We start from the raw sequence: 144,179 nt of genomic DNA, 5'->3' as shown, positions 1-144,179 counted from the left end.
CTACGGAATCGAAACCTGAGATCCCAATTCTCTATCTTTAATAGTTTCCGAGATATCCACGTTCATACTTACGATTTTTTTAAGTTTGGGGTGATTTGTGGGCGATAAAGTGGGCGTGGCAAACTTTTTTTGGGTCAATCGATAGGTATTGATGAGAACAATACATTTCAGTTAAAAATTTTATTCTAGCATAAGAACTTTAGGAGCCACAGTTGTGGGCGGTTTGTGGGCGTTAGAGTGGGCGTGGCACTTTGCTGAAACAAACTTGCGCTGCTTAAGAAGCTCAGGAATCTGCACGCAATCTCAATAGCCTAGCTCTTATAGTTTCCGAGATCTCAGCGTTCAACCGGACGGACGGACAGACGGACATGGCTATATACGCAAATACCCCGCATACCAAACCCAACACACAACCTGTATATCCCGAGATACCCATTATTCCAATTGTCAATAACATAAGTCCAGAGCCTACTATCGCAGTTATTCAAATCAATCCGACATAAACATTTAACCCCTCAGACACAAATCTTTCCCACGCCTTCAATCGGCAGCACCAGAATTATAAACACTTCTCACGCCTTTATCGACGACGGTAGACATAAACAATATTCAAACATTTAAACAAAGGGTCCAGCCTGAGAACCCATTCGTCAGCATAAAAGCTTTGGCCAATCCAAATTAATTAAACAAAAGATGCAGCCTAGAAACCGTTTCATCGGGCCACAGATTTGACCAATCAAAATTCTCAATCAAAGTCCACTTTCGCTGCTCGCGTCGCTGTCACCGCTAAAAGCCATAGTTATAAGAATAACGCATTTTGTAAAATCAGTTTAAGATTGGGGATCTAACTCGAAAGAACTTTACCAATAAAAACTCCGCTGTATATTAAAATAAAAATCGCTTTTTCTTAATATATCCCGAAGCAAAAAACATAATTGGCGCAGTCGGTAGGATACAAGTAATATCCTCGCGAGTGACTACCTACAAAAGGACTTAAAAAAATCACTTCGCGAAAATAAAAACATTATTTGTATCCGCAAAACGAACTTACCAACGTTAGTTAAATCACGAATGAGGATTTCTAGTGTCTAACCCAGCGATAATAAATCTAATTAATTTCGCCTAAAAAACCATTAAAAATGGAATTGCCATCAACATCAGCAGCAGCAGCAGCCGTGGCCGCAGCAGCAAAAGCAACACAAGCCCTCTCAGATGTATCCATGAATCATTTCCTTCTGCAACTAAAACAGATAAATAAATTCAACGGATACCCTCTCTATTTGGCTCTCTTTATAAAGGAAGTCGATGAATTAGTCTACCATTACCCTACAACATCAGAAGGCCAAAATCAAATTATCCAAGCAGCCATCAGTAACCTCCTAGTTGGACAAGCCAGATCACTCTTGATGAGAAACATACCACAGGACTGGAAGGAATTGAGAACCCTACTTATCAGCGAGTTCAACACCTCCACATCGAATGATAGCAGAATTACGTGAGACTAAATATAAAAATAATTTAAGAAAATTTGTTGAAGAATTAGAAGAACAGACTAGTAGAATTTGTTGTAAATTGAGCTTAGACAATAATCCATCAAACACAGTTCTAGGTACAAGGACATTGAGTGATACATTAGCTGAAGTGATTCGTGAAAAATTACCAGTCAATACTTTTATTACATTAAGTAAATTTGATATTTCGTCTCCTCTTAAATTAAAACAAGCTGCCCAAGCTGTAGGAATCTTTGAAGATAAATCCATAAACAATCGTTCTTATATGTTCAAAAACTCTCAGGAAGATAATGAATTTCAGGATTTTAAAACATCAAAATCATACTCAAATACAAAACCCAACTATCATTTAGATAATAACCAAGGGGGTAGATTCCAAAATAACAATTATCAAAACAAATATAACAACAACCAGCAGAGACAGAATAGATTCGACTCTAATAGAAATTGGGGTAACAACAATAATTCTAATAATAATAATTCAGGAAACAATTATTATCCAAAAACTTTTCAAAACAATCAAGGACAGGGTAACCAAAGTACTCAGAGTACCAATGTTCCCCAAAAACGTCCCCGAGTTTCAGATTCAGATCAACAACGTAAGTCTGAGCCAATGGACACATTTAAAAATTTTCAAACAACAGCCTCGGACGAAACACCACAGCCATAAAAATTAAAATTGATAATAAACCATGCCTCTGTCTTATCGATACAGGATCAAGCATAAATTTAATTAACGACAACTTCTTTAACTACCCAATTAAAAATAATTCTACTAAAATTGAAACAATTGGTGAATCTGTAACTTTGAATAAATAATATAACTTAAAAATGTAATCAAACTGCTTCAAATGTAGTAGATGATGAAGAATATAATTATGCCTTACAAACGGACTTATCTGACAATAATATTAGAGACGATCACTTAAATAATGAAGAAAAAACTGAACTTCATTACTTAATGTCAAAATATTTTAATATTCAGTATCATGAAGGTGAAAATTCGAAATCAAACACGTTATAAAAACAAAACATGAAGAACCGATTTATAGGAGACCATATAGTTATCCTTACATTTACGATACAGAAGTAGAAAAACAAATTGAAGAAATGATAAGACAAGGTATTATCAGAAAATCCAAATCTCCTTATTGCAGTCCAATTGTAATGGTACCCAAGAAAAGGGATGCATCGGGCATACCCAAATTTCGTATGGCTATTGATTACAGAGGACTGAATGAAATAACTATCAATGATAAATTCCCTATTCCGAACATGGACGAAATATTAGACAAGTTAGGGAAATGTCAATATTTTACAACATTAGATCTTGCTAAAGGATTCCATCAAATTGAAATGGACCCAGACTCTATTCAAAAAACTGCATTCTCCACTAAGAAGGGTCACTATGAATATACTAGAATGCCCTTCGGCCTTAAAAATGCATCCGCTACATTTCAGCGTAGTATATATTACACGACATAATAGGTACCCATTGTCTAGTATATTTAGACGACGTTGTTATATTTTCAACCTCTTTACAAGAGCACATTCAATCTTTAAAAAAAGTATTCGAATGTCTTCGCAGATCGAATCTTAAACTACAATTAGATAAATGTGAGTTTATGAAACGAGAAACTGAATTTTTAGGTCACATAATTTCAACTGAAGGAATCAGAGCAAATCCAAATAAAATTCAAGCTATTCAAGATTTTAAAATTCCAAACTCTCCAAAACAAATAAAATCATTTTTAGGCCTTTGTGGTTTTTATCGTAAATTTATAAAAGATTTCGCAAAAATTGCCAAGCCCATGACTCTCTGTTTAAAGAAAGGAGCAAAAATAAATATAAACGATCCTAGTTACAATGAAGCGTTTGAAAAATTAAAAACTTTAATAAGTAACGATCCAATTCTCATATATCCAGATTTTGAAAAGAAGTTTGATCTAACTACAGATGCAAGCAATTATGCAGTAGGTGCTGTACTATCCCAAGAAGGGAAACCCATTTGTTTTGCCAGTAGAACTTTAAATGAACATGAGTTAAATTATGCAGCTATTGAAAAAGAATTATTAGCTATCGTATGGGCGACTAAGAATTTCCGCCCCTATCTCATTGGAAGAAGTTTTAAAATATGTTCTGACCATAAACCACTTGTTTGGTTACACAATATAAAGGAACCTAATATGAAATTACAACGTTGGAAAATAAAGCTTAGAGAGTTTGATTATGAAATAAAGTACATTAAAGGAAAAGAGAATCATGTATCAGATGCTCTATCCAGGATTACAAAAAAGGAATCAAAAGATAACAAAATTTAAGAAGTATTTCAAAATGAAGACGATGTAGATACTACTGCAGCAACAGTGCATAGTGCACAAGAAGATAATGGCGATTGCATACAAATTACCGAACGACCAGTTAACGTTTTTAATCACCAACTTATATTTGAAAAGGGAAATCAAGACACTAACGAACTTACTCACTACTTTAACAAAACTATTAATAAAATTATTTACAGTGACATGACTGAGACTTTGTCGAAAGACATAATGATAAAATTTATATGTGGACACAATTTTGTTATGTACATTAATAATGACGAAGATTTTGCAATTTTTCAACGAGCCTATATGAAATTAATTAAACCAAGTACTGGTACGAAATTAATGAAAACTTCAGTAGTACTTCCCAACTTGCCCACATATGCAGACTTTCATGAAAAATATTAGAAATACATGAGAAAACAATACACCAAGGTATTAAAAAGAATTATGACACTTTTAAAACGAAATACTACTTCCCAGACGCACAAAAACTCATTCAAAACGTTATTAATAAATGTGAAATTTGTAATTTATGCAAGGCAGAGCACAGAAAAGTTGCTCTTCCGTTTGAATGAACTCCAGAAACCAAAAATATTCGCGATAAATATGTTATAGACTATTACTTTATTGACCAACGTAAATTTTTAACATGCATCGACATTCATTCAAAATTCATTTCTATTGTTGAAACAAAAACCACAGATTGGATTGAAAGTAAAAAAGCTCTTCTTAAAATCTTTAATATGATAGGTAAACCGAAAACAATTAAAATGGATCGAGATCCTGGCCTAGTATCTAAATCATTACAAAATTGGTTACAAAAGGAAAATATTAACATTGAAATTACAACTAGCAAGAATGGTATAGCCGATATAGAAAGGGTATATAAAACAATCAATGAAAAACTTAGAATTATTAATACACTTACGGACGCTGAAGATAAGTTAATGAACATAGAAAAGGCAACATACGTTTATAATCACGAAATAACCCATGATGCCACAGGTAAAACTCCTGCTGAAATATTTCTTTATGGAATAAAACCAAGCAAAAATATGCAAAAACAAAAAGAACATAAGATAGATAAACTTAATAAAGACCGCGAGGAACATGAAGTAGATCTGGAATACACTAAAGTTGAAAAAGAAATGAAACGTTAAGCTAAGTTAGTAAACCCATTCAAAAAGACAGGAGCGTTAGAACAAAAAGACGAAAAGCACTGGCAACAAACTAATAGGGGTCATAGAGTAGTAAAACACATAAGTAAATTTAAAAAAGCTAAAATACAAAATCTTTCTACTCATTCCAGGGAAACTGACAGTATTGATTCTGAAACTAAAAATGATCATGATAGTGACATGGACGAAAATACCATTGAAAACAGCTCAACAAATAAGCATTACACCCATTACTTCGAACAACGGTTATTTACTTCTGAACACAGGGACTATAAAAATACCTCTAAAGTATGAACATCATATGATTAAAATAAATCAAACTAAAATATTTGAAACATATCAGGAATTTATAAAATACGAAAACCAATTTAAAAATGTACCATTAACATTAACATTGAAACAATTAAAACATGAAATCAAGGGAATTACTTCGTCATCGAGACAAAAACGGGGATTAATTAATTTTTTAGGGACAGCTCACAAGTATCTATTTGGAACATTAACTGAAGATGATAAAAAAGAGTTGGAAGATAAACTACAAAACTTACAAGAAATGTTAATTGAAAACAAAGAATTTCATGAAGTAATTCAAATAATAAATGAACAATCAAAAGATATAAACAAACTCGTAAAAGATAAACAAGAAGAAAAAGTTTTGCACATTTTTAGATATTCCTTAAAAATATTCCTAGAATACATTGAAGATTTACAAATGAGTTTACAATTAACAAGAGTTGGAATATTTAATCCTAAAATACTAAAACATGAAGAGTTGGAGAACATAAACGAAGAAAAATTACTCTCAATCAAAACTTCAGCTTGGTTAAACAGTCAAACTAAGGACACTTTTATTCTAGCCCATATACCCACTTCTTTTAAAGAAACACAAAAATATAGAATTATTAAATATCAATATAATATGGGCCGACAAATTGATATAAATGATAATTATGAATATTTTGTACATTTTTTTTTTTTTTTTTTTTAATGCTTGGCTATTTATTTATTGAATCTTCTCCCTTTGGATACTAACAATAAGTGTATCAAATCTTAGACTACTTAATCTATCTCTCAGTCATATGACTGCTGTTGTGCTAAAGGGGCCCGAAAGTTATAGCTGGCTTGGCAGGTCGTTGCGTTGTAGACGGGATCGGCTGGAATCCCAAGTCAAGCCTCTTGCGAGGCGATTGGGGTGCACAGAGAGTTTTTCGTTGTAGGACGCTTTTTGTTTGTCTATTTCATCTTTTACGGTAGGAATGCTTAGGTCCCTGTGGATGTTTTGGTTGCGAATATACCATGGTGCCCCAGTGATAGTTCGCAGGATTTTCGATTGAACGCGCTGTATAATGTCTATGTTGCTTCTGCTGGCGTTTCCCCATAGCTGGGAGCCGTATGTCCAGATGGGCTTGAGAGTGGAGTTGTAGAGCAAAACCTTGTAGTCTAGACGCAGGGGCGAACGAGCGTTAAGAATCCAGTGGAAGCTGCTGGCCTTTAGTTTTAGATGTACTTTCTTACGTTCGATGTGTCTTCTCCAGGTTAGTCGTCTGTCAAGGTGGACGCCGAGATACGTTACATCGTTGACTTGGGGAATCTGCGTATTATTCAATAATAGTGGAGGGCATGTTTGCCTGTTGAGAGTAAACGTTATGTGTTTACATTTTTGTTCATTTATTTTAATCCGCCAATCAGATAGCCACCTCTCTACTACGAGGAGGTGGTTTGCTAGCTGTGTTGTGGCTCGGCCTGGGCACCTCGAGCGACTTAAAATTGCGGTGTCGTCAGCGAACATAGATGTTGTTAGCTGCTCGTTCGTGGGAATATCCGCTGTGTATAGGAGGAACAGAGTAGGCCCTAGCGCGCTTCCTTGCGGGACTCCGGCTTTGATAATGTAGTCGTCGGGTGTTGTTGTATTGCACCTTACTGCGAAGGTCCTGTTGTATAGATACGACTTAAGAAGCTTGTGAGTGTAATCAGGCAAGTGTGTTTTGATTTTGTGCATGAGGCCATCTAGCCATACTCGATCGAAGGCTTGAGATACATCGAGGAATATTGCGCTGCAGTATTCCCGATGCTCAAAGGCTGTGCGTATTTCTGATGTTATTCTGTTAACTTGTTCGGTTGTTCCATGGTTTTGACGAAATCTAAATTGATGAGCAGGGATAACATTGTGTGCTCCTAGATATGGTGTTATGCGAGTTAGAAGGCATTTTTCGAACAGCTTAGACAGACACGATAATAAACTAATTGGTCTGTAGGATGACGGAATTGTGTGGTCTTTTCCGGGCTTCGGTATCATAATGATGATAGATTTTTTCCATTTTTTCGAATAGTAGCCGAGAGTTATAATCCCATTGAAGAGCTTACAAATAACCTCAATGGCAGAGTTTGGAAGTTCTATTAAAATTTTTGGGGTTATTTGGTCACCGCCAGGGGCCTTTTTCGGTTTCAGTTCACCAATGACTTTCGCGATCTCCTTTGGCTGAAACAGTGGTGGTAGGGAAATAGATTCAGGTTCGATTTGTGGTAGGAAAAATGAACCAGTGGCAGGGTTCGGCTGGAAGACGTTTCTGAGATGTAAAGCAAAAGTTTCGGCTCTATCTTCGTCGCTGCGGACCCAGATGCCGGATGAGTTTCTTATCGGAGTGACTGTTTCGATTGGAGAGCTCAGATTTGGGTGAGCCCTCCGCAGAGGATGTTTTGTACTGGTTGGCGAAAGTTTTTTAATGTACTGCAGCTGTGCATTTTCTGCTTCTTGCTTTAGAGCTCGATTTAGTGTGCGAGTGGCTTCCTTGAGAGGTTGTTTTGATGACGGCGATCTGTTGGTTTGCCAGGCACGTCGCAGGCGCCTCTTTTCTAGGACTAACCGTTCAATTTGCAGATTAGTTTTGAAGTGGTTGGTTTGCACGTCCCTGCCTTGTGGTGTTGAGATAGTGGCTGCCTCCACGAATACTTCTTCAAGAGCATCGGTAGAGCAGTCGATGTCGGCTTCGTTGTTGAAGTGAGGGGTTAATTTGATGTGTGAGCTTACATACTTTTTATATTTTAACCAGTGTGTTCTGTGCGACGTCAGCCTGAGGGGGTGGTCTGTGGTTTTTGTGCTTTGAAGAAGAGTTATTAGCACTGGCGAATGGTCTGACGACAGGTCCGACAGCGCTTTGGCGCTTATTATATTGCGGGGAATGTTTTTTGTCACCGCAAAGTCTATTAGGTCTGGAACTTTCCTGGGGTCTGTTGGCCAGTATGTGGGGCTGACAGGGGAAACATAGTCTAATTATACCCGTTACTCGTAGAGTAAAAGGGTATACTAGATTCGTCGGAAAGTATGTAACAGGCAGAAGGAAGCGTTTCCGACCCCATAAAGTATATATATTCTTGATCAGGGTCACTAGCCGAGTCGATCTAGCCATGTCCGTCTGTCCGTCTGTCCGTCTGTCCGTCTGTCCGTCTGTCCGGATGAACGCTGAGATCTTGGAAACTATGAGAGCTAGGCTATTGAGATTTGGCGAGCAGATTCCTGAGCTTCTTACGCAGCGCAAGTTTGTTTCAGTAGAGTGCCACGCCCACTCTAACGCCCACAAACCGCCCAAAACTGTGGCTTCTACAGTTTTGATGCTAGAGTAAAAATTTAAACTGAAATGAATTGTTCTCATCAATACCTATCGATTGATTCAAAAAAAAGTTTGCCACGCCCACTTTAACGCCCACAAACCGCCTACAAACTTCAAAAAATCGTAAATATGAACGCGGATATCTCGGAAACTATCAAAGATAGAGTATTGGGATTTCAGATTTAGATTCCGTAGCCTTGTACGCAGCGCAAGTTTGTTATGCGAATATGCCACGCCCACTCTAACGCCCACAAACCGCCCAAGCCTGTGGCGCCCACACGATTAAAAATTTTAACTGAAATGTATTGGTCTCGTCAATGCCTATCGATTGATCCAAAAAAAAATTTGCCACGCCTACCCTAACGCCCACAATGCTTAAATCTGTCTTCCGCCGGTAGGTGGCGCATTTAAATCTCGCTTTGCTGCTTGCATATCTCCATTTCCCTTTGGTCCCTTTAGCTGAGTAACGGGTATCTGATAGTCGAGGTACTCGACTATAGCGTTCTTCCTTGTTTGTTATTCGGTTTTATGATTGCCTTGTATAATTGCCTTCCTTTGGGAGTCACAAGGCATGATCCCCAGTGCGTGTGTTTGGCATTATAGTCCCCTGCTATAAAGCGATCTCCAAGCAAGTTGTAGAAGTCCATGAATTGTCCTTCAGAAATTGTAAAGCGAGGCGGGCAGTAGACAGCGGCTATAGTGATGTTTCCGTTGCCTGACTGCACTTTGATAGACGTGGCTTGCAAGTAATTAGTTGAAAACCTTTGGTGAAAGTGGTGCTTGATGCGTTCCCTGATTAGGATGCCGGTTCCACCGTGGGCTTTACCATCTGGATGGTCTGTGCGGTAGAAAGTGTAGCCTCTTATTTGGAAGTTGTATTTGTTTGTGAGGTGCGTCTCTACCAGTAGCATAATGTCGATATGGTTTTCATTCAGGAACTGTGTTACTTCAAGGTTGTGCCGTGAAACGCCATTGGCGTTCCACATGGTTATTCGTAGATTTGCCATCTGATTATTTGGACTGCTTAGCTACAAGTAGCTGTATCACCATGTTCTGGCTTTGAACCAGTGTTTGCATGGTCGTTTTCACGAATGACATGAGTTCCATCATACTTTGTTGCATGGTGACCATCATAGTTTCCAGAGTGATTTGCGACTGTACTTGGATCTGCTGAGCGTTTCCTAGATTAGACTGGAGTGGGTTTTCCGTCCCCGATCGAAGGGCATCGGCGTATGAGAATCCCTTCTGGGTATTTAGTTGACCAAATGATGATCTTGCAGCCGTGCCGAAAAATACTTCCGGCGTCGTACGCGAGTAAGTGTACGCATTTTGGGTATTCTGATGGCGCGTTGCTATCACTTTTCGCATGCGGTTCTTCATCTCCTTGTAGATCGGACAGCCCCTGTAGTTTGCCGTGTGGTTACCTTGGCAATTAACGCATTTTTTCTTTTTGGGGTCTTCTTTGTTGGCAGGGCAGTTAGCCGAATTGTGGAAGTCTCCACAAGCTACACAGACTGTTCGAAGCGAACAGTATGCCCTGGTGTGTCCATACTCCTGACAATTTGTGCATTGCACTGGGCCGTTCCTTTTATCTGGCTCTTCCACGTTAATTCTTCGGTGCAATAAGTATTGCAGGTTATAAATGGGGTGCACTTCATTTTTCTTCAAGACTCTGCTGTCTGGCTCCAGCTCGACCCTGAAGAGTGGTTGCGGCTCTTTTTTCCTGTTTATAATGTTACTGACGTTCTTTGCAGAAAACCCTTTTTCCTTGAGCATCGATAACTTAATTGGCAGTTACGTCGGGCTCGATTCCTTTTAGTACCACTTGCAGGCCCTTGCTGCTTTTTAGTTGGTACGTGTAGTAGCTTTTCCTAGCTTCCTCCAGGTATTTGGATACTGCTCGGAAATGTTCTTCAGATTTGGTCTGAAGCTTGGTTTCATGGATATCCCCTTTTGTGACCGGAACAACATGAAAGTTTCCGTCCCTGGTCAGCGCAACAATTTTGTTGACCAGGGCGTTTGTGATTTTCTCCCTAATGTAAATTGGTGGAGGCTTAGGTTTCGGTTGGGTCTTCTGAGCCCGTTCTGGTTCATTTTCCGCTAGAAGCGCAAATCTATTGCTGTTGGATCTCCCGGGTAATTTATCTTCTATTTGGACACGGTTTATTTTTGCCTCTTTACCTACCGCGGTGTTCTGCGGGCTAAGCTTACGCTTGATATGGATGTACCGATCTAGTCCGGTCTGTATGGCCGGACCCGCTTGCTGAATTTTGTTTTGGTTTTGATTTGTTGTCGTGGTTTTTGTTGCCCTTGTATTTAGAGCTGCGGTTGCAGTCGATTCCGAAATAATAGTCGTAGCTGTGGTTGTTGTTGGTTTTTTTGCCGTAGCTGTAGTTGTTGCTGACAAATTTAGAGCGGATGCAGAAGTTTTACCGTTGCATGTTGTTGGTGCGCCAGGGGTCGAAACTGATGGTGGGGGGTTTTGTATTGTTGACTCCACGCCGTCGGAGTAGGGGTAGCCGTAAGTAAGCATGGTGAGCAAGATCGTGCTCTTTGGCTATCGACCGACAGTAGGGTCGTTTTTTGCACTTCGCTATCACGCGTTGAGACATACGAAAAGTAACCGTCTCTTCGGCTCGCGGAGCTGAGTCGCTCTTTATTCTGTTCGTAGCTCATTGAGCTTTTATTAGCGTGGCACTTATTTAATATTATAAGATGAGACAATGTATGTGCTAGTCAAAGACATTACACCGATTTTGTGTGTTGAAACCTAAATTTCTTTGGGTTTTAGCGTCTTTTCGCTTATTCGAAATTAACCAGTTTAGTTTGTGTTTTGTTTGCATTTAATTTATCAACTTTCTTGCACTTTTCGCGGAGCTCGCACAAGACACGTCCGCTCTCTTCAGCGGTCGCGAATATCCCGAATTTTGTAAATGACGAAAAGAAAGTATTTTACTTGGAAAATTCACCAAATTCACTAGCAAATATTTTAGACCAAAAATTTATGAGCACTGATCAATGTATCTCTCAAATCCTTACTAATCAATTTGCGAAATGTCAACACACTTTTGTATCAGAATATGAATCTTTAAAATATATTGAGCCTAACATCATTATTACTTATAATTTAAAAGAGACACAAATTAATCAAGATTGCGAAATGTTTAACAAAACAATTCAGGGTAACAATATAATACAATTAAGTCAATGTACTTTAGAAATAAGAGATATTAAAATTACAACATCAAAGAATATAAAAGAATATAAAATTATATTATCCAGCACTAATATTACTTTATATGAACCAATACGATTGTTAAAACTTAAAAATTCTATTACCTATCAACAAAAACAAGAATCAATTTATAAGTGGATTGTTTTTACAATATTAATAATTATACTTTTAAGCATTACTACTTACATCATATTTACCTATAGGCGCCTAGCCAACAAAAAGGAAATTTTGTTTAAATTCAACAAGGATGTTGAATTTTCTAAAGGAGGGGCGAGTGACGTATACGCAAATACCCTGGATACCAAACCCAACACACAACCTGTATATCCCGAGATACCCATTATTCCAATTGTCAATGACATAAGTCCAGAGCCTACTATCGCAGTTATTCAAATCAATCCGACATAAACATTTAACCCCTCAGACACAAATCTTTCCCACGCCTTCAATCGGCAGCACCAGAATTATAAACACTTCTCACGCCTTTATCGACGACGGTAGACATAAACAATATTCAAACATTTAAACAAAGGGTCCAGCCTGAGAACCCATTCGTCAGCATAAAAGCTTTGTCCAATCCAAATTAATTAAACAAAAGATGCAGCCTAGAAACCGTTTCATCGGGCCACAGATTTGACCAATCAAAATTCTCAATCAAAGTCCACTTTTGCTGCTCGCGTCGCTGTCACCGCTAAAAGCCATAGTTATAAGAATAATGCATTTTGTAAAATCAGTTTACGATTGGGGATCTAACTCGAAAGAACTTTTCCAATAAAAACTCCGCTGTATATTAAAATAAAAATCGCTTTTTCTTAATATATCCCGAAGCAAAAAACATAATTTATATACTTTATGGGGTCGGAAACGCTTCCTTCTGCCTGTTACATACTTTCCGACAAATCTAGTATACCCTTTTACTCTACGAGTAACGGGTATAAAAAGCTGCAAGGGTCTGCAAGTCGTAAATAAGGGCATAGAGTCCAACGTAACGCCTTCAGAGATAAGAAAGGCGCTACAAGAGAAGCGATTTAGCACTAAGACAGTCTTCAATCACTGTGGACGGCAGTACACGTAGTGGCGAAGCGCGCAAGAGAGCGTGCGAAGACAACTACTATGTATAGCAGCAGAATAGAAAATCTGCAATTATGGTCCGATCGCAACGAGTGATACACCAATCGAAAGGTATTGCAAAAACTAAGAAGATTGCATACCAAGACTTTCGAAGTATAGATTTGATTGGGAAAAAAAGCGGTGAAAGTGTAAAAGTAAAAATTTAGAAAATTGGAGCTGCTGGATACGGTGGGGATAATAGCCCCCGGCTGCTTAGCTAGTTTTATTCTTACTGAGAATACGCGTTGAATGACATCTCATTTGTTGAAATCTGATGTTCCGTTCAAAAGTATTTCAAAAAACAAGATTTTCTTCTTCTTCCCAAAATGAAAATGTTTGTCCCTTTGTTTGTGGGTTTGTATGCATCCAATCTTAGTTTTAGGGTTTTGGAAACCCTATGGGTGTTTGGAAAAACCCGCTAGTTTAGCGGAAAATCAAAAAAAAGCCAGATTTAAAATGCTTACAGTATCTAAACAACTAATGCTACAGATAATAATTAATTATAATTATATTATCAAATTATAATATCTCTGAAAAGATAATTTAATTTGCTAAAGACTCTTCATATAGTAAAATTGTCTGAATATAATAGATTTCGAGTTATGATAAAAAGCTATTTTTTAAAACCACTTTTTGACTATTTTCTCAAAATTGAGTCAAACGATTTCTTTTTAAATTTTAAATCATATAGCCCTTGAGATTCCTCAACTTTTGATATATAACACTATAAAATAAATAAACTATATTAAATTTATGTATTCGGCACGCTACAACAGAAAATTTGCATGTAGGTAAATAAATATGTAGTGTTGCGGACCGAAATCATAACCGGGGAAATTTTTTTTGTTAGTGGTGGTTTAAAGCATCGAAAGCCAACTCGCTGAACTAGCTTGCCGAAGTCTGGAACTCTAACCCAGTAAAAACTGCATCCCCTCCCCGCTTCCCCGGCGGTACTGCCGTTAGGTATTACTTCGCCGGGCGGGGGATGCCCTTAGGGCTCTCTTGGATTCTATCCTATTGGAATTTTGCAGTTTTTCTGCGATGCGCAATTTTTGAGTACTTTTGTGGCCATGTTGCATACCGCAGACCATTTTACTTCTGATTCAAGCATATTGTCCACCAGGTTACAAGCGGCTGGCGTCCTCCCAACCCTTATGCTTAGATCTCTTCGTTCGTTTTCGAATCTCGGACAGACAAAAAACACGTGTTCTGCATCTTCATTATTATTCGACTCGCAGAGTGGACAGTGCGGATAACGTTCATGCTTAAACCTATTCAGGTAGTATTTAAAGCACCCATGTCCTGTCAGCAGTTGCGTTAAGTAAAAGTCCACATGTCCATGCTTCCGTCCCAGCCTTCTTTGCAGTTCTGGGATAAGCTTATACGTCCATCGTCCTTTGCTACTATTTACCCACCTCTCTTGCCACTTAGCAATGGTAAGTTCTCTGCACCTTTTCCGTAGGGATTCAGCAGTTGCGACCCCTATGCTGCCTGCGCGGATATCACCTGATTCCACTGCTAGCAGGTCAATCGGTATGACTCCCGATATTACCAGCGCCGCGTCATGGGATACCGTGCGGAACGCACAGCATACCCGCAGGGCACACAATCTCTGCACAGAGTCGCCGTCTTGCATATAACTTCCATTTTTTGCCCTGTGGCAGTCTTTCCTGGCTTCCGCAATGGATTGGTTCCACCAGAACGCCGGTCTTCTTCTTGATGGGATTTTCCCCTTTCTCTGCATAGGTGCATCACAGGCTACCTTGGTGTATTCTGCGATGTGGCTTGCCCTTTCTTCAGCCGAGCCGCTTGTGGAGAGGTCCTCGAACAGCATATGTACCATCTCCCCGTCTAGCGTTTCTATTTTGTACCCTGGCACGGTCTTAGGAACTCGTGGTGAGCCATTTCTAGATTTTATCGTGCAGATTATTGCTGCATGGTCACTACTTGTGTAGGTGTCACTAACCTTATATCTGGAGCCCGAGGCCAATCCAGCGTTCACAAATATGAGGTCAATGATAGAACTGGTGCCGGCTCTTGACAAAGTCGGTTTTGTTCCAGAGTTCAGCAGCACTAGGTCAAGTGCGGCGAAGCTCTCCAGTAGCACCTTTCCCCTCGCGTTGGTTCGGGGGGAGCCCCACTCCGTAGCCCAGGCATTAAAATCCCCGTCAATTACGGCAGGGCGATTTTCCAGGGCGTCTTCTGCAATCTTTTCCAGCACATATATTGCCTGGGGAAGGCTAAGGCTTGGCGGCAGGTAACAGCTATAAAAAGCTATACCATTCACATGGGCCCTAGCGAAGCAATTTCCGCTTTTTTTCCTGCTAATCTGTCGCCTTGGATTTCCGCAGCTCCATACTTCCGATTTTTTGCTATTATTTGCTACCCATTCACCGGAATTTTTATACCCGTTACTCGGGCTTCGGGGGGAGCCCCACTCCGTAGCCCAGGCATTAAAATCCCCGTCAATTACGGCAGGGCGATTTTCCAGGGCGTCTTCTGCAATCTTTTCGAGCACAGATATTGCCTGGGGAAGGCTAAGGTTTGGCGGCAGGTAACAGCTATAAAAAGCTATACCATTCACATGGGCCCTAGCGAAGCAATTTCCGCTTTTTTTTCCTGCTAATCTGTCGCCTTGGATTTCCGCAGCTCCATACTTCCGATTTTTTGCTATTATTTGCTACCCATTCTCCGGAATTTTTATACCCGTTACTCGTAGAGTAAAAGAGTATACTAGATTCGTCGGAAAGTATGTAACAGGCAGAAGGAAGCGTTTCCGACCCCATAAAGTATATATATTCTTGATCAGGATCACTAGCCGAGTCGATCTAGCCATGTCCGTCTGTCCGTCTATTTGGCGTGCAGATTCCTGAGCTTTTTACGCAGCGCAAGTTTGTTTCAGTATAGTGCCACGCCCACTCTAGCGCCCACAAACCGCCCAAAACTGTGGCTCCTACAGTTTTGATTCTGGAATAAAAATTTTAACTGAAATGTATTGTTCTCATCAATACCTATCGATTAATAAAAAAAAAAGTTTGCCACGCCCACTTTTACTCCCACAAACTTCAAAAAATCGTAAGTATGAACGTGGATATCTCGGAAACTATCAAGGATAGAGAATTGGGATCTCAGACTTAGATTCCGTAGCCTTGTGCGCAGCGCAAGTTTGTTACGCGAATATGCCACGCCCACTCTAACGCCCGCAAACCGCCCAAGCCTGTGGCGCCCACAATTTTCATGCTAGATACAACATTTTAACTGTACTGTATTGGTCTCGTCAACACCCATCGTTTGACCCAAATTTGCCACGCCCACTCTAACGCCCATAACGCTTAAATCTGTCTACCGCCGATACGTGGCGCATTTCAATCTCGCTTTGCTGCTTGCATATCTCCATTTCCCTTTGGTCCCTTTAGCTGAGTAACGGGTATCTGATAGTCGAGGTACTCGACTATAGCGTCCTTCCTTGTTATTCCTCTATTGCTCGCTTATGAGTGCCATGTCTACGATTTTCTGTCGCTTTGCTGCTTTCATATCTCCATTTCCCTTTGGTCCCTTTAGCTGAGTAACGGGTATCTGATAGTCGAGGTACTCGACTATAGCGTTCTTTCTTGTTATACCCGTTACTCGTAGAGTAAAAGGGTATACTAGATTCGTCGGAAAGTATGTAACAGGCAGAAGGAAGCGTTTCCGACCTCATAAAGTATATATATTCTTGATCAGGATCACTAGCCCAGTCGATCTAGCCATGTCCGTCTGTCCGTCTTTCCGGATGAACGCTGAGTTTTCCGAAACTATGAGAGCTAGGCTATTGAGATTTGGCGTGCAGATTCCTGAGCTTCTTACGCAGCGCAAGTTTGTTTCAGTAGAGTGCCACGCCCACTCTAACGCCCACAAACCGCCCAAAACTGTGGCTCCTACAGTTTTGATGCTAGAATAAAATTTTAACTGAAATGTATTGTTCTCATCAATACCTATCGATTAATAAAAAATTAATCTGATAGTCGAGGTACTCGACTATACCGTTCTTCCTTGTTATTCCTGTATTGCTCGCTTATGAGCGCCATGTCTACGTTTTTGTAGATGACATTTTGGTCCAGCAACGATTGGGCATTCTCGCAATGGCTTAGGTTTATCTGAAGGAACTTCATTTACCCCTAAGCCATTGCATAGCCCTCATGAAGTACGGGCATCTCCCACTCAATGTTGTTCTGTCTTTTGCGTTTGCATAGCATGCAGCAGGCCTTTGCTTTGCAGCCTCTGGCTTGATGCTCCTTTGCGACGCAGTTGTAGCAGCATTTTGAGCAGTCCTCCTGGACCCTGCCATTCCGTGCTATATGGTTAAACTCCATACACTTAAAACACCTTTTAGGTGTTAGCTTTGGGCGGACTCTACACCAGGTCCATCCCAGCCTAATTTTGCCTTTCTCCATGAGTCGTTTCCCCATTTCGGGCATGACTCTTAGTGTGGCGGTTTGGGTGCCTCCTTATGCTGCTCTTAGACTTACCACCGCGGATCCTGGCAGTTCCACATCGAACTGTTATTGAACCGCACATAAAATGTCCGTTTTATCGGTGGTCTCATCGATGTCTTTTACCTCGATCAGCATTGTCTCAGTCAGCGCTCTGACGTCAACATTGTTGTCCAGGACAGCCTTCATTGTGGTCTGAAGCTCTGCGGTTTTAGGGTCAGAGACCTTATTTAGAAGGATTAGGAGTTCCCCCTTAGCTGTGCGCCTAACAGCCAGTACTGCTTGTCCTAGATCCTTAAGCTGCGGTTCAGTCCTAACCTTTTTAAGGATATCGGAATAGGACCCTCCAGCGGAGGTTGCGATGACTATCGCGTCGTTCCGTGGTGGTTGCACCTTGGGCTTCCTAACCTTCTGCTTCACCTGTGTCCACTCCTCTGGCTGCTTCCCAGGTTTTTGAGGCTTGCTGGTGCTCACTGTCCCAGCATGTTTCCCCTTAGTTGCACCTTGGCTGGCATCAATTGCCAGCCAGCCTTTTTTGCTGGTACCGCTAGCGTTTTCCCAGTTTCTTGGCCCCTAGGCAGATTTTTTTAGCTTTCTCCTTAGCTTTTTCCTGTTCTTCGATTATGCATTGCACAACCGACAGGACTCTCCTCTGGAGATAGTCAATTTCGTCGACAATATTCCTCATGCGGTTTGTAATGGAACGCTTTCCGTCCATTAGCTTCTTCAGCTCCCTGGCCTTCGATCCCAGGCCAGTCAGCTGTTTCAGCACAACCCCCTGCTCTTCATCAGCAGCTTTTGGGCTGCTTTTTTCTCCTGCTGGGGGGAGCCAGGCTGCCTGCCACTGCACTCCACCCTTTTTTCTGGCGATCTCGCCATTGTATTGCTTTTTTTAAAAGGGTCAGCTCCCATGTTGGCCCAGTCAGGTAGACTGGACCATGGCGTGTGGAAGCCGTCGGCAGTAGCCGGCGCCGCCAGGTCTTTGTTTGCCGGCGTGGATCCACTATTGGTTGGCCCAACCCCTAGGCTAGCGCCAGGGTGTTGTGCCCCCGATCCCCTTCCCGGACTTTGCACTGGTACTGCAGGAAGTTTGGACCTTTACCCGCAGTATCCTGCTGTTCTTCGATCGGACTTTACTATCTTAATAAATTGTTTAAAAAAAGGGATAAATCTTAATAATAAGGTTTAAAGGTTTTTTATTTTCTAATTTTTTAAAAGAGCCGCCCAAAATATCCCGACGTGCTACGGCACGCACTTATGCACCCTGCAGTATAGCACCCGCAGACCCTTTCGCACACTACGATCAGCTGATCGCGCAGGCGCTTTCCACCACTGATTTAGTGTTTGCGAAAATAGAAAGCACGAGTGAAAAATTTGGCAACAACTAAACAAAAAACGAGTGGAAAGTAAAAGAGGCAGAGATGCCTCCCCTCCCTCACCTACGACCGGCCCCTGCCTGGCCGCCAAACCTGTTGGGGATAGATTCCCAAGCTGCTCCTAGGTATCGTCCACGGCCTCCTGTCCACCAGCTGATGTCCAGGTGCGTGTCCAGATGCTCCACGCCGGATGGCAGGTTGCACTGTTGGCTTTATGCTGAAAGCTTTAGAAAATGAACGGTGTGAGGAGTCGTTTGAACCCTCACAAATAGCGCCCACAACATCGGCAGCCAGCGACAACAACATCGGCCGCCAGCGCCAACAACAACAGCAGCTAGCAGCTACAACATCGCCAGCGCCAACAGCATCGGTCGCCAGCGCCAACAACAACTCCAGTTAGCGCCAACAACATCGCCAGCCAGCAGTTACAACATCGCCAGCGCCAGCAACCTCAGCAGCCAGCGACAACAACAACAGCAGCTAACAACAAAACAAAACCCTCGCGCATAACTTTGTAAAAACTTTGTACAGTTCACTTAATATGTAAGCTTAACCAATAATTGTAAGATTTGTAGTTATATTAGTACCCAAGAATTATCTTAAGCTAAGCTTTCCCCCTCCGCTCTCGCATCAGCAGTAGCCACACACACACACACCAGGAGAGCAACGAAATATTCACCACGATAAGTGCAGCGCCGCACAGGAGCAAGCGAGAGAGGACATGCGATCGAGGAGGAAAACAACCCCCGAAAATTGGCACGCGCCAAGGGAAGAGCGAGAGAAAAGGAGTACCGAAACTTCGACAAGTGGAAAAAACCCAGAGTAGCCAAAAACTTGAACAAAACGCGGCGGCAAAGCTCGACGAGGTGACTTTTGGAAAACGCAGCGCACCGGACCAGAAGTGCGAGCAGGTCACTTTTGGAAAACGCAGCGCACCGGACCAGAAGTGCGAGCAGGTCACTTTTGGAAAACGCAGCGCACCGGACCAGAAGTGCGAGCAGGTGACTTTTGGAAAACGCGGCGCACGGGATCAGAAGTGCGAGCAGAGCAAATTTGTGTGGACGACAGGAGTCTTTTGCCTTCGGGCTGATGCCAAGTGACCCAGGAAGGAGTTTACCTAGACGACCTCGAGGAGAGTGTGCCGGCCCAGGACCAGCGGCGGAGCACCCGGAGTCACGCGTGTGTGTGTGCGTGAGAGCGAGAAGGGTGAGTGAGTGGAGTGAACCGCATTTTGGCCAGCGAGAGTCCCGTGCAATGAGAAATTTCTCGAAGGCCTCGATGCGGCTTCGCCCAGAGTAGGCTAGAACTTATAAACCATGACCTAACCTAACCCGTTAATTGCGAGCACTGAGGAAAAAAACATGAACCAAGAATTTAAATAAAGAATGTTTTCTTACATATCTGAACACAAAATTTGTCGCTGCCATTTTGTTCTTTTTCCCTTTGACTACTTTGATTTCTGATTTGATTTCCGAGCTGACTACACCGAGAGAAAGGGGTGGACCCAACTTTTGGAAACCTGTTGCTCATTAATTAAATAAATATATTTTTCAGATATTAAAAAATCCAATCAAGCTGGCCACGCATAAATATGAATATTTCCAGACAAATGCCTAGATTTTAGGCCATAAATTCTGCCCTAGGGAAAAGTTGTCCCCATAATCGATCCCCTCTCTCTCGGCCTTCTCGTAGCGAATGCTATGAGCCAGGCCCAAATGCGCGTTACCGCTGACGCTTTTCACTCTGCTACAGACACCGAATAAACTGTTTCTCTCACTCCGTACCCCGGTGGCTGGCACTCTACATCTCACGCCAGCCAACCGATTTTCGTCTTAGACCTTTTTGTCCCATATCTTTACAAATATTTTCGGTAAAGAGACCCTGGCGGGACTGAGTATATCCCAGCCTACGAGACTTCTTTACAGAATGGCGCCCGAACAGGGACATGGGGTATACGAAATTTTAGACGACCTAAATATGGCCTAAAGACCCATCTATGTACAGAGAGTTTGAAAATTTTCGGTTCAGTCACTTAGAAGCGAAATTTTTAAGTCGGAACGTAAGGAGAGTCATATATCGAGGGACACAAAAATTTCTAGGGCAGGAAACAGGGAAATATATATATATTTAAAAATATACCAACGCATCGAACATAACCTCAGAAAAAAAAAACTTAGAATTTAAGCAGAGCACATGGCATTCGGGAGAACTTATACAAAAGTATACCCACACACAGCGAGAAATTTCTAACGCACGCAGACACACATACATGTATTTCTAGGCAGAGCAAAGTGCATAACCTAAAATCAGAGATTCTTTGTTTCAAGCTCACGTGGCCAGCAAATCAAGTGAGGACGAAACACATACAGGCAGATAATCGGAAAGAGAGAGAGAGCGAGAGCCCTCTAGGCTAGCCAACTCAGGTCACGAGAGTTTCGAAAGCACGAGGTAGGGAAAAGCTAACGTATACTCCCCACAGCGCAGCCATTTTGTTTTTTCGTTTTCACTCTCATCGTCGTCCCTCTCACACGAGCAGGAGTCGATCAAGTACAGGCAACGGGATCACATCGTTGGGGGTTTCTCATATAACCATCGCCGAGTCAACACGTGCATCGGCAGCTCTCAAAAACATCGTCGTGGAAAAATTTAAAACTACATCGTCGTCGAACAAAATTCAATCACCGTCGAGAAAATTGAGGAATTAAATCGTCGTTTGACATCGGATTGTGGTCACCATCGTTGCACGTGGGAATCCAGTGAATTCTTGGTGACAAATAAAATAAAATTTTCAATGAAGATTTTAACCAGTTCGAACATCGTTTGACCCTCGTCCAAGAATTTCTCTCGTCCTATCGAAACTTTTCCTGTCGTTTGCCAGTTAACTATTATTTCACAGCAATGTGGGGGCGCGTTGGATTTCGTATCTCCGGAAGCGGGAATTGGAGGCGATTCTGAAGGAGTTTTCCTTGGAAGCAACCGGAACAGTTGAGGAAATGAGGAGCCGGCTGGCTGCTTTTAATAATCGGGACGACCACGTGCTGGAGATAGCCGAGCGGCTACAGGAATGCGAGGCGGAAATTACAGCCGCCCTAACGGATAGGAAGCAGCGTTCACCGACTCCGAACCCACACCCACCGGGTCCAACACAGCTTCAGGTGCCAGCACTGGAAGGCAGAGGTGCCGCTGATGTAGTCGGAGACACGGAGATCCATCCGGTCAAGCGGGATATTTTTCCCAGGAAATCAGAGATGTCCGCAGCCACGCTAGCGGAAAAGCTGAAGAATTGGGGAATCACTTTTGACGGGACCACGGACCCCATAACCTTCATCCAACACCTCGAGGAACATACGAAGTTGACGTGGAGAAGATGACGCAGGCCATCCCTGGTCTTTTGACGGATACAGCTGAGCACTGGTTTCGGACAAGCCAGCTGCTAGGAAAATCTTGGACGAACTTCAAAAAGGCGTTTCTTGACTTCTTTCTGCCACCCAGGTACTTTCAGCGACTCGATGATGAGATCCGCACCAGAGATCAGCGACGGGGAGAGACTTTCAAACAATACCTAGTCAACATCAGACTCATGATGCACAGAGCGGGGTATAATGCGGAGCAGGAGTTGGACCGGATCTATGAAAATCTCCAACCGGAGTATCAGATGTACGCAAGGAGGCACGACTTCACCACTTTGGAGCAACTTACCACTTTAGCGGTAAACTACGAGGTCACCCGCGATCGGAGCACAGGAAGCCATGCCAGAATGTTGGCCGAACCACAACCAGCGCCTAGAAGGAACGAGTACGAGATCCCAGCGTATGCAGGAGCATCACCAATAGGTCAACAGAATTTCACACGACCGGCCAGACGACCACCCACCCCAGCCACAGTTTTACAATCAGTTCCTCGAGTGGGGAACAGGTCAATGGTGCCGAATTTCAGTCTTGCTTGCAGGAATTGTGCCCAGGAGGGTCACCGTTCAGCTACATGTCGCAATCCCAGAGTCCTCTTTGGTTGGGATTGTGGAGTACGCACTCTCGAGTGTTGCCGTCGTACCCAGCCGGGAAACGAGAGGAGTCTTCGCCCCCTCGGGGAGCAGACGGAGACTGCCTACAGGAATCCCCGGAATTAGGAGAAATCTTACAGGTTCAGTCGAGCAGAATTATCGCGCAGGTGCAAATCGAGGGTCAGGAGTTTAACGCTACCATAGACACCGGAGCTAGCAGAAGCTTCGTGAGCGAACGAGCTGTTCAACGTGTAGGGACGCCACATAACGTACGGTCGGTACACACTCATGTCAGCCTGGCGGAAGGCTCACGCAAGGAGATAACCAAGTCTCTGGTAGCCAAAGTCCGGTTGGACCAACGTTGGGTCACCTTTCCACTGCTAGTTTTCCCTTCGATCATGGAAGACGTGCTATTGGGCATGGACTTCTGCCACTCTCCAATGCGGCCGCGCTTCGCTGCAGCTGAACCCTCTCCTAATAAGCAGCCCCACTAACGACTTAGCTATGCCTCCTCTCTTGACAAATGCGTTCACTCCAGCAAACAACGATCCAGATAACGAGGTGCAAACCACCCCGACCAGCAGTATTTTAGGGTCTCGAGACGACAACGCCGTGCGAAATAATCCATTTCGACGGAATCATGCTACTGTTTCAGCGGAACCAGTAGAGGAAGGGCGAGCGCCTTCCCCAGTCAGACCAGGATACACGCCTGACACTGGAGGAGCACTAGCCGCAATCATCGCAAACGCCGAGCAAGAAGAATTAGAACCCTGGGTAAACTAATTCCTACAGGAGGAATTGGCCAAATTCGAAGGATTGACGGGAGTGTCAAATATCGCTGAGCATACGATCACGATGCGAGATGATAAGCCCATCAAACAGAGGTATTTTCCTAAGATGCAGAGGATTATCGATGAGCAGATCGACGAACTGCTACGCAACGACTGTATAGAGCCTTCACGGAGCCCCCACAGCGCCCCTATTGTACTCGTGGGCAAGAAATCTGGAGAGATGCGACTATGTGTAGATTTTCGACAACTAAATGCCCATTCTATTCCAGATGCATACCCGCTGCCAAGGATAACACACATCTTGGAGCGTCTGCGCCATGCCAAGTACATATCGACGCTCGATTTGAAGAGCGGATATTGGCAAATCCCTGTAGCCGAGTCCAGCCGCGAGTGCACAGCATTTACAGTCCCCGGGAGGGGCTTGTACCACTGGAAAGTGATGCCGTTTGGCCTCCACTCAGCACCAGCCACATTCCAGCGGGCGCTCGACAGCGTCATAGGACCGGACATGGAGCCCAACGCGTTTGCGTATTTGGATGACATCATCATCATCGGCCGCACTCTGGAGGAGCATGTGCAGCATCTACAAGAAGTATTTCGACGGCTACGAAAGGCGAACCTTCGTCTCAACGCGAAGAAATGCAGTTTCTTTAAGCGCAGCCTGGTGTACTTGGGACACGTCATCAGTGAGGAGGGAATTCACACGGATCCCGACAAGATTTCGGCAGTACGGCGACTAAGTCCGCCCACCACATGCAAGGAGTTGAGGAGATGTCTAGGGATCGCGTCATGGTACAGGAGATTTGTACCCAACTTTGCCAGCGTAGTGCAGCCCATGTCTTTGCTACTCAAGAAAGGAAAGAAATGGCAATGGGAGCAGGAGCAGCAAGATGCGTTCGAGGAACTCAAAAGAAAACTCACGGAGGCGCCGGTTCTCGCCTGCCCCGACTTCAACGAGAAGTTCGTGTTGCAAACAGACGCCAGCGACATCGGCCTAGGAACAGTTTTAACGCAGAAAATCCAGGGAGAAGAACGAGTCATCGCATTCGCCAGCATACGCCTCATCGCCGCCGAGGAAAACTACTCCGCCACGGAAAAGGAGTGTCTGGCTATCATATGGGCCATCAGGAAACTCAGATGCTACTTGGAAGGTTATCGATTTGAGGTGATAACGGACCACCTCGCGTTGAAGTGTCTCAACTCGATTGATAATCCCACCGGCCGCATAGCGCGCTGGGCGTTGGAACTGCAGCAGTACCAGTTTGACGTCACCTATCGACGCGGGAGCCAGAACATTGTTGCAGATGCACTTTCTCGACAGCCTTTGGAAGTACTTCAGATGATCCAGGAGGATAAGCCGGGATGCACATGGTACCAGCGGATGCTGAAACTTGTTCAGGACAGGCCTGAAGATTACCCGGACTACGCGTACGAGAACCAACAGCTCTATCGGCATATCGGATCCCGACCTGACGACGAAGACTCCGTGCCCTGGAAACTGTGCGTAGCCAAGGAACACCGACAGCGAGTACTGTCGGAATGCCATGACCAGCCCACGGCAGGACATCTCGGAATCAGGAAGACAACCACCCGGATCGCCCAGAGATATTACTGGCCAGGTCTTTTCCGCGATATTGCCAGGTATGTACGCAAGTGTGACACTTGCCAACGGTTCAAAGTCAGCCAAACCAAACCGGCGGGTAAAATGTTCACCAGACAGATTAACGAGCCGTTCGATACTGTCTGCGCCGATTTTATTGGGCCCCTTCCGCGATCCAAGAGTGGGAATACGATGCTGCTCGTATTCTTCGACGCCTTTTCGAAATGGGTTGAGTTGGTCCCCTTGAGAAAAGCTACTTCGGCGCATCTCGAAAAATCCTTTCGGGAGAGGATTTTGAATCACTTTGGTATTCCCCGAACAGTTGTCGGCGATAATGGGACACAGTTTACGAGTCGTTCATTCAAAGCCTTTTGCAAGCAGGCGGGAGTGGAGATCCAACATACAGCACCTTATACTCCGCAGCAGAACCCGACAGAAAGGGCCAATCGCACCATTAAAACGTCGCCCAGTATATCGAGGACAAGCAGACGACGTGGGACGAACTTCTGCCCGAACTGAATCTGGCAATTAATAGCAGCATCTCAGACTCAACCGGATTCAGTCCAGCGTTCATCGTCCAAGGCAGAGAGCCACGACTCCCAGGAGCCTTGTATGATGAAGTGACTCCAGGACCAAGCCAAGCGCCACGTTCACCCGAAGCGAAAGCGCAATTGCTACGGGACATTTTCAAGGTAGTACAGGAGAACACTCAGAGAGCTTCGTTGGAGCAGCGGAAGCATTACGATCTCAGGCGACGTGCGTGGAGACCGACCATAGGATCGCTGGTCCTCGTAAAACAGCACCATTTGTCCAGGGCAGCGGATAACTTTGCCGCTAAGCTAGCACCCAAATACGAGGGCCCGTACAAAGTAATTAAGTTCTTTTCTCCCACCATAGTGCGCTTGCAACATACCCAGAGCAGGCAACGCAGAACGGCATCCCTTAGAGATTTAAAGGAGGCAGTCAACGAGCCAGAAACCCAGAATCTGGTACCCAGACGACTGGACGACTACGAAGACATTCAGATGGCGGAGCAAGTTTAGCGATCGATTGACGCTAAAAACCCGTAGCAGAGCAACAGCAAAAGCAGCATAGAAACCAAGGAATACCCGCATCAAGGCGGAAGCAGCAGAGAAACCAAGGAATACCCGCATCAAGGCGGAAGCAACGGAGAAGCATACACGAAGACATGTACACATCAAGACGAGAGCAGCAGAGAAACATCCAAGGATACCCGCAGACGGCGGAAGCATACACGATGATAGTAGCGCAGCAGCAGCGCCAGAAGCCCGTACGAAGACGGCACAATAGCAACGAACTTGCCACAAACAAGCCGGCGAGTAACACTCGATCTGGCCGAGGCGAGAGCCAACCAGGAACACTGCGACAGGAGCCAATGTTTGAGTCAGTGGGGCCACTTGCTGGAGGGCCACTTGCAACGTCCCACTTCCCTAGTGGGAACTCAACGCTCCCAGTGCCACTGCAGCGAACCATTTTCCCCATGATTACTAACTAAACAATTAAGACCCAGTTAGTAATCGTTAAAACAAAGCACTAATACCCTTTTGTTCTCCCCTACAGACATGGCGTCGGACAACCCGTCCCACCTGTGGCGCATGACAACACGCAAGCCACGGCCACCCACATTTCTCAAAGCCCCCCGAAGTAGGAGGGGGATGTGAGGAGTCGTTTGACCCCTCACAAATAGCGCCCACAAAATCGGCAGCCAGCGACAACAACATCGGCCGCCAGCGCCAACAACAACAGCAGCTAGCAGCTACAACATCGCCAGCGCCAACAGCATCGGTCGCCAGCGCCAACAACAACGCCAGTTAGCGCCAACAACATCGCCAGCCAGCAGTTACAACATCGCCAGCGCCAGCAACCTCAGCAGCCAGCGACAACAACAACAGCAGCTAACAACAAAACAAAACCCTCGCGCATAACTTTGTAAAAACTTTGTACAGTTCACTTAATATGTAAGCTTAACCAATAATTGTAAGATTTGTAGTTATATTAGTACCCAAGAATTATCTTAAGCTAAGCTTTCCCCCTCCGCTCTCGCATCAGCAGTAGCCACACACACACACACCAGGAGAGCAACGAAATATTCACCACGATAAGTGCAGCGCCGCACAGGAGCAAGCGAGAGAGGACATGCGATCGAGGAGGAAAACAACCCCCGAAAATTGGCACGCGCCAAGGGAAGAGCGAGAGAAAAGGAGTACCGAAACTTCGACAAGTGGAAAAAACCCAGAGTAGCCGAAAACTTGAACAAAACGCGGCGGCAAAGCTTGACGAGGTGACTTTTGAAAAACGCAGCGCACCGGACCAGAAGTGCGAGCAGGTGACTTTTGGAAAACGCAGCGCACCGGACCAGAAGTGCGAGCAGGTCACTTTTGGAAAACGCAGCGCACCGGACCAGAAGTGCGAGCAGGTGACTTTTGGAAAACGCGGCGCACGGGATCAGAAGTGCGAGCAGAGCAAATTTGTGTGGACAACAGGAGTCTTTTGCCTTCGGGCTGATGCCAAGTGACCCAGGAAGGAGTTTACCTAGACGACCTCGAGGAGAGTGTGCCGGCCCAGGACCAGCGGCGGAGCACCCGGAGTCACGCGTGTGTGTGTGCGTGAGAGCGAGACGGGTGAGTGAGTGGAGTGAACCGCATTTTGGCCAGCGAGAGTCCCGTGCAATGAGAAATTTCTCGAAGGCCTCGATGCGGCTTCGCCCAGAGTAGGCTAGAATTTATAAACCATGACCTAACCTAACCCGTTAATTGCGAGCACTGAGGAAAAAAACATGAACCAAGAATTTAAATAAAGAATATTTTCTTACATATCTGAACACAAAATTTGCCTCTGCCATGTTGTTCTTTTTCCCTTTGACTACCTTGATTTCTGATTTGATTTCCGAGCTGACTACACCGAGAGAAAGGGGTGGACCCAACTTTTGGAAACCTGTTGCTCATTAATTAAATAAAAATATTTCTCAGATATTAAAAAATCCAATCAAGCTGGCCACGCATAAATATGAATATTTCCAGACAAATGCCTAGATTTTAGGCCATAAATTCTGCCCTAGGGAAAAGTTGTCCCCATAATCGATCCCCTCTCTCTCGGTCTTCTCGTAGCGAATGCTATGAGCCAGGCCCAAATGCGCGTTACCGCTGACGCTTTTCACTCTGCTACAGACACCGAATAAACTGTTTCTCTCACTCCGTACCCCGGTGGCTGGCACTCTACATCTCACGCCAGCCAACCGATTTTCGTCCTAGACCTTTTTGTCCCATATCTTTACAAATATTTTTGGTAAAGAGACCCTGGCGGGACTGAGTATATCCCAGCCTACGAGACTTCTTTACAACGGAGCGATTTAAAATCGCGTCCGCACTCTCTGCTTTCACAACTCTCTTTTTTCAAGGTCATAATGTAAACTACGCCCGATGTGTGTAGTTTGTGGAGAGCTTCATAACTCCGCACACTGCCTACTCGACAACCATATCGACGTAATGCTCCTTTCAGAATCACGACTTACAAAAAAATACAATTTTCAACAACGCGGCTATTCATTCTACGGGACTAATCATCCAGATGGTAGAGCACATGGTGGGACTGGAATTCTAATCAGAATACGTATTAAGCACCACTATCATAACAAATTTGCTAAAAACTACCTACAGGCCACATCTATAAATATACAACTAAATACTGGCAACCAACTTACCCTAGCCGCCGTATACTGCCCCCTCGCTTCACTGTAGCTAAAGAGCACACAAACTGGGGATCTCGTCTCGTGACTCCAAATAGAAAGCAGCTTTATAATGCAATATAAAATCCAAGAACAAGCTCCATTATGTCTCTTCTGGCAGACCAAGATACTGGCCGGCAGACCCAAAGAAACTACACGATTTAATAGACTTTGCGATTACCAAAAACATTCCTACAAATCTGAAAGCCCCGACTGCCTTTCGGATCTTTCATCTACTCCGACATCCAGGAAATTTGGAACAATCGTTAAAATTGTTTTCACAGAAATACAAATCATCGATGAAGCCAACGTAGACAGCTTTGTTAATACACTGAAGTCTGTACTCGTCTCTGCAGCTCGAGTTTCAACACTTCAAACTACAAATACACAATGCAACCAAAAGAAGACAAATCTACAAATCGAACAGCTTGTCCTTGAAAAGCGACGCTTACGTCGAGAGTGGCAATTCCACAGATCGCCATCTGCTAGGCAAAGCTTAAGACATGCCTCACGTCAACTCACTAAAGCTTTACATTAAAAAGAAGCTTATGCCCAGCGCCGCTACATAGAGCCATTGTCAACATCTAGTACAAAACACTCACTATGGAGAGCTCACCCAACTCTAAGCTCACCGAAAGAAACTTTGATGCCTATTAGAAATCCAATAGGCGGCTGAGTGCGCAGCGATGCAGACAGAGCCAGCACATTTGCCAACCACCTTAAAAATGTCTTCCAACCAAATCCTGCCACTAGTGCGTTCAGTTTGCCTACTTTACCATATGAGTCTCAGCTTCAACATGAGCCAACTAAGTATCGCCCAAACGTCATCGTTAACATCATCAAAAATCAGCTGAATCCGAAAAATCCACGAACTGCGACCTCATAGCCCCCAAAATTATCTCTGAGCTCCCATACTGCGCCATTTGCACTATCACCCAGCTTTTCAATGCCATCGCAAAACTTGGCCACCTTCCAGTGAGATGGAAAAGTCAATTATAATAATGATAGCAAAGCCGGGAAAGACCATCCAATCCCCACGTCGTATAGACCTATAAACCTACTTTCATGCTTATCTAAACTCTTTGAAAAATGCGTATTGACTCGTATAAACTTATACCTTAGAATCTAGGAAGGAATCGCATCACATCAATTTAGGTTTCGTAAAAAGCACGAAACAATTGAGCAGAACAACCGGATAACATCAGAAATTCCCCTACAAGACCCACAAGCTTTCAGAGTCTTACCTCTACGACAGAAAATAAGCTGTGAGGTGTAACACTGTTATAACTGACGATTTCACTATTGGTGCTTGGGCCAACATTATAACATATGTCCTCTACAAAGCAGACAACCCGACAAGCACACGACTATCAACATCTACATTCGCTGGCGATACATCTATTCTTAGCCTCTCAAAATGCCCGATGCAAGCAACTGCGCAGCTAGCTCTTCATCTGGTCGATATCGAAAAATGGCTGTCAGATTGACGAATTAAAGTGAACGAATAAAAATGCAAGCACGTTACGTTGACCCTGAACAGGCAATGCTGCCCGCCGCTAACGTTAAATAACACTGTACTCCCGCACTCTACTCCCTCGACAGAAGACTCACATGGCGCCGGCACATTGAAGCCAAAACAACACAACTAAAGCTAAAAGCCAGCAGCCTTCATTGGCTTATCAACGCTAGGTCTCCCCTTAGCCTTAAATATAAAGTCCTGCTATATAACTCGGTACTAAAACCTACATGGATGTACGGCTCCCAGTAATGGGGGAATGCCAGCAATAGCAATATTGACATAGTCCAGCAAGCTCAGTCGAATGTCAATAATAAAAAATAAAAAACTTAGACCACACTGAGCCCCTTGTGATACCATGTAATCTCTGCACAGATCCTTTTCCCTATCTCATGGGTTATTGAGTTTCTCGAACTAGTTTGTTCTCATTAGGAAACATAGGAGTTTGGGAATAATTACGCCCTGTATGGCCGCAATGTTCGGAAGTGTGTAGCTTCCTAGGGCTTGAAGACGTTTGAGGTTGTACACTGGGCAGAAGCGTAGGAGGTATTTAACGCTCTCCTCTTCGTCCACCTGCTTACAGCTGCGGCAGTAGTGGTGGTTACTGAAACCCAGCCTGCGCGCGTAAGTCCCTAGAAGACAATGGCCTGTGAGCGCATTTAGGAGAGTGGAGATGTTTTCCCTATAGCATTGTAGGAGAGTTTTGGTTCTTTTCGGGTTGTAATTTGCCGTGAGTCTAGAATTGTGGCATGTTGAGATTGTGTTCCATTGGTTGTTGGAGAGGGTGTACAGTCTCTGCCTGACGTGGAGCTTGCAGGTAGCCATGGGCATACCCACCGTGTCCTTTTCGCGAAAGATGTCGGCGGTTGTCCCTTGTCTTGCTAGCTCGTCTGCTATGAAGTTGCCCTTAATATTATGATGTCCAGGCACCCAGATGAGGTTTATTCTCAGATGAGTGGCCATCTCGTTCAGAGATTTGCGGCATTCAGAGATAGTTGTTGAGTTTGTTGTGTAGGAGTCGAGGGCCCAGAGGGCTGCTTGACTGTCCGAAAAGATGAAGATGTCTGTGTCGTGATGTTCTGATGTATCCATGTGAGACATGGCTTCCTGGATTGCCATGACTTCCGCTTGGAAAAAACTACAGTATTCTGGTAGGCGAAATGAGACTTTAATGTTCATTTCAGGAGAGAATACTTCTTCTTGTGTATATATTGACGACATTTTCGATATGATGTGGGAGGTTGTCCCAGTCTGTATGGGTAGGTATGAAGACCTTGTACTTTTTATCGAGGTTGACTATGGGTGGAATATAGTCCGTTATGTATGGTATGGATTTCTGATTTGTTAGTATAGTAGAGTGCCCAGTTGAGCCTGTTGTCCAGGCCGCTGCTTCACGGAGCCTCAGCACTGTTGCTGATGCCCAGCTTTTGGCAAGCAGGTCTAGGGGCTCGAGGTCGAGAATTGTATTCAATGCTTCAGTGGCGGTGGTGCGGAGCGCTCCACTGATGCAGAGCTCTGCGCTTCTTTGGATCTTGTGGAGGATCTTAAGGTTACAATTATTTTCTAGGGAAGGCCACCAGACAATGTTTCTGTAGAGAAGAATGGACCTGACTATGCAGTGTAAAGCCAGTAAACTATTACGAGGGAGAAACCCCACTTCCTCCCTATAGCTTTTTTACAATCGAAGAATGCTATGGCTGCTTTACGTGTGCGGTCTGTGATGTTGTCTTTCCAGTTGAGTTTTTCGAGTTCAGGTCAAGAGGCTAAGAATAGCCCCTGGCTCAGAGGGTTCAGACTTCAGCCACACCCTAGCCTCGCAAAACGTCAACTTTTCCCCGGGGTAGACCTTGCAAACCATGGTGACGGAAGTCTTGTAAAGCGCTGCCGATCTTTCGTCCTTACAGGTGATCAGCTTCACGTTACCCTGGTACCATCCCGTATCTGTGCAATCGGGGGCGGACCTGGGTTTTCGTCCAGCACTTGGCCTTCTTGCTCGCTGGTTACGCTACTTCCATCGACCTCTCCCGCTTGTTGCTTTTGCTTGTAGTCAGAGCGATGTTGAAGTCTGGGATTACCGCCTTTGCCCAGGCTATGTCCTCTAGGATTTTTTGGTAGTCCTCCGTAGACCCATGGTCCTCTCGTATGGGGTTGGTGGCCATCCGTTTGAGGATGCGGAACGCCTTCTTCCGTTCCAGAGGTCCTGTCTGAATAGGTGGTGTCCTCTTGAACCTCTGGCCCTGGTGCTTACCACAAAATCAGCCTTGGCACGCCCCTTAGGTTGGATTGGTTGGTTAGCCGCTCCTACACTGGTGTGAGGTTTGGGCTGGTCATTGAGGGGTTTCGGGGCTAGTCGGCTGCATTGTTCGCTGGCCTTGGCAGGTGTTGAAGTTGCATGAACTACGGCATTCGGTGCGGTACCCAAGCTCTTCTGGTTCTCAAGATTTAAGCTTTTATTTGACTTCGAATTCTCCATAGTAAAACATATAACACAAAACTAATTAATTTCTATTCCTCCAGCCGGACTTATCCTGCGTCGGGCAAGATGCCACTCACGACCCTGAACTGAACATTCATCTGATCACAACAGAGGACTGTAACTACTTTGCCTCCGGTCGTTAGATGCCGCAGGGTTTTTCGACTCTCATGAAAGGATAAATCAGTAATAATTTTACTTTAATTTTATATTGTTCTTTAAAGTATTGCCCCCTTTTAACTTATTCTATGTAGAAGTATATTTATATCAACCTATAACAAAATCCAGTGTTATCATGTTCTGTCTGATGTTATTTCGTTAGCTCGCGCGTGTTACACATTTCTTTTTATTTTTAATTGTTTGTATAATGTCGCTGCTGACTTCCCCCTTTCGCGCTTTCGCACCATGTAGGTTAGGTTAGGTTAGGTTAGGGCGGCTGTCGGACGATAGTCCGACACACTTAGACCTCAATGGGTCCATTGTGATACCGCATGATCTCGTTTTTCCTTCTCTAGGGTCCCGTTTCTAGTAGTTTCAGCCTGAGTTAAGCTGATCAGCATGTCTTCCACCCGAAAGATTTAATAAAGGCACTTATGTTTTTGAGATTAATCTCCGATATTTCGGTAAGATCGTCGATGAAGGGGCTTCTTAAGTGTTTCAGTCTGAGTCTGCATAGGGCTGGGCAGCAGCAAAGAAGGTGTTCTACCGTTTCCACTTCTTCCTCATCCCTACAGCTTCTGCAGAAATCATTTTGGGAGTTTTTAGCCTGCCGGCAGGGGGTTTTAGCCAGTGGCCTGTAAGAGCTCGAATCAACATGCCACACTCCGTGCGGCTGAGTTTGAGTAACTCCGAGGTTTTTTTTGTTGTTTATCACAGGCCGTGTCTGGTGAGAGATGCGACACTGTGGTGCGTTTTGCCAATGGGTGTTGGCTGTGTGTTGAAGTAGTTTTTTATATTTAGCTTGCAAGTAGCCATGGGCATACCGACATTCTCCTCTCCTGGGAGAAGAGGCTTGGTGGTGCACTGCCTGGCTAATTCGTCCGCTATGCAGTTGCCTTCGATGTCCCGGTGACCCTGAATCCATATTAGGCTGATAGTAAACTGATTTGCCATGGAGATATGCAAGCAGCAAAGCGATACTGAAATGCGCCACCTACCCCTGATCACAATATATGGCTATGTGGGCGGTAGTCAGATTTAAGCGTTATGGGCGTAAGAGTGGGCGTGGCATATTCGCGTAACAAACTTGGTTTCCGAGATATCCGCGTTCATACTTACGATTTTTTGAAGTTTGTGGGCGTTAAAGTGGGCGTGGCAAACTTTTTTTTGGGTCAATCGATAGGTATTGATGAGAAAAATTCATTTCAGTTAAAATTGTTATTTTAGCATCAAAGCTGTAGGAGTCACAGTTTTGGGCGGTTCGTGGGCGTAAGAAGCTCAGGAATCTGCACGCTAAATCTCAATAGCCTAGCTCTCATAGTTTCCGAGGTCTCAGCGTTCATCCGGACAGACGGACATGGCTAGATCGACTCGGCTAGTGATCCTGATCAAGAATATATATACTTTATGGGGTCGGAAACGCTTCCTTCTGCCTGTTACATACTTTCCGACGAATCTAGTATACCCTTTTACTCTACGAGTAACGGTAAAACCTATTTCTGGTAAAAATTTCATGTTAAAGGAAGTTGTAGTTATTGAGAAAAATTATAAAAACATGCCGCCTTTGCAAAAAGGTTGCAGCACTGTCGTGAAAAATGTCATATATTTTGCCGGATAAGAAGCCGCGGCTACGGAGAAGAAGAAAACATGTAAGTTAAAGTAAACAATTTTGTTTATTATTAATTTAAACTAATAAACGTTGCTATTTTTCAGGGGTAAACATAGGTCAGCAGCACAAGACGCTATATTCTTGCGATTCATTCCCGAAAATATCGACATTGCCAAAGGATTTACTCGGGAGACCCGCGTTTATGTATGTTTATCAAGACGAAAATTGTACCGGAACCTAAAAGTTACAACAATATTTAAAGTTCCAGCTGAAAATAAAACTTTAAATTATCTTACGTTCCATCTGCTTGCGAAAGAAAATCGGAGGAGCTTCTAATGATTCTCCTCTGCATCCTAGCCTCTCGAAGTTTTTATCTTTGCAAGTACTCTAGAGCAAGAATTCGTGCGAATGACATTTTGGTTTGCTTGTTAAATACTTGACAATTTACAAATGTAAATAAACCAATTCAGCAGCCTCAAGCAGCTGTTCAGGGCTGCAGTATGTAGCCTGGCGGGTAATTAAAATTTTTAATTTTTTTGTTCAATTTTGTACAATATGCGCTTTAAACAAGTATTCTTTTTTAATTTTTCAATAAAAGCATATATTAAGTTTAAAGCTTATTGGAAAATGGTCAAAATAAGACAAATAAAATTTAATGATTATTCAATAGTCGATATTTAGTGAATGTATCCAGCCCTGGTCATTTTTCGGTAATTTTTCCGAAAAAAGGAAGTCGCTCGAATTTCTGTGACACCTACGGTTTTGATGGATTGATTTCCAAGCCAACCGTCCCCAAATCCGTCGCCGGTTTCTGTGACACCCCTGATAGGCATGTTTTCAGCGCCAAATTATTATTTAATTGCTATCAGAAAATTGATCAAGGATAAGATTTCCATTCAGACAAGCGTAGTGAAAATTGAATAGGGACTATTGTAGGCCAACAGTGATGCCACGAGAATCTCCACAGGTTAGAACCGTTTGGACCTTTTAAGTATTTAAAATACCTTCCGCGCATATTGTTCTTTGACTATATTTATTTTCGAAGTATCAATTTTGGGAGGTGGATGCGGCTTTTTCCCTATACCCCCTTCCCATAGAGTTCATCCGTTCGAATCGGTTGGGATATTTGACAAATGTGAAGTTCCGAGTCCCACAGGGCCCATCCACGATCTACCATCCGATAACAGCTGATCTGAAGACCTGTGGCTAATCAAACCAAACCTGTTGCTTCTGCGCCTCACATTTTCAAATGTGAAACTCCGATTACCACAGAGCACATCCACCATCTACCATGCGATAACAGCTTATCTGGCTAAATGAACCAAGCCTGTTGTTTCTGCGCCTCCCATTTTCAATTTTTCCCTGTCATCATTGTTTATGTTTTCGTAGTGAATATTTTAATTTCCACTGTCAAGAAGAAGAACTCAGAGTTGCACCGGAAAAACATAGCCTAACCATTGCATAAAAGAGTCCGTCAAATTTGGATGGGAATTTTCGGAACGGCAGAAACTTATGTACCATCTCTTCAACGGATAGTAGATGGTCGATAAATCTCTGAGGGAAGACGCTATTAGATAAATGATTTACGTTTTAGTGCAACATAAGTCAGGTCTTGCCAAGAAGGACATAAGCTTGAGGTTAGTAAATTCCTTAAGAAAGAGCATAGCCATGTTTATTTTCAAGATGAGATCAATTGCTGTGTTCCAAGCCGCTGGAAGGCTCATTAGGCCTGCACCAACAAAAACTTCCTTATATCGGCACCATTTCAGTTCAAATTAATATCCTTCTCAAAAAACTCCGAAACGTCAAGTACAAAAATCACCAAAACCCGTGAAAAATACTAGTCGAAAAGACGCTGAAGCTGAATTCGGTCGCTGAAGCGGAAACACCCTCAGTGTGAATAGGATACCATAGCTGGCATATGTCTGTCATAGTCTGAGAAAATACTGCTCTAGAAATGGCCGCGTTCAACAGAACAACATGATAACTGATTACCGATGGATCAGTAACCAATGATCAAGTTTGTTCTACTGAACGCTAGAGATACCTAAGGACGTCGAATACCTGAATAACTCCACAATGCAATTAAAATGTTTTTTTAGTCGTCTAAGCATAAATTGTTAACAAAACCTTAATAAGCAAATGTTTTTATATTAAAAATCATTTGCAGCTTTGCGCACTGCAATCGTTGACAAGAAAAAATCAAAAAGGCCCAAACAGTTGTACAAGATTTAACTTACTTCGTGGTTTTTCAATAATGTTGTGCGTTTATTTTAATTCAGCAACCCAACAGTGTCGAGAATGATCTAAATGTTTTCGTTTGGAAAACAACTTACATTGTAGCCCACATCTACCTTATTTTTGCAATCGCTTTTTCGCTAACATCTAAACATTATGATATGTTACCTAAAAATTATCGAGTTTATATACTTTTATTCTGCGGCATTGGTTTGCCTACGTTTTCGAAGAGAACGCTTAACTTTTTATCGCCTGTTAGGTATTTAAAGAACCATCCTCGCACCCTCGTATAATGTTTTAGTGCAACGATTGCCAGGTCTCGTCAAGAAGGACATATACATATTAATGGCTGCGTTCAGTTTGTTCTGCGAACACTCATGATACATAGCGAAGTTAAAAAAGTAAAACATTTGATCTAAAAAACTCCACTATGCCATTCAAATTTTTTTTTTTAACTGGTCAGAGTGTAAGGTTTTGACAATCACTATAAAGCAAATGTTTTTAGGTTAAAAGTAGCATTGCACACAGCCATTGTGGACACGTAAAAATCAAAAAGGCCTGAACAGTTGTACATAATTTTACTTACTTCATGGTTTTTTAATAAAATTTATGTCAATTCTTAGCGATATTTCACTCATCGATACACGCCAGCAGCAATGCACCATGTATCACGAAAAGGTAGCCCACAATTTTTACGCTCCTTTTTTACTGATCCTGATGCAAAAATTCTTGCCTCATGATTAGTAACGTGTGCGTTCAGCAGAACTATCGTAAAAATTCCATCAGTGATCAGGCATCATGCTGTTCTCCTGAACGCGGCCAATATCTTCTTTCTCAATGTGCTGTGCACGTATACTTTTTAACACGGTGGAGTTTGTGGGAAGAGCCTATAACCGATTTTTAATAGTAGAGATGCGGTCACATTAATCAGAAATTAAACATCGCCTTCAAGCACATGTTGACAAAATTGGCGACTTATAATTCAAAAGTATAACATTTTCACATTAATATAGTTCAAAAACTTTGAGAGTAAGTTGTCTATAGCCGTTTAAAAATAATAATATATTCTTTAGTACTTGCATCTACTTACATGTACTTACATCATTAGGATAAATATGGACCAACTTGTAACATCAACACTTCAAAAACGTAAAAGTCGTGCTCTTGGAATCCGACTCCTTATATGTTATCTTAAGAAAAGATACATAAAATTAGAAGATAACGTTCACATCTGGCTGTCATTATTATGTCAATCGTGTAATTTATCTGAGTTACGATTGTATGGTGATCTTATATTCTCAGCAATGGGTAAGTTGACTTGTTTTTGGGTTGCCCTGTTTTTAAGTATACAATTTGTATTTTAATTACTTAAGGGCACTACGCTTAGAGAAAAAGCGCACCGTTCTGCGAAAGCGACTAGTCGGTACAGTACTGAAGCATGCCATTACCATCTACCAAAATTAGATTAAGTAAGCGGGTAGAGAGAGAATGCAATTTTCGGAAGCAACAATACTGCCCACAGCAGCAAATGAGGTAGAACAGAGAGTGTAATAATCTTCGTCAAACAAAATTGCAACCCACCCTGCAGTACCATTCGGCGCCGATTAGGCACTCAATCACTGCAAAAAGTTCATCAGTCAGCGCCTAATAGGCGCCTAATTTATATGGGATTAGGTGCTCAAATTAACATGGGCATGTCCTAGGGTTCATCAGTGCACAAAAACTAGCACCCATTCGGCGCTTTTTTGAGCACCCCTTTGAGCGCTCGATTAGGCAGTAGAAAAGGCACACATTCGGCACACGTTGAGCGCTGGATTAGGCAGTAGAAAAGGCACACATTCGGCACACGTTGAGCGCTGGATTAGGCAGTAGAAAAGGCACACATTCGGCACACGTTGAGCGCTGGATTAGGCAGTAGAAAACGCACACATTCGGCACACGTTGAGCGCTTAGCAGCAAATATAATTTCAGTTGTAATACTTATTTTTATTTAAAATTTCAGCTCGGGGGGTTCCCGGTGTTATCGGAGTCGTCGGTTCGTCAGCATCTGGGGCCGGCGTTGACTTTTTTTTTGCCCAACTTAGGTTTTTGACGCACCTCATTGCTTTTTGCAGTGCCTTTTCGGGAGGCTCCGAGGGCTCCACCAGAGCGATTGCATCTAGTATTAGAAGAAAAATTATTTTTGAAAATAGAACGAGTCGAAAATAAAAACGTGTCACCGAAAGTAATCATTATTTGTAAGTTTTATTTATAATAAAAGATGTGTTATCTTTGTATTCAATGTAAAAATCCCAGAAGTCTTTTAAAAATTAAACTTTTCAAACAATAGTTACTTTCGGCCCCAATAAAAACTTACTTAACAAGGCGCGGACGAAATTTGGGAAGACTTTGAGCTTCTTCTTGTTTTGGCCCTCCTACAAGTTGTGGGACAGAACAAGTTCCCCGGATAATATGCTTAAAATGGAACGACTTAGCCTTCCATTTTTTTTATAGATTTACCATCAGCCTTGTCTAAAAATATAAGAAAATTTAAAAAAATATCGAGAAGAAATTTGCAAACTTTTGTTTTCGGTCACTTGATTTATTTTATTTGGTTGTAATAAATTATTATTTTTATTTTTTTTATTATTTATCAAAACATTTATTTATTTTGCAGAAGCGGAAAAAAAAAACACTTCCAGGGACTGAAAATTAGAGATTTATATTTCAGTAGACATGTTTGTTTACGTATACAAAAGTAATAATTGTGGTTTAATATTATTAATATTAATTCTTAACGAATTTTAACCACAAACTTAAGTTTTAAAAACAAACATCTCTTATTTGTTGTCCCTAGAAACTTTGCACTCAATAAGATTTTTAAATGCTTTCACGGATTTGTTTATTTGTTTATTATATGCACCATTTGTTGCTTTTCACGTCAAAAATTAATATTTTTCACAGCTATTTTTTTCCGTCACGTGTTTTTTTGGGAATCTTGTATTTCCCTTATTTTAAATATAGATTATCTTGTTTTTTACTCTCACTGTTCTCAAAATTATTGGTCTGCGAACGACTTACCTGGGAATTGATTCTATTTCACTTTTAAGCCACTATTAATTGAATTTAAGAAAGTTGATTGCTCGTAGTTTTCTTGAACTTCTAACCCCTTCACTTAAGTAAACGCAAGTGAAAAAGACGAAAAAAGCCGCGTGCCTTCCAGAAAGACAACAAGCAACAACAACAACGGTTCCGCTAATCCGTTGTTGCTCTGTTTTTTTGGCATGTCCCGTTTGGTCTATGCATCTTGCACTTAGAAGCAGGGTATTTATAGACATATCCGACTATGCAAATCGTTATAAAAAAATATATTTTCAAAACTTTACATATTAATAAATAATATTAATAAACATATACATTTTTTTAAGATATACAAATAATTTAAAACCCAAACATATTATTTTAATTGGTTGTTTTAACATTTACGAAAGAATTTCGCATTATTCAAAAGGCAAGGGTGCACAAAAGTCTAGCTATTTTAATTGCTGGGCCTCGTTGCTCTCACACGCATTTCTTCAGCTGAGACATTGCGAGAGAGGGAGAGCCCAAAAGTACTTTTTGTGCGTTCTCTTTGCGGACGCCGACTGAGAGCGCGTCTCTTTGCCGCCGTTGCGCTCAGCTCTGCCGGCGTTGCTGGCTGCTCTGCCGACGTCGCAGTCGGCTTCGTGACGATTAGGCGCCTAACTCAATTGTGGAACTGCAGGGCAGTAAAGGACACAGTTCCACATATCAAACTTTCATAAAATCCCGGTATATATTGCTGTTATTTTATACTGCAGGGACTCAGTTATATTGATATTAACTAGTATATATCAACAAGATTTAAATGCATCTTTTTCTTTTTGTATTCAGGGTTAAACAAAAAGAACTTATAGAAAAAGAAATTATAGTATACACGTTACTCAACTTACCAGCTTATATTATTTAATAACGTTCCAACTTAAACTGTAAAAAAATTATTTTAAGATGAGCGTCATACACATGCTATTTTTGCGCGTTACACAGTTGAAGAAATGACATCTAGCAGCGACGTTTTTATAACTTCTTTAAAAGTGATAAACATTTTGTAGGGATAAATTCTTATCTAAAAGATATACCTAAAGTTTAAATTGTTAAAGAAATAATACTAACAGTAAATCATTTCTGTTAAAGAAAAAAACATTCGATATTCAGATATTGTTTTATTCATCCTTTTCAATAAGTACTGAATGGGTTAAGAAATGTATTGTGTCATTCAAACGGCATTTAAATTACCTTTCCATTAATGCCAAAGCTTACAAGAAGTATGTTCAAATCCTGAGTATATTTAACTTTTGTTTCTTCAAAATACTTTTGCCGACCAGTGTAAATACATTTCACAAATTTTGCCAAAAGTAGCATACATACGACGGTAAAATAATTACAAAAACTACAGCTGACTTGAGCATATGAACCTAAAACTTAAAAAAAAAACTTAAATGCTGAAAGGTTCACTAAGTTTTGGGAAAAAAGCTTTAAAACTATTTTTAAAATAAAATATTTTATTCAATTACATTTATTAGTATTATCTACAATTTTGGCTCTCTTCGGTATCTGATAAGGTATAGTCTAAAAAAGTGTATTGACATTTTTTTAAAACATCTAAACTAGTTAACAGCCAAAAAAGATAAACGCGTAGACAAATTTTTTCTGGTTAGTTTTAAGTCGCAGGACAATGCTTAACTCATTAAAAAAGTTTCCAATTTATGTTTGTTGGCTTTTTTTTGTATAGCTAGATTTTATTTGCGACTAGGCTTGGCAATAGATCATCGGCTCAGAATAGAACTGGCTTCGTCGGTCGCAAGTATGAGCGCATAGTGAGCGCAAGCTGATTCGAAAAATCGTCAGACATTGGTGATATGGGTTTTGAGTTGAGACACGCCTTAAAGCGACTCTTCAAAAGTATACTGGAAATTTCATGTCATCTTGTAAAAGTGGAATTTGAATTTTCGAATAAAAAGATGAAAACATTCAAGGACAAAATATTTTGTGAAATATGTAAAAAAAAAAAAGGGCTTGCATTTATTGCTCGTTGCTTTGCACCTTTAACTTTTATATATATTTATGATTTCTCCTATTAAGATAATTATAGTCACACATTAATAATGACCAAAATAACCAACGTGCTAGTTTCGATCGTATCGATTTCTATAGAGAACAGGTAAAACCAAACTTTTCTTTTGCACATCTGATCAAGGGAACACTAAGTGAAAACAAAGGAACCAAGCCATATCTAATAGCTTGCAAGGAATTCCAGAAAGTAGATTTCTCAGCGATTTCAAGATTTGTAAATAGTACACTTACCAGTTTTTGGACGAATGGAATGAAGAGAGCTTTTATTAACACATGCTTAAGCATATATGATAATGACACCTTTAAATAGTTTATTCAAACAATTCATTATCTTTCACGCAATCCACTTTTCGGCATAAAAACAGTAGGTTTTTAAAAAAGTAAGTCATTCTGGGTATTCCCTAAACTGTTGAATTGCTGAATTGTTGAAAACTCAACAGAAAATTTCAGCAGTTAAGGGAACGACCCTAAAAGTTCCCTGTTGAATTTTAAATTTTAAGATGACAGCTGTTTTATCAGCTGTTTGTCAGATTGTCAAATTGCCAGGCTGTGTTTACCATTATTAGAACTGCTAACAGTCAGCATCCTGTTAGATTTCCTTTATATGCATATTTTATACGATTGCTATTCCTCCATGTTTACAAGTGACCAGAGTTACACTCTTACTTTTAGTCGAGAACAGCGACAACTTTAGTTTTCAGCAATTAAACAAAATTTTCAATAGCCCCGAGGCTGTTGAATTGCTGAAATTTCTGACAGTTGACTTTGTATGGAACAGCTGATTAACAGCTGATCAAAATTCAGCAATTCAACAGTTTAGGGAATATCCTGATTGTATATAATAAACATTTATTATTGGCCCAGGTTCTGAAGAATTTCGATCCAAACGATTGAGACTCGATTAAAGTAACTCGAGAGTTTCTAAACAATGCTGATCTTCAATAAAATGTCATATTTATAAGGAAATATTTTGAAAAAGTCTTAAATTACGGGGGATAACATTAAAAGATGGAGAAGTTGAAGAAGTTCCAGGGAAAATTGGAAAGGACATACAAGTAAAATTTCGAAAGAGTTAACACTTCATTAACCCACTAACACCTAAATAAACTATTATTCATTTCCAGTACCCAACATTACAAAAATAAACGTTGAATACAATAATTCTCCACTCACATCATTTGACGTTGAGCGGAGTTTCTCATACTCTAAAAGAGTAAAATCATAACCAAATATCAAAACAATCTATCTCTGTGGACGGCAGTTCACTTAATGAGGAAGCGCACCAGGAGGGTGTGTGAAGGGGACTGTTATATGTAGCTGCAGAAATTAAAATTTTTTTTTTATATGGAATAGATAATCCAAGCCAAAATCGGAAAATTTTACGTACTTTTCGGTTTTTTATTTTTAGAAAAATAACCATAAGACCCACTCAATCCATTTTCAAACACGATTAAGTGCGACAGAAAAAAAAATTTTAAAAAATTAAATCCACTATAAAATATTATGTCGTTTACTACTTTCGGACACTCCCACTTGAACGTTTATTTAATAATCGACCTAACAAAATGTTCTATTTTTTTTTCTTGTTATCTCTTTAGATTCTTATAGTCAAATTATTAGAAAAAAATTGTTTGAAAAATATTGTTTTTTAATTTGTTTAAATTAATTTGACATATTCTGAAGTCATTACAAAAGTATGCTTTATTTATTTATTTATTTAAGTTCATAGTAAAGTTTACAAAACTAATACTAACATAGGGGGTAGTGCTAGCTACGAGGCCTTTGACTACGTCTTTATGTAAGTTACATTTATATTTTTTCCCTGTTACTCGTAGAGTAAAAGGGTATACTAGATTCGTCGGAAAGTATGTAACAGGCAGAAGGAAGCGTTTCCGACCCCATAAAGTATATATATTCTTGATCAGGATCACTAGCCGAGTCGATCTAGCCATGTCCGTCTGGATGAACGCTGAGATCTCGGAAACTAGGCTGTTGAGATTTGGCGTGGAGATTCCTGAGCTTCTTACGCAGCGCATGTTTGTTTCAGTAGAGTGCCACGCCCACTCTAACGCCCACAAACCGCCCAAAACTGTGGCTCCTACAGCTTTGATGCTAGAATAAAAATTTTAACTGAAATGTATTGTTCTCATCAATACCTATCGATTGAACCAAAAAAAATTTTGCAACGCCCACTTTAACGCCCACAAACTTCAAAAAATCGTAAATATGAACACGGATATCTCGGAAAATATCAAAGATAGAGAAATGGGATTTCAGATTTAGATTCCGTAGGCTTGAGCGCAGCGCAAGTTTGTTACGCGAATATGCCACGCCTACTCGAACGCCCACAAACCGCCCAAGCCTGTGACGCCCACAATTTCGGTTTGGTTTGGTTTTAATACCCGTTACTCGTAGAGTAAAAGGGTCAGGATCACTAGCCGAGTCGATCTAGCCATTTCCGTTTGTCCGTCTGTCCGTCCGTCCGGATGAACGCAGAGATCTCGGAAACTACGAAAGCTAGAAAGTTGGGATTTGGTAAGTAGACTCCTGAGCTTTTTGCTGAGCGCATGTTTGTATCAGCAGGGTGCCACGCCCACAAACAGCGCTATAGCGTTCTTCCTTGTTTAATTGTGGATAATACCAAATGGTTAAAGCAAAGTTTTAGAATCTAAAGTTCGTCAAATAAAATGAATTAAAAGAATGAAAAAGTAAGGCAAACAAGTCAAAAGTGTAAAAGAAGTATAATGTTGTGAATGTGAAAGACAAAAGAAAGAGAAAAAAAGCATAAAAATAAAATAAAAAGAAATCAATACGTCGTAAATGTATTAAAAAAAATGAAAAAATAAATTTTATTAAAAAAAAAATCAAGAAGGAAAGTGAATTGCGCAGAAAAAAAGAGGAGCATGAAAAATCTATTTTTCCAACCGACCGCCGCTAAAGATCTTTCGCCGCCAGATCGCCTGTAAGTTTTTAACATTGATCATATATATGTGGGATTGGTTTTTCTGATATAAATGAAAAGTCCCACTAATTGTAATTTTGTTATAATATGTTTATGGTTTTATTTAAAGGGAATAGTGATAAGTAGTTCTGAATATAGTTTTACGTATTTAATAGGGATTTTAACAGCGTTTTGGATTATTACTCGCGTCGTTATTTTACTTCGTATATATTTCACGTCTTTCTTCTTCGTCTCTCTCGTTCTAAGTGCTCGCCCAAGACTTCCTTTTTCACCTCGCCAATAATTAGTAGTGCTGTTCATCTGTGGTGGGTTCGGCTGATAAGGATGCCAGACCTATTCCCATAACTCGGCCATCCTTCTAAACATTCGTCCCAAATGTATCCTCGTCGTCCTCGGAAGATATTTTCATCCATGGCTTCATATACTCAGCGCAAAAGGTAGTGTATCTTGGTCCGTCCGTAGTTAGCGATTCCTTTACAACATCGTAAGTGTCCTTCGGTTTGACTTTTGTAACGCGGTAGGGACCCAAGTACTTAGGCTTTAACTTGAGTCCACCAACAAGTTGCGTGCGTTTGATAGCGACAATACCGCCAACTTTGTATGTTGCTGCTGGTCTACGTCTGAGGTTGTATGAGTGCTTGTTTTCATTCTGCATAGCCAGGATCTGTTGCTTTGCAGCTTTGCGGATCTCGTCTCGATTGTCCTGAAACATTGGTTTCAACTCTTGCTCAATCATTTCCTTCAACTGGACGTCTGTTTTAGTGCGCATCTTGATGCCTACAAAAAGTTCGAATGGAGTTGTGTGTGTACTTCTGCAGTACGTCAAATTAATTGTCTGCTGCACCTGGCAGTTTCGGGAACTGCTTTTCGTCATGCTTTTCCTGGCTTTTTATTTTTATTCCGTCACGATTAATTGTTATTTCAGCGTTGTTACAAAATTCGGCACCTAACACAACTTGCACGTCTAGAAAGTCAGATGAGACAACAAGAAAATTTTTTTTAAACACTTAAACGTCAACTTTGAATTCTTCTTTAAAAGAACCGAATGGTTTTACCCGGTTGTTGTTCCCGAAACCGACTATAAGAATTTTCACATCACTCAGTTTTGGCTTGTTCAAGCTTACGTACGTTGTTTCACTTACAATGTTGTATATGCTGCCTGTGTCAATAAGGGCTGTGTACTTGTTGCTTTTCATATCGAAAGTTTATCATCGGATACTTTATGCGTAATTTTCGGAGTTTCTTGCCTGTGGGGCAGTCCTTCGATATGTGTCCAAAATTGTTACAGTTAAAGCATTTTCGACCACTGCACTATGAGTAAAAAGCCCGATTTTGGTGCATAAACCTATTTATTTTCTTAATTAATTTTTATGAATGGCCCATACTAATCGAATCTAGACATCTTCATTTAAAAAAAACCGCCCTCCAAAATTTTTTGGTGGCAACTCTGTAGTGTTTCCACTCCAACAAAGTCAGCTGTTCGAGAGGCTTTGCTATGTCGTTAAATTGGCGCGAAAAATTGGCAAACTTTACGTGCTTGTTGTTTTCTGTGAAAAAAAGTTTAATAAATATGAAAATGGAAACTCCTTGCAAAGGTATTTATTAATGCAAATTAGCTTAAACATTTGATTTTATGTGTCTTGTTGTCCACCTGTGAACTGTTTTATATGTGTATCTTTATAGATTTGAACTAACAATTGTGTTTGTGTTTTGTGGAGTATAACTTATTAATAGCACAGACTTGCAAAAGAGTAAGAACGAGAAATTGATTACAAAAGTGTCCTTATTGTCATACAACTAACCGTTTTTGCTCCTTTTCGCTAAACTTGCGTTTATGTAGAGACATATGTGTTTGGTCACGGGGCTCTTCTTGCAGTTTGGGAAAGTAACAAACGCTCGCGAGAAGCATTGGAGACTTACATATTCGACAAATTGAATGCCGATCATCAAAATGAAACAATAATAAAAACAATATCAACTAAAATTACTAACTTTATAAATTACATAAATAAACATTTGCCTCGATGCTGCCGAAACATAAAGCGATTTAGACAAAAACACGCTATGTGGCTAGCCGGTAATATGACTATACTTTCCGATAGAAATGAATCCCCACAGAAGAAAGGTGGTCGTCCAAAACTGTCATATGAAGCTGCTGGTAAACGACTCAAAATAAAGTTGGCATCTGAACTTGCGGTAGAAAATGAAAATTCAACTCCTTTGTTACTACACGCTGCTAACATTTCCGCCAGAAAATCAACAGAAAATGAAATTATTAAAAAAAAGTGATAGAACTGAATCGCTGGCTCCGAGTCCAATAACTTCTGAAAAGGCATTCGCTTTTTTTATGGAAAATGGATTTACTAAGCAGCAATACATAAATGTAAAACAAATTAGTAAACAACATGGCTGCGATATTTACCCCCCTTATTCGAAAATAGCTGAGGAGAAATTAAAATGTAGACTTGCTGAAATAGCATGGACCGAAAATGAAGCCAAAGTTTCCTTGCAAAACTTATTGAACCATACCGCTTCACGAATATTACTGATGCAAAAGGAAGTTTGTGAAGTACTTTCAGATGTTACTCATTGTACTCTTATTTTTAGCTATGGTTTTGATGGGTCTACTGGTCACAGTTTATACAAACAAAAATTTAGCATCGCAGAGGGTCAATCTTTAGATGATTCTCTTTTTGTTACATCAATGATTCCTATAAAAATGATAGATCAGAAACAAAGGGTCATTTGGTTAAATAAATCGCCTCAGTCCATAAGATTTTGCCGTCCTGTGAAAATTGCTTACGTAAAAGAAACAACGTCTCTTATATTAAAAGAAAATGAAAACTTGGACAATCAGATTAAAAACCTGGATATATACGTGCATCCTTATCAATCAGCCGAAATTTTTGTAAAATTTGATGGGCACCTAACACTTATAGACGGCAAGGTGTTAAATATATTAACAGGAACGAAATCCTGTCAGTTGTGTCCAATGTGTGGGGCAAAGCCCACCCAGCTTCTTACTATTACTGATTTTAACTCCAAAACGTTTGATATGAAGCCACATACGGATCAATATGGATTAAGTTCCCTTCATGCGTGGATCCGCTTTTTTGAATTCTTGCTCAAAATATCGTTCAGAATTGAGCTTAGAAAATGGCATGTCAAGGGAAATGACAAAATCGAATTGGAGGCACGTAAACATAAAGTTCAAGCAGCGTTTTGGAATGATTTGGGGCTTCATGTGGACAAGCCGAGACAAAACGGCAGTGGCAATACAAATGACGGAAATACGGCGAGGCGGGCATTCTCCAACCCAAAATTATTGTCCTCTATATTAGGAATAGATCACAGTTTGATTCAGCGCCTACATGTAATTCTGATCGCCATAAATTGTCATTACCCTATAAATTCGGAAAAATTCAGAATATTCTGTTCAGAAACTTTTTCTATGTATATGGCTAATTACTTTTGGTACCCCATGTCGCCAACAGTGCACAAAGTTTTAGTACATGGATACATAATCATTGAAAAAACGATTGTTCCTGTTGGCTCTTTAGCAGAAAGTGCATCAGAAGCAAGACACAAACTTTTTAAGGCTGACAGAAAAGATCATGCCAGAAAATGCAGCCGGGTTGACAATATGTCAGATGTTTTTCACAGAGCTATGGATTCGTCTGATCCCCTATTATCTAGTTTTTGCTCAACAAAAACCAACCGGATGCCTCTGCCAGCAGAGGTTGTAGATCTTTTGGATTCGCCAATAATATCCCCAGGCACAGAAGACAGATGAAGAAAATTGTAACGATGATGTAAGTGACACTTTTGAAATAGAATTAGAGGAAGAGGTACCAGACGATATTGAAAACTAAAAAACAAGGAAAAAATAAAAAGAGTATAAGAGTAAAATTGTTGAGTTATTAAAAAAAATTAATCGAATTTTTTTTCAGTGTTCTTCAAATGTAACAATGGATCCCAAATATGTTACCGGTTTTTTTCTATAATGTAACACCAAATAGGATTAAAATTATAATTTATAATAATTACTTATTTTAAAATGTATTTTTAACCACTGTACTGGTGGACACATTAAAAAATAAACAAAAACCGAAATTTTGTTTAAGTTTAAATAATACACCAAAAAAAGTTTCAAGTCAATATCTTAAAAACTAGAGTTTATGCACCAAAAACGGTTTTTTTGCCCATAGTGCACTGTTTCGATTGGGGCACTGATTAGATGTATGGCCACCGGCACCACAGTTGAAGCAACGTACCTTTCTTTGCATTGAGACTTCCTTATGACCCGCACTTTCTTTACCGATCGGGTATTTCGACTTGTCTTCGTACATTTTAGGCTTTCTGGATTTTTCGCGAATTTTCTCGTAGCACTTTAATTTTTCATTGAACTCCTTCAAGTCTTTGGCATTGTACAAAATCGAATTGTTAACACTTAAGTCATTGATGCCATCGAATACATATTGCATGAGTGCGCAGTTGCCTACACTACCACGAGAAGCAATTTCTTTCATTTTGAGAAGATATTCTTGAACACTTTCATTGTATTTGATTTTCCTTTCGGATAGCAACTTATGCAATTGAGCACTTTTTACATCGGCTTTGAACTCTTTGATCCACGCGTTTTTTAACATTTGCCAATTTTTGACACCACGCTCACTCATAATAAAGACTTAAGCGAGACCTTTTAGAGAACGTTTCACGAAGATGAGTTTTTGCAGGTCATCCCAATACATAATGGAAGCCATGTCCTCGAAATCGGAAATCCACACCTCAACTGCAAGGGTGTCATCTCCACTGAACGGCCGAATAGAGTCTTCACTTCGCGGAAGTTTACAGAAAAACGCGGCGAATTCACAGCGAAACTTTGTACAGAGGCTGAATCGTTATTGTTGGACGCCACTGTGCCAGCCCGTACGTTGTTCAGTTTTTTCTGCTTCTCTGCGTTGCTTCGCACAGAGCGAAACTCGTCGTCGTCACCGTTAGAACTTTTCTCGTCGTTATCTTCGTCATTCTCTTCTCGTTCGTCTATTTCATCATCTTCGGAGTCCTCTTCATCTGCATCTTCCAGCAGTTTTCCTGCGCGCAAATTTCGGAAAATGTGAAGCATGAGATCACTTTTGTCGTGTTGCAAGCCCAAAATTTTGCAAATTATGGCAAGGTCACTGTTTGATAAATTTTGCGCAACGTAAGACACTTTCTGGTTGAAAAGCTCATCAGTGGTATTGGTTTTTCTGATATAAATGAAAAGTCCAACTAATTGTAATTTTAATATAATATGTTTATAGGTTTATTTAAAAGGAATAGTGATAAGTAGTTCTGAATATAGTTTTAGGTATTTAATAGGGATTTTAACAGCGTCGTTCTTTTACTTCGTATATATTTCACGTCTTTCTTCTTCGTCTCTCTCGTTCTAAGTGCTCGCCCAAGACTTCCTTTTTCACCTCGCCAATAATTAGTAGTGCTGTTCATCTGTGGTGGGTTCGGCTGACAAGGATGCCAGACCTATTCCCACATATATTTTCTCTCCCTTTTGTGCCCTGGAATATCCATGGCGTAACTGACCTAGGCCAAGCGCTGCTGCCAGCCAACGTCATACATACAGACATAAATAGCTCTTCTTTGGTTTCCTCACTGCCCTTATTCTTGGACTGAGCTTACTTGTCAGTTACATAACGGCGATCAAATAAAATGTTTAAATTTGTTGCTTAAAATTTATTTATTTATTTAAATTTGCGATTTATTAATACACCCACCCTCCCCTTAAATTAAATCATCCCATTTGTTTTGCCCGATTATTTAATACATATATACGTATATTTATACACTGGAAAAATCTTTTGAATATGTCACCAAACCCCGTTTATTTTCACCATGATTTCATTTTTCAATGCCTTTAACTAAATATATACAAAAACAAGGAAGAACGCTATAGTCGAGTACCTCGACTATCAGATACCCGTTACTCAGTTAAAGGGACCAAAGGAAAATGGAGATATGGAAGCAGCAAAGCGAGATTGAAATGCGCCACCTACCGGCGGTAGACAGATTTAAGCGTTCTGATAGGTATTGACGATAGGTATTGACGAGACCAATACATTTCAGTTAAAATTTTGTACCTAGCATGAAAATTGTGGGCGCCACAGGCTTGGGCGGATTGTGGGCGTTAGAGTGGCCGTGGCATATTCGCGTAACAAACTTGCGCTGCGCTCAAGCCTACGGAATCTAAATCTGAAATCCCATATCTCTATCTTTGATATTTTCCGAGATATCCGCGTTCATATTTACGATTTTTTGAAGTTTGTGGGCGGTTTGTGGTTGTTAAAGTGGGCGTGGCAAACTTTTTTTTTGGGTCAATCGATAGGTATGGATGAGAACAATACATTTCAGTTAAAATTTTTATTCCAGCATAAAAACTGTAGGAGCCACAGTTTTGGGCGGCTTGTGGGTGTTAGAGTGGGCGTGGCACTCTACGGAAACAAACTTGCGCTGCGTAAGAAGCTCAGGAATCTGCACGCCAAATCTCAATAGCCTAGCTCTTATAGTTACCAAGATCTCAGCGTTCATCCGGACAGACAGACAGACGGACATGGCTAGATCGACTCGGCTAGTGATCCTGATTAAGAATATATATACTTTATGGGGTCGGAAACGCTTCCTTCTGCCTGTTACATACTTTCCGACTAATCTAGTATACCCTTTTACTCTACGAGTAACGGGTATAAAAGCCAACGAATGGATGGATATATTAAATTAATTTGTTTTTAAATTAATACCTAAGGAATTCAATAAAAAAGAAAAGAAAGATAGTGAGAAAAATTATATCATAGTAAACAGTGTTATGCATGAATTGTTTTGTATTTAGATACTCTGAATTATCTCTGTTTAATACAAAATTAAAACTATCCTGAATAATGGAATTAAAGCTTATAAATTTAAGAAAAAGAAAATAAGAAATGAAATCAATGAAGTGGGTCAGCTTAGGAGAAAGAATTTTTTTTGAATAAAAATTAAATATGAATCATAACTAAAAGTTTCCTTATCCGGGAATTATGGAAGTTGGAGTGCTAGGGTAGGGCAGTAGTCACTCCCAGGGATCCTTAGGATGAACAAGTGGACAATAGGATCATGGTAGGGTGGGCACTTCGCAATTACTTGTGGCTGTCTTACTTTTTTATACCCTTGCAGAGGGTGTATTGATTTCAGTCAGAAGTTTGCAACGCAGTGAAGGAGACGTTTCCGACCCCATAAAGTATATATATTCTTGATCAGCATGACTGACGAGTCGATCTAGCCATGTCCTTCTGCCCGTCCGTTTCTACGCAAACTAGTCTCTCAGTTTTAAAGCTATCGGGCTGAAACTTTCCCAAAAGTCTTATATCTTTTGCAGGTAGTATATAAGTCGGAATCAGCCGGATCGGACAATTATATCTTATAGCTCCCATAGGAATAATCGGAAAAAAAAAATTTTTAAAAATTATATCTTTGGTGTTTTTTGGCATATACCTACCTACTAAGCTTGGAAATAACATTTTTTAATCAGTGTTAAATTTTGAATTAAATTTTATCGAAATCGGACGACTATATCATATAGCTGCCATAGGAACGATCGGAAAATTGGTTGAAAAATAATATGAAAAAAATTATAGCTTCGGTGTTTTTCAACATATAACCTCCAACGCTTGGAAATAACATTTTTTAATTAGTTCTGAATTTCGAATTTAATTTTATCAAAATCGGAAGACTATATCATAAAGCTGCCATAGGAACGTTCGGAAAATTGGTAGGAAAGTAATATGAAACAAATTATAGCTTCGGTGTTTTTTAACATATAACCTCCAACGCTTGGAAATAACATTTTTTAATAAGTTCTGAGTTTCGAATTTAATTTGATCAAAATCGGACGACTATATCATATAGCTGCCATAGGAACGATCGCAAAATTGGTCGGAAAATAATATGAAACAAATTATAGCTTCGGTGTTTTTGACATATTATCATTTTTTGTTTTTTTAAATTTAATAATTATAGCTGCAAGGGTATATAAGCTTCGGCTTGCCGAACCTAACTTCCTTTCCTGTTTTCCTTCTATTTTTATCATCTGTCTTCTTTTCCTTCCACAAAAATCAAAGTACGCGAAATCAAACTTCTGTAGGGTAGCAGTTAAGCAATTTTTACGTGGCGGTTCCCCAAATTTATTATCCCACCCAAAGCCGACCAGACAAATGGAAAGCCGAGGACATCGCCTACTCTGCATATACAGGGGTGGTCAAAAGTATTTTCACAAAACAAAAGTTAAATATACTCATAATTTGAACTTACTTCTTGTTAACTTTGGCATCAATGGAAAGGTAAGGTAAGGTTTGAACTTTTTTCCTCGACTTGAAAACTTAAATTTTTTGATGCAAAAAGTTTCTTCAAACAAAAATAATAGTAACTGCAAAAAGAATTTTTCAAAAATCATTTTGCTTATATTTTTTATGATTTTTTGAAAATGCTTAAAAACATGCATTTGAGCCATATTTTTCTCTTTTTCATACAAATTTTTTCCGACATTGTCACCTTCAAAAAAATCATAAAAAATATAAGCAAAATGATTTTTGAAAAATTCTTTTTGCAGTTACTATTATTTTTGTTTGAAGAAACTTTTTTCATTAAAAATTTAGTATGTTATACTCCCCTCTTCCATAGTATAGATCGTTATATGCTACACATGTTTTAATTGATTGTTACAAAAAAAAACACGACTACATAAAATAAATGTTTCCATTCGGTCCAAGTTTCGCAGTTAAGCGACTAGACCCCTATATATACAAAAACACAACAAAAGAATCTTACACGGACAACGCACCTAGGAAGATAGGAAATCTGCATCGAAAATCCACACCAAACAGGTTCCGGACATTCCGTTGTATGCCGATCAATGTTTTTTTCCGATTGGCAAGTTAGGTGCGAGATGGAATGCAATGCACATAGAATGTTGGTAGCTAACTTGCAAAAAAATGTGTGTCTCTTTTTCCAGTCTCTTACAAAAAGGAAGGAAAAAGGAAAGAAAGTAATCGGGAAACAATTCACTTCCTCAAATTTGACTTACTGCAGTACTTTTACCAAAACAAATAAAACATAACATACGCACACATGTACCAACGCCGTTTTTTTGCTTCAAATGAACACTGAGAGAAAGGCAGTCGTTCTTATGTGAGCAATGTATATACAGATCTTTGCAATTTTTCAAAATGTAAAACTTAATTATAGAAATTTACTAGCGTATCTGTTTTAACAGAAACCGAAACCAAACGGCTTTTGTATTTTTACCCGTTGATTAAAAAGGTGTACTAGATTCGTCGGGAGTATGTAACTGGTAGAATAAAGCGTTTCCGATCCCATATTCTTGATCAGGATCACTAGCCGAGTCGATCTAGCCATGTCCGTCTGTCCGTATGAACGCTGAGATCTCGGAAACTATAAGAGCTAGAGTGTTGGGACATGGCATGCAGATTCTTGGGCTTCCTGCGCAGCGCAAGTTTGTTTCAGCAGGGTGCCGCGCGCACTCTAACTACAAACGCCCACAAATGACTAACGTCTAGCGCCCGCATGCCAAAATAGCTAGATTCCAAAGATTATTGAAATCGGAACAGTCATTAAAAAGTTATAACCAAATAATAATCAATATTTTGAAATTCAATCGAGATTGCACACGACATGCAGCAAATTAGCAATTTTCTTTAATACGCCACCAAGCCGATAGGGGCTTTGTAGGCTAGTTGTAGGCCAAGTGGCTCTGTAGGCTAGTTGTAGGCCAAGTGGCGCTATAGAAGAAGATAGGTTGCGCTATGTGCTGTGTTAGTAAGAACAAGAAAGGAAGTTAGCTTCGGCAAGCCGAAGCTTATATACCCTTGCAGCTATAATTATTAAATTTAAAAACACAAAAAATGATATTCCCAATAGTATAAGATAATATGTCAAAAAACACCGAAGCTATAATTTGTTTCATATTATTTTCCTACCAATTTTCCGATCGTTCCTATGGCAGCTATATGATATAGTCGTCCGATTTTGATAAAATTAAATTCGAAATTCAGAACTAATTAAGAAATGTTATTTCCAAGCGTAGGAGGTTATATGTTACAAAACACTGAAGCTATAATTTGTTTCATATTATTTTCCTACCAATTTTCCGATCGTTCCTATGGCAGCTATATGACATAGTCGTCCGATTTTGATAAAATTAAATTCGAAATTCAGAACTAATTAAAAAATGTTATTTCCAAGCGTTGGAGGTTATATGTTGAAAAACACCGAAGCTATAATTTTTTTCATATTATTTTTCCACAAATTTTCCGATTGTTCCTATGGCAGCTATATGATATAGTCGTCCGATTTCGATAAAATTTAATTCAAAACTCAAAATTATTTAAAAATTGTTATTTCCAAGCTTAGGAGTTTATATGCTAAAAAACACCAAAGATATAATTTTTTTTCATTTTTTTGTCCGATTATTCCTATGGGAGCTATAAGATATAGTTGTCCGATCCGGCTGGTTCCGACTTATATACTACCTGCAACAGATATAAGACTTTTGGGAAAGTTTCAGTCCGATAGCTTTAAAACTGAGAGACTAGTTTGCGTAGAAACGGACGGACAGACGGACAGACGGACATGGCTAGATCGACTCGTCTAGTCATGCTGATCAAGAATATATATACTTTATGGGGTCGGAAACGTCTCCTTCACTGCGTTGCAAACTTCTGACTGAAATCAATATACCCTCTGCAAGGGTATAAAAAGCTGAATTGCCTTATGGATATCTACAGAGGTGGTCAAAAGTATTTCCACAAGGTGGTTTTTTGTGCATGCGTCCGAAACAGCAGGTTGTGCAGCGAGTTGGGAGAAGGAAAATGCAAAAAAGACTGCTTTTACAAAGTCTCTGCTTATTAATTGTTAAAAGTATTTACACACGTTTTCTTTGCGTCAAAAGTATTTCCACAAATCTTTAATAAATTATTTTTTATTTTTATATTGAACTTAAACAAAATATTTTATATTTATATAATTAAGGCACGAGTTATTCCACCTTTGGCATCAATAACAGCTTAAAGCCTTGCTGGTATGGAAAGGACTAAGTTGTGCGCAAGCTCAAGCAACAGTTTGGGCCAATTTCCTGAGTTTCGGCTATAGTCTCGTTCCGCCGGCGATCCCTGTCAACCGTTCTCTGAATTTTAATGAAAGTCCATACATTTTCAATGATGTTGAGATCGGGGCTTTGCGGGGGCCACGGAAGTACAGCCTGAATTAGGCCTTTCAGGGACTCGGTTGGTACTCGTCCCTAGGGCCAAGGAGCATTGTCCTGCTGTATGATCAAGTCATATGTAGGAAACATTCTGTTTGCTAATGTAAATGCATGGTTATTTAAGATAAAGAGGTATCCTCCTTGATTTAATGTTCCGTCTATTGGTACCTTGTCTCCAAATCCGTAACTTAAACAATCCCAAAAAACTCAATGAAATTGTTGTTGGGTTACCTCGTCTTATCTGTTACGGATAGCGACACAATGAAGTATTAGCGTGTGCTCTATGCAACATAGGCATGTAGCCACAGGCATGCTTCGTGACTTTAAAAATTCAAATCTGATCCGCGTGCTGTTCGAGTGATCGGCCCTGAGATGGAATATGGAAATTTCCGACTGCATAAGTGTTTATAAACGACTTCATCACCAACATTTTTAACATGCACACAAAGAACTCTTGCCAAATTGACAGATAGAATAATAGATACTTTTACGTAATACGTCGACGTAAAATACTTAAGTAACTATAAAGCAGGGTAAAATTGGACCATCGATTGCAGTTAACAAGGTGAACTAACACCTTCTTTAAAAATCATTCGAACAGGCCTGCATGAGAGTGAGATAAGGTTGAGGCGCTGCTGGGTCTGGAACGTCTGTGAGCATCTGCTTACTGTCCATCTTAAACTTTAACTAGAGAATGCGCTATAGTCACTGCTTCGACTATCAGATACCCGTTACTCAGCTAAGGGAAGTGCGAGGGAAATGGAGGTAAGCAAGCAGCAAAGAGACTGTTTTAAATATTGCACATCCCGTGCCTAGGCCACCTAGCGCCGATTCCAATATTTATATATATATAATATAATATTTATATATATATAATATAATATAATATGTATATATATATATAATATAATATTTATATATATATATAATATAATATTTATATATATATATATCTTTTTAATGGATGGTCCGATTTGAACAATTTTTGGCGTTAATGTAGATATTAATAATCAAAACAAAATTGACTTAAGACTTTTGCAAAGTGTGAGCGATACACAGGACTTACCATTATGTGTGTGTGGGCGTTAGAGTGGGCGTGGCAACGTGCTGAAATAAACTTGCGCTGTCTCAGAACCTCTGGAATATGCATGCCAAGTCCCAACTTTCTGGCTTTTATATATAAGGGAGTGTAGGGTATGGTGACGAACGATTCGTTTCTCAAATGACATTTTTCAAAAAAAAAAAAAATATTTTTCCGGAAGTTGCTGACATCTATTGAGTATATTTCTGTAAACGTTCGGTGGTAAAATTCCAGCGCAGTTAAATAATACAGCTCTAGGCGTAAACCAATTTTTTTCAGTTTTAAAAGTTGTAGGGTAAGGTGACAAACTGATAAATATGCACTAAAACTGTATACAGATGTGAAAATTATTTGTTTTATCCTCAAGAAATGTTGAAATTGTAAAATAATGGAATATAAATTTAACTTTCAAAAATTTCTACTTCAGTTCTGGCTCACAAAATAAATGATTTTTAGTTATCGACTGTAGAAAAGAGACAAATATCGATATAATGTAACCGAATACCCAAAAAAATTAAATCTTTATACCCTACAAATTTTTTTGTCACGATACAAGGTACTGTTGGAAATATGATAATGTCACTTTTATAAGGCGCAAAAGAAAAAAACACAAACTACCAATAAATTTGCTAAAGATCTTGTTAATACTTGTATATACAGTGGTCGGCATATGTATTCTGACAAAACAAAAGTTAAATATACTCATAAATTGAATTTACTTCTTGTAAACTTTTGGCATCAATGGAAAGGTAATTTAAATACCGTTTGAATGATACAATACATTTCTTAGCCCATTCAGTCCTTATTGAAAAGGACGAATTTGTGTAAATCAACTTTAAAATTTTTTTTTTAACTTTTTTCCTCGACTTGAAAACATAAATTTTTTGATGCAAAAAGTTTCTTCAAACAAAAATATTAGTAACTGCAAAACGAATTTTTCAAAAATCATTTTGCTTATATTTTTTATGATTTTTTGAAAATGTTTAAAAACATGAATTTGAGCCATATTTTTCTTTTTTCACACAAATTTTTTCCGACATTGTCACCTTCAAATAATCATAAAAAATATAAGCAAAATGATTTTTGAAAAATTCTCTTTGCAGTTACTATTATTTTTGTTTAAAGAAACTTTTAGCATCAAAAAATTTAAGTTTTCAAGTCAAGGAAAAAATTCAAAAAGTAGATTTTGACACAAATTCGTCCTTTTCAGTAAGTACTGAATGGGTTAAGAAATGTATTGTAATATTCAAACGGCATTTAAATTACCTTTCCATTGATGCCAAAGTTAACAAGATGTAAGTTCAAATTATGAGTATATTTAACTTTTGTTTTGTCAAAATACATATGCCGACCACTGTATATACAAGTATTAATAAGATCTTTAGCAAATTTATTGGTACTTTGTGTTGGTGAAACCCTTATAAATTTAATAGGTTTCTTAATTTTAGCTCAACCTTTTTAGTAAAAAGTATCTCACGAAGAAATTACTCGAATTCTTTATAATATTATTGTAAATACGTTGTCGGCACGATATGAAAGACGACTAAAATAATTTGGGATTTTTGACGTGACGACATGTGAGAATTGACGAGTTCGTCACCTTACCCCACACTCCCCTTTATATACGGACGGACAGATAAACAGACAGACATGGCTAGATTGGCTAGTGGTCGTGATTAAAAATATATATACTTCATAGTGTCGGAAACGCTTCCTTCTACCTGTTACATACTTTCCGACGAATCTTGTATACCCTTTTACTCTATGAGTAACGGGTATTAAATTGTATTCATCCGTTTCCCTTTTTGCCAAATATTTATATATTCTGGTTTGTTTACTGCTTTTATATCATATATCAATTACATTAATAATGATAACGCAAGGCCGCTTACGTACTAGATATATACTATAGAATTGATAATAAATACAGACACATTTTTAATGTATGATAACATTTAATTGTTTACTTTACAGCTCTTGTAATAGAAAGAATCCAGACCGACGGAAATTTATCAAAAGTTTTTGCATCTACTTATTTAAATAAAGTTCTTGAATGTTTATCATTGGACGAAATATATGGAAACGATCGCCGAACGCTTGCTGCTTTACAAACAATAAAGGGATGTCTAAAATATTACCCAAAAGGAATAAAATGTAAAAAATCGTTGATTGAAAAAGTATTATTATCTTTGATAGACCACCATAATGTTGATGTTGTTCATCAAACTGGTAAATGTTGGCTTTTGGTACAGAATGTACCCGGTAATTCTAGCAATGAAAGTTTTAGTGATAAAACAGTATGGAAAGATTTCCAGCTATCATTACTTAGTAATCTTCAATATATCATTAACAGAAAATTAGTGATTACTGAAGAACGGAAAGATTTCCCTTCTCAAGCAAATATCTTTGCGATTTTTCCCTTTAAAGTGGGACAATTTCCTTCTGAAAGGGTATCGCAGTCTTTTCAACGAGTTTTTAATCTTATTGAATATTTAAAAATTGCTTTAAGGTAAGAAAAACATTTTAGGGCTCGTTTTAAAAGTTGCAGCGGCTACCTCGAAGCCTGTGCAGTTTAATTTTTTCTTTACTTTATTTTCTCTCAGTAAAATATAACTATTTTTAGCGAACAATTTGTATTTAAAAAGTACATATGTTCACATCAAATCTTGGCTTTTATACACAACGGACTGAAAGTAAACTCCAAACAAACAAATAACTTTCGAATTGATCATGTATATTTTGAAACCTTGTTACCCAAAATGCACATTAAATTATTGGAACTTTTGGAAATTCTTATCGAAATGTAAGTAACTTCCACTTTTAGATAATAATAACACATTAAAATAGTCTGTATATCCCTAAAAATGTTATAAAAAGCAAATGTATCAAATCTTAAGATATATGAAAACAAGAAAGGTAGTGAACTTCGGCATGCCGAAGTTCGTATACCCTTGCAGTTATAATTATTAAATTTAAAAATACAAAAAATAGTATAAGATAATATGTCAAAAAACGCCGAAGCTATAATTTGTTTTATATTATTTTCCCACCAATTTTCCGATCGTTCCTATGGCAGCTATGTGATATAGTCGTCCGATTTTGATCAAATACAATTCGAAATTCAGAACTAATTAAAAAATGTTATTTTCAATGTTATTATCGTAGGAGGTAATATGTTAAAAAAAAACCCCGAAGATATTTTTTTTTTAATTTTTTTCCGATTATTCCTATGGGAGCTATAAGATATAGTTGTCCGATCCGGCTGGTTCCGACTTATACACTACCTGCAAAAGATATAAGACTTTTGGAAATGTTTGAGCCCAATAGCTTTAAAACTGAGAGACTAGTTTGCGTAGAAACGGACGGACAGACGGACATGGCTAGATCGACTGGAAATTCGTATCGAAATGTAAGTAACTGCCACTTTTAGATAATAATAACACATACGAATATTCTGTATATCCCTAAAAATGTTATAAAAAGCAAATGTATCAAATCTTAAGATATATGAAAACAAGAAAGGTAGTTAACCTCGGCTTGCCGAAGTTCGTATACCCTTGCAGTTATAATTATTAAATTTAAAAATACAAAAAATGATATTCCCAATAGTATAAGATAATATGTCAAAAAACACCGAAGCTATAATTTGTTTTATATTATTTTCCCACCAATTTTCCGATCGTTCCTATGGCAGCTATATGATATAGTCGTCCGATTTTGATCAAATTAAATTCGAAATTTAGAACTAATTAAAAAAGGTTATTTTCAATGTTATTATCGTAGGAGGTTATATGTTAAAAAAAAAAAACCCCGAAGATATATTTAAAAAAAATTTTTTTTCCGATTATTCCTATGGGAGCTATAAGATATAGTTGTCCGACGATACTACCGATACTGCCTGCAAAAGATATACGACTTTTGGGAAAGTTTCAGCCCAATAGCTTTAAAACTGAAAGACTAGTTTGCGTAGAAACGGACGGACATGGCTAGATCGACTCGTCAGTGATGCTGATCAAGAATATAAATACTTTATGTGGTCGGAAACGTCTCCTTCACTGCGTTGCAAACTTCTGACTGAAATCATTATACCCTCTGCAAGGGTATAAAAAGAAAAAAATTAAGGATACCAGCGGCATACAGCCTTAACATTAAGAGCTAGTGCAGCCAAATTTTGACATTCTATAAGGGATCTACACCCAGAAAATTGGAAAACGAAATAACCCGAGATCGGTTCTTCTCAGTTTAAGAATTTTATTTTCTCACTTTGTCTTCTTGATATCGAGACGACAGCGATGTCGATTTTTGTATTCCGAGTCAAAAGCAATCTTGATTTTGAGGTTGTCCAAGAGGGATGTGAGGTGAAGACGTAGAAAGAGTGAGAGTGAGAAGAGAGAGATACCGAACTCCTCTCTTGATATTATCGGGAAGTTATCGAAGTGAGCTGCGTTTTTGCGCAGTGTGCGGTTAAGTTGATGTGAAATAGAAAGATCTCGTCCGCGAGATCGATTTGATAAAAGCCCTTCCATACCTACAACGTAAGAAAAATCACATTTTTAAAATTTCTGTTATTTTATTCTGTGAGAGAACGATTCATTTCGAAATCGAGATCGATTCGATTTTGAAACCGATCTCACTTTTGAGATCGAAAATACTGAAATCGAGAACTTTGAGAACTATGATCCGTTGGACCACAGATCTAAAATAGATTTAAAGTGCAAAATAAAATTTTTAAATTATACCACATTTTTTCAAACTAAAATTTAGATTATGAAAAGAAGAAATTATAAGCCAGATTTGTATTTCCATTTTTAATGTAACAAATTTTAATAGTTACAAAAAGTTTGGAGTGTTTGGGGTGCATTATATTTACTTTTAAAAGTTTCCCTCATGACAGACTTTTTAAAGAGATACAACTTTTCTTAGGGTTTCTTTTTTAGCTAAAAGTTTAAGCTTTTATAAAGTTTCATAAGCGAATGACCAATGGCAAGGCAAAATGAAATTCTCATATTTGAATACAGATATAAAGAGAGGTTCACCTAGTTTCACATTAACGTTTACACTGTTGTAGGCTATTCAATTTTTGTTTATAAAAATTTAATCTTAAAGTGAACTATTTAAACTATTTTCTCAAATATAAATTTAAAGCCTCTACCTGAAACAGTAAGATTCCCGTATTTTAGTCTGATAAATATCATTTTCTATGAAATCCTTAAAACAAATAATCTTTAAATGCACCCAAAAAAAATCTTCGAGTGTCAATTTGATAAGTGTGGGTGAAAATGACACTATATCTAGGATGAAAGCTTTGGGATCAATTTGATCCTAAATGAGTGTCAAAAGTATACTACATTGCATGAAAAATTTTTTTTGATCCTAATTAGTGTCATTTTGACCAAATCCAGAGTTTCGTCGATACCAATAATTGTATTTCTATTTTCGAAACTCGAACTGCGCCTATCGTGCAAGCAAGCGTAGTTATCGATAAATCATTATGAGCTAGACATTGTGTAAATGACGGCAAATATTTCAGTGCAAGGTGCTAGTGTTTATTGAATCAGCTAAGTACATTCCCAATAATATAATATATATACTAAATACATATTATGAATGTGAGTGTGCAATTAGTAGTTTGCGGTTACATACATACATACATATTTACGCAGGAATGTGTATTTATTCGTTGCAGCGATCTTCGAATTCATAGATACACACTGCACATATATATGTAAGTAAGGATGTAAGCACTGACGGTGACATCGCTTGCAATTTTTGAATGCAATATTTTTATACCATTGCAGAGGGTATATTGATTTCAGTCAGAAGTTTGCAACGCAGTGAAGGAGACGTTTCCGACCCCATAAAGTATATATATTCTTGATCAGCATGACTAGACGAGTCGATCTAGCCATGTCCGTCCGTCCGTCCGTTTCTACGCAAACTAGTCTCTCAGTTTTAAGGCTATCGGGCTGAAACTTTCCCAAAAGTCGTATAACTTTTGCAGGTAGTATATAAGTCTGAACCAGCCGGATCGGACAACTATATCTTATAGCACCCATAGGAACAATCGAAAAAAAACAAGGAAGAACGCTATAGTCGAGTACCTTGACTATCAGATACCCGTTACTCAGCTAAAGGGACCAAAGGAATATGGAGATATGCAAGCAGCAAAGCGAGATTGAAATGCGCCACCTATCGGCGGTAGACAGATTTAAGCCTTATGGGCGTTAGAGTGGGCGTGGCAAATTTTTTTTGGGTCAATCGATAGGTATTGACGAGACCAGTACAGTTCAGTTAAAATTTTGCATCTAGCATGAAAATTGTGGGCGCCACATGCTTGGGCGGTTTGTGGGCGTGGCATATTTACGTAACAAACTTGCGCTGCACACAAGGCTATGGAATCTAAATCTATCCACGTTCATACTTACGATTTTTTGAAGTTTCTGGTATAGGTATGGTGGTGATAGGTATTGATAAGAACAATACATTTCAGTTAAAATTTTTATTCCAGCATCAAAACTGTAGGAGCCACAGTTTTGGGCGGTTTGTGGGCGTTAGAGTGGGCGTGGCACTCTACTGAAACAAACTTGCGCTGCGTAAGAAGCTCAGGAATCTGCACGCCAAATCTCAATAGCCTAGCTCTTATAGTTACCAAGATCTCAGCGTTCATCCGGACAGACAGACAGACGGACATGGCTAGATCGACTCGGCTAGTGATCCTAATCAAGAATATATATACTTTATGGGGTCGGAAACGCTTCCTTCTGCCTGTTACATACTTTCCGACGAATCTTTTACTCTACGAGTAACGGGTATAAAAATGTTAAAAAATTATATCTTTGGTGATTTTTGAAATTAATTTTATCAAAATCGGACGACTATATCATATAGCTGCCATAGGAACGATAAGAAAATTGGTGGGAAAATAATATGAAACAAATTATAGCTTCGGTGTTTTTTAACATATAACCTCCTACGCTTGGAGATAACATTTTATAATTAGTTCTGAATTTCGAATTTAATTTTATCAAAATCGGACGACTATATCATATAGCTGCCATAGGAACGATGGGAAAATTGGTGGGAAAATAATATGAAACAAATTATAGCTTCGGTGTTTTTTAACATATACCCTCCTACGCTTGGAAATAACATTTTTAATTAGTTTTGAATTTTGAATTTAATTTGATCAAAATCGGACGACTATATCATATAGCTGCCATGGGAACGATCGGAAAATTGGTGGTAAAATATTATGAAACAAATTATAGCTTCGGTGCTTTTTGACATTATCTTATACTATTGGGATTATCATTATTTTTATTTTTGAGAATTTCGAATTACATTTAATAATTACAACTGCAAGGGTATACAAACTTCGGCTTGCCGAAGTTAACTTCCTTTCTTGTTTTTTGTCATTTAAGTTCACTATGGAGGACAACGTTTCTATGCAGATGGCCCGCCTATCCACGTACACCAGGTCGACGGCAGCAAATTTATAAAATGAAAAATATTATAAAATACACATATAACTTTAATAAAAAAAAACCAATTTTTATTTAAAAAAATGCAAAAGAAATTATTGGTCTCTTTTGGGTGTAAAATCAACCATTTATTCGTGTCATATTGATACTAAAATCGTATCAAGTTGACCCTAAAAATGGCATTTTATACCCGGAATGAGTATCAAATTACTGCGAAATATTGTCAATGTGACCACATATTCTTACTAAAAAATGCCAATGCGTAGTGTCTTTTTGTCACCAAAAAGTGTCAAATTGATATTTTCGAAAATATCATAATGACACCAAAATAGTGTCAATTAGATGTTCTTCGTATCAGAGATTTTTTGACACTCAATAGTATCACATTGACACCTAAATAATGGCATATTGATTACGATCTTTTTTTGGGTGTGTTAATGAACGCTCAGATCTCGGAAACTCTAAAAGCTAGAATGTTCAGATTTGGCATGTAAATTCTTAAGCTTCTTGCGCAGCGCAAGTTTGTTTCATCAGGGAGCCACGCACACCCTAACGCCCATAACGCTTAAATCTGTCTACCGCCGGTAGGTGGCGCATTTCAATCTCGCTTTGCTGCTTGCTTATTTCCATTTCCTTCTTCAAAAAATCGTAAATATGAACGTGGATATCTCACTATCAAGGATAGAGAATTGGGATCTCAGATTTAGATTCCGTAGCCTTGTGCGCAGCGCAAGTTTGTTACGCGAATATGCCACGCCCACTCTAACGCCCACAAACCGCCCAAGCCTATGGCGCCCACAATTTTCATGCTAGATACAAAATTTTAACTGAACTGTATTGGTCTCGTCAATACCTATCGATTGACCCAAAAACTTTGCCACGCCCACTCTAACGCCCATTACGCTTAAATCTGACTACCGCCGATAGGTGGCGCATTTCAATCTCGCTTTGCTGCTTGCATATCTCCATTTCTCTTTGGTCCCTTTAGCTGAGTAACGGGTATCTGATAGTCGAGGTACTCGACTATAGCGTTCTTCCTTGTTTTTGTTTGGGTTTTGGGAAACTCAATTCACTTTTACCCATGGTAACCGAATATATTTTTTGATAACTTCTATATAAATTTCTAACAATGTCAAGTTTAAATTGGCACAAGGGGCCCAGTGTGGCCTAATTGTGGGGATTATTATCTAATCTCCAACCACACCTACCTTAGTTTAAACTAAGGACTTCCATTTTAAATTGATGTATAAAACAAAAACTTCTTTTATTATTTCTTATACACAACTAAAATTTAGAACACCCAACGCTCATACATACGTAACTTACGCAGGCAATGCGTCCGAAGCTAGAAAAAAACTGTTCCAAGATTTTTGTTTTCTTTGACACAGAGATAACATTAAAGCTCTCGACTACGAACCAAGCGGCAGTGGGTTTGGTTCTTGAAGCGACCAAGAAGATTTTCTCAAAATTTAAGTGGTTTGCATTTTATATTTATCCTTCGCGTAGGAGAACACTTATACTGCTGTTCTCTTGCAATGCAATTTTTTATGATCTGACCTTCAACGTAGATTTGTATATTTTCCTGTATACATGTAGACGCCTTTGAAAAAAGGAATGTAACCTCTTTCGCTACACTCAAAAAAAAACCACGAAAATCGCCTTTATTTTTAGAAAATCGCCCATGAACATGAATGACAATTTTCACTGTATTTAAGAAAATATATTTTTAAAATCAATTTTCTAAAAAGCAGTAAAATAGTTTTGAAATCTAAAAGATGTTTTCTGACTTAAAATAATGGAAAATCTTCAGTGCGAAAAAAGCCATAGTAAGCTAGCCTTGCATTTTAGAAAATATATTTCTAAGCAAGAGAGTACGCTATAGTTTATGTCATCGACTAACAAATATTCGTTACTCAGCTAAGGGGAGTGCGAGGGAGACAATTGATTATTATTATTATATTATTATATTATTGCCCATAACATTTCAATGAGGGGTCCGATTTGAACAATTTTTAAAATGAAGATGGATATTGACAATCAAAACAAAATCTCATTTAAACTTTTACAAAATATTAAAAAAATGTGGGTGCTAGTCTTAAGCGTTTGTGGGCGTTAGAGAGGGCGTGGCACCCTGTTTAAATAAACATGTGCTACGCAAGAGGCTCAAGAATCTAAAAGTCCCAACATTCTAGGATTTATAGTTTCCGACAGACGGACTTGGCTAGATCGATTCGGCTAGTGATCCTGATCAGAAATATATTTACTTTATAGGATCGGATACGCTTCCTTTTACTTGTAACTCTAAGAGTGTAACGGGTATAGAAATTAAACATGTAGCTTAATTAATTGTATAACGTGCTCTTTTATAATTATTTTACATCTTTATTTTAAGATGTTATACACACCTCAGAATGGACTTTCGGATTGTTTTAAATATAATAATGGATGCGCTCGAAAGGACAAAATCAACGTTACCAGACGCAAACCGGAATCAAGCAATGTAAGTATTTATTTTGTTAGAATCTGTACAAGGCAAACGTTACAGTCAGTAATAAATGGAGTAATGACTGTCAAAGATATTTTTAGGATGAAACATCAAATGTCTATATACTTTTTAAACCGCGTATCACAAATACCAAACATTAATTTACATAATTTAGAGCCCATAGGACTGCACTGAGAACAAGATATGCGTGTGTGTGTGTATATATGTATGCATTTTTCTGTGTGTGCCTTTCAGTTCACCTGGTGAATCACCGGAGACGTGTCAGTTGTCACGCGCGAATTCATGTATGACATTATGAATTCATGTATGTTTAAATTATTTGTTTTACTTGTATATTTATATATTTACCTTTTAGAGTTGTGTATACCCCTTTAACCAAAACATTTCATCATGCCACTTTCGGCTAACGGAACCAGAATTTTCAAGAATATTTTGTAAAACCCATAAAACACCTTAAAAATTGATGAACTTTAAACTTAGGTCAATGCACAACATCTTAAACTTAATTTAACAATTACCTGACTTTATTATTTTCAAAAAATATCACTTTTAAAACCAAAATTAATGTGTTTCGCTGCGCACAATTTAAATAGTCTGCTTCTCTTTTATTAAATTCAAATTATAAAAATTTATAAAAATTCAAAGAGGTCGAAAAAATATTCAATTAACTGTTAATAAAACAACATGGAAAAATCGTACGTTCGCGACCCGTACGTTCGCAGCCGGTACTTAATTCAATAAAAAAAAAGAAATGGAGATATTTCTTTGGGAACAGACTCGATAGAAAGCTACATGAATCCATTTTAAAAGTAAAGTTATTGCTTTAGAATATTCCGTCCCAATTCAAAGATTTTTGCATTTTACTAGATTAAGGCAAAGTCAACTTCCATTTGGCGTACGTTCGCGACCGCATAGCTCAATACACATTTACACTAACCAATGAGGTAACAAAATGCTATTGAAGAGCAAAAAAAAAATTCAGAAAACGTTTTTCGTCTTTTCGTCTTTTCTTTATTTGCACTAAGTGCGTACGAACGTACGTTCGTGACCCCTGGAAATGCCAATATGTTATAGTATGACTCTGACGTCATCGCTTTTCAATAAGTTCCACAGTTTTGGGCGGTTTGTCGGCATGGGCATGGAAGTTTTTATACCCTTGCAGAGGGTATTATGATTTCATTCAGAAGTTTGCAACGCAGTGAAGGAGACGTATCCGACCCCATAAAGTATATATATTCTTGATCAGCATCACCAGACGAGTCGATCTAGCCATGTCCGTCTGTCCGTCCGATTCTACGCAAACTAGTCTCTCAGTTTTAAGGCTATCGGGCTGAAACTTTTCCAAAAGTCTTATTTCTTTGGCAGGTAGTATTTAAGTCGGAACCAGCCGGATCGGACACCTATATCTTAAAGCTCTCACAGGAATAATCCGAAAAAAAATTTTAAAAAATTATATCTTTGGTGTTTTTTTTAGCTAATAACCTCCTAAGCTTGGAAATAAAATTTTTTAATTAGTTTTGAATTTCGAATAAAATTTTATCGAAATCGGACGACTATATCATATAGCTGCCATAGGAACGATCGAAAATTGGTGGAAAAATAATATGAAACAAATTATAGCTTTTTTTAATTAGGTATGAATTTCGAATTTAATTTTATAAAAATCGGACATGATATAGTCTCCTTCACTGCGTTGCAAGCTTCTGACTGAAATCAATATACCCCCTGCAAGGGTATAAAAGGGAAGAACGCTGTAGTCAAGTACCTCGACTATCAGATACCCGTTACTTAGCTAAAGGGACCAAAGTGAAGTAGAGATATGAAAGCAGCAAAGCGACATTGAAATGCGCCACCTACCCACGATCCCAATATATGGTTATGTGGGCGGAAGCAGATTTTAGCGTTATGGGCGTTAGAGTGAGCGTGGCAAAATCTTTTATGATCAATCGATAGGTATTGACGAGACTAATACATTTCAGTTAAAATTGTATATCTAGCATGAAAATTGTGGGCGCCACAGGCTTGGGCGGGTTGTGAGCGTTAGAGTGGGTTTGGCGTATTTGCGTAACAAACTGCGTACAAGGCTACGGAATCTAAATCTGAAATCCCAATTCTCTATCTTTGATAGTTTCTAAGATATACGCGTTCATATTTACATATTTTTGAAGTTTGTGGGCTTTAAAGTGGGCGTGGCAAACTTTTTTTTGTCAATCGATAGGTATTGATAAGAACATTACATTTCAGTTAAAATTTTTTTTTTAGCATGAAAATTGTGGGCGTTATAGGTTTGGGCGGTCTGTGGGCGTATTTGCTTAACAAACTTACTGCGTACAAGGCTACGGAATCCAAATCCCAATTTTCTATCTTTGATAGTTTCCGAGATATCAGCGTTCATACTTACGATTTTTTGATGTTTGTGGACGTTAAGGTGGGCGATAGGTATTGATGAAAACAATACATTTCAGTTAAAATTTGTATTCTTTTTATACCCGTTACTCGTAGAGTAAAAGGGTATACTAGATTCGTCGGAAAGTATGTAACAGGCAGAAGGAAGCGTTTCCGACCCCATAAAGTATATATATTCTTGATCAGGATCACTAGCCGAGTCGATCTAGCCATGTCCGTCTGTCCGTCTGTCCGTCTGTCCGTCTGTCTGTCCGGATGAACGCTGAGATCTTGGAAACTATGAGAGCTAGGCTATTGAGATTTGGCGTGCAGATTCCTGAGCTTCTTACGCAGCGCAAGTTTGTTTCAGTAGAGTGCCACGCCCACTTTTACGCCCACAAACCGCCCAAAACTGTGGCTCCTACAGTTTTGATGCTAGAATAAAAATTTTAACTGAAATGTATTGTTCTCATCAATACCTATCGATTGATTCAAAAAAAAGTTTGCCACGCCCACTTTATCGCCCACAAACCGCCCCCAAACTTCAAAAAATCGTAAATATGAACGTGGATATCTCGGAAACTATCAAAGATATAGAATCAGGATTTCAGATTTAGATTCCGTAGCTTTGTACGCAGCGCAATTTTGATACGCGAATATGCCACGCCCACTCTAACGCCCACAAACCGCCCAAGCCTGTGGCGCCCACAATTTTCATGCTAGAAACAAAATTTTAACTGAACTGTATCGATCTCGTCAATACCTATCGATTGACCACAAAAAAAAATTTGCCACGCCCACCCTAACGCCCATAACGCTTAAATCTGTCTACCGCCGGTAGGTGGCGCATTTCAGTCTTGCTTTGCTGCTTGCTTATTTCCATTTCCCTTTGGTCCCTTTAGCTGAGTAACGGGTATCTGATAGTCGAGGCACTCGACTATAGCGTTCTTTCTTGTTTTTTAATGCTTTGCTATTTATTTATTGAATCTTCTCCCTTTGGATACTAACAATAAGTGTATCAAATCTTAAAATAATTTATCTAACTAACAGTCATATGACTGATATTGTGCTAAAGGGGGCCCGAAAGTTATTTCTGGCTTGGCAGGTCGTTGCGTTGTAGACGGGATCGGCTGGAACCCCAGGTCAAGCCTCTTGCGAGGCGATTGGGGTGCACAGAGAGTTTTTCATTGTAGGACGCTTTTTGCTTGTCTACTTCATCTTTTAAGGTAAGAATGCCTAGGTCCCTGTGGATGTTTTGGTTGCGAATATACCATGGTGCCCCAGTGATAGTTCGCAGGATTTTCGGTTGAACGCGCTGTATAATGTTTATGTTGCTGCTGCTGGCGTTCCCTTATAGCTGGGATCCATATGTCCAGATGGGCTTGAGAGTGGAGTTGTAGAGAAAAACCTTGTAGTCCAGACGCAAGGGCGAACGAGCGTTAAGAATCCAGTGGAAGCTGCTGGCTTTTAGTTTTAGATGTACTTTCTTGTGTTCGATGTGTCTTCTCGAGGTTAGTCGTCTGTCAAGAGGATATACTACGAGCGTATGAAAATCGAAATTGTTCAACTGAAATATTCTCGGATGGGAATTATTCACGTATAAATTCCAAAACATCCTCAGATGTGGTATCTGGGGTGAATCTAGAAACAAATTACTGCTTCCTATGTGGAACAACTGACAGTTTCTTACTTAATTCAATAAAAAAAAAGAAATGGAGATATTTCTTTGGGAACAGACTCGATAGAAAGCTACATGAATCCATTTTAAAAGTAAAGTTATTGCTTTAGAATATTCCGTCCCAATTCAAAGATTTTTGCATTTTACTAGATTAAGGCAAAGTCAACTTCCATTTGGCGTACGTTCGCGACCGCATAGCTCAATACACATTTACACTAACCAATGAGGTAACAAAATGCTATTGAAGAGCAAAAAAAAAATTCAGAAAACGTTTTTCGTCTTTTCGTCTTTTCTTTATTTGCACTAAGTGCGTACGAACGTACGTTCGTGACCCCTGGAAATGCCAATATGTTATAGTATGACTCTGACGTCATCGCTTTTCAATAAGTTCCACAGTTTTGGGCGGTTTGTCGGCATGGGCATGGAAGTTTTTATACCCTTGCAGAGGGTATTATGATTTCATTCAGAAGTTTGCAACGCAGTGAAGGAGACGTATCCGACCCCATAAAGTATATATATTCTTGATCAGCATCACCAGACGAGTCGATCTAGCCATGTCCGTCTGTCCGTCCGATTCTACGCAAACTAGTCTCTCAGTTTTAAGGCTATCGGGCTGAAACTTTTCCAAAAGTCTTATTTCTTTGGCAGGTAGTATTTAAGTCGGAACCAGCCGGATCGGACACCTATATCTTAAAGCTCTCACAGGAATAATCCGAAAAAAAATTTTAAAAAATTATATCTTTGGTGTTTTTTTTAGCTAATAACCTCCTAAGCTTGGAAATAAAATTTTTTAATTAGTTTTGAATTTCGAATAAAATTTTATCGAAATCGGACGACTATATCATATAGCTGCCATAGGAACGATCGAAAATTGGTGGAAAAATAATATGAAACAAATTATAGCTTTTTTTAATTAGGTATGAATTTCGAATTTAATTTTATAAAAATCGGACATGATATAGTCTCCTTCACTGCGTTGCAAGCTTCTGACTGAAATCAATATACCCCCTGCAAGGGTATAAAAGGGAAGAACGCTGTAGTCAAGTACCTCGACTATCAGATACCCGTTACTTAGCTAAAGGGACCAAAGTGAAGTAGAGATATGAAAGCAGCAAAGCGACATTGAAATGCGCCACCTACCCACGATCCCAATATATGGTTATGTGGGCGGAAGCAGATTTTAGCGTTATGGGCGTTAGAGTGAGCGTGGCAAAATCTTTTATGATCAATCGATAGGTATTGACGAGACTAATACATTTCAGTTAAAATTGTATATCTAGCATGAAAATTGTGGGCGCCACAGGCTTGGGCGGGTTGTGAGCGTTAGAGTGGGTTTGGCGTATTTGCGTAACAAACTGCGTACAAGGCTACGGAATCTAAATCTGAAATCCCAATTCTCTATCTTTGATAGTTTCTAAGATATACGCGTTCATATTTACATATTTTTGAAGTTTGTGGGCTTTAAAGTGGGCGTGGCAAACTTTTTTTTGTCAATCGATAGGTATTGATAAGAACATTACATTTCAGTTAAAATTTTTTTTTTAGCATGAAAATTGTGGGCGTTATAGGTTTGGGCGGTCTGTGGGCGTATTTGCTTAACAAACTTACTGCGTACAAGGCTACGGAATCCAAATCCCAATTTTCTATCTTTGATAGTTTCCGAGATATCAGCGTTCATACTTACGATTTTTTGATGTTTGTGGACGTTAAGGTGGGCGATAGGTATTGATGAAAACAATACATTTCAGTTAAAATTTGTATTCTTTTTATACCCGTTACTCGTAGAGTAAAAGGGTATACTAGATTCGTCGGAAAGTATGTAACAGGCAGAAGGAAGCGTTTCCGACCCCATAAAGTATATATATTCTTGATCAGGATCACTAGCCGAGTCGATCTAGCCATGTCCGTCTGTCCGTCTGTCCGTCTGTCCGTCTGTCTGTCCGGATGAACGCTGAGATCTTGGAAACTATGAGAGCTAGGCTATTGAGATTTGGCGTGCAGATTCCTGAGCTTCTTACGCAGCGCAAGTTTGTTTCAGTAGAGTGCCACGCCCACTTTTACGCCCACAAACCGCCCAAAACTGTGGCTCCTACAGTTTTGATGCTAGAATAAAAATTTTAACTGAAATGTATTGTTCTCATCAATACCTATCGATTGATTCAAAAAAAAGTTTGCCACGCCCACTTTATCGCCCACAAACCGCCCCCAAACTTCAAAAAATCGTAAATATGAACGTGGATATCTCGGAAACTATCAAAGATATAGAATCAGGATTTCAGATTTAGATTCCGTAGCTTTGTACGCAGCGCAATTTTGATACGCGAATATGCCACGCCCACTCTAACGCCCACAAACCGCCCAAGCCTGTGGCGCCCACAATTTTCATGCTAGAAACAAAATTTTAACTGAACTGTATCGATCTCGTCAATACCTATCGATTGACCACAAAAAAAAATTTGCCACGCCCACCCTAACGCCCATAACGCTTAAATCTGTCTACCGCCGGTAGGTGGCGCATTTCAGTCTTGCTTTGCTGCTTGCTTATTTCCATTTCCCTTTGGTCCCTTTAGCTGAGTAACGGGTATCTGATAGTCGAGGCACTCGACTATAGCGTTCTTTCTTGTTTTTTAATGCTTTGCTATTTATTTATTGAATCTTCTCCCTTTGGATACTAACAATAAGTGTATCAAATCTTAAAATAATTTATCTAACTAACAGTCATATGACTGATATTGTGCTAAAGGGGGCCCGAAAGTTATTTCTGGCTTGGCAGGTCGTTGCGTTGTAGACGGGATCGGCTGGAACCCCAGGTCAAGCCTCTTGCGAGGCGATTGGGGTGCACAGAGAGTTTTTCATTGTAGGACGCTTTTTGCTTGTCTACTTCATCTTTTAAGGTAAGAATGCCTAGGTCCCTGTGGATGTTTTGGTTGCGAATATACCATGGTGCCCCAGTGATAGTTCGCAGGATTTTCGGTTGAACGCGCTGTATAATGTTTATGTTGCTGCTGCTGGCGTTCCCTTATAGCTGGGATCCATATGTCCAGATGGGCTTGAGAGTGGAGTTGTAGAGAAAAACCTTGTAGTCCAGACGCAAGGGCGAACGAGCGTTAAGAATCCAGTGGAAGCTGCTGGCTTTTAGTTTTAGATGTACTTTCTTGTGTTCGATGTGTCTTCTCGAGGTTAGTCGTCTGTCAAGAGGATATACTACGAGCGTATGAAAATCGAAATTGTTCAACTGAAATATTCTCGGATGGGAATTTTTCACGTATAAATTCCAAAACATCCTCAGATGTGGTATCTGGGGTGAATCTAGAAACAAATTATTGCTTCCTATGTGGAACAACTGACAGTTTCTTATATCCCCCAGCAGCAGATTGAACCACACTAAGCTGAGAGCCAGAAACGGTACCTGCTGTACCTATAGGTACGGTCGGCACCGTAGCCGGCACTGAAGATTTTTTTACCACCAGACTTCGAGAAACAAGTGACTCCACCTAAATCAGCTGTATCCCTAGGCGCAGTTGGTTCACTTACCCCAGTGTCGACAGAAACTGCTGCAGCTACCAAGTTCGGATTTGGGGAGGATACCGTTACCGTATTAACTGCCGCTAAGCTGGCTTTTTTGCGTATAGGCGACTCAGTTAGTAATTTTTTATTATTAAATTGGGCACTAACGGGATTGAACCCCTCGATTGAGCGCGCTTTATAATGTCTATGTTGCTGCTGCTCGCGTTCCCCCAAAGCTGGGAGCCATATGTCCAGATGGGCTTGAGAGTGGAGTTGTAGAGCAAAACCTTGTAGTCCAGACGAAAGGGCGAACGAGCATTAAGAATCCAGTGGAAGCTGCTGGCTTATAGTTTTAGATGTACTTTCTGCGTTCGATGTGTCTTCTCCAGGTTAGTCGTCTGTCAAGGTGAACGCCGAGATACGTTACATCGTTGACTTGGGGAATCCTCGTACTATTCAATGATAGTGGAGGGCATGTTTGCCCGTTGAGAGTAAACGTTATGTGTTTACATTTTTGTTCATTTATTTTAATACGCTAGTCAGTTAACAACCTCTCTAGAACGAGGAGGGTATTGGCTAGCTGTAATGTTGCTCGGCTTGGGCACCTCAAGCGCCTACAATTTCAGTGTCGTCAGCGAACGTAGATGTTGTTAGATGGTCGTTCGTAGGGATATCCGCTGTGTATAGGAGGAACAGAATAGGCCCTAGTGAGCTTCCTTGCGGGACTCCAGCCTCGATAATGTAGTCGTCAGATGTTGTTGTGTTGTACTTTGCTGCGAAGACTCTGTTGTAGATATAAGACTCAAGTAGCTTGTGAGTTTTTTTTTTTTTTTTTTTTTTTGTTAATGGTGGTTTGAAGCATCGAAAGCCAACTCGGAGCTGAACTAGCTTGCCGAAGTCTAGGACTGTAACCCAGTAAAAACTCCACCCCCTCCCCGCTGCCCAGGCGGTACTGCCGTTAGGTATTACTTCGCCGGGGGGCCTTAGGGCTCTCTAGGATTCTATCCTATTGGAATTTCGCAGTCTTTCTGCGATGCGCAGTTTTTTGAGTACTATTGTGGCCATGTTGCATACCGCAGACCAATTTACTTCTGATTCAAGCATAATATCCACCAGGTTACAAGCGTCTGGCGTCCTCCCAACCCTTATGCACAGATCTCTTCGTTCATTTTCGAATCTCGGACAGACAAAAAACACGTGTTCTGCGTCTTCATTATCCGACTCGCAGAGTGGGCAGTACGGATAACGTTCATACTTAAACCTATTCAGGTAGTATTTAAAGCTCCCATGTCCTGTCAGCAGTTGCGTTAAGTAAAAGTCCACATGTCCATGCTTCCGTCCCAGCCTTCTTTGCAGTTCTGGGATAAGCTTATACGTCCATCGTCCTTTGCTACTATTTACCCACCTCTCTTGCCACTTAGCAATGGTAAGTTCTCTGCACCTTTTCCGTAGGGATTCAGCAGTTGCGACCCCTGTGCTGCCTGCGCGGATATCACCTGATTACACTGCTAGCAAGTCAATCGGTATGACTCCCGATATTACCAGCGCCGCGTCATGGGATACCGTGCGGAACGCACAGTATACACGCAGGGCACACAAGCTCTGCACGGAGTCGCCGTCTTGCATGTAACTTCCATTCTCTTTTGCTTCAGTCTTGTGCGCTGCCAAATCGAGTCGAGTCGCTTCGTTTCAGATTCTTTCCGTATCTGGGAGTTTCTTTGCCGTAACTACTATGGCCACGTCATCCGCGAAACCAATGAGTCGTGCCCCTTCGGGCATCGTGATCCTAAGGATCCCATCGAACATGACATTCCATAACAAAGGGCCTAGGACTGATCCTTGGGGGACTCCTCCGCTGACCCTGTGGGTCGATTGCCCGGAATCAGTTTCGTACAGGAGCAGGCGGCCTTCGAAGTAGCTCGCTATTACTCTCTGTATATACACTGGTACATTTAGGTTGCTCAGTGCATTTAGTGTGTGGTGCCAGCTAGCGGAGTTAAATGCGTTTTTAACATCTAACGTTGCCGCTATGCAGTACTGCTTAGTGCCGTACAACCACCTTTTCCCCTCGATGGCTTTGTCTGCGATTTCGCACATTTTACCGACGGCGTCGATGGTGGATAGCCCCTTCCGAAAACCGTACTGCATCTCTGAGAGGCCGTTGGTTTCGACAAGGGTACCTTCTAGCCGGGAGTGGATTATTCTTTCGAGAATTTTACCCACCGTATCCAGCATGCAGAGTGGCCTATACGAAGAAGGCTCCTCCGCGGGTTTTTCCCCCTTTGGTATGAGTACCAGCCGCTGTGTTTTCCAGCGACTAGGGAACACACCTTCTGTTAGGCATGCATTATAATTATCTTTAGTATTTGCTTTTATGGCAATTTTTAGAACTTTATTCGGGATTCCACCTGGTCCCGGTGCCTTGTCGTCCAGTATTGTCTTCAATACCCGGAGGACTTCTTCGGCACTTGTGAGCTTTATGCTCGCCGTGTTCACGATCAGTGAGGTTCGCGTCATACTCTCTTGCTCTGGGAATAGTGTTTCCACTATCCTTTTTAGGCTGACTGGGCATGTCGGTGATGGCCTACTAAATGCCCGCAGCCGTTTTGTGACGAGTTTATATGCGAAGCCCCATGGGTTGGAGTCTATTTCTTCGCATATATTGTTAAAGCACCTGCGTTTGCTCTCTTTAATAGTTTTTTCCAGGGCTCGTCTTTTTTCCCTGAAATATATTTGAAGTGCCTCAAATTCGGGCCTTCCTCTTGAGCGTTGGTATGCGCGTCTTGCCCTATGGCAGTCTTTCCTGGCTTCCGCAATGGATTGGTTCCACCAGTATGATGGGATTTCTGATGGGATTTTCCCCTTTCTCTGCATAGATGCAACACAGGCAACCTTGGTGTATTCTGCGATGTGGTTTGCCCTTTCTTCAGCTGAGCCGCTTGTGAAGAGGTCCTCGAACAGCATCTGTACCATCTCCATGGTCACTACCCGTGTAGGTGTCACTAACCTTCCAGCTGGAGCCAGAGGCCAATCCAGCGTTCACAAATGTGAGGTCAATGATAGAACTGGTGCCGGCAGAGTTCAGCAGCACTAGGTCAAGTGCGGCGAAGCTCTCAAGTAGCGCCTTTCCCCTCGCGTTGGTTCGGGGGGAGCCCCACTCCGTAGCCCAGGTATTGAAATCCCCGGCAATTACGGCAGGGCGATTTTCCCGGGCGTCTTCTGCGATCTCTTCGAGCGCAGATATTGCCTGGGGAAGGCTACCTGCCGCCAACAGCTATAAAAAGCTATACCATTCGCATGGGCCCTAGCGAAGCAATTTCCGCTTTTTTTCCGGCTAATCTGGCGCCTTGGACTTCCACAGCTCCATATTGCCGATTTTTTGCTGTTATTTGCTACCCATTCTCCGGAATTTGTATTCCTGTATTACTCGCTTATGAGTGCCATGTCTACGTTTTTCTCGATGACATTTTGCTCCAGCAACGATTGGGCAACCTCGCAATGGTTTAGGTTTATCTGAAGGATCTTCATTTACCCCTAAGCCCTTGCATAGCCCTCCTGAAGTACGGGCATCTCCCACTCATTGTTGGGTGATCGCAATCTGGCTCCTTTTTGCGTTTGCATAGCATGCAGCAGGCCTTTGCTTTGCAGCCTCTGGCTTGGTGCTCCTTTGCGCCACAGTTGTAGCAGCATTTTGAGCAGTGCTCCTGGACCCTGCATTTCCCTGCTATATGGTTAAACTCCATACACTTAAAACACCTTTTAGGTGTTAGCTTTGGGCGGACTCTACACCAGGTCCATCCCAGCCTAATTTTGCCTTTCTCCATGAGTCGTTTCCCCATTTCGGGCATGACTCTTAGTGTGGCGGTTTGGGTGCCTCCTTATGCTGCTCTTAGACTTACCACCGCGGATCCTGGCAGTTCCACATCGAACTGTTATTGAACCGCACATAAAATGTCCGTTTTATCGGTGGTCTCATCGATGTCTTTTACCTCGATCAGCATTGTCTCAGTCAGCGCTCTGACGTCAACATTGTTGTCCAGGACAGCCTTCATTGTGGTCTGAAGCTCTGCGGTTTTAGGGTCAGAGACCTTATTTAGAAGGATTAGGAGTTCCCCCTTAGCTGTGCGCCTAACAGCCAGTACTGCTTGTCCTAGATCCTTAAGCTGCGGTTCAGTCCTAACCTTTTTAAGGATATCGGAATAGGACCCTCCAGCGGAGGTTGCGATGACTATCGCGTCGTTCCGTGGTGGTCGCACCTTGGGCTTCCTAACCTTCTGCTTCACCTGTGTCCACTCCTCTGGCTGCTTCCCAGGTTTTTGGGGCTTGCTGGTGCTCACTGTCCCAGCATGTTTCCCCTTAGTTGCACCTTGGCTGGCATCAATTGCCAGCCAGCCTTTTTTGCTGGTACCGCTAGCGTTTTCCCAGTTTCTTGGCCCCTAGGCAGATTTTTTTAGCTTTCTCCTTAGCTTTTTCCTGTTCTTCGATTATGCATTGCACAACCGACAGGACTTTCCTCTGGAGATAGTCAATTTCGTCGACAATATTCCTCATGCGCTTTGTAATGGAACGCTTTCCGTCCATTAGCTTCTTCAGCTCCCTGGCCTTCGATCCCAGGCCAGTCAGCTGTTTCAGCACAACCCCCTGCTCTTCATCAGCAGCTTTTGGGCTGCTTTTTTCTCCTGCTGGGGGGAGCCAGGCTGCCTGCCACTGCACTCCACCCTTTTTTCTGGCGATCTCGCCATTGTATTGCTTTTTTTAAAAGGGTCAGCTCCCATGTTGGCCCAGTCAGGTAGACTGGACCATGGCGTGTGGAAGCCGTCGGCAGTAGCCGGCGCCGCCAGGTCTTTGTTTGCCGGCGTGGATCCACTATTGGTTGGCCCAACCCCTAGGCTAGCGCCAGGGTGTTGTGCCCCCGATCCCCTTCCCGGACTTTGCACTGGTACTGCAGGAAGTTTGGACCTTTACCCGCAGTATCCTGCTGTTCTTCGATCGGACTTTACTATCTTAATAAATTGTTTAAAAAAAGGGATAAATCTTAATAATAAGGTTTAAAGGTTTTTTATTTTCTAATTTTTTAAAAGAGCCGCCCAAAATATCCCGACGTGCTACGGCACGCACTTATGCACCCTGCAGTATAGCACCCGCAGACCCTTTCGCACACTACGATCAGCTGATCGCGCAGGCGCTTTCCACCACTGATTTAGTGTTTGCGAAAATAGAAAGCACGAGTGAAAAATTTGGCAACAACTAAACAAAAAACGAGTGGAAAGTAAAAGAGGCAGAGATGCCTCCCCTCCCTCACCTACGACCGGCCCCTGCCTGGCCGCCAAACCTGTTGGGGATAGATTCCCAAGCTGCTCCTAGGTATCGTCCACGGCCTCCTGTCCACCAGCTGATGTCCAGGTGCGTGTCCAGATGCTCCACGCCGGATGGCAGGTTGCACTGTTGGCTTTATGCTGAAAGCTTTAGAAAATGAACGGTGTGAGGAGTCGTTTGAACCCTCACAAATAGCGCCCACAACATCGGCAGCCAGCGACAACAACATCGGCCGCCAGCGCCAACAACAACAGCAGCTAGCAGCTACAACATCGCCAGCGCCAACAGCATCGGTCGCCAGCGCCAACAACAACTCCAGTTAGCGCCAACAACATCGCCAGCCAGCAGTTACAACATCGCCAGCGCCAGCAACCTCAGCAGCCAGCGACAACAACAACAGCAGCTAACAACAAAACAAAACCCTCGCGCATAACTTTGTAAAAACTTTGTACAGTTCACTTAATATGTAAGCTTAACCAATAATTGTAAGATTTGTAGTTATATTAGTACCCAAGAATTATCTTAAGCTAAGCTTTCCCCCTCCGCTCTCGCATCAGCAGTAGCCACACACACACACACCAGGAGAGCAACGAAATATTCACCACGATAAGTGCAGCGCCGCACAGGAGCAAGCGAGAGAGAAAACAACCCCCGAAAATTGGCACGCGCCAAGGGAAGAGCGAGAGAAAAGGAGTACCGAAACTTCGACAAGTGGAAAAAACCCAGAGTAGCCAAAAACTTGAACAAAACGCGGCGGCAAAGCTCGACGAGGTGACTTTTGGAAAACGCAGCGCACCGGACCAGAAGTGCGAGCAGGTCACTTTTGGAAAACGCAGCGCACCGGACCAGAAGTGCGAGCAGGTCACTTTTGGAAAACGCAGCGCACCGGACCAGAAGTGTGAGCAGGTGACTTTTGGAAAACGCGGCGCACGGGATCAGAAGTGCGAGCAGAGCAAATTTGTGTGGACGACAGGAGTCTTTTGCCTTCGGGCTGATGCCAAGTGACCCAGGAAGGAGTTTACCTAGACGACCTCGAGGAGAGTGTGCCGGCCCAGGACCAGCGGCGGAGCACCCGGAGTCACGCGTGTGTGTGTGCGTGAGAGCGAGACGGGTGAGTGAGTGGAGTGAACCGCATTTTGGCCAGCGAGAGTCCCGTGCAATGAGAAATTTCTCGAAGGCCTCGATGCGGCTTCGCCCAGAGTAGGCTAGAATTTATAAACCATGACCTAACCTAACCCGTTAATTGCGAGCACTGAGGAAAAAAACATGAACCAAGAATTTAAATAAAGAATGTTTTCTTACATATCTGAACACAAAATTTGTCGCTGCCATTTTGTTCTTTTTCCCTTTGACTACTTTGATTTCTGATTTGATTTCCGAGCTGACTACACCGAGAGAAAGGGGTGGACCCAACTTTTGGAAACCTGTTGCTCATTAATTAAATAAAAATATTTCTCAGATATTAAAAAATCCAATCAAGCTGGCCACGCATAAATATGAATATTTCCAGACAAATGCCTAGATTTTAGGCCATAAATTCTGCCCTAGGGAAAAGTTGTCCCCATAATCGATCCCCTCTCTCTCGGCCTTCTCGTAGCGAATGCTATGAGCCAGGCCCAAATGCGCGTTACCGCTGACGCTTTTCACTCTGCTACAGACACCGAATAAACTGTTTCTCTCACTCCGTACCCCGGTGGCTGGCACTCTACATCTCACGCCAGCCAACCGATTTTCGTCTTAGACCTTTTTGTCCCATATCTTTACAAATATTTTCGGTAAAGAGACCCTGGCGGGACTGAGTATATCCCAGCCTACGAGACTTCTTTACAGAATGGCGCCCGAACAGGGACATGGGGTATACGAAATTTTAGACGACCTAAATATGGCCTAAAGACCCATCTATGTACAGAGAGTTTGAAAATTTTCGGTTCAGTCACTTAGAAGCGAAATTTTTAAGTCGGAACATAAGGAGAGTCATATATCGAGGGACACAAAAATTTCTAGGGCAGGAAACAGGGAAATATATATATATATTTAAAAATATACCAACGCATCGAACATAACCTCAGAAAAAAAAAACTTAGAATTTAAGCAGAGCACATGGCATTCGGGAGAACTTATACAAAAGTATACCCACACACAGCGAGAAATTTCTAACGCACGCAGACACACATACATGTATTTCTAGGCAGAGCAAAGTACATAACCTAAAATCAGAGATTCTTTGTTTCAAGCTCACGTGGCCAGCAAATCAAGTGAGGACGAAACACATACAGGCAGATAATCGGAAAGAGAGAGAGAGCGAGAGCCCTCTAGGCTAGCCAACTCAGGTCACGAGAGTTTCGAAAGCACGAGGTAGGGAAAAGCTAACGTATACTCCCCACAGCGCAGCCATTTTGTTTTTTCGTTTTCACTCTCATCGTCGTCCCTCTCACACGAGCAGGAGTCGATCAAGTACAGGCAACGGGATCACATCGTTGGGGGCTTCTCATATAACCATCGCCGAGTCAACACGTGCATCGGCAGCTCTCAAAAACATCGTCGTGGAAAAATTTAAAACTACATCGTCGTCGAACAAAATTCAATCACCGTCGAGAAAATTGAGGAATTAAATCGTCGTTTGACATCGGTGGTGACATCACCATCGTTGCACGTGGGAATCCAGTGAATTCTTGGTGACAAATAAAATAAAATTTTCAATGAAGATTTTAACCAGTTCGAACATCGTTTGACCCTCGTCCAAGAATTTCTCTCGTCCTATCGAAACTTTTCCTGTCGTTTGCCAGTTAACTATTATTTCACAGCAATGTGGGGGCGCGTTGGATTTCGTATCTCCGGAAGCGGGAATTGGAGGCGATTCTGAAGGAGTTTGGCAAACTCTATTGATAAATCTGAAAAATTGTAAGATATATTATGAATATTATTTGAATGCGATTAGTGAATAATTTTCTGAAATAAATAATTTTGAAAATAAACAAATAAGAAGTATGTATTATTCATGGGATATTATCACAAATAATTTTTATCACTGTTGGCTTAATGATTTTTAATAATTCAATTCTAAGAATAAAATGAACTCCAAAAAACAGTTTTTGAGATTTTTTAATATTGATTAGAAGAAAAGAGACGGAAATATATTGTGCGTTACAGATACCTTGAGAGTCAGTTCTATGAGGTTGTAAACCAGTGTCTGAATGGTATGGAGTTGGAAGCCATTTGTTAAAAATTGGTATTTACCAGCGGGAATCTGTGAAATCAATAAATTAGAAAATTAAACTGCAAATACTAAAATCCTTTCCAGGGATTGTAGATGGTAAATTGAATTGTAGGTAAATCTTGTCCTTTTTGAGTCTGATATCTTTGACTATATTCTGCTAGTTACATGTTATGAGTTAATATCTGGGATTTCGGGTGCTCAATAATCCCATAAAATGATAAAAGTTTAACAACCTACTGTTACGAAAAGATCAGAAATATAACGAAAATAAAGTAGAGGATGCCATTAAAGAGGGAGGTCAGAACCAGTTTAAAAATTGTGTACATTGCTTAGAAAGAAAAAGAGAAAGGGAGGTCAGAACCAGTTTAAAAATTGTGTACATTGCTTAGAAAGAAAAAGAGAAAATCAAAAGAAATGTACAGTTTAGGTAGCTGGGGCAGCCATTGGAAAAGTCAAATCTGTAACAGTGGTGGGTGTGGCTAGGGGTTGAAGCATACAATACAATTCTAAACCTGTTTACATGATGGATAAACGGATATTAGTTAGAGAAGGATGGAAATATCTTAAATATGAATTACAAGTACCCATCTATGTTGCGGAGGTTGGTCGGGGTTGGCAAACCATAATTTTTAAATATGAGGAACATATATTTCACCGGTGGGGAATTAGAGAGATCCAAAAGTTCAATTTTATGAGAGAAGACTAATACTGCTTTTGGTAAATTAAATAGACACATGAAAACTTATTACTCAATTAGTTAGAGAATATCAAACAACTAGATTTATCAAGCAGCTTGATGGAAAAATCAAAGTATTGAATAAATATATATTTTTTTATTATCCAAATAGAAGAAATTTTCGTTTTTGGTCAAGGGATAATATTCCAGGAATTTTTTCATTACCTTGACCTTTGCGCCTGCATCAAGGCATTTTAGCAATCCTTTGTAACAACTATTTGTGTTGTTGGTACCAGTTATAATTTGTTCGCAAATAAAAAATGCTTTCCTAATTATATGTTTTATGACCTCTTTTATGAAGGGATAATATTCCATGAATTTTTTCCAATACCTTGACCTTTGCGCCTGCGTCGAGGCATTTAAGCAAATCCTTTGTAACAACTGTTTGTGTCGTTGGCAACAGTTATAAATGGCTCGCAAATAAAAAATACTTTCCTAATTACATTTTTTATGACCATTTTTTTATGACCTTTGCGCCTCGAGGCATTTTAGCAATCCTTTACACCATCACCTATGTTTATTGTAGGTAACCAACTTGACTCTGGGGTTATGGTATGGTTAGCAATGGGTGGTTTGCTTAATGGGATTTAAATTATCGGTGACAAATTTATAAGTGAAAGTCACAGACATTTTTGGACAAAGGATACAATTGGTCATTTAGGTGTGGGTATACACATTTGTTATGGTGATAGAAAATGGGATAATCACAGTGTTTTTTCTTTTTTACTGTATTACGCCGGAGTGATTTCAATTACTTTCCCAATTATAGTTAGTTTTAAATCGTTTTTGACATTCATATATTTTGTTCTTTCTAGACATTTTATTGTAGCTTATAACTATAGTTATGGGATGTAAGGCTAGCTAGTTAAGATTACATTTATTATACCTACATAAGATGAAAGAACATGAAAAATGGAAATGTTTTATTTTAACAATATACTAGTTAAAGTGGATGATATTATTATATATTCTTAATATCTGTCATTATGAATCAAAATTGTTTATCAAAAGAGCTTCTAAACAGTTTTTAGACAGCTTGTGAACAATTTATTTCTTAATTAGTTTTACAATCACAGGATACATCTTCCCCCAACATAATCGGATATGTTCCTCTAAGATTTATATATCAGTCTTGAGATATTTTGGCTTTGCGTTCTTTCTCATGTACATAGCAAACACATTGAAAATCAGAGTGTAAGTTTTTACTTCACATCGAAAGTCGTCTAGTGATCAAGAATTTTCGATCATTCTTAACAAAAGACTATTAAAGCTCGTAGACGTTAATAACAACTAGTAACCAGCTAATAATAATTAGTAAACATCAAGCAAACAGATACTAAACATATAGAAACCCGATACTAAACAACTTGTATACATCTACTAAACAACTTGTATACATCTACTAAACATATAAAACCAGATACTAAACAGCTAGAAAACAACTTGTATACATCTAGTAAACAACTTGTATACATCTAGTAAACAACTTGTATACATCTACTAAACAACTTGTATACATCTACTAAACATATAGTAACCAGCTAATAAAAACTAGTAAGCAACTAATAGACATCTACCAAGCAGATAGTAACCATCTAATAATAGCTAGTAATCAAAGTCCAAGCAGCTCAACCGCCATCATGAATCACGAAAACCAGATGAGTATTGTAATAAAAGAGTTTATTAAACTTATTCAGAATCTTACAACAAAAACCGATATTACCAGGTCCCAACACCTCTATAATAAACTTGAATCAGAAATTAAATTGAAAGACGCTCCTATGCTAGCTAATGATGCTTTCGAAATATGATATAATATTATTATGGGTTAGAACAAATGAATGCTTTAAAAATAATCCAACATCTGAGAAAGATTACATTGTGAGACCTATTTTACATCTATCTATGGGAACCAAGCGAAAATCTGCGTTTGGAATAACCGACATGTTTCTTACAGAGGGATTGAGTAAGAAAATTAATTATATACAAATATACATAATATATAATTAATTATGAATTTAATGAAATATGTTTACAATAATTAAATATATAAAAAAAATATTGAATTATCCTACAAATTTTGCTTCTGACTGTAATTAAAACTACAGGTACAAATGAAGGGGAAGTATTTTATTCAATTTCCTTGGGTCTTGGGCATGTGACTTTGATGACGGTCAGGTAATGATAGTTCACTGAAAGTGTGTTTGGCTAACACATCTTAGAAACTTTAACTTGTGTTCTTTGATAATTCTTAATAAGAGACTATAGCATCTCATAATACTTGTTAACATTTAGTAACCATCTAAAACCAAGTACTTTACAGATACTATACAGATAGTAACCATCCAAAACCAAGTACTGTACAGGTACTATACAAAAATTAACCATCCAAAAACAAGACTAAACAGAAAGTAACCATCAAAATACTGCTAGGTAACAACTAAATACAACGTGTTCAAAGTGTCAAGTCCATGTCAATATGAGTACTACCCTAAAAAATTATATATCTCTGGATAATCTTCAAAGTCAATACCTATTAAATTCTGGATGGAGCAGTGGAGATGAAATTTCTACAGGACCCCACTTCATCTTTTCTGTACCAATCAAATTTTGTTGGGATTGGCTGAGGTTTATAAAAAGTTTTGTTAAATTGTAAACACGAACTAGTGTTGATGCTAACTAAGAATCGTGGTGAATCTTGAACAAACCAGAAATGAAAAAACTTTTAAACTGAAAATTACGAAAAAAACCTGGAAAGTTCCACATGTAACTCTGAGCTATTTTGCAAAAATTAAGATGTATGATATTATTAAAAGTTGTGTAAACCTACCAATCGCATTCCAGAGTTGGGATTTATATGTTAACCCCAAATTGGGGTATGGGAATCAATAGAGCTGAAATGTGAAATTGTCGGTTAACCTTGAAAAACCAAGATTTGCCATAATTGGATTTACACTAAATGGAGAACTTATCACAAATAACTTATCAAACTTGAAAGTTCACATGAATTCCGAGTCATTTCCATAATAATCTGAATGTCAATTTTAGTAAGAATTAGTATGCTCACCTATATGAAATGTATACAAGATTTCAATCTAGTTACTATAATCGTGAATCAAAACCATTTTTGACCCCAAATGAATTTAAATTGAGAACCCCTTTGTTGTGGTTGATCTTTCATATCAAAACGAATCAGTAAAAATTGGTCCTATTGATGTGAGAATTTCAATAGAATTAAAGACACCAAGTCATAAAATTTAATCTGAATGTTGATTTTAGTAAGAATTAGTATGCTCACCTATATGAAATGTATACAAGATTTCAATCTAGTTACTATAATCGTTAATCACAACCATTTTTGACCCCAAATGAATTTAAATTGAAGACCCTTATTATTGTGGTTAAGCTTTCATATCAAAACGAATCAGTAAAAATTGGTCCTATTGATGTGAGAATTTTAATAGAACTAAAGACACCAAGTCCTGAAAATACCCAAGCTAACTGTCTCTTCATACATGACCGTTTAGTTGAATATAACCCACTAAACGGACTAGTACAACGAGTTGTTTAACATTAGAAAAATGTTGAAAGATATTGTATCGATTGATGTTCAAGGTTTCTTTGATAATAATAATAATTTTATTCTAAAGGAAATTGGAATTGTATTCGAAAAAGATCCAAACTTGAATAATAGTTTTTTAATAGAACCACCATATGATTTTACTATGCTAAATACCAAATCTCGAAAGACTGCAATTTGGTTAACCAATACACATCACAAAATATTTTGGAGTGATGGAGAAAATAGATTTCCACAAACTCGAAAGTATCTAAGGACAATTACAAGCGGAAAACAAATTATTTGTAAAGGTGTGGAAAAGAAACGATTTCTAGAGAAGTTTTTTGGGAGTCGTCAACTCATTGATATCGAGGAAATGGGCTGTCCGTCATTAAACAGGTTTAAAGGAAACCGGTTTCCCTATTGTGAAACACACCTTAAGGGCGGGGTTTGTGCTCTTAACAATGCATACATTATTTTGACATTTTTTAAAAGTAGCAAAATAATTTTAATACATCATTTTAAAGTTGAGACTAGATGTGTACAGACCTACAAGAAAAGAAAATTAACAAAATGAAATTTCATGAGGAAATTGACCAATTTATTAAAGAATTTAAAGGACAAATAATTGGTCAGCATTTTCAATATCTTCTAAACACAAAAACTATGTTCATGAATCGAGGTGGACATGAGCTCAAAACTACGAATTATGGTGAACACTTTACATTTTGTAATCCAGAAATGACGTCGGAAGCGTGCGCCTGCTTCTTCTATGCAAATCGCCGGAATCAAAGTAGAAAATTAATTTCTATATATAATAAAAATGTTCACAATACCAAAATAAATGAATAAATGTATTATTATGCTACAAAATACACTTCTGACTTTTTATTTCGAGTTAAATTTACAGGTATGGAGAATGGAAAATATTTCCTTGACTGAGATATGTCGGCTACTTGCGAGTTGTTGCGCGGTCGTGATTTCAACCCCTATTATGGGAACGTATTAGAGCTAGCAGTCAGCCGTGAGGTCGTTGGCGTGAGGCCCATGATCTTGTCAATGAGCGTGCGCCTTCAGGCTTGTGCATGTGTCCCTTTTATTGCGGTCAGGTAATGGACAGGTGCGCATGTTCGGGTAGCTCTTGCTTGAATCCCTTTTATGACATGTTTATGACCCATTTGTGGAAAGGAGAGAATCTTAGAGAATTTACCAGTTAAACGTTCTGGGGCGGAAACAAAAATGTGTGTTTGAAAATATTTCACATCTGAGAATCATTAACTTGTGAGATTTATTTTATTGAGGTTCTTTTGATTTCTAAATTAGTTTTACAATCATAGAAAATATTATTCCCCAACATGATCGGACATGTTCCTCTAAGATAACCATCTTTGAATACTTTGGGTGTGCGACCTTTCACACGTGCACAGCAACACCTGTGATAATGAGGCAAAAGGGTACGTGATCACACCTTTCCCCAACATGATCGGATATGTTCCTGTAAGATAATAACCTTTGGATACTATGGTTGTGCGACCTTTCACACGTGCACCTTTCTCACCTGACTATTAATTGCACATAATGAGGGGAAGGATACATGATCAATATTGTCACATGGGGATGTGGGGGCGATGGGGGGCAATTAAGTATACTCTTTATAGACATGATCGTGACATTTTTATGAGTTCAAAGTCCATTAAAATCACTTAATTTATTGGATTATGCTAGTTGTCCCAGAACCCGTATAGGTTAATGAGGGGGAGGGGGGGCTTGGGGCCATTAATATGCTAATTGTCCCAGAATCCGCGTTTCCATACTACTGGCATAGGACCCTCCAGCGGAGGTTGCGATGACTATCGCGTCGTTCCGTGGTGGTCGCACCTTGGGCTTCCTAACCTTCTGCTTCACCTGTGTCCACTCCTCTGGCTGCTTCCCAGGTTTTTGGGGCTTGCTGGTGCTCACTGTCCCAGCTTGTTTCCCCGTACTTGCACCTTGGCTGGCATCAATTGCCGGTGCCTTGTGCATCGCCTTTTTTGCTGGTACCGCTAGCGCTTTCCCAGTTTCTTGGCCCCTGGGTGCCGCTCGCGAGCACTTCTGCGCAGGTTTTTTTGGCTCTCTCCTTAGCTTTTTTTGCTGTTCTTCGATTATGCATTGCACAACCGACAGGACTTCTCTCTGGAGATAGTCGATTTCGTCGACAATATCCCTCATGTGGTTTGTAATTGAACGCTTTCCGTCCATTAGCTTCTTCAGCTCCCTGGCCTTCGATCCCAGGCTCTTCATCAGCAGCTTTTGGGCTGTTTTTTCTCCTGCTGGGGGGTGCCAGGCTGCCTGCCACTGCACTCCACCCTTTTTTCTGGCGATCTCGCCATTGCATTGCTTTTTTTAAAAGGGTCAGCTCCCATGTTGGCCCAGTCAGGTAGACTGGACAATGGAGTGTGGATGCTTTCGGCAGTAGCCGGCGCCGCCAGGCCCTTGTTTGCCGGCGTGCCTCCACTATTGGTTGGTACAACCCCTAGGCTAGCGCCAGGGTGTTGTGCCCCCGATCCCCTGCCCGCCATTTCCCCGCCTGGGGAACTCAGTGCGATTGCACTGGTACTGCAGGAAGATTGGACCTTTACCCGCAGTATCCTGCTGTTCTTCGACCGGACTTTAGTATTTCAATAAATTGTTTAATAAAAAGCAGAGCTCGCAAATAACTGTTGACCGTTTCTCGTTGTCTGGAAATAAGTGTCTATTCCTGACTCTTTACGAAAAGACTCAGAGAGCAACCGATTTATGGGTTCTTGAATGAGCTCGCTCGCGCTCAGAGCGAAACCTTTTTTTTCTATTCTGTTTTGTTATGGTTGTTCCAGGACCGTTTTGTCCTGTTCAGGTGAGGCAAACGGTCTTTTGCGTTTGTATTGGTATACACGCATAGGCAAGCAAATCGTTAATCGTCGGTTTTGCAGCCGAACGGGCATTCTCAGCCTTACACTTTATATTAAGTGAACGAAGAAGTTCTTAAACTTTTTATTGCTTTCTGATATCAATTTGTTATATGGAATATGGAATCGAAATGGAACTTGTTAACCAAAACATTTGAAAATAAATTTAAAATGTTGTATTAAACAAAGTATATTATTTCTTTTTCACAACAACGAAAGTAAATGTGAAGACCGTTTGCGTTGAGTTTTTCGGTCAATCGGTCTTTTGTTGACTGTCATTGTGCGAGCGTTTCTAGTTCCGCTCTTTACGCACTGCTCATTAAGGAGCAACATACAACGAGCTCAACGAAAAGCCCTCAACAGAAAACATAAATGATGACAGCAAGTGTCTCTTGTTCAGAGCGAGAGCGAGACAGTAGGACCTTTTTCGGTTTTGCTCGCAACGAGAGCACGAGAAGAAAAACGGTCAACAGTTTTTTGCGAGCTCTGATAAAAAGGGATGAATCTTAATAATTAGGTTTAAAGGTTTTTATTTTCTATTTTTTTTAAAAGAGCCGCCCAAAATTTCCCTACGTGCTACCTACGGCACGCACTTATGCACCCTGCAGTATAGCACCCGCAGACCCTTTCGCACACTACGATCAGCTGATCGCGCAGGCGCTTTCCACCACTGATTTAGTGCTTGCGAAAATAGAAAGCACGAGTGAAAAATTTGGCAACAACTAAACAAAAAACGAGTGGAAAGTAAAAGAGGCAGAGATGCCTCCCCTCCCTCACCTACGACCGGCCCCTGCCTGGCCGCCAAACCTGTTGGGGATAGATTCCCAAGCTGCTCCTAGGTGTCGTCCACGGCCTCCTGTCCACCAGCTGATGTCCAGGTGCGTGTCCAGATGCTCAACGCCGGATGGCCGGTTGCACTTTTGGCTTTATGCTGAAAACTTTAGAAAATGAACTGAGCGATTTTAAAACGCGTCCGCACTCTCTGCTTTCACAACTCTCTTCCAGTAGCTTGTGAGTGTAATCAGGCAAGTGTGTTTTGATTTTGTGCATGAGGCCATATAGCAATACTCGATAGTAGGCTTCAGATACATCGAGGAATATTGCGCTGGCGAAGTTTTTTCATTGTACCGCAGTTGTGCATTTTCTGCTTCTTGCTTTAGAGCTCGGTTTAGTTAGATGGCGGCGATCTGTTGGTTTGCCAGGCACGTCGCAGGCGCCTCTTTTCTAGGACAACCCGTTCAGTTTGCAGATTAGTTTTAAAGTGGGGCTGTCAGGGGAAACATAGTCTAATTTGTTGCTCGGTTTTATCATTGCATTATATAATTGCCTTCCTTTGGGAGTCACGAAGCGTGATCCCCAATGCGTGTGATTGGCATTATAGTCCCCTGCAGCTATAAAGCGATCTCCAAGTAAGTTGTAAAAGTGCATGAATTGTCCTTCAGAAATCGTAAAGCGGGCGGGCAGTAGGCAGCGGCTATGGAGAGGTTTCCGTTACCAGACTGCATTTTGATAGACGTAGCCTGCAAGTTATTAGTTGAGAACCTTCGGTGAAAGTGGTGTTTGATGCGTTCCCGGTTCCGGTTCCGCCGTGGTCTTTACCATCTGGATGATCTGTGCGGTAGAAAGTGTAGTCTCTTATTTGGAAGTTGTATTTGCTTGTGAGGTGCTTCTCTACCAGTAGCATACGGTCGATATAATTTTCATTCAGGAACTGTATTACATCAAGTTTGTGCCGTGAAACGCCATTGGCGTTCCACATTGTTATTCGAAAACTTGCCATCGGTTATTTGGACTGCTAGCTGTAAGCAGCTGTAGCACCATTTTCTGGATTTGAACCAGCGTTTGCATGGTCGTTTTGTGACTGTACTTGGATCTGCTGAACGTTTCCTAGATTAGACTGGAGTTGGTTTTCCGTTTCTGATCGAAGGGCATCGGCGTATGAAAAGCTCTTCTGGGTTTTTAATTGACGAAAAGAGGATCTTGCAGTAGTGCCGAAAAATACTTCCGGCGTCGTACGCGAAAAAGTGTGCGCATTTTGGTTGTTGACAGGGCAGTTTTCCAAATTGTGGAAGTCTCCACAATCTACACAGACTGCAAAGTGAACAGTATGCCCTGGTGTGTCCATACTCCTAACAATATGTGCATTGCACTGGGCCGTTCCTTTTATGTGGGTCTTCTACCTTAATTCTTTGGTGCAAGAAGTTAAAAGGTTATAAATGGGGTGCACTTCATTTTTCTTCCAGACTCTGCTGTCTGGCTCCAGCTCAACCTTAAAGAAGGGTTGCGGCTATTTTTTCCTGTTGATGATGTTACTGACGTTCTTTGAAGAAACCCCGTTTTCTTTGAGAGCATCGATGACTTCCTTGGGGGTTACGTCGGGCTCGATTCCGTTTTAGTACCACTTGCAAGCCCTTGCTGCTTTTTAGTTGGTACGTGTAGTAGTTTTTCCTAGCTTCCTCCAAGTATTTGGATACAGCTCGGAAATGTTCTTCAGATTTGGTCATATGCTTGGTTTCATGTCTATCCCCTTTTGTGGAATAACAGCGCAACCATTTTGTTGACCAGGGCATTCGAGATTTCTCCCTAATGTAAATTGGTGGGGGCTTAGGTTTCGGTTGGGTCTTTTCAGCCTGATCTGGTTAATTTCCTGCTAGAAGCGGAAATCTATTACTGTTGGATCTCCCGGGTAATTTGTTGTCTATTTGGACACGGTTTATTTTTGACTTGTTACCTACCGCGGTGTTCTGCGGGCTAAGCATACGCTTGATATGGATGTAGCGATCTAATCTGTATGGCCGGGCCCGCTTGCTGAATTTTGTTATGGGTTTGATTTGTTGTCGTGGTTTTTGTTGCCTAAATACAAATTTAGCGCTGCGGTCGACGGCATCGCAGACAATTACGAAGTAATAGCTGTAGTTGTGGTTGTTGTTGGTTTTGTTGTCGTAGCTGCTGTCGTTGCTGATACATTTAGTGTGAACTCCACGCCGTCGGAGTAGGAGTAACAGTAAGTAGGCAAGATCGTGCTCTTTGGCTATCGATCGTCGTTTTTTGCACTTCGTGATCACGCGTTGAAACATACGAGAAGTACCCGTCTCTTCGGCTCACGGACTTATTTATTATAATAAAATAATTATGCACTTGTTTAAGTCATTACATTTTACTATATTCGTCGGAAAGTATGTAACAGGCAGAAGGAAGAGTTTCCGACCCCATAAAGTATATATACTCTAGATCGGGATCACTAGGCGAGTTGATCTAGTCATGTCCGTCTGTCCGTCGGCCCGTCCGTCTGGATAAACGCTGAGATCTCGGAAACTATAAGGGCTAGGATATTGAGATTTGGCACTCAGATTCCTGAGCTTCTTACGCAGCGCAAGTTTGTTTCAGCAGCGGTGCCAATACCTATCGATTGACCCAAAAAAAAGTTTGCCACGCCCACTTTAACGCTCACAAACCGGCCACAAACTTCAAAAAATCGTAAATTTGAACGTGGATATCTCGGAAACTATCAAAGATAGAGAATTGGGATCTCAGACTTAGATTCCGTAGCCTTGTACGCAGCGCAAGTTTGAAAGAGATTTTAACTGAAATGTTTTAGTCTCGTCAATACCTACCGAGTGATCAAAAAAAAAAAATTTGCCACGCCCAATCTAACCCCCATAACGCTTAAATCTGTCTACCGCCGGTAGGTAGCGCATTTTAATCTCGCTTTGCTGCTTGCATATCTCCATTTCCTTTTGGTCCCTTAAGCTGAGTAACGGGTATCTGATAGTCGAGGTACTCGACTATAGCGTACTTCCTTGATTTTCTTTGTGTTTTAGCGTCTTTTCGCTTATTTTAAATTCACCAGTTTAGTTTGTGTTTGCATTTAACTAATCAACTTTCTTGCACTTTTCCCGGAGCTCGCACGATACACGTCCGCCCTCTTCAACTGCAAGCATAGCTTCTCTCACTTCACGCTGCTATCATTTAAAAAAAATTTCCAAAGAATAGTTCTTGTGATATTCTCGAAAAACATGTCTTTTCGATATTTATCTGTTAAAGAGCTAATATTACAAAATCCAATTATCTAACCGTTTAACAGTAGATTGTTGTACCTTTCCGAAGACATACACCTTGTTGGGATGGGACTTCAATTAACGGAGTGATTAACCAAAGAAGTCACCAAAAGTTATTTTTCCTATTCTTTCTTTTTAATACCTAGACTTCATTTGAGTTTTACATCCTTAAGAAAAATTGTATAAATTATTTTGAGCTTTGGATTCAATAGATTAGTTTGCCCTTTAAATGTTAAGAATAACCTTGCAAAAATCCGTGGCAAATTGAAAGCGCTACGGTTGGTTTAGTAAAAGTATTCAATTTCATAACATCACATTTTTCCTCGAAAAAAGTATGATGCCTACTTCAATTATTTCACATTAATTAAGTTGTAACAAGACTAAAATGTGCAAGCACTCGATTAATAAATTTTGTTAGGTATGCGGAAGTTATATCGGAAACTATAGGAGCTAAAATATTAGGATTTGGCGATTCTTGATTCTTGTGCTTCCTGCGCAGGGTAAGTTAGTTTCATCAGGGTACCACGCCCATCCTAACTCACATAATCGCCTACAACGCTAAAAACCGTCAAACGCCCACATTTTTGAAATTTTTTTTTTAAATTATGCTTACGAAATTTAAATAGTGCCACCTAGGTTTAGCGTGTTAGTGATTTCTTGTAAAAAGCGGAAAGGAATGCACGATTGTTGTAAAAAGCCGAAAGGAATGCACGATTGTTGTTAGCTGAGTAACGGTTATCTGATAGTATTTTTTCTTGTTATACCCGTTACTCGTAGAGTAAAAAGGTATACTAGATTCGTCGGAAAGTATGTAGTAGGCAGAAAAAAGCGTTTCCGATCCCATAAAGTATATATATTCTTGATCAGGATCACTAGCCGAGTCGATCTAGCCATGTCCGTCTGTCCGTATGAACGCTGAGATCTCGGATACTGTAAGAGCTACAATACTGGGATTAGGCATGCAGATTCACGAGATTCCTGCGCAGCGCAAGTTTGCTTCAGCAGAGTGCCACGCCCACTCTAACGCCCACAAGCCGCCCAAAACTGTGGCTTCTACAGTTTTGATGCTAGAATAAAAATTTAAACTTAAATGCATTATTCTCATCAATACCTATCGATTTACCTAAAAAAAAATTGCCACGCCCACTTTAATGCCTACAAAAACCGCCCACAAACTTCAAAAAATCGTAAATATGAACGAGGATATCTCGGAAACTATCAAAGATAGAGAATTGGAAACTCAGAACTAGATTCCGTAGCCTTGAGCGCAGCGTAAGTTTGTTACGCGAATATGCCACGCCCACTCTAATGCCCACAAACCGGCCAAAACTGTGGCTCCCACAATTTTTATGATAGACAAAAAACCTTAACTGAAATGTATTAGTCTCGTCAATACCTATCGATTGACCCAAAAAAAAAGTTTGCCACGCCCAACCATATATTGTGATAGGTTGCGCATTTCAGTCTCGCTTTGCTGCTTGCATGTCTCCATTTCCCTTTGGTCCCTTTAGCTGAGTAACGGTTATCTGATAGTCGAGGTACTCGACTATAGCGTTCTTTTTGTTGCCCTGATTTTCATAAAACCTTTTAAGTGTGGGTGACCATTTAAACTTTCGGATCGTTTTTAATTGAAAATAATTTTGAACTAGAAAGAAAACTTGTATATTTAACTTGTCCTAATCATCCTTTATGGCGAGAGAATTTTGTTGTCTTGAATTTACATAATTTGTTTACCATAAGAACTTCAATTTGACAATGTCAATGTTTCATAACATTTTTGTTTGTTGATTGTTATTTAACTTTTCTTTATGTGGCTGGCTTACCGAGCCCGTTTTATGGCTACCAATGGCGCAACTATGTGTAAAATCGCTTAGCCGACAGTGGAGATTTTGGGGTTGCAAAAAAGAAGAAATGGAAATACTTAATGACTAAAGAACATGTTAATTGCAACTTTGAAAGCCTCCTAGTTATCTTTACGCTATATCTCAACCGCGTGTATCTCAAATTCGTCTCCAACCAACGGAATCTGAGTTTTTGTGTTATGTTACGTGGTCATATTAGTGCCCGAGTCCTGACAGGAACTTGAGCCGAGGGAGAGGCGTCCGATGTTCAGGCACCATTTGGCGGCATAAGCTACGGATTCGTATTTGGGTCGTGGGATCTTGCTAGTCCTCTCTCCTCTTCAACATAACGAGAATAAATATTTAAATTGCCTGGAAAATAATTTTAGTCCGTAAAGTTCGTCAGTCGCTTACTCGCAATACGATCGGGCTATGTTTCGGCCATATTCCTTCCGCTTCACACATTCGTGTGCCAAACGGATAGGCGCGGGCCGTGCAATATTGTCAAGGCTGTCCGTCGAAAGTTATGTCATTGTTTTTGACCTACTCCACATCTCCCGTCAGCAAAACCCCCTTGTTAAAGCTCTAGCACACCATGGTTTCGAATTCTTTTTAACATTATAAATTTATTAGGTAATATATGTCGGCGTGCGCCGTGGATGAGTAATATTGTACTGGCTAATGTATTTATTTATTTTATTGTATTGTATTTGTAATTATATTATTCATATTTTTATTAGCGGAATGTATCGAATTTACCACCTGTTAAGGTCCACACAACAGGATTGGATTTGTTCGTAGGGTGCTGTAAAATATTGTTAAATTTGGCATTGGGCTTGCGACGGTAGATCCTCTAGGCTTAGGAAATTGGTTCGTTCAAGTGTACCTCAGGGAAAGAAGTATATGTGCACTTTTTAATTTGCTTTTATTTTCTCTAAAGTTAACGGTACAGTTTTTGTAAGAACGCAGTCTTGTATTCTTTTCTTTTATGAACATCTCCTAATTCAATGGTCCTCTTTGGGCTTCATTCGTTGTACCGATTTTAATAACATGTGCTGAAACTTGTGTTTTTAATAGGAAATAAGTATATGTGCAAATTAAGATTATTGTGTTATTGATAGCGAGTAAACTAAGAAGTGTGATCTAAAAATATTTTTTAATCAGCGGAACGTAAGTAAAATAGATTGTTTATCCTTGTAGAATAAAATAATTAATATTTAGTGTGATTTTACGGTAGAATGCCACGTGGTTTACATTTATCAGAGGAAGATCACGGCATGATCAGGACTGGCTGAATCTGGCCAGACCATTTCTTATATTGCTGCCAGATTAAATAGGCACAAGAATACAATTAATAACTTCCTTAAAAATCCGGAAAGTTATGGAAAAATAAAGCGAAGCGGCAGGCCCACTGAAATCGACGAGCGCTGCAAAAGACAAATTCGGCGTCTAGCTGTTCAAGACAACAAGTCTTGCATGGAGATAAAAGGTCAACTGAATCTTGACGTATCCAAAGACGTATAAACCAAATTTTGAACCAGAACAAAATGGTTACATATGGTTCAAGCGACGTTGTACCAGGGCTATTAAAGCGTCACATAACCTCTCGTCTACAATTTGCTGAGCAATACAAATTTTGGTCGGAGGAGTTTAAAAAAGTTATATTTTCGGACGAAAAAAGTACTGGCGCGACAAAAGGCAACCACGACAGGTCTGCCATAAACGAAACTACGGTGGAGGATCATTAATGGTTTGGGCCGGATTTGGGTATGCTGGGAAGTCTCCACTTTGTTTTATACCGACTAGAACAAATGCAGAAAATTATATAGACTTACTAGAAACAGTGCTCATCGAATTTGCTGGAGACATTTATGGGGATGAGTGGATATTCCAGCAAGACACCGCGCCAATCCACACAGCTCGTAAAACTAAAGACTTTCTGGCAGCTAGAAAAATACCGCTATTGCAATGGCCAGCGATCAGACCGGACCTAAACCCATTAGAAGATCTTTGGAGAATACTTTCTAATAAAGTTTACAAGAATGGCCCCCAGTTCGAGACAGTTAATGACCTCAAAAAGGCTTTGATCAAGGAATGGATCAAATTAATCCGACAACTCTGCAAAACTTGGCTACTTCAATGCCCAATCGGATTAATCAAATTTTTATTAAGAAAGGAAAACAAATTATTAAGAAGTATATGGGCATTTCCAGGGGTCGCGAACGTACGTTCGTACGCACTTAGTGCAAATAAAAAAAAGAAAAAATAAAGTTTTCTGAATTTTTTTTTGCTTTTCGATAGCATTTTGTTAGCTCTTAGCTTAGTGTAAATAATGGGATTTAATGAGCTATAATTTTCATAATATTGGCAAAAAACATGCGGTCGCGAACGTACACAAAATGGAAGTCAACTTTGGCTTAATCTAGTAAAATGCAAGTATCTGCGAATCGGAACGGAATATTCTAAAGCAATAACTTTACTTTTAAAATGGATTCATGTAGCTTTCATTCGAGTCTGTTCCCAAGGAAATATCTCCATTTGTTTTTTCTTTATTGAATTAAGTACCGGTCGCGAACGTACGATTTTTCCATGTTGTTTTATTAACAGTTAATTGATATTTTTTTTGCCCTCTTTGGATTTTTATCTTTTTATTAGATTGCAATAAAGAGATTTGTTAGAAAAAGTTCAAACAAATCAAATGTTTTCCTTGCGAAATAAATAATCATACAAAGTGAGTTCCAAAATAAAAAGGACTTTTTGAATCTAGCGCCCTCTAGTGGCGCCATCTATATGTCAACTGGTGCGTTAGAATCTGCTATCGCTTATCGACTTCCAGTAAAAATTTCATGACATTTCATCTATTGGAAGTGAGGTTATTGCGTTTTAAGTGTCAGTATGTTTTTGTCATCGGTGCGAAAATGAGCTTCGAACAAAGAGCCAACGTTAAATTTTGTTTTAAAATTGGTAAAACAAAAAAAAGTTTATGGCGATGATTGCCTATCCCGTAGCAGAGTGCACGAGTGGTTTCAAAGTTTTCAAAGTGGTCGTGAGGACATAAATGACGATGAACATGTGGGCCAACCAAAATCCGTGATCACCGAAAATTCCATCGAAACTGTGCGTGACCGAACATTTGGGCTTACAAAAGGTGTGTGCACGGTTTGTTCCGCACAAATTGACTGACGTCCAAAAATTGCTCAGAATTCAACATTCTAAGGACAGCATTAAAGAGGCAAAAAAAAGACCCGAATTTTCTTTACAAGATTGTGGCTTGTGACGAAACATGGTGTTTTCAATATGACCCCGAAACGAAACGCCAGAGTGCTGAATGGAAGGCGCCGGACGAGCCGAATCCCAAAAAATCGCGCCTGGAGAATTCAAAAGTGAAGACAATGCTGATTTGTTTTTATGATTAAAAGGGTATTGTCCACAAAAAATTTGTTCCACCCGGCCAAAACGTTAATGCGGTATTCTACCTTGGAGTTTTGAAGCGTTTGGTGCGCCGTATTCGACGTGTTCGGCCCGAATATCGCGAAGATGGAAGTTGGCGTTTGTTGCACGATAATGCACCGTCTCATCGATCGACGCTTGTGTCCGACTATTTGACCAAAAATCACATTTTAACCATCAACCACTCCCCGTATTCACCTGATATGGCACCGTGCGACTTCTACCTTTTCGGAAAAATGCATTTGCCGATGAAAGAAAAGCGTTATGCAGACGTAGAGGCCATTCAAAAGGCTTGCACCGGCATACTCGCGGCCATACCGGGCAACGAGCTAAAACACTCGTTCGACATGCTTTTGGACCGTGCAAAACGCTGTATTAAAGCAGAAGGAGACTATTTTGAATAAAATAAATTGATTTTGCCGAAAAAACTATTTGTTCTGTCTTTTTTTTAAAAGTCCTGTTTACTTTGGAACTCACCTTGTAAAAATGCCTTTAAAAGTAGCTAAAAATGAAAAAGGGACATTTTTTCAGATTTTCAGCGAAATTTCTTCAACAAAACAAATGAAACATGCTTTGGTTCCACTGAATTATGAAATTATGGCCATTTATTTGTGAAAATACGCAAAAAATACGATGATGATGAAGATTTTTTTGTTTCGGTCCTGGTTGACCATTTTTCGGATTTGCCCATATTTAAAATTGTTAAAAAATTGTTCACCTTGTATTTCGAATTTTCGTGCAGTATGCAGTGCATACTATACTATGCAATACTATCCACATATACTTATTTCATAGCCTTACAACCCTTCCAGGTAGTGATGGCAAAAGGTGCCAATAGTTACAACTATTATTTTCTTTATAAGGATTGCTTAATTACGCCTCCCATTTTTAAAGCGAATGGCATTTCAAATTATAGGAGTCGTTAATGGCAAACACATTGGCAACAATATAAATATTTTTAGATATTTTAAATGTTTTAAAAAAATATTTTTTAGTGACTAAACTTGAAGTAAATGTTTTTTAAACCAATCATAAGCCAGATTTTAGCTGTTACAGTCCTTTAACATTTTTTAATTATTGTAAAATTCTATTAAATATAAAAAAAAAAATGTAAATCGTTCCAAACTGATAAAAAAAAGGTTCTCTTAGTCTTAAGCAAAAAGATCAAGCTTTCTAAAAGTTCCACGTGAAGTTTCATAAGCAAATTACCAAATGGCAGGGTTTCAAAGAAAGTCTCCCAGTCTACAACACTTTCCCCTACTAAAAAGTCAGGTTCGAGTCTGAGGTGATGAAAAATAGTCAACTGAAGCTTACGAACTCTCCAATAGACTATGCTTCTCTATTTTTGAATACCAGTTGTTTCATCCTTTGGCAGTGCTTTTGCTTAACGATACAACGGTTTTATTTTTCAGTTTAAAAGTTTTTAATATAGAGCTTAAATAAGACATTGAAAGAGGGAAATTCTTGGTCTGGATGTTGGCCATTTGAACGGCTAAAAAACTGTCGGCTTTAGAAATTTGCGGTGAAACCAAATAGGATTAAGCTCTGATGGGCACCTCTAGGCATGAATCGCTGAAAATGTCGCGAAATTCTCTTGAATAACATACAAATGTTCTCAAATTGTACATTTTTAGCAATGTTCGCCTAATACTGTACAGAGTAATATCGTTATGGTGCTCTACCCTACAAGAAGGAAGCCACTGTGAAATTATTTCGGAGACTCTTGTTAAGGAAATATTGGACGACTTAGTTCCGCGAAAGGAAACTTTATTATCATGCGTAAATATTATATTGTAAAACCTTAAATATTAATTTTAATACATTTTCCCTTTCCAAGCGAGACGAATCAAATTTAAAGAACAAATGCTCAGCGAAAAATATATATTCGATGTTGGACGTGCACTTTGATAATAACATGCTTCGAGCTCAAGCTCATTTTTGCCTGCAACAATTGTTATTATCGTCTGGTCATTTACTTAAGAAGCAAATTTTAAAGGAAAGTATTATTCACATAGTATAAAATTCAAACCATTTATGTTATTTTTTTACAGGACGTGCATAACGCCTTATTGGGAATTTGCATTATAATACATTCAGAACCGACAACAAAAGAATCTTTGCGGAACATCTGGAGCTGTCGCTCGGAAGTTTACAAAACATTTGGATTTTTGTTGAAATTGCGGAACTATGGATGTCCTACGCCCTTGGAAATAATTATGAATCTTTTAAATGAATCGCGTTCATTTGTAAACAGCAATGAACTACGGCAAAGTTATAATGTTTACGCTCCAGAACATATGGTTCATCCTGACAAGACGGGTATTCAATTTAAGCAAGGGGTTGACAATTTCAAGTTCTGCCATACAAACATTTGCGATTCTGAAAATTCGAAGTGTTTATCGCTTATAGACATTGCTCAGTCAAAAATTGACGATAGTAAAGTGACGGCTAATGAAAACAATTTACAAAATGCTAACAATGTTGATAACTCCCAGTTTAGTAAAAGCCATCATTTAAATGAAATATCAACTAAAATAGTTAGTAATAACGCCTATGAAAAACATATTATTGGGCTTGATAGGAAATCATTGAGTAGGGATAAATATTTTAAAATAGAAAATGGAAATAGCCCCAAAGAATTTACTGAAAAGGACTTACTTAAAAAATGTAACGAAATGACGGGTTCCTACGACAGCTTAGCGGGTTTCGATAACAAAAATTGCAATGGCAGTGATATAAATCCAGGCCTTGCATCAACCTATTGCAGTGTTGAACAATGTGTTAAACTGTTTCCTATGGATAAGGGAACATCAGATGATGCTAAAATGATTGCAGACTTGGAAGCAATATTCGTTTGTGAACTTAAATAAAAAACACTTCTTACATTTGTTTTGTATTCGCGCAATTTTTCAAATAAAACATTTTTTTTTTAATATTTCCTGATTATAAGTGGGAAACATATTTATTAAAATAAGTGAGAATGCTAACGTCGATTGCCTCGACTATCAGTTACCCGTTACCCAGCTAAAGGAAGTGCGAAGGAGATGAAGATATGTCTTCACTGACACTTTTACGTCGAAAAGCCAAAAATGGTTCAAGTCGACGCTTTATAAGGCGTAACAATTAACAATGTTTGCTTGAGTATCACTTTTAACAAAGACGACCGGTCCAAAATTCGTACTGTTTCCTTGCGAACGAAGAATGTGAATAAGATGTGAAGATCAATGCGGCTGCGACAAAGCGGGTGCCTACGGTGATACCCCGCCCCTCTTCAGTGCCTAATAGGAAATCCTAGCTGGATGATGTGTGGCTTGTGAAGGCGGATTGCTGGCCTGACTTTTGGATGAAGCTGACAGTGCGTTTATGGGAGACCGTCTGAGATGTCTGTTAAGAAAGTATTGCAATCTACGGGCACTTAGGGCTGGACAGTGGCTAAAGAGGTGTTGTATCGCCTCCTCTTCTTCCTCATCTCTGCAGCTTCCGCAGAAATCGTTATGCCCAGTCTGACCTGTTCGTCAGATGCACATTTCCCTATTATGTCTCTAAGGCCAGGGACTTATATTAGGTGCATGTCAAACTGCACCGCCATCTCGGTAATAGATTTGCGACCGACGGTTACAGTTTTGTAGTTTGAGGATAGTTTGTCGAGCAAGCGAAGTGCTGCCTGACTATCTGAATAGATACAGGCAAATTGAGAAGTGTGTGGTAGCCTTCTCGCGTAGTCATAGTTTCTCCGCAAAGAGATAGGAGGTTTAGCTTAGGGATTTTATACTTTCTATAGAAGAGGACTTATTCAGTACGGAGGGGCTTACTCCCAGCCCATTTTTGTCTGTCCAGTCTAATAAGTATCTTAGGCTGTCGGTCATTCGTTCACTGAGCGTCTGTGGGAACTTGCGTGTAAATGCAATCGCAACATCGTCTGCATCGGCAATTACGCAACAGCCACCTCCTTCCTTGTTGCACAGCAGTCTATTTACTGATACGTTTCACAGGAGTGCCGCCTTGCGGGGGGCCTCTGCTTACTTTTCTTATGATAGTTGACATCCCTTCCCAGCTAAAGTCCCCTTCACGGTCCTGCATCACAAAAACCGGCTTATGGGATATTTTTTCCGCTTTTAGGATGAACACCACCTTGCTGCGTAGCCACATTTTTAGGTCGTGGCACCAGCAGCAGTTTTAATTCGTCGCACGAGCAGCGGTTTTAAGCTCGGCGACTCTCGCAACCTCATCTGCTCAGAGGATCAATTTGGACACTCTTGCCAGTGGCCAAAGTAGCGGGAGCAGGTTTGCATTCTTTACCAGGACAACATCACTTGTGGAATACAACGCCAATCGATTTAATCCGCTACACAAAAGTTCTTGACCGTCTCCTGATGCTTTGCACTTGTGAATAGCTGCTTAAGTTGGCCTGGTTAGCTGAGACGAGGCCTTCGACGTCGTCTGCTTGGGGTTGGTCTCGCTAGCTTCGTCGTCGACTTCATCTTTTCCCCAGGAAAAATCGAATAGGACGCCGTTGGGGTCTAGTTCGGTCAGCGTGTCTAGGGGTCCGGTGGCCTGGAGTCTCCACAGATGTCGTATCTCCTCCGTCTTCTGCTCTTGGCCTTATCGATCGTTGCGTTGACAGCGAGGCCGGCTGTGCTGCAGCTGGGACGGGGCTCGTTGTCGGACTCCGGACGTGGACATGGTTCGATGGCCTCCTCGACGCACTGCACCCAGACTACTTATCTGAGAAAATAAATGGAGTTAGTTTTTCCGCTGCACAGAATACCCTACCTAACGCAATATACGATTGGATACGTTATGTCGTATAAGTGTTTGGTAGGTTAGTTAGACGTAACTTACCGTGGGTATGGGAAACCTTGGCATTGGGTAGGCACACCTGCCAGCAAGTGGAACTCACCGACTCAATCTGGGCTCCTTTCTGGGCACTTGCTTTGGTAATGACGTCGCTGGAATATCGGTGTCGTTAGCAACATCTTTCAAGTCTGCCATACTGTTGTTGTAGTCAAACAATCGTTTTATCGGAGAAATAATAGCTATGCCATTTATGGTTAAATTCCGCTCAGGCAGAAGTTCATCCCACGTCGTCTGCTGTCCTCCGATGTACTGGGATACAATAGTTTTAATGGTGCGATTTGCCCTCTCTGCCCATCCCGGGATGTTGCAAGAGGCCTTTAAGGCGCGGGTTTTGAATTGTGTTCCGTTGTCACAAACAAAGGCTCGTGGAACCCAAAAATGTTTTAGGATCCTTTCGCGAAATGCTCGCTAGAGTTTAGCCGAAATGGCCTTTCTCAGGGATACCAATTTTACCCACTTTGAGAAAGCGTCAAAAAACACCAATTACGTTCTATTCCCGCTCTTGGATCGGGAAAGAGGGCCAATAAAATCTGCACAGACGGTGTCGAAGGGCTCGCCTGATTTGTCTAGTAAACATCTTTCCGGCTGGTTTATTCTGGCTTACCTCAAATAGCTTACAGTACATCGCGGAAAAGTCCTGGCCAATAGTAGCGTAAAGCGATCCGGGTAATGCTTTTGCGAATCCCGAGGTGTCTCGCCGTGGGATGGTCAAGGTACTCCGATAGCACTTGCTGCCGAAGTTCCTCTTCCACAGACAACTTCCACGAAACGTATTTCTTTTTGTCTGGGCGTGATCCGATATGACTGTATAACTGTTGGTTCTCGTACAAGTATTCCGAAAAATCCTCGGGCTTATAATAGACTAGCTTCGTCATTCGGTAGAGCCAGTTGCATTGGGGTGGGTTCTCCCAGACCATCTGTAGTACCTCTAATGGCTCCCGGGAAAGGGCTTCGGTGACTATGTCTTGACTCCCCTGTCGATACTGTACAACAAACTGAGAGGTGGTCGGTTATTATCTCAAATCGGTACCTTTCAAAGTAGCATCGAAGTTTTCTGATGACCCAGATATCTCCTTTTCAGTAGCTTCTCCTCAGCGTCTACGAGACGCCTGCTAGCGAATGCGATGACTCGCTTCTCGCCTTGAATTGTTTGGGTTAAAACTGCTCCCAGAAAAATATCACTGGCATCCGTCTGTAATACAAATCGCTCGTTGAAATCTGTGCATGCGAGGACAGGAACTTCCGAGAGCCTTCTTTCACGTTCCTCAAATGCGTCTTGTCGGTCCTGTTTTTCCATTCCCACTTTCGTACTTTCTTGAGAAGTAAAGACATTGGTTGAACGAAACGTCGGTACCAAGATGAAATTCCAAGACAACGATACAGCTCCTTGCAAGTGGCTGGGGACTAAGTATACGCTCCGCTGATGTTTTCTTTGGGTCCGTGTGGATTCCTTCCTCGCAGGCGTGGCCAAGGTACAGCAGGCTGCGCTTGAAGAAATTACATTTCTTCGAGTTGAAGCGAAGATTCGCTTCCCTCAGTCGTTGAAATACTTCACATAGGTGTTTACTATGGTCTTCGAGGGTGGTTCCGATGAGTATAATATCATAGCGATATGCGATCGCATTGGTTTCCATAGCTGGCAGTTCGTCCCTGACTTAATGGGTTCCGTTTGGTTCCGGGGGTTCTTCTGGTAGTCTCCGTCCGCTCCCCGGAGGTTCGAAGACCACTCCCGTTTCCCGGGTAAGCTTGACGACAACAATTCGTGGTGCAGATCCCTAGGTGTCCGCAATCCCAACAGAAAATGACCCTGGGATTGTAACAGTCGCGCGAGAAATGGCATTGCTGGGCACAATATCCACAAACCTGTCGAAAATTCGGAACTGTTTGCCGAATTTCCCAAGGATTCAAAATTCTAGCCTCTGAGATAAATGCAGATAATATCGGCTCTGGTTTTCTCATTTCCGTGGAGTTTGAGTGCGCTGTGCTCAGTGTACTTGGGCGTGATTTTAAAGACGCCATTGTCTCTTATTGTCCCGGACGAGGCTTAGCCTTCGTCAGCATCCTAGCATGGTTCTTAGTATCCCGATCCAGCGTAACCTCGTAGTTGACGACCAGTTCGGTCAACATCTCTAGAGTCTCAAACACGTGTCTCTTAGTAAACAGCTGGTACTCCGGTTGCAGGTTGTCGTAGATCCGGGTGGGATTGTATTCAGCTCGATGCATCATCAGCCGAAGGTTAACCAGATATTGTTTGTATTTAGTCTTCAAGCCGCAGAAAATGCTTGGATGGAAGAAGAAAGAAAAAGTCAAGGAAAGCTTTGTTAAACTTGACCCAAATGCTCCGAGTAGCTGACTGGTTCTGAACCAGTGTTCTGCGGTTTCCGTTAACAGACCTGGAATTGCTTGCGACATCTTTTCCACGTTGACTCTTTAGGCGTTGGATCGCTTTTCGTGGTGTTGAATAAACGTGATGGGGTCGGTGGTTCCGTCAAATGTGATTCCCCAGATCCTTAGTATCTCTGCCATAGCAGCGGCGGACATTTCGGCCCTCTTGGGAAAAATTTCGTGCCTGGCACTGAGGGTATCAGTGGGCTTGGCTATATATAGTTCTCCTTGTTTCCTGGTGTAGTTTATTCCGTCGGCTGTGGGATCGGTTCCACCCTATTTCCAGAGAGGTACGGATTTCAGCTTCCACTTCCTGAAGACGCTCCATAACTTTGGACTTATGGTCTTTGCGGCTGTTGAATGTGACAACCCTACTTCTCATTTCGTTGACTTTTCCCGTTGTTTCCAGTGAGCAAGGATAGCCTCCAGCTCCATTCTGCGATGGTAAGAGATTTAACGTGCTCCCATGCTTGCGATACGGGATGCGGGTCAAAAATGGAATTCCTGCGCAGCGGAATAATTTTTTTAAGACAGAAACGGAATTAACTCGAGAATTCACACCCGATACTTGTCAAAGCCAAATGCCAAACGCAAGAAAACAAAAGAAATCATAGGGGAGACTTTATTATATTTGTGGGTTGGTGACTGTACAACCGCTGTTAACTTGGCGAAAGCTTACGTGGCAGTGGCTCGATTAACTGAACTCGTCGACGACTGGATCTGAACTCTGCTTGGCTTAGACTTGCTAGGCGATCTTGACTCGGCGATGGTTAAATGCGAACTCCCGCCGAAGCCCGAGCGATAGGGCTTCGGTAGCAGATCGTGTCAGCGGAGGAAGACACGGTGAGAGAGCCAATAAAAAATGGCGCGCGGTTTTGGCACGAGTTGCTGTGAAGTATTAGTGTTCTTCTTCTGCTGGCCACGTGATTTTCCCTCTCTCGACAGGCATAATGTATATATATAAAGGTGTGTCACGTGGTGTATGACCTCGTGTCCGAAATTGCATGGCGTTACTTACTTAATTTTTAATTGAAATTTTTTTAGGTTATGTTTATCGTATATGTTTATATTTCTTCCATTCTAAGCCAGAACTGCTCACGGTACTTTATTCTCGGGTCTCTTACTGTTGTTCTTTGATTTTCTGGTATACCGCGGCAGGGGTACGCTCGTATCTGTACCTAAATATTTCCCTATCTTAAGAAATTTGTAAGCCCCATGTCCCTTTTCGGACGCCGTCTGTAAGAAAGTTTCTAAGGCTGGAGTCGACTCAATCTAGCCAGGATCACTTGACAGAGAGTTTCGGCGATAGGTGTTAGTTGTCAGTCGCTTGTTTAAATATTTAAGATTAGGGTAAGGAAGTGCAAAGATTTAAATATACTTTATTATTATTTTAAGTACAAATTACAAGGTAGTTAGCAAGTTTGGGGTACCTACTTGTAGCCCTCGAAGGCAGGGCTTATAAGTTATTCGCCACTTAGTTTGCGAAAAGGACTGTCGTGCGACTAGACTATCATTTCTTACATGCTTCTTGTAGCTGGTCGATTCCTTCTGATAATCCTTCCTTCTGATAGTTATCAGCTAATTTGCGTATAGGACTGTCGTGCGTATAGACTATCTCTTCTTACATGCTTCTTGTAGCTGGTCGATTCCTTGTGACAATCTTCGAAAGGTTTGCCGCCCCTGCTACCCTATAGGTACTTTAGAAAGAGCCGTTGGCGGGCGTACGCAAAAGTCTTTCTTTGCTGATTTTGTTTCGGTGCATACATCGGTGTCGATCTAACCTAATCCTAACCTGGCACTGCGTCAAGATCAGGGGGAAAATTTACAAGCACGGATTTATCCGCTGCTCTAAGTCCTTTTGGGTCACTTGCTGGCCACCCACTCACCCGCTTCTCTCCGCACACGCACACGTTTTTTTTCCTCTCCTGCAGGTATTGCTTCCCGCCGCTGGTCCTGGGCCGGGAGACCTGTCGTGCTGCTCCTGGCAGAGTCTGCTGTCCAAGATCCCGCTGGTCCTCAAGGACTGACTTTTGGGTTTTTGTCAATTCGTGATCATCTATTTCTCTCACTGACTCCTATGATTTGTGCGTGTAGTGAGCTGGAGTTGTCAGAGATGCGCGTGCTGCTCGCTTATTGAGTAAATAGTAAAAATACTATCGAATGGGTTTTCCTTATAGGTAGATTTTAATATAACGTTAATAATAATTTTTTTTGCCGGAATTCACTGGTTGGCTCTCTCCTTAACAATTAAAAACTTAATTTTTGTTATTCGAACTATTTGGAACTCAGGATCCCCACAACACGCACTGTGGGAATCGAATCCCTCCGCTCTTATTTAATGTGGCACGTTCCACAATGAAGGGATTACAACCACGGCATTCTAATATACCCACAAGTGAGTATATAATGCACGGGTCTAGGCTAAGCGCCAAACCAACGCCCCGGACTAGAAGCTATAGCTATATACATAGCGACCACCCCAGTGGCAATTCGAGTACTTACTTGTAGGACGAGCACTCCTGCTTGATCTATCTAAAATCTCTGCCGTTCTGAGGGTCACAGCACCCGAGTTGTATAACTCAACATCCACGTCGAGTCCGAAGACTCTACCGGCGATATAGGTGTCAACCACAGCCACCACGATACTTCCACTAGGGGCCAACCTCAATGAGCAGTCTTGGAACTGCTCAATCTGTGGTACAGAAATTTCAGGCTCGGTGAGCCTCACTCCTTCAGCTCCGACAAGCTCGGATGGGGCAACCATTGCCATATTAGTCGCCTCCTACGACAAGCCGAAGAACCAAATTGCGCACAGGGCATCATGAGTCCGGCATAAATGGTCCGCCTGGCTAGATGACTAAAACCCCAGTCTGCTCGAAGCACACGCGCCAATGCTGCAACGACTCCAGCCATGCGCTGTCGAAGGTTCCCGACGTGCTCGAGAAATCTCAAGCCTTCGCTGACTGTGATGCCAAGGTACCGGCAGCTGCTTACGTACAGTAAGTTTGCTCCAGCAAATTTTACCGCAGGGGGGCGACTTGGTACGCGCGAAGGGCCACGCGTAAGTTGTTCGCTTCCTTTAAGAAGCATAATTACCGTCTTACTGGTGGAAACGGCAACGCCGACTTCCATCCCCCACGTTTAAACGATGGACAATAGTTGCGATCCTTTTGTCTCCAGCGCGAGTCGGGTGTTTACCTCGGCGAGAAGCAGCAGATCATACGCATACGCACTCAATGTGCAGTAAGAGTCAAGGCGCCGGATCAGTACATCCATCAGCAGATCCCAAATAAATGGGCCGCTGATTGACCCCGGCGGACAGCCTCTAGTTACGGGGACGTTGACTTCCTCGTAACTGCTTCGGATAACCATCTCTCGGCATCTCAACTCGGCCAATCGGCGCAGTGCACACACACATTGTCGAAGGCTTCCTTGAAGTCCACACTCCACTCATATGTGGCCAGCACAGATCCTGCATCGTTGGCGATCGTCCGTTGTTGGAATCGAAAGTGTACACCGAAGTTGGCTGGTTTAGAACCACGGCTTCCTTCTCTACAATCCACTGAGACAGCAGCTCACCCCGATTATAGTTTGCAAGTTCCTCAGCGTGAGGAGGGAGCTTGCTAAACCACATGGGGGATGCTGCGTTCGCATCAAGGCCAAGGATTGCGGGGGCTCTGCTGGCCAGCTGCAGGACCGCATCCAAGTACGTGCCTTTCCTCCTCGATCGGTAAAGCTCCTAATACCGTCAGGCAGCTCATGCATCCTCCCGTCGTTCACATATGGCTCCTGCACCAGTGCGAACAGGCAGTCGTAGCTCGTCCTTTGCCACAATTTGCTTGGATGAAGCTAAACTTTTTAAATGTCTAGCATTCACCCCCGCTAGCACCGCCGCATACACAGGGCATCCAGGGGACAGCATATGGTGCGCCGATGGGTAGCCCTTGAAGCGGCAATTACGGCAGTGCACCGGATTTGTGCAGCCTCGCGCATTATGGCCAACCTGCCCGCACTGTCGGCAGACCTTGTCCTTCGCATCCATCCAGCAACTGGCCTCTTTGAGGTCAAATCCGACGCACCTATGGCACGCATAAATGCGCACCAAGGCCTGGCAATTATACGCAAACCACCCAATATATTTATATGCCTCCGTCAAGGAAATCGAGAGCCGTCGCGTCGACGCACTGTCCTCTTAAACTGCGCCAGCTCCATCTCCTTCGCGAAGTTGTTCTCATACAACTCCGTCATAAAATACTCGGGCGTATGCGCGGTGTCGACGTTGCTGACCACGATCTTCGGCTTCACCTCTGGGGTCTGCTTAATTTCAAGTCCGGCCTCACCGAACTTTTTGTTCGCCATGACCCGCTTGAGCTCTCCTGATGAGGGGGTGCGAATAACAGCACCGCCACGCGCCAATCCTCTAACCTCGTGCACTCGGACTCCTAGTGTAGGAGCAATCTTTTTGCACCTTCTTTGACAGCTGCTTGCCCGAGATGCTCGGCTCTTGGCTGTGCACGACTGCCGACCAGGTCTCCCGCGGCTTTCGCGGCATCGGGATCGGCGCGGAAGAAGGCACTGGCAGACTGGGGTATGCAACAGCATACGACGGCTGCTTGGCAACAGCAACTGGTCACTGAGCTGGTGGCGGTGGCGTCTTTTTTTGCAGCTTGAAGCCGTCCTCCAGGATGGCGTTTCGTATGACCAGCGCCGAGACCAAGGTCTCGTACCTCGCTTTGACTGCCAGAATTTCTAACTGCGTCTTCGAAGACAAGCAGTTCACGCAGAGCCGTAGCATGTCGTTCCTTATCGACACCGATTCTTCTTCGACGCGGCACGATCCTTGCTTCACTATCTAAATGAGCCAGTGCGATGAGGGAACAGAGGGGAGGGGGGAGAGGCCACTCACTCAGTTCTTTTCCTATTGATCTGGCAGCACAGCACCACTTAATGGATGCACACTCTCACAGCAACCACTTAGCGGATACACACTCCCGCTAGCACAGCTGATAGCGCGAGAGAAATTCCGCACTTGTGCCCAAAGCTAAGCGCTCTTACGAGAGGCAATGGAAAATTCCCAATTGGGAAAACTGAAAATTTCCGTACTAAACGTCACTTTTCCACATCGATTTTTACGTCCAATTAATCACGAGCAAAAAACGCAAATTTTAATACGCTTTTTAGCGTTCAGATCCACTGACTTACCAAAATAATGAGGAGCACGAAAAACACACGTCAGTCGTTAAGCCGTTCATGCGCATCACTAATTAGATGACGAGGCATAAGGCCGTTGAACCGCGCTTACTTGAAATTCTTCACTTTGACATGCAGGGCACTGGGCAGAAATCACCCGCTAGGGCCATCACAAGCTTTGTTTAAATTAGACAGTCGGATTCCCCAAGTCCGTGCCAGTTCTGAATTGATTGTTAATTGATAAGCGTTATAATTATTAAGAACTAATTGGTTTAGCCCAATGCGAATTCTTAAAAATTTTAGCAAGAAAGTTCCACAATGGGCTACGTAACTAAACTATCCGGGGAACAAGTGACATACATATATACATTCCAACATAAATGCCAGTCACTCTATTTACCCAGAACGAACACAGAAACCATGTTATTGTTTCCCAATCAAGCCCGACTATCTCAATCTTCAGAGCCAATCCTTATCGCGAAGTTACGGATCTAATTTGCCGACTTCCCTTACCTACATTATTCTATCGACTAGAGACTCTTCACCTTGGAGACCAACTGCGGATATTGGTTCGGCCTGTTGAGAAGATTGCGTGTCCCCACCATAAATTTTCAAGGTCCGAGGAGAAAATATCGACACAACAGTATATGTCATGCTCTTCTAGCCCATCTACCAATCTCTCTGCGAAAGACTTCCACGGTAGTACGGCTATAAAACAGAAAAGAAAACTCTTCCGATATCTATCGAAGGATCTTTATGATGATGAGCACGAGGCCCATATTTAATAACATACGTATACTCAAAAGGTTACGGAATTGGAACCTTATTCCCTTTTGTTCAAAATTATTCAAGTATATTAATTAGCTTGACTTATATATTTAATATATTTGCTTGGCAATTGTGTTTTACCGACTAACTCGTGATCAACCACTGTTCACACGAAACACTTCTCCACTTCAGTCCTCCAAGGTCTCATTTGATTATTTGCTACTACCACCAAGATCTGTACCAATGGCAGCTCCATGCAGGCTTACGCCGAACTCTTCTACGCATACCATTGTACCTTTCTACTCACTAAAGTTTCAAAATTTATATCACAAGTAATATAAATCATCTACTTTAGCGGTAATGTATAGGTATACAACTTAAACGCCATAAGGGTTAGTTGCTTCGGCAGGTGAGTTCTTATACACTCCTTAGCGGATTTTGACTTCCATGGTCACCGTCCTGCTGTTTTAAGCAACCAACGCCTTTCATGGTATCTGCTTAAGTTGTTCATTTGGGCACCGTAACATGGCTTCGAATTCTTTTTCACATTATAAATTTATTAGGTAATAATAGGCTAAGGCATATGGAATTAATTTAATTGACAATTATTCTGTTAGCGGAGAGTATCGAATTTACCACCTGCGAAGGTGCACACATCAGCAAAATGCTAACTATTCACTACTACAAACGTCGCTCAGAGAGCTCTTGTACATACAACAACAAGGCTGATACTCGCCGCGAAAAAAGTTTATAGTAGTCTATAAAACTGTAGGATACTGCACGAATATTTATATATGTATGTTTATAAGAAAGGAACAGTGTTCCGACAAACTTAACCCCTCTTTAAGTCCTAGGCGATGAGATCTCGACGCTCCGGATCCTGGGCTTTGGAAAATATTATATTGGATATACAAATATAAATATACGTGCACCAAAATACGGCTGTTCTTAAGTATACCAATTTACTTAAACACAAAATATATAGATATATTATGCCAGAGGCATGCGACTCTTCAACGGCTGTTCATTGTGATTCGCACTTTGTCTATCGATTCGGTTGGTTTAAATGTATTTCAGTGCATGTTTGAATGCTTCCAATGTTTTTTTCTATTATCACTTGTTCTCCAATTGTATTATTTGAGGTTATTGGTCTGTTGTTATGCATAAGTTCACTTTAGCTTTGGTTGGCTCGACTAACACATTTATATTGCTTCACTACTTTCTCCGACGTATGCTATTGGTCGCCTCTGATGGCTCCTACAGCTGAACAAATTTCAGGAGCATGGGGATCACGGGTACTACGTCCACAAACATCATTACATGTCGGGTGTCGTCCTTATTGTTGATCCTTTCCAAAGATTCTTTCGAGCTCCGATTTGTGTCCTCCTCAAGGACTGTTGGATATGGTGGCTGGTCCGGGTGGCAGAAGTCTTCGTGGACGACTAACCCAGGGAAAGTTGCCTTTCCTCGGAGCTACCGGCTTACGTCAGCAAGACACCCAAATGGATTCTCTCCCTTTCTCAATTTGTGTAAGGTATTTTATACCAGACCAGAGCTTTTACTTGGCTGCCGGTATGGATCGGATAAACTAGGTGTTCCCACCTAGGAACACTGTTTCTTGATATCTGCTATCTTGGGAGTCAACGGCCGGCTGTTGCCCTCTGCCAGCTACCGGAGTATGGTTACCAGTAGGTCGATCGTGGCCGTTGTTGTGGCCACGCGACTCCCGAGAATTGCCGAATTGCATTTTCTTCTGCCTTTACCAGTATGAGTCTGGTTAGTCACATGCACCCCTCCCCCTGGCTAAATATTTGTCGTTGTTTCTCTATGTGAATCTTTCTATGTGGAGGGCGTACGTAACAAAAGTTAAGGTTCTTACCCATTTAAAGTTTGAGATTAGGTTAAGATCGTTTCGACCCTAAGGCCTCTTATCATTCGCTTTACCAGATAAGATTATTTTATATAACTGCAAAATGCACCAACTATCCTGAGGGAAACTTCGGAAGGAACCAGCTATTAGATAATTCGATTGGTCTTTCGCTCCTATACTCAATTCTGACAATCGATTTGCACTTCAAAACTGTTTCGGTCTTCCATCAGGGTTTCCCCTGACTTCAACATGATCAAGTATAGTTCACCATTTTTTGGGTCACAGCATATATGCTCAAGGTATATAATTCTGAAAAATTAACGCACTGTATTCATATAAATCTATCAGCACTTTATCAAATTAATAACATTTATTTTGTGTTAAAATGCAATTAATTTGAGTAAACTACGTTATATATTATGATACATTTTGTATACTAATAGCTTACAATGTCTTTATATGGAAAAAATGTACACTATTATCATAATATTGTTTAGATATTACAATTTTAATTATGAATTTTCCATAACGGATATTCAGGTTCATCGTGCTAAACCTCTAAGCAGTTTCACGTACTGTTTAACTCTCTATCAGAGTTCTTTTCAATTTTCCCCTTACGGTACTTGTTTACTATCGGTCTCATGGTTATATTTAGTTTTAGATGGAGTTTACCACCCACACGACTCTTTGGAAACATTATCTAGTAATCATTAACGTTATACGGGCCTGGCACCCTCTTTGCCATATAGACAAAGTGACTTAGTGCTGAACTGAATTCATTTCGCTCGCCGCTACTAAGGAAATCCTGGTTAGTTTCTTTTCCTCCCCTAATTAATATGCTTAAATTCAGGGGGTAGTCCCATATGAGTTGAGATTGTGTATAACTTTTATTTGCAATTAATTCTTTTATATAATGATAAAACATTTTATTAATTTCGTTATATTTTATATATCTGTATACGTATATATATACATTTTTATACCCGTTACTCGTAGAGTAAAAGGGTATACTAGATTCGTCGGAAAGTATGTAACAGGAAGTGTTTCCGACCCCATAAAGTATATATATTCTTGATCAGGATCACTAGCCGAGTCGATCTAGCCATGTCCGTATGTCGGTCTGTCTGTCCGGATGAACGCTGAGATCTCGGAAACTATGAGAGCTAGGCTATTGAGATTTGGCGTGCAGATTCCTGAGCTTCTTACACAGCGCAAGTTTGTTATAGCAGAGTGCCACGCCCACTCTAACGCCCACAAGCCGCCCAAAACGGTGGCTCCTAAGGTTTTGATGCTAGAGTAAAAATTTTAACTGAAGTGAATTGTTCTCATCAATACCTATCGATTGACTCAAAAAAAGTTTGCCACGCCCACTTTGACGCCCACAAACAACCCACAAACTTCAAAAAATCGTAATTATGAACGCGGATATCTCGGAAACTATTAAAGGTAGAGAATTGGGACTTTAGATTTAGATTACGTAGCCTTGTACGCAGCGCAAGTTTGTTACGCGAATATGCAACGCCCACTCTAACGCCCACAAACCACCCAAACCTGTGGCGCCCACAATTTTCATGCTAGATACAAAATTTTAACTGAACTGTATTGGTCTCGTCAATACCTATCGATTGATTTAAAAAAAACTTTGCCACGCCCACTCTAACCCACAACGCTTAAATCTGTCTACCGCCGGTAGGTGGCGCATTTGCTGCTTGCATTTCTCCATTTTCCTTTGGTCCCTTTAGCTGAGTAACGGGTATCTGATAGTCGAGGTACTCGACTATAGCGTTCTTCCTTGTTATACCCGTTACTCGTAGAGTAAAAGGGTATACTAGATTCGTCGGAAAGCGTTTCCGACCCCATAAAGTATATATATTCTTGATCAGGATCACTAGCCGAGTCGATCTAGCCATGTCCGTCTGTCCGTATGAACGCTGAGATCTCGGAAACTATACGTGCTACAATACTGGGATAAGGCATGCAGATTCCTGAGATTCCTGCGCAGCGCAAGTTTGTTTCAGCAGAGTGCCACGCCCACTCTAACGCCCACAAACCGCCCAAAACTGTGGCTCCTACAGTTTTGATGCTAGAATAAAAATTTTAACTGAAATGTGCTGTTCTCATCAACACCTATCGATTGACCCAAAAAAAAGTTTGCCACGCCCACTTTAACGCCCACAAACCGCCCACAAACTTCAAAAAATCGTAAGTATAAACTTGGATATCTCGGAAACTACCAAAGATAGAGAATCGGGATCTCAGATTAAGATTCCGTAGCTTTGTACGCAGCATAATTTTGTCAAGCGAATATGCCACGCCCACCATAACCGCCTAAACTTGTGGCGCCCACAATTTTTATGATAGATAAAAAATTTTAACTGAAATGTATTGATCTTGTCAATACCTATCGATTGATCTAAGAAAAACTTTTCCACGCCCACTCTAACGCCCACAAACCGCCCAAGCCTGTGGCGCCCACAATGTTCATGCTAGATAAAAAATTTTAACTGAAATGTATTGATCTCGTCAATACCTATCAATTGATCCAAAAAGAAATTGGCAACGCCCACTCTAACGCCCATAACGCTTAAATCTGTCTACCGCCGGTAGGTGGCGTATTTAAATCCCGATTTGCTGCTTGCATATCTCCATTTCCCTTTGGTCCCTTTAGCTGAGTAACGGGTATCTGATAGTCGAGGTACTCGACTATAGCGTTCTCCCTTGTTTTCAATTCCAATTGTGTGTAAAATATAACTCAGCCACAGTAAAAAATTCGCGATCATAAAATTTTTCCTTAAGATTTGCACTCCTTATTATACCCGTTATTCGTAGAGTAAAAGGGTATACTAGATTCGTCGGAAAGTATGTAACAGGCAGAAGGAAGCGTTTCCGACCCCATAAAGTATATATGTATATTCTTGATCAGGATCACTAGCCGAGTCGATCTAGCCATGTCCGTCTGTCCGTCTGTCCGTATGAACGCTGAGATCTCGGAAACTATAAGAGCTACAATACTGGGATTAGGCATGCAGATTCCTGAGCTTCTTACACAGCGCAAGTTTGTTTCAGAAGAGTGCCACGCCCACTCTAACGCCCACAATCAGCCCAAAACTGTGGCTCTTACAGTTTTGATGCTAGAACAAAAATTTTAACTGAAATGTATTGTTCTCATCAATACCTACCGATTGACCAAAAAAAAAGTTGGCCACGCCCACTTTAACGCCCACTTTAACGCCCACTTTAACGCCCACTTTAACGCCCACAAGACGCCCACAAACTTCAAAAAATCGTAAGTATGAACGTGGATATCTCGGAAACTATCAAAGATAGAGAATTGGGATCTCAGATTTAGATTCCGTACCCTTGTACGCAGCGCAAGTTTGTTACGCGAATATGCCACGCCCACTCTAACGCCCACATACCGCCCAAACCTGTGGTGGTTTTTAATGAAATGTATTGGTCTCGTCAACACCTATCGATTAATCCAAAAAAAACTTTGCCACGCCCACTCTAACGCCCACATCGCTTAAATCTGTTTATCGCCGGTAGGTGGCGCATTTCAGTCTCCCTTCGCTGCTTGCATATCTCAATTTCCCTTTTGTCCCTTTAGCTGAGTAACGAGTTTCTGATAGTCGAGGTACTCGACTATTGCGTTCTTCCTTGCTTTTTACTATGTTCCAGCTGCGTGTGTATATTTACATAAATATTCTAGTACAGTCCACTCTAACTACTCTTTCTAATACAGTCCACTCCAACTACTTTTCTCGACCTACAAATACGGCTAAATTATTTCTAAAATTAAAATCAAAGTTACAATATCCAAAATTTACTCCAGCAAATCGTATGCATTTAGTTGTGCAGTTGACAAACAAACGCACCGACAAACAAACATAAGCGAAGTCTTTACAATTCCCGCAACGTTATTCCGCTATTAGCACCCCACATATGTACATATGTACAGTGTACATACATACGTATATTGATATTTTCGCCAGCCAGTCACAATAAATGTTCCTCCAAACAAACAAAATTAAAGTCCGTAATTCTTTACATAAATCCGACCATCCGATATAATAAATATTTATTGACTCTGCATATCCGACAGTGTGACCGTATATATTTACAATCTTGATTGGTTCCTAAATTCCAATGGGATTTTAGCCCGTTTCCTTACTTCTGAATTAAAAATTTTAAATTATTTTTACGTCATGGCAACATCAGTCAAATCCGTTTTAACCCGATTTATGGCCACAGCTGACTATCTGATCCACTTTGAGGCCACTGTGAACGCTCCAGGTGCTCCTACCCCAACGATATCCGCCTGTAAAATCCGACGCGATCACTTCAATTCCTTGTGGCAAACGGTAAAGGCAGCATACGACATATGCTCCGACTGTATTATAGCTGCAGGCGAGGGCGCCGCAGACACGAAATCCATACTAAAATCCAAGTATTACCAAACGTACTCCACCTATGAAATGTTTGCAGCGCAGCTTATGGAACAAATCCAAAAAGGCTCCTCCCAAATAGCTCAAGCTCCAGTAACTCCGTCCCAAAATTCCACGTCCTTTGGCTTTCGGCTCCCTCCTATCGACACAGAGGTTTTCTCTGGCGATTATCTTCGCTGGCCGACTTTCCGGGACCTTTTCACGGCAATATACATAGACAATCCGAGTCTAACGCCCGTTGAAAAATTATTCCACTTAAATTCAAAAACAAGTGGCGAAGCTCATTCCATAGTTTCGAAATCCCCACTCACCAATGATGGCTTTCGCTCAGCCTGGAAAAACCTAACTGAGCGTTTCGAAAATAAGCGATTGCAGGTGAACAGTCACCTGAAAACACTTTTCAATGTGCAATCCATAAATGAGATGCTGAAAGACGGCATTATCAAACCTTCAAGATCACCGTACAATCCACGAAAAAGTTCTGTCAGCTCGAGGAAAAAAGTACAGACTAGTAATCGATTATAGGAAACTCGATAATGTTACTATCCCAGATCGGTATCCTATTTCCGAAGTTGACGATATTATTGTCAATTGTTGGACCTTAAGAGTGGTTTCCACCAAATATCACTAAAAGACTAGGACATAAAAAAACTTCTGCGGTCGTGTATCAAAGTGTAACCAAGTCAAGAAGAAATGCTATTACCTTGGGCAAAGATGCGATAACAGCATTCAAGAAACTTAAAAATACCCTCGACTCCAGTTATGTAACCCTTGCCTTTCCAGATTTCAGAAAATAATTCCAACTGACTACCGATGCTTCAAGTTATGCAACAGGTGCAGTACTGGAAGAAAATCATAAGCCAATAACGTTTATTTCACGCACCCTGTCAAAACCGAGGAAAACTAAGCAACTATCGAAAGAGAGATGTTTGCTATCGTGTGGGCGCTTCAAAGCTTGAGATATTACGTATGTGGTAATATACACTGAAACGAACTAATTTTGTTGGTCTGCTTTGCACACGGCACTCTTGCTCTGCCCGCCACGTCTCCACTCTCTCATTCTCCATCATTGTTCTCCAAACTCTCTTATCCTCCTACAAAGAGCTAGTGGGATGGTTCGGAGGGCGCCGAGCTGAAGGCTACTGAACGGGTTGCAGGTTGCGGATAGCGAGCGCCCTGGTTCTCCAGGGTAGGTCCGAATAAGCGTGGAAGTTGGACACGTACGGGCTACCGCCAAGCCCCCAACATTAAGCGTAAATAAGTAGCCCCGGACAGTCAGCGGGTATCTGCGCCGTAGCAATACCGACGTCGCGCTTGTGCTGCCGCCTCCGACAAATATCTCACACATACCCCCTTCCCACACGTTTTAAACCTACCTCTTCCCTACCCACACAACTCATCTTCCCCCGGGCTGGACTAAGGTGTCACTCGTACCGTGCCGAGAGTCAATTTGGCTGGGACCCCGAGTCAACAAAAAACTCAGTCTCAAACGGTGATCTCAGGCAAGAGGCGACCGCCTGTTCTAAGTCAGCCTTACCCGGGTACAGCGGATCTCTGCCCGGGTGGACCTGTCCCTTCTCCGCAGCTCGTGGGATTTAAGTACGGAGAATTTTAATATAAAGAAAAACGACAACAGCACCAAAAAAGAGCCCGACACTCTCAAAAAGTCGGAAGTCGCATCCAACGACGACAAGACGAGCCAGATCACGGCTCCGAAAAACCTAGTCCATGTGACGTCGACCCCTGCCAAGGCCAGCGAACAACGCAGCCGTAAAAGCCCAACTCACCATAAAGACAAGCCCAAGCCTCCTACAAGCGTAGGTGTGGCTAACCAGCTACTCCAACCTGAGGGGAGCGCCAGAGCCGGTCTTGTGGTGAGTACTAGGGCAAAGGAGTTCAAGAGGACACCACCTAACCAGGCAGGACCTCTTGAACGTAAAAAAGCATTCCGTATCCTCAAACGGTTGACCACCAACCCATTACGTGAGGATCAAACGTCGAAATTGGATTACCAAAAAATCCAAGAAGACATAGCCTGGGCATAGGCGGTAATCCCAGACTTCGACATCGCTGTGACTACCAGCAACAGCAACAAGCGAGAGAGGTCGATGGAGACAGCTCAACCAGCGAGCAAGAAGGCCAAGATAACCAACCGCGGTTGGTCCTTTTCCTCCTTTTTCAGAGGCATTAAAAGTGCTGGACGAGAACCCAGGTCCGCCACCCGATTGCACAGATGCAGGGTAGTACCAGGGCAACGTTAAGTTGATCGCTTTTGAAAACGAGAGATCGGCAGCACTTTACAAGGCTGCCATTAACTAGGTCGGCGAGGTCTACCCCGGGGCCAAGTTGGCAGTTTGCGAGGCTGCAGACATCCCGTCTCGACCGAGAGCGAGGGTGACCAGGTTCAACCCAAAGCTTCCGACAGATGGTTGGAAGGTGGTTAAGGTGTAGAAAACCGAGCGCGTCACTATGAACGTGGTAATCCTTCTTAACCAGGCCTGCTTGGAATCCCTCGAAGCGCAACAAAACCGGGTGAACTAAAGGTTCGATAAGGTGAAACTTCGCATCTACGACACAGACAAACTAGCGGCAGACAACCTGTCTGCCTGTGCGTCGTATGAACCCCCGAGCGACGACGAAATGGAGCACGAGGAGGCCACCCACACTGGATACGTGTCAACCGACTCAGAGCTGACAGAAAGCCTGAAGCAGCTTTGCACTAAGGACACGACCCGACAAGGTCGCACTGTTCTCCAAGACATAGCGGAGGAAGCGGAGGGTACCCAGTCCGACCACGGTCCTAAAGATGGTGCAGTTCCTGCAGAATAATCTGCACCACTGCAAGGCAGCATCCGCAGCCCTCCTCATCCGCCTGGCAACAGGCAACATAGACGTAGTCCTCATTCAAGAGCCATGGATTGTTGGTAGCAACATCTGTAGCTTATCAACCCCCTATACAAGCTATTTTACCCCAAGGGTAAGGGAAAAACCAGAACCAGCATTCTTACAAAGACACACTTTAAAGCATTTCTTATTCCACACTTTAGCGAAGGCGACCACACCACGGTAAGATTAACCAACTGGGGATACTACAAAAATCTCCTCAATAGGAACCTCCACGCTCCACCGACGCACGTACTCAACGGTCAAGAATTAGACAACCTAGTAAATACTTTCACTGACATCTGCGGTGAGGCCATAAAAAGAGCTTGCCCAAGCAGAACAGTCAAAGCAAAGCACAAACCCCTATGGTGAAACACAACGTGGCGAACCTTAAAAGAGAGCGTAGAACTTACTTCAATAGAGCTAAATACAACAATAGCGAATCTTCCTGGAACATATACATTACGAAGCTAAGCCTATACAAAAAGGAAATTAGAATATCGAAAGGAAGAGAATGCGCTAACTTCTGTAGTAGCATAGAAACAACCGCAGAGGCATCCAGACTCAGTAGAATCTTAGCAAAATCTCCAGCAACCATTAGTAACCTGAAAACCAATGCTGACACTTGGATGGAAAACAGCAAGGAAACCCTTGGACTCCTGCTAGACACCCATTTCCCGAAAAATATCCAAGCAGTGGAGGACCTCTACAATTAGGAGAACCTCGACGATCAGAGCATAGACAACATCTCGAACCCTGACCGCATTAAGTGGGCTATTATCTCTTTTAAGTCCTTTAAGTCCCCCGGCCCGGACGGGTTCTTCCCGGCCCAGCTACAACGGACACTAGATATATCCCTACCCTGGCTGACAGCCATCTTCCACGGCTGCCTTACTCTTAACAACATTCCAACAAGGTTGCTGGACGTTATAGTAATTTTTATACCGAAAGCCGGCAAACCCTCCCACACCAACCCAAAGGACTTCCGCCCGATAAGTCTCTTTTCCTTCTTGTTGAAGACCCTGGAAAGGCTAATTGACATCCATATCAGGCTAACCATCAACCCAAGCCTATTCTCTGACGCACAGCACGCGTACCGTAAGGGCAGATCAACAGATACCGCCCTCCACTCTCTAGTATTTAGTATAGAGAGAGGTTTCCGCAATAAGGAATACTCTCTGGCAGCGTTTCTAGACATAGAAGGCGCCTTCAACAACGTCACCCCAACGGCGATTACGGGTGCTCTGACTGAACAGCGCATTGAGCGGCCAATATTGGGACTCATACTCACCATGATTACCAGCAGAGTAGTTTACTGCACTATGGGATCAGCCCACTCGACCAGGAATGTCAGCAGAGGAACCCCGCAAGGGGGTGTACCCTCATATCTTCTGTGGGTTATAGTTGTCAACAAACTACTATCACTTCTAGAAGACGCGGGCACTAAAGTGGTAGCCTACGCGGATGACGTGGCTATCCTACTGCAGGGTGAATTCCCGCAAACTCTTTGCAATCTAATGGAGACAGCCCTATCCACCCTCTCAAGGTGGACGGCTGTCTGTGAACTGGGAGTTAATAAGAAAAGACCGAACTAGTTATTTTTACAAGGAAGTATAAGGTACCAAATCTAACTCTGCCAAAACTACACCAAACGCGCCTAACCCTTAGCAATCAAGCAAAATACTTAGGTGTCATCCTTGGCAAAAAGCTTCACTGGATAGATAACATCCTACATCGCACACGCAAAGCGGCCATAGCTCTCTTCGTTTGTAAAAAAGCCATAGGGAGGTTTCTCCCCCATGATAGTTCACTGGCTATACACTGCAATAGTCAGGCCCATTCTCCTCTACGGAAACATCGTATGGTGGCCTTCCCTAGAAAAGAATTGTAACCTCAGAATCCTTCACAAGTTCCAAAGAAGCGCAGAACTCTGCATTAGTGGGGCGCTCCGCACCACCGTCACTGAAGCACTAAACACAATTCTCGAACTCTAACCCCTGGACCTACTGGCAAAATGCTGGGCATCTGCAACAGCGCTGAGGCTCCGCGAAGCAGCGGCATGTACAACAGGCTCTACGGGTCACTCAGTATCCTAACAAACCATACATCTTTACCACATAGTACAGACTACGTTCCACCCATAGTCAAATTCGAAAGAAGATACAAGATCTTCATACCCACCGGTACAGAGTGGGAAACCTCCCACACCAATTCGAAAACGCCGTCAACATTTACACAGACGGTTCCAAGCTTAACTCCCAAACAGGTGGGGTCTTCTCTCCCGAAATAGACATAAAAGTCTCATTCCGACTACCAGACCACTGTAGTGTTTTCCAAGCGGAAGTCATGGCAATCCAGAAAGCCATGTTCCAACATCACGACACAGACATTTTCCTCTTTTCGGACGGCCTGAGGGCTGGGCAATCGACTCCTACACAACAAACTCAAAAACTATTTCTGAATGCCGCAAATCTCTTAACGAGATGGCCACTCATCTGAGAATCAACCTCATCTGGGTGCCTGGGACACCGTAATATTGAGGGCAACTGAATAGCAGAAGAGCTAGCAAGACAAGTAACAACCGCCGACATCCTTCGCGAAAAGGACACTTTGGGTAAGCGTTTGGCTACCTGCAAGCTCCTCCTCAGGCAGAGACTGTACACCCTCTCCAACAACCGATGGAACAAAACCTCAACATGCCACAATTCCAGACTCACATGGCTAAATTACAACCCGAAAAGATCCAAAACTCTCTTACAATGCAATATGCCCTCAGGGGCCATTGTCTTCTAGGGACTCACGCGCGCAGGCTGGTACTCAGTAACCACGACTACTGCCGCAGATGCAAGCAGATAGACGAAAAGGAGAGCATTGAACACCTCTAGTGTTTTAAAACCCTAGGGAGCTACACACTTTCGAACCTTGCGGCCATTCAGGGCGTAAGCATTTCCAAACTCCTATGTTTCCTAAGAAGAACAAACTGTTTCGCGAAGGGATGAGCTAGGGATAAGGATCTGCTCAGAGATCACGTGGTATCAAAAGGGGCCCATTGTTGCCTTAGTGTGGGGATTAGTATCTAATCTCCAACCACTCCTACCTAACCTAACCTATTCTCCCACATTGGTTTTCAAACTTATCCAAACTTGGTCTCCAAACTCTCTCCCTCTCCAACCGCTCCGCGCCGTTACTACGCGAATTCGCCGCGTATCTGGTAAGCGGCCGGTCATCTGTTGCTGCTGCTGCTGAGATTTGTGGGGAGTTATTCAACTCCTCACAACACAGATAACCATAACGAAAAACTGAAGCGTTGGAGAGATCTCATTGGCGAGTATAATCATTTATTTATCATATAACCATAATCATCATTAAAAAACAAACTGGAAATATCGTACATAAAATAACAAGAAAACTGCATTTTTGCGGTTATTTTTACCAACATGATTGGCGATAGTAACAGTCCTCGACTAATCCAACTCACAAATCATCTCACTCGAAACCGGACTCGCGGCTAGGCAAGACGGAACATTTAAAATCGTCCACATACTCAATTCAAATTTAAAATTTTAAAATTTCAAGAAGAATCATTTCACTCACTCACTTCATCTTATCCATTACACTCATTTCTTCCTTACGGACTAAAACAGATCCATACTGAGTTACGCATCCAAACTCAAAAAAGACAAAGAAGAGCAATAGGTGTAATAGGTGCTGCATGGAAATGGGATCACCAGATCACCATGACTACGAGATCTTAGAAAATAAGATGAATGAGCAATTAGAAAACAATAATAAGCCAGTAGTAATTAACAGATTAATTAATAAAAAATTAAACAACTTACTTATGTTACCAATACACTATTAAAAGTTACCCAGTTATAAATCAGAAAGAAAATAGGTAAAGCTCACACGAATCAAGTTGCGCCTAGACTGCATCTTTTTGGCTAGCGATCATGGGAATATAGAACAGCTAATTTTCCAAGTTGATTGAACTCGACCAGGGTGCATCCATCAATTACAATTAGATTAGATTAGACGGAGACAGCGACGGTAGCAAGAGCAGCAGCCAATGATAACGAATAACTTCAGCAGAATCGACAACATCGGCAGAGGCGGTGGCAGCGATGGAGCGACGCGTAGTTATAAAAGCCAATTATTGAGTATAATTTTTTTTCGCTCATCATGTAACATCAAAAATTTACCTCGATGGTCTACTCCAAGCCTTCTTTCGTTTATAACTCCAAAAAAGGTCATATTTAAAATCATTTTTTTAGACTAATATGTCTTTTCTGTACGCGCTGGTTCCTAATTTTTTTATGCTTTGCTACTAATTTATTGGATACTAACAATAAGTGTATCAAATTTTTAACCCAACTAACAGTCTTATGACTGGTATTGAGGTAGGGGGCCCTAAAAGTTATTGTTGGGTTGGGAGGTCATTGCGTTGTAGGCGGGATCTGCTGGAAACCCAAGTAAAGCGTCTTCCGAGACGATTTGGGTGCACAGAGAGTTTTTCATTGTACAATCATTATTACTACCGTTATAATATCTTTAAGAGAAATACCGTGAAGTACAATAAATATTAAGTCACATTAAGAATAAATATGTTATATCCAAGTTCAGAACCCGGGGTGGCAACGCCAAACGATAGTTTGCCAAACATGTTAAATACTTGAAAAGCAAAGGAGCTAAAATACCAGTAGTAGGAAAATTCTAGAAATCCCGAATGCAGGAAAAAGGCGGAAGAGGGAAGGCTGTCACACAGCGATCGGGACGCGACCGCTCTGGGCCTTCTGATCGCCCGTGCTCCGACAGTTGAAGGTAGCCAAGTTTTACGCGGTGGTTCGCGGGTGATTTTAAGGAATATATATATAAAATAGGCCAGTTGAGGTTAGTACGACCAGGTTCTCATGTGCTCAAAACGGTGTAGCGGACCCGAGTGAGGATGAATTGAATAAATGGTAAAGAATATATAATTGCACCTCTCGATCGTGTGTTTTCTTTTCGTAGTCAGGTACTAAGTCTAACCTAACCTTACCTCATTCACACAGCTGCTTTGGGTCTGAATGTGGACTCCCTTCCCGTTCGGTCCAGTAGTTTTACCTGCCTCTTCCGTATTTTTGGGATTTGCGCGTGGACACCCTTCCCGCCTTATCCGCAATCCTAGTTTTCCTGCCTCTTCCGTGGTTTGGGATTTGCGCTCGGACACCCTTCCCGCCTTATCCGGAATCCTAGTTTTCCCGCCTCTTCCGTAGTTTTGAGTTCTGTTGTGGACACCCTTCCCGCCTTATCCGCAATCCTAGTTTTCCTGCCTCTTCCGTAGTTTTGGGAAGTATCCTCCCGGCTTGGCCTTCGAAGGTCCAGCCCGGTGGATTTTTCGTCTCCGACGCGAAACACAAGACTCTTACGCACGCAAAGTATTCTCTCGGCTTGGCCTCACCCGAAGGTCCAGCCCGGTGGATTTTTCGCCTCCGACGCGAAGTACAAGACTCCGGCCAGCCCGTTAGGTCGTAGTCCAGGAATTGGACTCTGCATAACCAACGACGTCTGCGTTTTCCTCAACGCAAATAAGGACCTCTGGTGAAGACCCCCTCAAAGTTACCCGTTCCCCTGTGGAGTGGAACCCTCTAGTCCGGTGTTTCGGTGATGTACAAATTTTATTGTAAAGGACTCTTGGATCCGACTTAGATCTGTACCCCAGCCGAGAAAGCATCCTTACAATTGTATGTATTTTTGGTTTGTCTATTTCATCTTTTACGGCAAGAGTGCCGAGGTCCCTGTTGATGTTTTGGTTGCGAATATACCGTGGTTCCCCAGTGATAGTTCGCAGGATTTTCGATTCAGCGCACTGTATAATGTCTATGTTGCTGCTGCTCGCGTTCCCCCAAAGTTGTGCTTCAGAAATTGTAAAGCGAGGCGGGCAGTAGACAGCGGCTATGTATTTCCTTGTAAGGTGCGTCTCAACCAGTAGCATACGGTCGATATAATTTACATTCAGGAACTGTATTACTTCAAGTTTGCGCCGCGAAACGCCATTGGCGTTCCACATTGCTATTCGAAAATTTGCTGCAAGCAGCTGTAGCACCATTTTCTGGATTTAAACCAGCGTTTGCATGGTCGTTTTGTGACTGTACTTGGATCTGCTGAACGTTTCCTAGATTAGACTGGAGTGGGTTTTCCGTTTCTGATCAAAGGGCATCGGCGTATGAAAAGCTCTTCTGGGTTTTTAATCGACGAAATGAGGATCTTGCAGCAGTGCCGAAAAATACTTCGATCCTTTTTAGTACCACTTGCAAGCCCTTGCTGCTTTTTAGTTGGTACGTCTATTAGGTTTTCCTAGCTTCCTCCAAGTATTTGGAGCTCGGAAATGTTTTTCAGATTTGGTCATAAGCTTGGTTTCATATCTATCCCCTTTTGTGGAATAACAGCGCAACCATTTTGTTGACCAGGGCATTCGAGATTTCTCCCTAATGTAAATTGGTGGGGGCTTAGGTTTCGGTTGGGTCTTTTGAGCCTGATCTGGTTAATTTTCTGCTAGAAGGGGAAATCTATTACTGTTGGATCTCCCGGGTAATTTATTGTCTATTTGGACACGGTTTATTTTTGACTTGTTACCTACCGCGGTGTTCTGGGGTCTAAGCTTACGCTTGATATGGATGTAGCGATCTAATCTGTATGGCCGGGCCCGCTTGCTGAATTTTGTTATGGGTTTGATTTGTTGTCGTGGTTTTTGTTGCCTAAATACAAATTTAGCGCTGCGGTCGACGGCATCGCAGACAATTACGAAGTAATAGCTGTAGTTGTGGTTGTTGTTGGTTTTGTTGTCGTAGCTGATACATTTAGTGTGAACTCCACGCCGTCGGAGTAGGAGTAACAGTAAGTAGGCAAGATCGTGCTCTTTGGCTATCGATCGTCGTTTTTTGCACTTCATGATCACACGTTGAAACATACGAGAAGTACCCGTCTCTTCGGCTCACGGACGTTGCTCATTGAGCTTTTTAAGCGTTGCACTTATTTATTATAATAAAATAATTATGCACTTGTTTGAGTCATTACATTTTACTAGATTCGTCAGAAAGTATGTAACAGGCAGAAGGGTTTCCGACCCCATAAAGTATATATATTCTAGATCAGGATCACTAGGCGAGTTGATCTAGCCATGTCCGTCTGTCCGTCCGTCCAGATGAACGCTGAGATCTCGGAAACTATAAGAGCTAGGCTATTGAGATTTGGCATTCAGATTCCTGAGCTTCTTATGCAGCTTTACGCCCACTTTAATTCCCACAAACCGCCCAAAATTTTTTTAAATGAAATTAATTGTTCTCAATAATACCTATCGATTGACCCAAAAAAAAGTTTGCCACGCCCACTTTAACGCCCACAAACTTCCAAAAATCGTAAATTTGAACGTGGATATCTCGGAAACTATCAAAGATAGAGAATTGGGATCTCAGACTTAGATTCCGTAGCCTTGTACGCAGCGCAAGTTTAAAAAGAGATTTTAACTGAAATGTTTTAGTCTCGTCAATACCTATCGAGTGATCCAAAAAAAAAATTTGCCACGCTTAATCTAACCCCCATAACGCTTAAATCTGTCTACCGCCGGTAGGTGGCGCATTTTAATCTCGCTTTGCTGCTTGCATATCTCCATTTCCTTTTGGTCCCTTTAGCTGAGTAACGGGTATCTGATAGTCGAGGTACTCGACTATAGCGTACTTCCTTGTTTTTCTTTGTGTTTTAGCGTCTTTTCGCTTATTTTAAATTCACCAGTTTAGTTTGTGTTTGCATTTAACTAATCAACTTTCTTGCACTTTTCCCGGAGCTCGCACGATACACGTCCGCCCTCTTCAACTGCAAGCATAGCTTCTCTCACTTCACGCTGCTATCATTTAAAAAAAATTTCCAAAGAATAGTTCTTGTGAAAAACATGTCTTTTCGATATTTATCTGTTGAAGAGCTAATATTACAAAATCCAATTATCTAACCGTTTAACAGTAGATTGTTGTACCTTTCCGAAGACATACACCTTGTTGGGATGGGACTTCAATTAACGGAGTGATTAACCAAAGAAGTCACCAAAAGTTATTTTTCCTATTCTTTCTTTTTAATACCTAGACTTCATTTGAGTTTTACATCCTTAAGAAAAATTGTATAAATTATTTTGAGCTTTGGATTCAATAGATTAGTTTGCCCCTTAAATGTTAAGACCAACCTTGCAAAAATCCGTGGCAAATTGAAAGCGCTACGGTTGGTTTAGTAAAAGTATTCAATTTCATAACATCACATTTTTCCTCGAAAAAAGTATGATGCCTACTTAAATTATTTCACATCAATTAAGTTGTAACAAAACTAAAATGTGCAAGCAATCGATTAATAAATTTTGTTAGGTATGCGGAAGTTATATCGGAAACTATAGGAGCTAAAATATTAGGATTTCGCGATTCTTGATTCTTGTGCTTCCTGCGCAGGGTAAGTTAGTTTCATCAGGGTACTACGCCCATCCTAACTCACATAATCGCCCACAACGCTAAAAACCGTCAAACACCCACATTTTTGAATATTTTTTTAAAATTATGCTTACGAAATTTAAATAGTGCCACCTAGGTTTAGCGTGTTAGTGATTTCTTGTAAAAAGCCGAAAGGAATGCACGATTGTTGTTAGCTGAGTAACGGTTATCTGATAGTATTTTTTCTTGTTATACCCGTTACTCGTAGAGTAAAAAGGTGTACTAGATTCGTCGGAAAGTATGTAACAGGCAGAAAAAAGCGTTTCCGATCCCATAAAGTATATATATTCTTGATCAGGATCACTAGCCGAGTCGATCTAGCCATGTCCGTCTGTCCGTATGAACGCTGAGATCTCGGATACTGTAAGAGCTACAATACTGGGATTGGGCATGCAGATTCACGAGATTCCTGCGCAGCGCAAGTTTGCTTCAGCAGAGTGCCACGCCCACTCTAACGCCCACAAGCCGCCCAAAACTGTGGCTCTTACAGTTTTGATGCTAGAACAAAAATTTTAACTGAAATTTATTGTTCTCATCATCAGAAGATTCCGTAGCTTTGTACGCAGCGCAAGTTTGTTACGCGAATATGCCACGCCCACTCTTACGCCCACAAACCGCCCAAAGCTGTGGCTCCTACAGTTTTGATGCTAGAATAAAAACTTAACCTTAAATGCATTATTCTCATCAATACCTATCGATTGACCTAAAAAAAATTGCCACGCCCACTTTAACGCCTACGAACTTCAAAAATTCGTAAATGTGAACGAGGATATCTCGGAAACTATCAAAGATAGAGAACTGGAATCTCAGAATTAGATTCCGTAGCCTTGAGCGCAGCGTAAGTTTGTTACGCGAATATGCCACGCCCACTCTAATGCCCACAAACCGCCCAAACCTGTGGCTCCCACAATTTTTATGATAGATAAAAAACTTTAACTGAAATGTATTAGTCTCATCAATACCTATCGATTGACCCAAAAAAAAGTTTGCCACACCCAACCATATATTGTGATAGGTTGCGCATTTCAGTCTCGCTTTGCTGCTTGCATGTCTCCATTTCCCTTTGGTCCCTTTAGCTGAGTAACGGTTATCTGATAGTCGAGGTACTCGACTATATAGTTCTTCCTTGTTGTATTCTTAAGTCGTTGCCCTGACTTTCATAAAACCTTTTAAGTGTGTGTGACCATTTAAACTTTCGGATCGTTTTAAATTGAAAATAATTTTGAACTAGAAAGAAAACTTTTATATTTAACTTGTCCTAATCATCCTTTATGGCGAGAGAATTTTGTTGTCTTGAATTTACATAATTTGTTTACCATAACAACTTCAATTTGAGAATGTCAATGTTTCATAACATTTTTGTTTGTTGATTGTTATTTAACTTTTCTTTATGTGGCTGGCTTACCGAGCCCGTTTTATGGCTACCAATGGCGCAACTATGTGTAAAATCGCTTAGCCGACTGTGGAGATTTTGGGGTTGCAAAAAAGAAGAAATGGAAATACTGAATGACTAAAGAACATATTAATTGCAACTTTGAAAGCCTCCTAGTTATCTTTAAGCTATGAACACGAGAGCATGTGTTACCGCATGTATTGCAAATTCGTTTCACCAACGCAATCTGAGGTTTTGTTTTTTGTTGTTTTGTTACGTGGTCAGTCCTGACAGGGACTTGGGCCGAGGGAGAGGCGTCCGATGTTCAGGCACCATTTGCCGGCATAAGCTACGTCGTATTTGGGTCGTGGGATCTTGATAAGCCTCTCTGATCTCCAACCTAACGAAAATAAATATTTAAAGTGCCTGGAAGATAATATTAGTGCGTAGAGTTCGATAGTCGTCAGTCCACACTGCCCAACAAGCTTAGCTGTCGCTTGATCGCAATACGATCGGGCTGTGTTTCGGCCATATTCTTTCCCCTTCGCACATTCGTGTGCCAAATGGTACGTCGCGAGCCGTGCAATACGTTGTTGTCCGTCGAAAGTTTTGTCATGTTCTGTTCTTGACCCACTCCATTTCTCGCGTCAGCACATCACCCCTTTTGTTAAAGGTCTAGCACATCATGGTTTTGAATTCTTTTTCACACTATAAGTTTATTGAGTAATATATTGGCGTGTGCCGTGGATGAGTTATATAGTATCGGCTTATGCATATGGAATTAATTTAACCTAAAAATTATTTTATTACGGGAGAGAATCGAGGTGCACACATCAGCAAAACGCTAAATATTAACGACTGCAAACGTCGCTCGGACTACAAGGCTGATACTCGCCGCTGAAAAGCTAATATTTAATAATAAAAATGTCAATTTATAAAAATATACTTAGTAAATTAAGATGTTTATGTGTTTAAGGGTATTTTCTAGAAACGTATTCTTGGATTTAATATATAAATTCTCCAACTCGGTTATGGTGGTCGGTAAGTTTACTTTCGACAATAAATACTGAATTCTTACATTGAACTGTGGATCTTAGTTGATCGAACTTTTCCAAAGCTTGTGTGGTAATCATGATGCACGGATATACATATATATATTTACATGAGTCGTTCTTCGCCCGAACAAAAAATCAGGAGATTTTTTATATTTGTTGGTTATTCTTTATTAGAACGTTGGAAAAAGACTAATTGTATGTTACAGAATTGGTTAGAATTTACTGTTAGTGCATTAGGTGACGCAATCGCAAGTGGATGATGCGATCGACACTTCTTTGTTTATGTTTACATAATTCGGTCTTATTAGATCTTGCGATCTTATTGGATTTTTACGTTTATGGAATTACGTCATTGTTGACGTTCGGACTTAATCAATTTTATTTGTTTGTTTGCATTGCGGGATCTCAAGCTTCTGTATCGTTTTTAATCAAAGCCGAAATTGGCGATTCTGTTTATTTGTGAACGGTTTCGTTCTTTGAACTGGTGGCCGTTGAGAAATCGCAGTGCAGATACGTCACTCCCCCATCACTTAGACAAAATCATGTGGTTATTTATGTGATTTTGGGGTATAGTTTTGGTATTTCTTGTAACTCTTGTGTGTCTATTGTTGAGTCTTCACCTTTTGTGTTATTGTATTTAATAATCCTTTTAGGTATTTCTTTAAATTTATAAAGTAGGTACAGTGATATACTTAATATTAAGATACCCAGTGTTACAATTACAATTATTTTGTAAATCTGGTTTTCTTTATTTTGTTCAAAAAATATTTCTTTTGCTTGTATGTATGATATTGGGTCTAATTTGGTGACATTATTTTTTGTGTATATGCTTTGTGTGTAGTCAGAATTATAATTGCTTATGGATAAGTCGTTAATTGCAATTGAGCAATTGTGTATTTTGATCATATTGTTTCCTTCAATTACAATTTCATTTTTAATACATTTTTGATTTAGTATAGTTTTTGACAAATTCCATGTAACTATGATATTTGGTTCGACATAACTAATTTGGGTAGTTAAGCGCGTTTTTGTGTACCTGCAACTAGTATTTGTTTGATTAACAAGACCTAAAAGACATGTGTTGGTAACAGGTTTTTTGGTTTCTTTGTTATACAAGCTGTTTCTGTATACGTAATATTTGTTTTGGGTGTTATCTTGTAATATTTTATTATTTTCATCTGGATAAGGTAATATTTCGTATACGGGAAGTTTCTTTATTTCTCTGGGTATGTGGGATATAATTAAAATTTCGTTTGAATCTGACCTAAGCCAAGTTGAGGTTTTCATGTTCAGAAGTGTCTCAGAATTAATGTTTGTCTAGTAGTCGTGTTTTAATAACTTTGGATTGAATATTCCTAATCTTGCTAACTGCATTCCCATTTCCAGGTCTTCAATGTATTCTGCGAAATGTTCCAAATTAAAAACCAAAAATTCAAGAATTTCGTTTTCGTTGTATTCGAGATGCTTGTTTATTATATCGATGACTTTGTTAACTGTATCGATTATATTATTTAGTTCGCTTACCTGTACACTGTCTTGAGCTATTACATTGATTTTTTCTTCTAATTCTTCTTTATCATTATTATCTAATGTTCCAAAAAGATATTTGTAAGCTGTTCCTACAAAATTAGCTAATCCTCTTTTGTTTCTCCTAACAATTTTTAACCCATTCATTTCTCTTTGTAGTTTTTCCGTAAAATATTTAATCTGTATTATTTCCTTAAGGCCAAATGCTTCTGATAGCAAATTTTTTTAAGTTTCTTCCGTTTTTGTAATATTAATTGTGAGGAAATGGTATTCCAAACTATCTGGGATGTTGATTGTGTCGGTCATAAGTAACAAATAGCCATTGTATGATTTTATAGGGTTAATTTCTAAAAATTGGTTGTTACCCATTGGCATCACTATTATTAACGTTGATGTCAGAAAGATGAAAGTCAAAGCGCTGGGTCTTGATCTGGGTTCTCCTGCAAATATTTACTTTTACTAACTTTCTTTTGTCTCTGGAAGTTTGTTTTGTAATGTTTTATTTTTCGACCTCTGTTAGTTTCCTCAAAATGATCATTATCTATTTGTTTATTTCCGGGGAATTATGGGAGCCTTTTTAAATTTGGTATTTACCTCAAAATGTTGTCGTTTTTTATTAAGTTGTTCTATTTTAGCTTCTTTTATAATTTGGCTATTATATGCAGGGGTACCTGCATAAATAAAAATATCAGCTGGGGTTCTACCTGTTGCATTGTGTTTTATTTTATGATTGTAAGTATACAGTATTACTTCCATTTTCATAAGTTTATTTTCCGGATTGTCGCTGGTCGCGATCACACGTATTTTTTCGTTAATTGTTTTGTGTAATCTTTCTACATCTGATACTCCATTTTTACTTGTTGTTATCTGAATATTTACGTTTTCTGTGTCCAGCCAATTTTTAAGCGCTATACTCATTAAAGCACTATCGCTATCTGTTTTCAAGGTTCTGGGTTCTGGGTTTTCCCATTGAATTAAATATTCGAAAAAGTCCTCTTTTAACTTCCATCCAGTCCTTTCCGTTTAATTCAATCGCGCTTCCAAATTTGGAGTATAAATCAATGCAAGTTAAATAATACAAAATTCTGTTTCTGGAGTTGTTTTTAATAAAAGCGATGTTTTTCTGTGTTCGGTTTTTGCTTGGTTACAAACATTACACTCATTAATTAAATTTTGAATGAAATTCTGGTAGTCGGGACAAAAATAGGTTTCCTTGAAAAGCCTTACCTTTTTTTCAATTCCTGGGTGCAATAGTTTTTCGTGGTTGCTAACAATAATTTCTTTAAATTCAGCGTAAGTTTTTGTCCTGTAATTTAATTACTGCTCTTACAATTTTTGTAGTAGAGTTCATGACCTGTTTAAGAGCTTGTTGAATGATTTCAAAATCAGAGTCGTGTTCGATGTAAAGTGCACTTGACTTGGTAAAAAAGTGTTTTATTAATATTTGCTTAGCTTTTTCGCTAATTCATCAAAAATTATTTTAATCTTGACTTTCTTAAAATAATTTTCACTTTCTTCACCTTCTGTATTGCTTCGAATCATTTCTACCTGTCTTGCGAAATGATTGATTGGTTTTTCAGTAATTGTTATTAAATTTTTCATTATCTTCTTTAGCGCCATGTTCTGTTGCTTTGTTACTGCCATAGTGTACTTAGTTAATTTTGATTCTTGACAATGCATCGGCTACGTGATTTTGCTTTCCTTCTAAATATTTTATTTCGAAGTCATATTCGCCTAACCTTATCTTCCATCTTTGCAGTTTCATATTAGGTTCTTTGATATTGTTGAGCCAGACTAGCGGCTTATGGTCACTTAATATCTCAAATCTTCTTCCGAATAAATATGGTCTTAAGGTTTTTTTTGCCCATACTATAGCTAATAATTCTTTTTCAATTGTACCATAGTTTTCTTCATGTGCATTTAGAGTCCTACTAATGTAACTGATTGGTTTGTTATCCTGAGAATGAACTGCTCCTAATGCAAAGTTGCTGGAATCAGTAGTTAATTGAAACCTTTTTCCAAAATCTGGACAAATCAATATGGGATCGTTTATGATAAGTTGTTTTAATTTATTGAATGCTGCAATAAATGTATCACCTTTGAATGTCACGTTAGAACCAGCTTTTAAACATTTAGTTAAAGGCTTTGAAATGTCTGCGAAGTTTGGAATGAATTTTCTGTAATAACCGCAAAGACCAAGAAATGATTTTATTTCTTTTTGAGTTTTGGGAATTGGAAATTTATTGATTGCCTTAACCTTTTCTGGATTTGGCATTACACCGCTTGGTCCAACTCTGTGTCCCAAAAATGCTGTTTCTTTTTTCAAAAATTCACATTTGTCTAGTTGTAATTTTAGATTAGCGTTTTAAGGTTCTTCAAAAACAATTTTTAATGAAGTAAGGTGTTCGTCAAGGGACGTAGAGAAAACAATTATATCGTCAAAGTATGCAAGGCAATGCTTGTTTATTAATTCACGAAGGACATTGTTCATGCATCGCTGAAAAGTTGCAGGTGCATTTTTTAATCCAAATGGCATGTGTACTCGTAGTGTCCGTACTTTGTGGAAAACGCTGTTTTGTTTATGGAATTTTGGTCCATTTCGATCTGGTGGAAACCTTTAGCCAAATCAATGGTGGTAAAGTATTGACACCGTCCTAGCTTGCCTAGTATTTCGTCCATATTGGGAATGGGAAATTTATCACTAATAGTGATCTCATTTAAGCCCCTATAATCTACTACAAGTCTAAATTATTGTTTACCTGAAGCATCTTTCTTTTTTGGTACTATCCACAATGGACTGCAATAGGGTGATTGGCTTAACATATCCTGTATTTGAGACTCAACTTCTTTTTCAAATGAAACAGGATACCCATACTTTTTTTTATAAATTGGATTTTCATGATGAGTTTTTATTTCATGCTTAACAACATTCGTAAAGGTCAAATTTTCACCATCACGATAATGAATGCATTTATATTGGTTAATTAATTTAAATAATTTAACTTTTTCTTCTTCATTTAAGTGTTCTAAACGATAACTTTTTTCCTCTGCTAATTCATTTTGAACACCATAATTTATTTCATCAGTATAATTTTTATATTTTAGCAGTGCCTTCAAAATCATTTATTTGTGTTGGATTTTTCAAACTAATGTTTTTGTGTATAAAAATGCGCCAACTAATAGTAGTTAGATTATTTAAATAGTCAATATTTGCCTGGCTTGCCTCTAGTAACTTTCGTCCTAGTAGTATGTCATAATTGGAAGAAAAGTCGAGAATATAAAATATTTGTTCTTGAGTAAATAAACTATTAGGTGCAACTTTTACAAATTCATTTAATTGTCGAATCTTTATGTATGCTCCCGTTAAGAAAATTCTTTTTCATTAAGTTAATTGATGAACCGGTATCGACGAGGCAACGATAATTATTATTACTTATAGTTATTTCTATGTAAGTAATTGGTCCGAGGCTTGCAAAAGTATTATTTCTGTTATTCGATTGGAACCTATAATTTTGTGGAACCATTCTTTGGGGTTCATTGGGGTGTGGTTGAATTGAAAGAGCTGGGCCACGATTAAATTGTTGGGTGTTGTACAAATTAGTGTAAGGGTAGGGGTTAGGTGTATAATTTGTTTCTTGTTGCTTTTGAATTTTGTTAACATTAATATTATAATGTTTTAAATTTTCATTTTCTTCGTATAGTCCTTCTTGCTGAGCCGCTTGTTTCAGTTTAAGTACTGTTGAAATATCGCTTCTTGCTAATGTCAAAAAAATTCTGTCAGGTAATTTTCGTTGTATTAGGTTTTTTGTAGTCCTAAACATTGCTTCTGTGTACAATATAAATTCATTTCGATTTCCCTCAAGTTCTAATTTGTTGCTTATAACTAACTGTTTAAGCTCTATCTCATTACAAAATTTTCTTAGGTTACCTTAAAAATTAGTATTGTATAATCGCCTTAATAGTTCCTCCACAGGGGTTTGCGTTTTATACTCGTCGATTAGGGCTGCTCTAAGATCTGGCCAGTTGTTGACTTGTAGAACTTGCAGAATCCTCTGGGCATCACCGGCGATTTGAAGTTCAATTGCTCCAAATATAACGCTTGTCTGTCGATCATTGGTTGTAGGATACAGACGCAAAAGGTTGTTAACTCTTCTGACAAAGGTTCCTAGGGTAGATGGATCTCCTTCAAACGTTGGAATATTCCGGATCTGGGACAAAAGTTGATTTAAGTTTTGCTCCGTCAATGGGTTGGGTGCCACACCAATTTGTGGTTGCCCTTGAGCTGGTTGTTGTTGGTCCATTTTGTTGTGTTTAATTAAATTCCACTCAACTTTATTACTGACCGAATTGGATTTATTCAGTAGTCGATTGAAATTTAGTTTATTATATTTGTTCAGTGCCTTTAATTTGCACTTAGGTTCTTTTGCGGATCTCTTAGTTGCACTTCTGAGCTAGTCGAATAAATTGCTTACTTGTGGGCAATTCCACGCGCTGATTTGGATATCTTAGTAGTTTAGAAATATCCTTTTAATTGATCAGTAAGCTCCCGACTTTGTTGTTTTGCAAGGATATTTTTTTAAGAGATCCTACCGACTGCGCCATTTACATGAGTCCTTCTTCGCCCGAGGAAAAAAGTTCAAAAAGTAGACTTTCATACAAATTCGTCCTATTCAATAAGTACTGAATGGGTTAAAAAATGTATTGTATCATTCAAACGGCATTTAAATTACCTTTCCATTGATGCCAAAGTTAACAAGATGTAAGTTCAAATTATGAGTATATTGAACTTTTGTTTTGTGAAAATACTTTTGACCACCCCTGTACATTTAAACTAACCGAATCAATAGACAATGTGCGTATCATGATTAACAAGAAAGGAAGTTATCTTCGGCAAGCCGAAGTTTGTATACCCTTGCAGATAAAATTATTAAATTTAAAAATACAAAAAATTATATTTTCAATAATATAAAATAATATGTCAAAAAACACCGAAGCTATAATTTGTTTCATATTATTTTCCCACCAATTTCCGATCGTTCCTATGGCAGCCATATGATATAGTCGTTCGATTTTGATGAAATAAAATTCGAAATTCAGAACTAATTAAAAAATGTTATTTTCAAGCGTAGGAGGTTATATGATAAAAAACACCGAAGCTATAATTTGTTTCATATTATTTTCCCACTAATTTTCCGTTCGTTCTTGTGGCAGCCATATGATATAGTCGTTCGATTTTGATAAAATTATGTTCGAAATTCAGAATTAATTAAAAAATGTTATTTCCAAGCGTAGAAGGTTATATGCTAAAAAACCCCGAAGCTATAATTTGTTTCATATTATTTTCCCACCAATTTTTCGATCGTTCCTATGGCAGCTATATGATATAGTCGTTCGATTTTGATAAAAATGAATTCAAAATTCAGAATTAATTAAAAAATGTTATTTCCAAGCGTAGGAGGTTATATGTTAAAAAGTACCGAAGCTATAATTGTTTCATTTTATTTTCCCACCGATTTTACAATCGTTCCTATGGCAGCTATATGATATAGTAGTCCGATTTTGATAAAATTAAATTCAAAATTCAGAACTTATTAAAAAATGTTATTTCCAAGCGTAGGAGGTTATATGTTAAGGAACACCGAAGCTATTATTTATTTCATATTATTTTCCCACCAATTTTACGATCGTTCCTATGGCAGCTATATGATATCGTCGTCCGATTTTGAAAAAATTTCATTGGAAATTCAAAACTAATTAAAAAATGTTATTTCCAAGGAAAGGAGGTAATATGTTAAAAACACCAAAGATATAACTTATATACTACCTGCAAAAGATATAAGACTTTTCGGAAAGTTTCAGCCCGATAGCCTTAAAACTGAGAGACAAGTTTGCGTAGAAACGGACGGACAGACGGACATGGCTAGATCGACTCGTCTAATGATGCTGATCAAGAATATATATCCTTTATGGGGTCGGAAACGTCTCCTTCACTGCGTTGCAAACTTCTGACTGAAATTAATATACCCTCTGCAAGTGTATAACAATTAGAGAAGACGAGTCTCTCCACCAGCCGTTGAAGAAGTCGCATGCCTCTGGCATAATATATCTAGATATTTTCTGCTTAAGTGATTGGGAATATTTAAGAGCAGCCGTATTTTGGTGCACGTATATTTATATATATATATCCAATATAATATTTTATTAGGCCCAGGATCCGGAGCGTCGAGATGTCATCGCCCAGGATTTAAAGAGGGGGTAAGTTTGTCGGAACACGGTTCCTTTCTTATAAACATATACAAACATATACATATATATTATTATACCAAAAAGAATTAAATAACTTTTTTCTATTTAATGAATCTGGTTAATTTTTTTTTATTTTGCAGATTGACTTTTACATGTAACAAAAATGGATAACTGGGACACTGAAACAAGAATTTGGATTGTCCGCCGCTATCACGCACTGGAGTCCGTAGTTTCGGTTCAAAGAGAGTATAGGCGCACGTTTGGCGGCAATCCTCCGAGCAGATGGACCATAATGAGACTTGTAAGCAATTTTGCCGAGCATGGGACAGTCAACAGAAGACCTTACCATCGAAACCCTTCAGTTCAAACGGAGGAAACAATCGCTGCTGTAGCTGCTGCCATACAAAACAATCAACATGTTTCGACAAGAAGCTTATCTGCTCAAATGGGTGTAAGCAGACAGTCATTTCAGTCAATTATGCACAAAGATTTGGTCTTATTCCCATATAAAATTCAAATGGCCAACAAACTTAACGCTGCAGACTTGCCGATTCGCTTGGAATTTTGCCAGAAGATGCTTCAAATGGTGGATGAGGATGGTAACATGTTGAACTGTCTTTTCATGTCTGACGAGGCTAATTTCGATTTAAACGGCAATATAAACAAACAAAATTGTCGAATATGGAGTGCTTCCAACCCACAGATACTCCATGAGACGGAATTGCATCCACTTCGTGTCACAGTGTGGTGTGCAGTTTCATCACGCTGCATTGTCGGGCCCTACTTCTTTGAAGAAAACGGTCACACCGTTACGCTTACTGGAGACCGTTACTCGAGAATGTTGAGAGAGTTTTTCTATCCAGAATTACGCCGAATGAGAATTTCTTTCAATTCTGTGTGGTTTCAGCAAGATGGTGCAGTTACTCACATAGCCCAACCTGTTATGACAGAATTGCGACGAAAATTTCCCAATAAGCTGACATCCAGAAACTCCACATTCCGTTGGCCACCCAGGTCGCCTGACCTTACTGCACCTGACTTTTTCTTGTGGGGTTATTGCAAACAGGAAGTCTACAAAGCAAAACCAACAAATTTGAATGAACTAAGGCAATCCATTCGAGAAACAATTGCGGCTATTCCTGTCTCAACTCTCCAAGCAGTAATGAATAACTTTTTGTTAAGATGCCGCACATGCATCAAAGAGCAGGGGGGCATTTAAATTCCATTATTTTTAAAACTTATTAAACTATATTTAATAAAATTGAATGAGCTTTAACATGAATAAAAGAAATATGAATTCCGTACACTGAAAAAAGGGGGGTGTGCTGACGCGAGAGGTGGAGTTTGTCAAGAACAATGACTTTCGACGGACAACCTTGACAATAGGGCATCCATTGGCACACAAATGTGTGAAGGGGGGGTAATATGGCCGAAACACCGCCCGATCGTATTGCGATCAAGCGACAGCTAAGCTTGTGGGGCTGTGTGGACTGACGACTGACGAACTTAACGGGCTATTATTATTTTCCAGGCACCTTAAATATTTATTCTCGTTATGTTGGAGAGAAGAGAGGCTTACCAAGATCCCACAACCCAAATACGACGTAGGTTATGCCGGCAAATAGTGCCTGAACATCGGTCGACTCTCCCTCGACCAAAGTCCCTGTCAGGACTCGGGCACTAATATGCCCACGTAACAGAATTGGCGCCCAACGTTAGGATATTTTTCTTATTCCTTTAGGAATAGGGGTCAACCATCTCGATGCGTGCGGTATCGGAGTGGATGCACTTAAGTGTAACAAGACTTTAATCTTTATTTGCCATGAGTAATTTGACTGTTTTATAGAGCAGGGAACTTAAATCATTTTTAGTATGCATCTACCTATTTGTTTTTGTTTTAAAATTAGTAACCGTAAAGTCGCCAACTTCTGTGACTGTCAGTGTTGAGAGGCCTCTTAATCAGAACTTTGTCTCAGAACAGATGCATGTCTTTAAGATGTTTTAATTTTTGTCTTTTTCATTCGTAGAAATTCCCTGTTTTGTAACTCGGCAAATTTACGGGAATTTCCTTAAACCAAGAGATATAAGGGGCCGTCCATATACCACATGGACAAATTTTAAGCCCTTTTGAACCCCCCTCCCTTCCCCGTGGACAATCGTGGACTATCGTGGACTTTTAAATAAATCCCCCCCCCCCCCCCCCTATATTTGTCCACTTCGATTTTTTTATTGAACATTTTTTTTATTTAAATTAATTAATTTAAAAGTGGAATAAATAACATAAAGGTTAAAATTAAATTATTACTATGTCAACGTGGACATTTACCTCGACCCCCATTCCCCCCTCGTGGAAAATCGTGGACTTAGACCTCTTAAGTGTTTCAGTTTGAGTCTGCATAGGGCTGGGCAGAAGCAGAGAAGGTTTTCTACCGTTTCCACTTCTTCCTCATCCCTACAGCTTCTGCAGAAATCATTTTGCGGGGCTTATAGCCTGCCGGTATGTGCGCCAACAAGCCAGTGGCCTATAAGAGCTCGAATCAACATGCCACACTCTGTGCGGCTGAGTTTGAGTAACTCCGAGGTTCTTTTGTTGTTCATCACAGGCCATGTCTGGTGAGAAACGACACTGTGGTGCGTTTTGCCAATGGGTGTTGGCTAGTGTTTTGAAGTAGTTTTTTATATTTAGCTTGCAAGTAGCCATGGGCATACCGACATTCTCCTCTCCTGGGAGGAGAGGCTTGGTGGTGCCCTGCCTGGCTAATTCGTCCGCTATGCAGTTGCCTACGATGTCCCGGTGACCCGGAACCCATATTAGGCTGATAGTAAACTGATTTGCCATCTCGTGGATAGATCTGCGACAGTCTGCTATTGTACGGGAGTTGGTGTTTGTCGAGTAGATCGATTTAATAGCCGCTTGGCTGTCACTATATATGTTTAGGTGTCCTCTTTGGAGGCTAAAGTTCCCTAAACAGGTTAGTGCTTCTTTTATAGCG

The 144,179-nt window shown here is 40.6% G+C and overlaps 3 protein-coding genes and 1 long non-coding RNA gene across 4 annotated transcripts; 3 read left to right on the top strand and 1 right to left on the bottom strand.

Moving 5' to 3' along the window:
- The first annotated feature begins 38,326 nt into the window (after positions 1–38,326).
- Positions 38,327–103,017, top strand: LOC119553231. The gene is made up of 7 exons (XM_037863500.1): positions 38,327–38,371; positions 59,401–59,935; positions 60,050–60,229; positions 67,300–67,407; positions 101,719–101,863; positions 101,922–102,080; positions 102,136–103,017. The coding sequence occupies exons 3-7, from the start codon at positions 60,186–60,188 to the stop codon at positions 102,952–102,954; spliced, it is 1,275 nt and encodes a 424-aa protein (XP_037719428.1). The 5' UTR covers positions 38,327–38,371; positions 59,401–59,935; positions 60,050–60,185; the 3' UTR covers positions 102,955–103,017.
- On the bottom strand, positions 39,003–40,186 carry LOC119553233. The gene is made up of 3 exons (XR_005219756.1): positions 40,009–40,186; positions 39,305–39,459; positions 39,003–39,106 (listed from the first exon to the last, which is right to left on the bottom strand). It is a non-coding gene; the product is annotated as an uncharacterized LOC119553233 (long non-coding RNA).
- On the top strand, positions 47,717–49,053 carry LOC119553232. The gene is made up of 2 exons (XM_037863501.1): positions 47,717–48,935; positions 48,991–49,053. Exon 1 carries the CDS (start codon positions 47,745–47,747, stop codon positions 48,831–48,833), a length of 1,089 nt encoding a protein of 362 aa, XP_037719429.1. The 5' UTR covers positions 47,717–47,744; the 3' UTR covers positions 48,834–48,935; positions 48,991–49,053.
- Positions 103,018–141,156: 38,139 nt separating the features above from the next.
- Positions 141,157–142,405, top strand: LOC119554833. The gene is made up of 2 exons (XM_037865907.1): positions 141,157–141,195; positions 141,327–142,405. Exon 2 carries the CDS (start codon positions 141,350–141,352, stop codon positions 142,403–142,405), a length of 1,056 nt encoding a protein of 351 aa, XP_037721835.1. The 5' UTR covers positions 141,157–141,195; positions 141,327–141,349.
- Positions 142,406–144,179: the final 1,774 nt, after the last annotated feature.

The sequence above is a fragment of the Drosophila subpulchrella genome, chromosome 3L (assembly GCF_014743375.2).
Source record: "Drosophila subpulchrella strain 33 F10 #4 breed RU33 chromosome 3L, RU_Dsub_v1.1 Primary Assembly, whole genome shotgun sequence".
Classification (NCBI taxonomy): domain Eukaryota; kingdom Metazoa; phylum Arthropoda; class Insecta; order Diptera; family Drosophilidae; genus Drosophila; species Drosophila subpulchrella.
Note: the sequence above shows the minus strand (reverse complement) of the source record. Positions and strands in the feature narration are given on the sequence as shown.

Coding starts and splice junctions, on each gene's coding strand:
- LOC119554833 (XM_037865907.1), top strand. CDS start 141,350: ATGGATAACTGGGACACTGAAACAAGAATTTGGATTGTCCGCCGCTAT.
- LOC119553231 (XM_037863500.1), top strand. CDS start 60,186: ATGCACATTAAATTATTGGAACTTTTGGAAATTCTTATCGAAAT. Junction 101,864..101,921: donor AGGAAACTTTATTATCATGC/GTAAATATTATA, acceptor TCCCTTTCCAAG/CGAGACGAATCAAATTTAAA. Junction 102,081..102,135: donor TTAAGAAGCAAATTTTAAAG/GAAAGTATTATT, acceptor ATTTTTTTACAG/GACGTGCATAACGCCTTATT.
- LOC119553232 (XM_037863501.1), top strand. CDS start 47,745: ATGATTCCTATAAAAATGATAGATCAGAAACAAAGGGTCATTTGGTTA.